Below are 123,295 nucleotides of genomic sequence, written 5' to 3'. Positions count from 1 at the left end.
GCAACGTATTTCTTTGTTAACCATGCCTCATGAAGAAGAAAATGGTGATTTAAAGAAAATAGACTGATGGTTGCTTAGTCTGAAGTCTTTGTTGATGTGAATGGGAGGAGTGGGAGCAAGCTTAAATGGCAGATGTGGGTGGGAACAAGCTTAAATGGCAGAAGAGTAGGAAATAAATTATTATGGTGGAAGATTTTTTTTCCGTAAATGTGAAAAATCTTTTTTAAGCCAATATGTTTTAAATCTTGGGGATAGCTGTCCTGTTCTCTTTACAGGGAAAGAAACAAAAGAAAGAGGGGGGAAAAAAAATGGAGGGATGGAGGGTAGCTACTAGGATGCGAGATCGATTGAATCAATCTCAAACTCATTGATATCAATTCAAAAATTGTACAGCTCTCCAACCAATTGCAGACATGAATAAAGGAGATGTATCTATTGCTTGAGCCAGACATGCAAGAGATGTATCAAGAGGATGCAACCTGATCTTTGCAGGCAAGTCTTAGACATAAACACCTTCAATTTATATTTTTGGATCGTCCATTCATCCACTATGAACCAACTGTCAACTTGATGCTGATTCTCTACTGATTAATGCTAGATTTTGGAACAGCAATTTTGCGAAAAAGAATACTGGCGGTGAACGGCCTTTTTCATCTGTTGGCTATACAGGCAGTCTAGAGTAGACTTGGAGGAAACTAGCATCTAGCATCAAAATTGATTTCATTCGTAGGATTCTTTCTCAGGGAACTTATAGCTTCTGTCCAGTGGCTCAGGAGTCATAACTTGGCTCTTTTCTCGGTTCTGTCCAGTCCAGTTCTAGTTTTTCCGAAGTTCAAAGCATGTGCGACTCAACTATGGATACTCTCAAAGTAAAAGAGCTTTTGCACTCCTCTTGTCTCTCTCTCTCTCTCTCTGAATGTATGCTTTCCAAATCTATCACCATTTCATAAGTCATGTTAATGATGGCAACTACTGCTTGATTTTAGCTTAAAAACCTTGTGTCCCACGCCCAACAGCCCTACATACTTGGATTGGAAAAGAGTGATTTTGTTTTGCTACGTTATTGATGTCTAATTATGAGTTCTAATTCATTGTTGATCGCGAGGACTGATGTTTAGCTTTCTTATCAGAGGCATTGTTTGTAGATGAAAAATTTATGTCATGCTAATACGATCTAAGCATCATGCAAGGTTCAGTGGAGTTCAAGATAAGATCGCACTTATCAGTAAAACATGTTTAAGCCTCTCCAAGTTTGAGTTAGATGCTTCTTGCTGGTAGTCATATTAAGGTTTAGGTTATATTCCTAAATTAGGTGCTTTGGTGTTTTCATGATGCAAAGCATGATATGCTATTAATTTGTTCCCATGTTGAAAACCTCTCCAATAAGTTTGCATTGTTAGAGACCTCACTAAGTCAGAGCACATTTTTTTCCCGTTTCAGCATGACAAAAGGTTATCAATTTAGCATTCTGTGACATTAAGATGCATGATATTGCTACCATCTTCCAAAAGGATGGAAGTTATCCTAGACTTCCTGAGTAGTTTAAGCTGGAGATGGGTGTAGAGAATTACTTGTCATGTATCGTCATGTATGCTACCATTTCTATCATGAGAATTACTCATCATGTATCATCAAAAGCAATATAAGCTTTCTAGGGCATGGTTTAACTTTTGGTGTTGAATGGTGTTTGCTTTGTGAATGCAATTGATACACGAGTCCTAGGGTTCACATGTGATCGAGATTTTTATAGTTTCATTAGATTTTTGCCTTCTTTAACAAGGAACTTAAGCTTCTTAGCAAATCTTAAATTAAGGGTAACCCGTTCGATATAAGGAAATTGTTACTGGTGGCGAAATTTGACATCTATAGACTATAATGTTCAGGTGGTACACCTCTTGTGAATAGTTTGTGATGGGCTGATTCTGCATTTATCATCCTCTTGCTCATTTTATTTAAGTTTGTTTATTTAATTGCACTAGATGTTTCATCAATAATTTTGTTAGGTCAAGAGTGCGAACTAGATAAGTTGGCAAAGTCTATTGGTGTTGATGCAAGAGACCAGGGTTTGATTTTGCCCTCCATTCTGGTATTCAGCTGGGGCGTGCACCCATCGAAAAAAGCAAGATCATGTGGTCGAGTTGATTAAGATTCTTATGCTCTTCTTAAATCTATTTCCTATGTGCTCCTTTTGCGACCTACTTGATCATTTTTTACCTCCTGTTTGTAATGTGAATCTTCGTCGTTGTTTCAAACCTTTTTAGGTTGTATCACATTCCCAGTTAATTTATCATCTCCAATGTGATAGATTATTCTTTTTCCAGCTGATTTTCCATTCAGATTATCAACTTTAGTGAACTCAGCTGTCCCTTTTCTATCAGTTGAAGTTCAGTTGCACCCTCAGAATAGGTTCTCTTGTAAATGCATTTTAGTTGAATAACATAATTTACTTGAAAGATATTGGTTCTTAAAAAATGCACAATGCATTATCTGAAACCGTCTCTGGAAGGGTACCAATTGTTACCTTCAAATATTTTTTTCATAATGTTAGAAATGTTAGTTGTAGAGAATTAGAAAATTAAGCTCATAAGAGAAACTAAAGCAGCAAATTCAAAGGGTCATGTACCTCACTTATCCAGTGACATATTGCTCATTCTACTAGTGACTTCGGTTTTTGAAAAGAGTGCTTATAATGCCCTAGAATGCTTGTAACTTTTGCTACAATTCTCCTGCTTGTTTCATCTTCCCCATATCTTATTAACATGAACTTATAGAAAGTAGAAATCCTACTACATAAGCTATTATTTGACCTCTAACCATCAACAAGAAATTGTTCTCTCCTCACTGCACTAGCATATTTTTGATTTTCTGCTTTCTATGAATGTGGTTCAATGCAGTGAGATGCAGTCAGATTTTATTTTCTGAGTTGGCAAGACATCAACAAGATGTTTGATGCGCACTATCTGGCTCCTTGATGGAATCCAGGTGGAAAATCCAGTGCATTCACAGCACAAGGGAGCAAAGTATAGAATCAAACTGGGGATTATGCATACTAGTTCGGTATGATTCTGTAAATTGGTTCCTTAATTCAAAGTTGGTGCTGCAAGTTAAGCTTGCTAAGCTTATCTGGAGCCTCTCCTCAATAGTGTCTTGGTTTTGATTATATAATCTCAAGCTTGCAAAGTAATGGAGAACCTTCTTCCTGCCGATGTTCCAATCAGATTCCGGCACTGCCTTAGGGCCACAACCAGTTTCTGAAAGCAAGATAGTATTTTGAATCAAGTATGAGTTGTTTACAACAACTGCTAATTGTGGTATCCTTATCCTGCATATCATTCCCAGCTTTGTTATCCTCACATTTCATCTACACTTCAGTTAAGACGTACGAAGTTCTCATCTGCTGCCCTCAACCCTCTGTTCTCATGTGTGGCCCGTCCTAATTTTTAGGAACTTAGTTTGCTAAGCATATGATTCATATACCACTTACAAAGAAATTTATTTTTCGTTTTAACTTCCTTTCAAACTTGCATATGCACCTGAATCCGCTTCTGTATCAACTCCCTCTTCTGGGTTGCTTCGAATAAACTACGATATTGAGTATATATTGCATTCATGTAGGCATGCAGGCAATGCCCAAGACTTTTTAATTTTTAAAAGATAACCATAACCATAGCTCGAAAGAATGTTCGCATCAAGCTGCAGGAATGCTGCTCCGATTTTTTCCGAAAACCAAACCTTTCATTTCTACAGACTAAATCAAGATTTACTTCCACAACTAAAGTCTTGTTTTCATATGTACATGTATACACCGACCAACTTTTCCCGTTTCAAAACAAATGATAACTGTTTAAATGTGCGAGAGAAAACAAAAATATAGAAAAACAAATGAATCTTACATTATAATATGTGAGAAACTTGCTACAGTGTTCATCCTCCTGCACGATAGGATGCTCAGCCGCCCTGCTCTATATACAATAGTTTTCATCATGGTCTGCTATACTACTTGGTACAGAACGTACCATACCATATCGAGAGAAAACTGATACGAAACTTAGTTTCGAATTGGTACAAATCTCATACTGTCCTATATCGAGATGTACCGATCTATATTAAAGTGTATATTGAGATAAAAATTGAAAAAAAATAGTTAGAGAACTATTTTGGTTAAAAAACATACCGTATTGTACTATACTATTTAGTATAAGATATTGATACAGATCTATCTGGCACCGAGATTAGGACTCATGGTTTCCCTGAAAACCTCCTAATATTAGAAGTGTGGCATGCTGGTTTGGCTCGGCTTCAGATACGGAGAACTGATGGTCGGGAAGTAGTACTCCTGGTTCCACATATCGATAGCAGGCGTCGCTCCAAATGCTGCTGAAGAGCTCTGCAAATCATCTAGATACAAGCCGCTAAACCAATCGCTATCCTCTTTCTGACGTTCTATCATCTGAAAGCTACCAGTGTTGCTGGTTCTCATTGCGTCAACTCCATTATCGAAAGCTTGACGTAGCTGACCTCCAGCCCAATCCAGACTGTCAAAGTCCGGGAACAACTCAGTCTCAATGTCTGATTCTGGAGTAGTCCTGAAACTTTCCGATGCCTCCATCGAATCTGTCATCTCTTCAGGGGTTCCCTTCTCCTTTTGTCGCTGTGTCTTCTCCCAGCTGTTCTTCTTGTTGTACAATCGACAAAGTACCCAGTCATCCAACTGCAAGTAAGAATGAAACAAACTCTGATTAGTCCTGCTAATCTTTGGAAAGTAAATGAGATCGAAAGGATGCTCTGTTTTTCTGATGACGCACTCTAAGACTATTCTTCTTGCTGGCGGCTCGGTTGGTGTCTGCGAGCCGGTACTCATGCATAATCCAATCAGTCTTGACTCCTTTCAGCCCCTTTCCATGGTAGAACACCAAAGACTTCTTTATCCCAAGAGGCCGACTGCTCCCCGGCGGCGAGACCGGCTTATCGGCCCCTGTTGCCTTCCAGTATCCCCTTCCGGCGGCCCGGTTAGGCCTCGACCCGTTCGGGTATTTCCTGTCGCGCGACGTGAAGAAATACCACTCCCTCTGTCCAAACAATGCCTTCTCTGCTCAAGTATCAAGCACCAAAACAAAGCAACCGAGGTTTAGAACAAACAGAACCTACGTCGAAAACTTTTGCAACGATTTATGATAGAACCAGGAGCAAGATTTTTGCAGTGGTACCTGGGAGATCCCAAGGGTCGTACTTGTAGAGATCGACCTCGGCGATGATGGGAACGGGGAGACATTGGCAAGCGACCTTGCGGCGGAGGTAATGGACGATGAGCTCCTCGTCGGTGGGATGGAATCGGAAACCCGGCGGCAGGTTGAGCTCCGTCTCGGCATCTCTTCTCCTCCCCATCATTCTCTCCTCCTTCTGCTGCTCTTCTTCTTTGTTTCTTTGGCTTGTGCAACTCGGTGGCGTTTTTCTTGTGAGCAGGAGATGGGGCTCAAGCCTCCAAGGAGCCGGAAAGGTCTTTAAATATCCATCTCTCCCTCTCCCCCCTGCATGCTGTTTTCCTCGTGGGGTCGTCGGTTGGCGCCAAGGAAGGTTCGTCCCCAATCCCCGGTACCGGGACGGGAAGCGTCTCTTTACGGGGTGGCTGGTCTTTGACTTTGTTTACGGGAATATAGGTCCAAGGCAGGGGAATATTCGACTCGGGGGCTATTCAGTATTCACGCACGTGGTGGTAAGGGAGGGGTGGGTTTTTTTTTAATTATTATTATTATTATTATTATTTTGCATAAATATTTTTCTAAATATTAAATCTCGCACGAATATCCTTCTAAAATTGATATTTGCATATACACCCTTGTCAAACACTTATTTTACTATTCTATTTTTTTATTTTTATTTTTACATATGTATCCAAGCTACCTAATGCCGTTAAAAAATTAACTATTTCAAATTAAAATAATTAAAATAATTTTAATGAGTAGATATGCAAAAAAAAAACAAGGCGAACACGATGAAAGACAAAAAGGTAATTTTAAAATTTTATTTTATTTTTAAATAATTTTCTTTCGGTTAGCCATTTTGAGTAAGGTCCTCAGTTCATAGCCTATGTAAACTAAAGAATACCATAGTTGGGTTCATGGAGGCTAACCACGAGCTTATCATAATTTTTGTGATCAGATTTGAATAGATTGGAATCCTTGGCTTGGCGATGACGTCAGAGCTTGAACGGAAAAATATGTGAGGATCCGTGCGGACGTGTGTTTAGCCTCACATCAGTTATTTGCCGAAAAGATCTTTAATATTTATATAAAATCAAGAAATCTAAATAATAACTTCTAGCTAGTTATTTTGAATAAAATTATGTGTCGTTGCATTTATTTTTTTAAAAAAAAAACAACACAAAAAAAAAACCTTAACTTCACATCTGGCAAGCCAGGCCTGCGAGCACGCGTCGTCGGATCGCCCACCGTTGCTCAGCAGATATGGCGTCACCCCTGAGGTTGTATCGAAAGGTGCGTTTGCGCGGGCTTTTCCCCACATCCTTGGCCCCCAAGTAACGTGGACTAGTCTTCACCACGAGTTTTTAACTTGGCTTCGACAGGGTCAACATTGGGTTCCTGTCTCGGTTGACCATCTCATATTCATTTATTTATATGAGAGCCTGACGTTAACGGTCAAAACGCCCCGTTTTGATGCAGTGGGAGGTGGAATGATTTGGAATAGCACTCCAAATTTCATATTCCAATAGTTTTCCAGACCAAAATTTTCAAACATGATTTGAAATATTACATTGCTTAGCATGGGAAATGTACATTCTTGGTTGTTAGCACGTGATCAGTTATTCTAAGTATTATATATATAGCAACACCAACCACCCAGAATAGTTGCCCTGGTGAGTGGCTGACACGTGTGTGTGTGTATATAAAGTTATAGAAATATATGTGTTGAGGTCGAAGTTTCCCCCACCTCAGATTTTAGCCCCCACCAAACAGGAACGAGAAAACGAGACTGCATCCCCACAGAAGGTATTGTCCGCTTTGGAGCAGGTAGAAGCCTTCCTTATGGTTTTGCCTTTTAAAAGACGCCTCCTGAGGAAAGGGTAATCGAGCCCTCCATTTAAGGTACAGACCTTTCTGCTATTCAGTCGATGTGGGACTAAGTCCGAGACTCTTTATTTCCACAATATCAGCCCCCCCGGCGGAAAGGTCTGAGCCGAGGTCAAGGGCCCCTACCTGGCGTGCCATTGTTGAAGTCGAGGTTCCCCCGACCTCAGACCTTAGCCTCCATCGAACTGGAACAGAGAAAGGAGATTGCGTCCCCATAGAAGGTATTGTCCGCTTTGGAGCAGGTAGAAGCCTTCCTTCTGGTTTTGTCCTTTAAAAGGCGCCTTCTGAGGGAAGGGTAATTGAACTCTCCATTTAAGGCACAGACCTTTCCGCTATTCAGTCGATGTGGGACTAAGTCTGAGACCCTTTATTTCCACAACAAATAAAAAAAAAGATTTGTAAGAAAATTTATAAAAGTTACATATATTGGGAGTGATGAGGCATTTTTCTTATATCAAATATCCATAGCTTAGGGAGTGCCATAGTTACATTCCTTGTTAGTTGGAGCAGTTATTTGAATCAATTATACTCTCAATTTTTTAATTCCAATCAACTAATCTAATTTTCTGCAAGAATTTATAGATAAATAAATGATCTTCAATGTCCTAAGACTGAGAAACATGAATAGACAAAATAAATGGCTTTTTCAAAGATAAGATGGAAAGACTACTGCTAGGGTTTGAATTCTCTCTCTCAAATGGAAAGGAATTCCTACTAGATGAGATTACATTGGTTTGCAATATAGCTCAAATTCACTCTCTCTAAAATCTTGCGTGACAGTTTAGCCAACCAAATCAAACAATGACACATGTCCTAACAAATCAATGACCAATCAAATCTTTGAATAATCGGCGATCAGCTATAGTTCGAGCGCTATCTCAAACTGCCCAAAAAGGAATATGGTAACCGACTAGCAGATAAGGAAAACATTCAATCACAACACACCTAAAAAGAAATACCACACCACTCCAATTAGTAGATAGGGAAAGAGCTCAACTTCCTGTCCATGAATCTCGCCACCCGAATCAAACAGATTCGCATCCCTTTCTCTATAAATATCAGGCACTCGGGCCTCCGAGGTACGATGAAATAACCTCCATCATCATGCTCTAAAACTTCTACCTTGTTTAACTCTCATGTTCTTTCTCGAAACTCTTCTTGGCTTAAGCATTGGAGGGTCCAGCCGGATATGTTTTAGCGATCTCCTTATTATTTTTTATGATTGCAGATAGATCCAGATAATGCTATACTGCTCCAACTTCACTGAGTAGAGCAACTCATCTGTCAGCCTATCCATCTGTTAAATTAAGTTTTGAGTGGCAACAACTTGCAAATAATTTCATATGCTAGTGTCATTGACTATGATTCTCCACTGGCCACGGAAATGTATCGATCACAACCGATTCTCTACAAGATGAACATGTTGTGTCATCCTACGCTCGAATGCCTCTCTTCGTAGCTTAGAAAATGATATACTCATGGATGTTTGTTCCAGGTGATATATGCACGCGTCGAGAAGGTGAGCACAATCATTATAATTATAAGTGATGGACTCTGCCAAGTTATGTGAGTTCACTTTCCAGATAACATTTTGTCACTATATATTCCACGTTCAGAAAGCTGCAAATCTCCGTGACAACACGAGAGAGAGAGAGAGAGAGAGAGAGAGAGAGAGAGAGAGAGATCAATGGATAGTCACATACAATGGAGAGAGAGAGAGAGAGAGATCAATGGATAGTCACATACAATGGATCTGGTTACACGCACAGTACTTGAATGGCTGGCGTGTGTCTCTTGGGCAGGTTCACTGCATCTCAGTTGCCCTCGAGTTGAATACATTGATGTGTTTAGTAGTAATCTTTCCCACAAATTCTCGAACCAGGTCGTTGCTCGGTACTGCCAAAGGTGTCTTATTTGGTGGCATCTGACGTCTCCCTGAGGCCGTGGGAGTCATCTTTCTCGTCCACTTTCTTTTGCCTCCGCTGCCGACGCGAACGTTGGAGAGGGTGAAGACGCTTCTCTGTTACATGCTGCCAATTTGAGTTCGGATGCTATCTGGAAACACTATCAACCAGAATTAAAGCACTGAAGTCGCGAGCAATGTGCATGGATTCTCTTTTGTCCAAAAGCTGGTAGTGATTAGTGAAACACATGATGCACACTCTAGGGTGACTCAGCCAATCGGTTCATGTGGGTAGTCTAGGCTTGTAATGGTGATTTCTAGATGGTTGTTGCCCTCTTTTCCGGGAATATTCATGGTTAACATTGTCATGTCTGGGTTTCATCAAGAAAGTATCCAACCCTCGGCACGAGATAAACTTTAGAGTAAGTTACAAAAATTCTTCTGAACTTTACATTTATTGCACTTATATTCAATAGTTTGTAAAACTTCTAGTGAAACCGTTTATCCCATATGAAAAGTTAGAATTACTTTTGAGTGGAAAGAAGGTACACATATTCTTATATCCTTAGATGGTTATTATATCACTTAATGTTATTTTGGTTATTTTTTATTTTTTTTTCTAATATGGCATTTGAGTCTCATTTAAGGTTTATAGTTTGACTAACATTTTGTTAATTTATGGGTTAAAGTGTTGGATAAAAAAAAACTCAAGAGCTATTTGGATGATTGGACTGAAAATTCTATAAAATTCATAAATTGGGGCTATATATTTATAGGATTATAGGTTGGAGTAGGTCTATATTTATAAATATCCAAGAATAGTTTTGGAATGGGCTGACCTGAATCCCATAAGGGGAAAAAAATAATTTATGAATATTCCTTGGTATTTTTCTTTTTTTTCTTTCTATAGGATTTGGGCCGGCCTACTCCAAAGCTATTTCTGAATATTTATGAATATAGGCCTATCTGGCCTATAATCCTACGATCTTGCTGGTTATATTGGCCCAAACCATGAATCTTATAGAATTTTCAATCCAATTATTCAAACAAGCTCTTAGAGAGATAAGTGTAGATTTTTCAAACTATTAGGTATACGTATAATTTATCATTAATCTCATACAGGCTACGTAATTTACTCTAAAGTTTATAATGGATATGATGCAACCTTAAGATGCTAATTTGCAAAGTCCTTAGATGTCAAGCATGCATTTGGGATTTGATTGAACTGATCAACGAGCACAATGAAAAAATTCATTTACATAATTCTCGTGAAATATTTGAAATTGATAATGATTTTTCTTATCATGTCATAGATTTGTCACTTTTTTATCTTCATATATATCCTTAAAGGTATTTTAGTCACTTTAATTTTAGACCGCTAATCCAACAAAACGTGTGTTCTGAGTATATATACAAATATCAATTTTAGAAGTGTATTTATGCAAAATTTAATATTTAGGAGTGTATATATGTAAAAAATTTAATTATTAAAGCAATCCATATGAAGGCAAAACCTTCCGTGTGCAGACCGCAGCCTTGGCCAGTGGACAAATTAGATAGAGATACAAATGTACATTTTTTCTAATATATATATATATATATATATATATATATATATATATATATATATATATATATAGGTCGAATCTAAGATTATTTATCTATCTAGAGACTTAGACAAATATACTAATTACAAGTAAATAGAACAAATATGCGTATATATATATACCTACCTACCTACATATATACATACATACATACATACATACATACATACATACATACATACATACATACATACATACATACATATATATATATATATATATATATATATATATATATATATATATATATATATATATATATATATATGCAAAGTTGAAAAAAATAAAGAAGGATAAATATGCAAAATAAGTTTTTTAATGAAAGTATACATATAAATATCAATTTTGGGAGGATATTCATGCACAATCTAATATTTAGAAGGGTATATATATATATATATAAATATTCTTTTAATTATTAAAATAACCTATGTGAATGTAAAAGCTATAGTGCATAGTCTGCAGCCTCGGTCGATGGATAGATTAGATAGGGATACAAACATACATTTTTACTAAACTACTCACGCGCGCACACACACATAAATATATATGTATGTACGTATGTATTTATATGTATATATGTATGTTATATAGACATACATACATATATGTGTATGTGTACATATATAAACCTAAAGATAGGGAGTTATTGTAGGAAATATGTTTGTATCTTTAAATAAATCTTTAGCTATTATTGAAAAGGGAATCATAACCCAAATTGAGGATCAAAGGGTGATATTTGAATTCTGCACTAAACCGAAAGAATTATTTCTAAATAAGCAAAAAGAAGTAATTGAATACAAAAAAAAATAAGTGTTACATATATGGAATAATCACGTAAAAAAATTTAAATTATTTGGTGTTTTCAGTTTTTTCTAAACTTTAATTTAGTATATTTAGAATATCAAACTTTTAAATTCGTTCAATTCAAATCCTGTTTTTGAATTCTATTTGACTGCGGCGCCAAAATTGTTACGTGATGTCACATAAGGCATTATCCTCTTCTGTCATTTAAGCTGGTCGCGTGACATCACGTGACAATTTCGTCATGTAGGCAGGCGAAATCCATAACTAGAATCCAAATTAAATAAATTTTAAAATTCGATTATCTGATAGTACTAAATTAAAATTTAGAATAAAATTTAAAAGCTGCAAGTGGTTCAGATTTTTTTTGCACAATTATTCCTATATATATATATATATATATATATAGAGAGAGAGAGAGAGAGAGAGAGAGAGAGAGAGAGAGAGAGAGAGAGATGTTTTAGTGGATCGAGAGCCTATTATAATCTTGGTCGCTAGTCGTTTCTTATCGTATGAGAGAGAGAGAGAGAGAGAGAGAGAGAGAGATGTTTTAGTGGATCGAGAGCCTATTATAATCTTGGTCGCTAGTCGTTTCTTATCGTATAATAATTTGCCGACGATAGGATTGCTCGCTTGGATGATACTTACAAAGGTTTTAGAATGGTTGGGACATAGCATGGAAAATTTAAAATTAGCCCCTCTTAGGTAAAAATTTATTTGCTGATGATGTGGACGGCTCATCCAATGCCATCACCTCTATGAAGTTTCCAGGGATTTTGATTGGTTCACTGGGCCTGGTCCCCCAATGTAATAATTTCTCATTATCCACGGCTTTTCGCATATTTCACAATTCTGTACATCGTCATAAATTTCTATTTTTTCTCTACCTGGGAAATTAGAAGAAAAGCAATCCACTCGCTTTAATCCCGATCGGATCCCTCTTCCGTCCTCTCGATCTCTGCTCCAGCGACTGCCACTCTGGGACCAAGTCCGCGACTCCTGCCACTCGCGCGATCGGCCCCCGTACGCCTTTCTCTTCTTCTTTCTTTCTCCCCCTCCTCCAATCTACGTCGCTTTTCCTTTGATTCGATACGAGTTCGTGCAGTGGGTCATGTCATTTGCTCTGATTCCGTCGGGATTAGGGTTTGAATTGGGGAAAATTTGGCAGGGGAAGGAATTCAGGGCGGATGCCTAGGGTTAGGGTCTCTTGATAGGGTTTGGCGGATATTTGGACGGGTTTAGGGCGGATCTGTATGAGACGAGATGGGGTTTGAGGAAGGTCAGGTTGATTCTTGGGCTCCTATTATCTCTTATAGATTACTGAGATGGTGAATTGTTTCCCCTTCTCTAGGCGGACGGTGCGAAGGTGTGATGAGTTTGTTCGGTTTCTTGTTTAAACAAAAAGGTTCGGTTTTTTTAATTATATTCATTCTAAGTTAATTCATGGGTAATCTTTTAAACTTCCAGTCGACAGTTTTGATGCGAACTTTTAGGAGAATGATTCTCAGCTGTCCACGTCAAGAGAAATGTCATTTGGTTTATAAAATTGAAAAAGAAAATAATAAGAAGGAAACTACATGTTCACTATTCAATCAAGAATTATCTTAGGTTTTCCTTTTCAGTACGCGATAAATATTTTAGTTGTAATATTTCCAGTGTACAAGGGGTTCGTTTTTTTTTTTTTAATTATTTTTTGCTGTGACCATTTGAACGGACCATGTGAGCTATACTGGTATTTAATTAACATGCCGATTAGTGCTTAATAATGACACTTCAACGTAAATAGTTGTTAAGAAAGAGCTACCTGTTCTTGTACAGATTGATGCTTATCGATATTGAATGAACTGGCATGCCTAAGAAAATCAAAATAGAGTTTAGGACAATTGACTTGTGATATATGACTTGTTTAATTGGCCTGTTCTGAGGCCTTCATAAGGAAAAATTTACATATTACAGTCCCCATTAGATTTTGCAGTAATGCTTTATCTGTATATATCAATGCAGTGAAAACTTGAGCAATATGAGTTCTGTTTGTCCATTTGCTAGAGGAGCTTCTGCTGATGGTGGCTGCGCTATGAAACATGAGGAGAATCACAGTCAACAACAGGCAAAGTGTGATGATAATGTAGATACAAAGAACAGTGGTACTGCTTCTATTGATGTTGGCTGTCCTATGAAACATGAGGGCGATTACAATAAACATCAAGCAGACTGTGATGATAAAGCAGATACAAAAAGCAATGATTCTGCTGTAGTATCTCCGAAATGTCCCTTTGGATATGATTCTCATACATTTAAGCTTGGTCCTCTAAGCTGCATGATTTGCCAAGCATTGCTTTATCAAAGTAGCAAATGCTTGCCCTGTGCCCATAAATTCTGCAAGTGAGTAGAGCATACAGCAAATGGCATGTCATGCACTTTTCTCATAGAAAAACAATGTTGTAATGTTCTTACCTGTCACTTGTTTCAACAGAGCATGCATCTCTCGCTTTAAGGATTGTCCATTGTGTGGTGCTGACATAGAGAAGATTGAGCCTGACACAGATCTTCAGGTCACTGTTGATCGCTTCATTAATGGCCACGCTAGAATCAAGAGAGTGAATGCAGATGGGCAAGAAGTAGATGGACAGAAAAATGTGATATATGGGGATGTTTCTATGGAGAGGGGGGCTTTTCTAGTGCAACAAGCTATGAGGGTGAGTAAAAAACTATGCTATTTGGCTAGTAACATTTCTACTGGATATTCTAGAAAATTAAAATAAATGGTCTCCATCTAGGTCAGTTTAGTAATATCCTACCATGCACACAACTTTGGTTGACTGTCTCATAGTCAGGCTTTCTGTTTTATCTGCAGGCTTTCCGTGCACAGAATATAGAAAGTGCAAAATCAAGACTTAGTCTTTGTGCAGCGGATATCCGGGAACAATTACAGACATCAGACAACACATCAGAGTTATGTTCACAACTTGGGGCTGTCCTAGGAATGCTAGGGGACTGCTGGTGTGTCTCTTTTCCATACTTGTTTTCTCAATTTCTGTTTGTGAAATTTGTCCAGTCTGCAATTGCATATAGGCTTTTACATATTAACACCACTTCACTAATGAGGGTTTGTCACTTGTGAGAATATCTTAAACTCAAGTCATATAATTGTCCATATTCTGGTAGTATGTTGATCCCTTCATTCTAAGTCATGGCCCTTAGCTTTAGGCAAATTGAATTCTTGCTGGAACCCTAACAGCATCTTGAAATCAGCAATATGCTTGCCTCTGTGCACAATGTTTTGGAAGAATGTAGGTGGCAAAGGTGGCGCTAGGCAGGTGCCAAGAGGTTGAGGCAACCCTAAGAACAGTAAATTCAAAAAAAAGGGAGAAATATAGGCAATAGTTGTACCTCAAAACTGAAAGATAAATATCAAATAAGATGCTGTAGGTCAGTGGGAAGTACCAACTTGGCAGCATTCAATACTAATTCATAAGTCACTCTCATCCTCAATACTTAACATGATGTAGGTCATTGAGATGGGTGCCTAGGTAGCCTTTTTTTTTTTAAGTTCTTACCTCTTTGAAATTTTAGTTTTAGCTCATCTTTATTATATCCATTGTGTTCAAGTTAGATTGAACTCAGCAATATGTCTGTCTCATGCTTCCAGAGAAGTCCTATAGATTGAGTATCATAATTTCATTGATTCTCATATGCTTGAATGATTCTGAATTGATACTTGTTATGGTGCTCATGCTATAATTAATGTGTGTTACATTTTTGTTCTTACGTGTGGGCAATGCAGTCGAGCAATGGGTGATACTGGTTCAGCAGTTACTTGTTATGAAGAGAGTGTTGAATTCCTTTCAAAGTTGCCTGCAGAAGATCTGGAGGTTGGCATTCTGGCTTTTGTTCTTAAGTCTCCGACATTAGAAATTGTTGGATTGATTTTTGGAATTTAACCGTATTCTTCTACAGTTGGTACACACGCTATCAGTTTCATTGAATAAAATTGGAGATCTTCGGTATTATGATGGAGACCTAAAATCTGCAAAAACTTATTACACACAATCTTTGAATGTTCGTCGAAATGCAGTCAAAGAGCATCCTAATGTATCTTCCCAGGTTAGCATTTGTCCTTTACCTTTTACTTTCTTGCCATTAGTTTCTTCATGGTAAATATTCTGATACACATATACCTCTTTTGAAAGTTCAGTTAAACCAAATAACTTATTTGCGGTGTGCTTTTTTGTAGCCATGTAAAATGATGCATGCCACCCCTAACTAGCATCTTTCTATGAAATTTTAGTTGCGTGTTAGGATTTTATTTTCTAGTATTCTTATGACAGTAGGCGTTTTTAAGTTATAATTGACCCTTGGGAAGGCCTACATCTAGTAGCTGATGCTGGAGCATTCTTTTGATTGTTGATGTTTTCCTAATGTTGTTTGAGTTGTACCAGGTTTAGGTTATGCAATTTTATATTAACTCTATATGAGTTTTCAGGTTGATTTTGGTTTAGGTTCTGATAGCCTATGTTAAGTAGAAGTAATATTTAAGAGTAGATGTGTGTGTGTGAGAGAGTTCGGTAAGTCTTAAATGCATTAGGTTCAGTTTTTGGTGAGAAATGATCTAGACAGTAGTATGAAATAAGGATTCTAGATAGGAGTTCTAAGCAAAATCCTTTGAACTTTTGACTTTCAAGGGTAAAGAAAAAATAAATTTAGTTGTTTTGTAGGTAAGATGTAGAGTTATTTCTTCTACCTTTTTTTAAAAAAATTGATATTTCTAGAATCTTTTACCTCAAAGGAGAATTGAGTTTGATAAGCCTATAGGAATACATTTTTGGGGGGCCAAATAACTCAAAGTAAAATCAATCGACTTATTTGGTGAAGTAAAATTAGTTTGATTAATTAAACTAGTGTTTCTTTCTTGGACATGATACGTATGATCTTATAGTTGTTGGAAAGTGATCTTTTATGTCCTCGCTGATGGTTTCTTGTTTCATTAAAATCATGATTTAAATATGCTCCATTTTATTTCACCCTATTTTTTTGCACTTAAAAGAAATGGAAAAAGTCTTATGATCTGTGAGTGGATCTATAATCCAATGTGATTTGACCCCTTGTATGATTTGTGATATGATCCCAATCTTAACAACAATGCCAACATTTATAGGTCTCAACTTTTGCTAGCCTAGACACCACTATGCTACCTTCATTTGGGTCTCAAAGCTTCATCACCATAACATTCCTTCAGCAACTGCTTGTGTCTCATATTACTAAAACTTGGCCTAGCATTTTTGGATAATGTAGTTTGTCTAAAGCCTAAGCCCCAGTTGTAGCACCAATGCAATGGCCAATTTTCTTGCCAAGGATGTGGTCAATGGATATGATTTTTCTGTGAGCATTTTTGACTTTAGTCATTCTTTTGATTTTTAGTGGTAGAGGTTAAATATTTATATAAAATATCTCCTTTGTATGAGTTATGTCACTTGTTGAAAAGGCTTAAACCAAGGGTTGAACTTCCGACGGGATGGGGGGCACTCCGACTGTCCTGTCCTATTTCCATGATTTAATGGAACCTGAGATGGGTGTAGGATACCGAATCCTTCATCCATGGCTTGTCTTGCTTTCATCCCAGTCGGAACACCCAACAGTAGGGCCGTCCTGGCCATGTAGGGCTGGAATTGGGCCTATGCCGACCTGAGGCGCATCAAGCCAAGTCAACTTTGGGTCTGGCTATGAGTTAGGCAGGAACGACTCAGCTTTATGCCTCTTCTGTCCTGTCTGCGACACGCCTTTGTTTGAGAATGAGCCAATGATTGGGGACTCTTGAAGCTGGGATTTAACATGCATCAATGGAAGGGGGAGGAATGCTTTGGTCGTAGGGGGAGAGAGTGGAAAAAGGGGAGGGATCAACAGGAAGGAGGAGCAACGAAGGGAAAAAATGGCTAGAAGGTACAGGGTGGAGTGTTTTTTTTTAATTTTCAGTCTTTAGCTTTGAAATACTTAAGTATAATATTTTTTGTTTTTTTGAAACAAGCTTGATGGTTGGTCACAGTGTTAGCGGGGGAAATTTAAAACTCGTGCATGAGTTCCCCACAATTAACATAAATTTTTCCATAAAAATAATATTATATAAAAAATCAAAAATATAGAAAATTGAACCCCACATTCGATGTTAAGTTTTTCATCAAAATAATATTATATAAAAAATAAAAAAGTACCCTATATTCAACATTAAATTTTCCCAAAATATTTTTATGTAAAAATTCAAAAAATATAGAATCAAATCCCACATTCAACATTGAATTTTTTTTTCTCAAAATAATACTATATAAAAAGTAAAAATACATAGAAAAGGGAATATATATTATATTCTATATGTATAAAAAATATTATATATTTAAAAAATAATACTATATAAGAAACAAAATATATATATAAAAAAAACATCCTAAGAAATATGCAGTTCATTCTTTATTTTTAATGGATATAAAAATTTTGACAATATTTTTTGCTAATCCTGCGATTCTCTAATAGCAGTATTTTCAAATGCAAGAGAATGGGTCACCATGTTAATTGCTTGGAGCAGCAATTAAGCCAATTAAACAATAATAACACAATTATGTATATACACTTAATAGATTTTACTCATGTTTATTTTGTTATACAATATGACAGTTTTTCTTACTTCTCAGCCACTTATGTGACATGTAAATATCAAACTGAAGGCAAATGCGATTGGTTATGCGACCAAACTCTATGCAGTAAAAATTGCCACTTTTTTGTCAAATCATATCATTTTTTGCCTTGTCAAGGGCTCGTGATCGTTGCTTGGTAATCAATGATCTACAATAATCTAGAAGGCCCACAAGAAATTATAGTGATCTATTTAAGTAAATATATGAAAAAGATGGTATAATCCAAAAGGTGTCAGAATATTTAACCAAAGGGTTTCTGTGATATTGTAGGAATTGTACACTGCAAGTGGGGCTTCAAATGGGTTGGGTCTAGGTCAGTCCATCCTTGCTTGAGCTTAGCTAAGATTAATTAAGTTTGGTGCCAATAAGCCATCCTTGAGCTTGCAGGGCTTGCTAGGCATCGAAATCATAATAGAGACCAGGCTTGCGAGCGGCGAGTGCCCTTTGTAAGTTGCGAGCGGTGAGTGCCCTTTGTAAGTTGCGAGCGGTGAGTGCCCTTTGTAAGTTGCGAGCGGTGAGTGCCCTTTGTAAGTTGCGAGCTTGTCAAACCATAGGCGCCTTTCCACCCCCTTTCTTTTTTGAATTAGAAAGAATGGTATGGGGGGATGGAAGATAAAGAAAGGGATCGAGGGGCTTTATGATCGGAGAAAAGGAAGGGGCATGATTGATGTGTCACTGGGTCAGTGGAGAACCTGTAGGAAGGGGGGACGACCTGCCGAATTTACATAAGAAATTGCCAACATGAACACAAACGAAATCGTCGAATTTCATATAAAAACAAAACAAACCACTTCTATTTTTGGAGCTGAGGTATATGAAGAATTGCCTTTTGGTCTCTTTTGTCCAGTGGTTAGGATATCGTCTTTTTATGTCGAAGGCATGGGTTTGATTCCTGTAAGGGATATGTACTTATCTTCGGCTAGCAACATCATTGCTGAGTGATCGCTTGCTATTTGGTTTGCAAAGGTGGTCTGGAAGCTTCCCCTCTCCTAGCAAGCAAGTTGAGATGAGATCACCACTTCTAAGTAATGGACTTCCTTGAATTCTTCCTTAGCCTTAGATGTCCTTTCTATCATAGATTCTCGAACCTCCGACGGAAAGAATTTCAATGCATGCTGCGTTCTTTCTCTCCTCTTAGCCACATCTCTTTCGCAACCCCCCCCCCCCCCCCGCGGGCCCGCCCGCTGCAGCATGCGCGCACGCACACACACACATTTCAGTATGAAGAGAGACTAAGGCATTGAATAGGTGTTTCTGAGCTTGGAGGGGATGTGGAAGCTAAGCAAAGGCAGGGGCTGTTAAGGGGCCAATGGGTGCAATTATATAGGCATGAAGGAGGAAGATGAAAGCAGTCTTGAAGGTAGGTTGGCCAAGATTGGAGGGGATGCTGAGATGTGGAGGGGTGCCTAGTGAAGGATGTTGAGGTGCTGGTGGGCTATGCTAGATGGATTTGGGTTCGCCTGCAGTTTTGTGTCTAAGCATCATATCCTTTTAACATATGAGAATTTCTTCTTTAGGAGCCATGTCCAAGTGTTCTACATGTGTCTTTAAGTGTTGAGAGCAGGTCATCCAAGCTAAATTGAAGGGTTCGAGGTACATAGTTGGCGGGCATAACCACAGGCAAATGGAGGCAAGAAAGGTGGCCTTGAAGGGTGTGGTTGTGGTTACGAAGGACAGAGGAAGGGAATGGGTGGTGAAGATTAGTCAAGGGGCTGTTGAAGATGGAGATGGCAATGGAGGGATAAGGAGATGGCTAGCGTTTAGTGTCTGGGTTGGGGGCTGCTTGAAATCGGCCTTATTTATTCTTACTGTAATTGTAAAGGCCCAATCCAGTTTGAAGCTGTTAAGGATTTTCCGTAAAGCTCCTCAAGTTGAGCGCATTTCTAGCCCTGCTTGCAGTGCAATATAATTTTATTTAAGCTGAAAATTAGATCTTTGCTTCCAATTTTAAGACCCTTCGTGCACAAATTGTATTGAGATGTTAAGGACAGAATTTTGGTTTTTTAGGAAACTAGGTGAATGCTACGGTGAAGCGAGCCGTAATGGACCTCGTTCTAAATTTTGAACCTTATCCGTTTGTTGACGAGCTTGCCGAGCACTTCACGTAGAACTGAAGGTGAAGTTGCATTGGTGACTTGATGTTATGACTTGTCTGTGTTTTTGCTTTAGTTTTTATTTTAGAAAAACACATGCTTATTTTTCAATCTATGCATTTTTGGGCCCTAAACTAATCCTAACCCTAGTACAGATGGTAAAACAATGTAAAAATAAAATAAATGGTGTCAACATGTGCAACGACACCATAAATTGTAACGAGTGTTGGTATGATACTGTGTTGGACTGGTCCCTCATTGTATGGGTACTGGTACTGGTATTTTAATCCCTGGTTGGAAGGATAAGTACTATAAATTGCCAATAATATATTTTGCAACACCAAGAAAAAGCGATAATTGAATTAACGAAGCTTAGCATGAATTGCCAATTATCTACCTTGTTTGTCTAAGTTCCCTTACCAATTACGAACATTTGTCATTTGAAAAAGGAATAACCATGGTGAATCTCCAGTATGTGTTCTTTTATGTTGTTTGTTAACTACCTAAACAAGAGTTGGCTCTTCTCACCGGAAAAAAAAAAAGAAAAGAGTTGGCTCTTCTCACCAAAAGAAAAAAAAAAGAAAAAAGTTGGCTCTTCTGACCAAAAAAAAGAAAAAGTTGGCTCTTATCTTTAGGTCTTCACAGTTATACCGATTAACCCTTCTATAAACACACATCATTTTCAGAAAACCTCAATGGTTTTGAAGTACTTAAGCTGTGATCGATCCCTCTCTCCCCTCATGATGCGAGGAAACGATGCTAACTTATTTTTATATAGGTTGTTGATGTTGCAATTTCTCTTGCCAAAGTTGCCGATGTGGATAGGAATCTTGGCAGCGAGGATGTGGCAGTTGATGGATTTGAGGAAGCCATAGAATGCCTAGAATCTCTGAAGTTGGATTCCAATGAAGCTGGTTTAGAGCAACGGGTACCTGTGTCCATCTTTTGTCACCTTGCACTTTTGTTTTTGGGCCCTTGTATATATTCTATACTGATATTCCTGATACGCATGTGCAGCGTCGCTCTGTACTCGATTTCTTGCACAGCCAGCTTGCTGACAAACACACCCCCGTCTCGGACTCTTCTGTCTGAGGAGACTGCCAAAGACACGAGTGATGCATCATGAACATCTGGATCTGTGCAATCATGGTAATGAATAGCGCGCGTGCGCACGAGATATATAAACTAGGCATATTCTCTGCTGTGTTTCCCACCTGGCACATAATACCTTGCCACTCATGGTGAGGGTCTATTGAAGTGTGATATTAAGCATATGCTACATGGTCATTTAGATCAAGCACATTCCTAGGGCCTGGTAGCCTTGTGGCATGTTCCTATTGAAGCGATATTAAGCATATGCCCCTATCCTTCACCTGATTTTTTGTTCGAAATGTATGAAATACATAAAGGCCAATTATGACTTGGCATTTGTATTCATAATGCACTTGGTTGTAACTTGGATCTGTCAGAAAATAATACCAGACCTTCAGCAAGGTAGTCTTGAATCAGCTATACAAACTGTGTCTTGTTATTCTAGCAGGTTACTTTATTTTTGTTCATGAGCATTTAGGAACATGCCTTTGTTCCAACATTCCTCTATCCAGTACAAATTTTGTATCGATATCTATGTAATTGTCTACATTTGCAGCTGACAGATTTTACCAACATTTTGTCCAAAGTGGTTAAACCTCCATGACTTCCATAAGATGAAGGAATTTTTACTTCTTTTGCACAAAAGTCGGCATTGAGCAATCGTTTTTGATGGCTGCCTTTCTTGCTCTTGTTGGTCGGTGATTTCAAGCCTGAAACTGATAGGAAGTTATGGAAATTTGCAGCTTATTATTCATTTGCGATAGAATTTGTCTGTATTATATTTAAGCTTAATTATAAATAATCAAACTTCACTCAGAAAATAAGAAATGATCGAATAAGCATTTCAGCACTCAGCTTTAAAAAAAGAAAAGAAAAAAGCTGACACTTGTTGTCAGCAGCGTCTAACTGCACACTGATGCTAGGAGCTGGATAAGAAAGTGCAAGCTGTAGAGCCGGTTAACCAGCATGAATTAATTAAAGGAAAATGCATTGAACAAAAGTGAAAATGCATATATAGATAGGTAAAAAATGCGGTGGCAAAGGAAAGCAAGATATTTATCCCTGACGGACCCCACAATGGGGCTGGCTTGGGAGGTACCCAAAGGGGAGATCGAGATCCCGATCGAGTTTATCGGGTGGGGACCAAAGAGACCAATCCCACATCTACATGCAGAGCGAGGGTTGGAGATTACGACTCTCTCCAGCATTTACACGTCCGAGCTGGCGTGCTGAAATACGGCGCGATTTGATAAAAAAATGCAGCAGCATCTCACATGAAAATTGCAGTTATCTTACCTACACTGCAACGCTACCTTGGAGTATCTATCCTCTGCAGTCTTTGAAGCACAGGGAGTTAGGCCACCTTGCGAGCTCTAGGTTTTTTTTTTTTTTTTTTTTTTCTTTTCCTTGAACGGAAGTATCATACATAATGTGTACGGATACAGTCAAAAAAATAAAAAACCAATACATCATGGAGAGCATCGAAGTTGACCTTAAAAACATCTGGAGGTGGGGGCTCCCAGGTGAAAAACACCATGCGGCGCGCTCCACAAGCATAAGTAGGCCCCAAATGTTTCGAACTATCAAAGGTCTATCCGAAAGGAACGCCTGAGAGCTCTAGATTCTTCGAGCTCATTTCCCAATGCAGCTGTCCTGGTTTCAATCTTTCCAACAGGCAACAGCATTCTCCACTGGAGAAAACTCTAGAGACCCAGATTCGACAACCAAAAGTCGATTTCGCCAGAGCAGAAAGTTTTTCCACCGATCTTCTAGCCCTCCCTCGATCTTGCCATTCTTCGTAAATGGTGTGTCAAATAGAAACCGGTCAAAGACACGAGCACATTCACTCCCAGTAGAGACCCAGAAAATTCCCTCCCTTCTACGTTGGCAAAAGAATGATACAGCTTGGCTTGCACAAAGAGCTTATTTGCAAGCTGCTGTCAGTTTTGATGCCCCATACCCTTCGACCTCAGCTGCTGATGCCTCGGCGATCACTGCACTGCCGATCACGGGGCAATTTTTACGCAATTAAAGAAGTGACATGCTCTCGGCTCCAAACGGCATGGTTCCTTCCCACAAGGGCCTATCAAAGAAAGTATAGGTGATAGAGAACTCTACAAAAGGAACAGGGAAAGATTGCAAGATTTAAACAGGTCGTGAACTCTAGAACGCTAACCGTACGTGCATGGTTACACCGGCTACAGTAACTGCACATTGAGCAGCTTCAGCCCGCAACTGCATTTCCTGATGTGCATCGCATAGCATAAAAACCAAATATATAAAAACCATTTTTCAGGTATCATATACTCAAGTATAAGCTTTTCAGAAAAAATATTTTACTAAAAAAAAGTTCTTTCCACGAATCAAATGAGTCTTTGGTATTGTATCTTAGTTTTTTATAACCATCGTTGTTGTGGGCCAAAATCCACTTCATAATGGGCAGAAAAGAGGTCTTGTTATTATCATTCTTACAGACTTGGGATAACAGTTAAATGAATTGTTGCGGCCCACACCTATAGCCCGCACTAGGGTGGTTCTATATACACCCCCCCTATTGCTCAGGACACCCCCCAAAAATTAAAAAAAAATTAAATACTCTCTACACCCCCCCATTTGCTAAGGACACCCCTAAAAAATTAAAAATTCCTAAATTACCCCCCACCCTCCCCACCCCCTCACCTAAATTGCTCTCTACACTCCCCAAACCCCCCCCCCACCCCGCTCTTCCCCTCCAAAACACCTCGCCAACGCCCAAAACCCCCCCGTTCCCCCTTCTCCCTCTCGTCGCCGGCATTCTCCCGATCTCCGACCACCTCGCCGGCTTCTCCCGGAACCACCTCGCCGGCTTCTCCCGAAATTTTTTTTTTCACGGTTCGTGCTCCGTTCGGCACTGGATCGCCGAACAAAAGGCTTCTGTTCGGCTGAACAGTGCCGGACAGAAGCCTTCTGTTCGGCACTGTGCAGCCGAACAGATCTGTTCGGCACTGTGCAGCCGAACAGATCTGTTCGGTTGAGGGTTGCCGAACAGAAGGCTTCTGTTCGGCACTGTTCAGCCGAACAGAAGCCTTTTGTTCGGCGATCCAGTGCCGAAAGGAGCACGAACCGTGAAAAAAAAAAAATTTCGAAACAAGGTGGAACACGTACCTTTGCGGCCGATTCTTCGTCCCAAATTACTAGTTGCTTGTCCATGCTTCGAATGGGGCTTAAATCTCCTTCAAAGATCGCCTAAACGATGTAAATGGATCGAGGGGTTTAAGGGGGGTTTGAGGGGGGGTTTTTTTTTTCTTTTCAAAACGAAACAGAGGAGGAGGAAGGGGGGGGGGGGGGGTGTATGAGAAAATTTCAAGGGCAATATGGTAATTACACTAAAGGTTAGTTTGGGTATTTTTTTTTTGGTTTTTGGGGGGTGTCCTGAGCAATAGGGGGGGTGTATATAGAACTACCCCCCGCACTAGCAGGCTATCCAAGTCAAATTAGGCTAGTGACTGCAGACTCTTCACACACAAAAAAAAAGGCTTAACATGATTTCTTCTCCTTCTTTTATTGTGGGCATTGCCACAGACCTAGCATGATTTCTTGATATTGAGAAATAGTTTCTAGATTGCGAGTATGTGAGTAGGCAGAGTGTACTGTGGCAATTATTAAGTTTAATGAGAGCATAAGATCTAGATTGCACTCCACTATTTTTGCCTCTAGAGGCAATATAGGATAGCAGTGCCGAAAATTACTTGATCACATCATTTTCATACCGGATTTTTCAAAGAAAGAAATAGAGGAAAAGAATCAGGCCAACCAAGATTGGTCATGTTGGCCTTTGCAAAAGATATTGAGCACATAGAAACTGCCCTTTTTTATCCTATCTGGCCCTTTTGTCCCTCTGCAGGAGCTTGCATTAGGGATGGACAATTCAACACAAGGAACGGATTGGTAGGACTTCAAAAAGGGTGGTCCGTTCAACAAAATCGGAGGAAACTACGAATTAGTTTCTTAAATTCAAATCATTCGCAAGAATATATTTCTATAAGAAATTTGGCGCATAAGCTCTTTGAGCTTTGGTCAAGAAAGCGGCCCATAGGCCATACCAGGCTTGCTTTTTTCCGGTGGCCAAATTCCTTACTCTCCATTCCACACTACCAAACTATCAAACCTATCCATCCTTCTTTCCAAAAGTTAATTTGCACGCTTGGAACAATTCCACAGGCCACCCTTTATTGAGAGGTAACGCTACTCCGGAAGGTAAAAGAATAATCCTACGCGCAATAATTGTCTCAGCCATCGATTTATTACTTTGGGCACAGTGTAAACCACTCAACCTCTATAAACAGAAACAATTGGAAATTAACAACACAGAAGATTAGCTTTGTGCTTGCACAATGATGACATGCATGAAATCATCACTTTTTACAAGTTATCAAGCTAATTCACATGAAGGTACCTGTTACACCCCCCCGACTCGAGTTTACGAACTGGGGCCATGACAATTGCCGCATACTCTAGGGAACCCTCCCCACAACCATGCATGCTCAACATAATCTCATAATGTGTAGCGGAACAATTTAAATAATAATATGCAAACTTTATTTCAATAACTAACTCAATCTTTAAATGTGTTACGATTCTAACAATATTCTGGGGTAGCACATTAATTTGAAATAAACTCTATTCTAAGATAATTTATGCCTTTGTTAGTCGCTCTCCTATATTAAAAATTTCGGTATGCTAGTTCTTTGAATATGTAAAAAAAATAAGAAATCATATAATGAGCTAGATAGCCTAGTAAGCAATGATCACTTTAGCTAAACAAATCATATAATCAAATAGATAATAATTTACAGAAAATAAGCATATATACAGTACTAATATACGAATCAAATCTTTTTTAAAATATTAAATTCTATTCATGGATTCAAATTCTTTCAAATATTCAATTTATCATATTAATCCTAAACTATAAACATATCATTCTGTGGCAGGGTCATAACACCGACTAATCTTCTTGCGGTGAGCTGCGCATTATTTTGCAGCAAAGTCCTTCAGAACCGCTAGTCTACTGGCGGTATATCATTAATCATCTTAGATACAACCTTCAGGACAAATCACATGCCAATATATTAGCCCCATTGATGAAGTCCTCAATATAGCCATGTCAAAATTTAAATAGTTCTAAATATCATATTTCAATTCTAAAATCATGAGATATCAAATCAAACAATCAAATCTATAATAAGATTATATATCATCATAATATTTAAAAATAATATATTACATAATAATATACTATCTATCGAATTTATTCATCATGAATAATACCACTCAAAATCATGAATATAAAATAATTTAATGATTGCTAATAAATTTAGAAAAAAAATGAAACATTACTTACCTTGCTAATGCAATCTAATTAACATATCCAAGTAACCTCAAAAATCCTTCTTAGAGCCTAATATCAAAAAATTAATTTTTTTATTAAAATTTCATCATAATTATTAAAAAAACTTTAATTCTAACACCCTCACAGGGCTGACCAAGTGGAAGTGCTGGACACCCAGGTTAGTCTGATCAAAGTAAAATTTATCGAATCATGCTCGTATTAGAATACAGATGGTTCAACAAGAATCGAGATGATTAAATCTAACAGTATTTGGCAGGAGCTAAGGTGGGGGCTGACGCACCGCCCAACAACCTTAGGTCAAGGCATTCACCAGAGTCAATTCAAAATCACTGTGAAGAGTCCCTACTGGATCTAACTATCCTAGAGAGAGTAGAGAGAGAAAGTTCAAGTAGAAAGCGAAAAATAAGAGAGAGAAAGAGAGATGAGAGAGAAGGAAGAGAGAGAAAATAAGAGAGAGAAACTAGAGAGGGATGGCTCTCTCTCCTGCTCCTCTTCTCATCTTCTTTCTTTTTTTTCTTGGCAAAATAAAGGATGAAGGAGGCTTTGACTGGTGGTTGACCACAGTAGTTTGGCAAGGTGGTAGCAAACGGTGGAGACATGTAGTGGAGGGCGGTCGGCGGCAGCAGGCGGCCAGCCAAAATCGATCTGAAAAAAAGGGCCGAACAGAAATGATTTCTTATCTCGGTGTACTCGGATTCCAACCCGCTTGTCGGTGGCTGGAGGCCTAGCTTTGACTATGGACCAATATGGGGAAGCGGCCGATGGCTTCGGCGATGGATGCCGATGACGAGCATTGTCGAAATAAGAGAAAAAGAGGCAAAATAGAGGATCTTTATCCAGTCAACTTTTGGCTGCCGACGGCCATTACTTCAGGTCATGGGAAGAAGAACAAGGAATGGGGAAGAGGGTCAAAGCATTACCTTGGCTCGGTCAACATCGTCGGTCCTAATTTTTGGCGAGCATAGTGACTAAAAATCAGTGACACATAAGAGGCGAAAAGAGGCGACGATGGTCGACGATCGTTGTTGGTGCTTGAAGGGGAGTTGGGAGGGTCTTATATAGCAGTGGAGGCTAGGCTTATCCTAGCCTCCGATGTCGTTTGTGGTGGAGGAGGACTCTTCCTCCTCTGCCGCTGCGATCTACCAGGGCACTGCCCTGTTTCTGACTGAAATTGGCCTCCTTCGAGCCACTGTTTTGGCACTGGGCTGGGCCAATAGGCCGGCCGAGTAAGGTTGGGCCTCACATCTAATTATGTATTGAGTGACCATCATCTAATAGGATTGGGGTTGTATCATTCACATGAAAGAAGGATACCTCTACCTTCACACAAATCTAATATTGGATCATGCAACGATCGCTTCAAAATCTGTGCAAGCAGATAAATAGAAGAGTTTGGAGTGCTTTGAAATTTGTGCAAGATGCGGTCCAACGGCCGACATTTTGAAAGAAGATCAATCATTCTTTCGCTTGAAAGATACAGCCCGAACCGCATCTAATGGGTGATTTCAGCTAAAATTGTGCCGGTCAGGTCAAATGCACGTCTAGCTCAACCTAATCTCCACATGGATTGGCTTTCAATTTGAGATGTAGCTCCATACACTACAAAAGAAGGAATAACTCGCGGCGCTTTTTTTGGTCTCTACCGACGCTTATAAGCGTCGGCGAATTCCCAGCCCACGCGACCCAAAGCGTGGGTCAGACGTCGGGCAGGTGGGCGTGGGTCCGGTTTTTGCCGACGCTAAGAGGAAGCGTCGGCAAAAACAGGGATTTGCCGACGCTAAAGAAAGCGTCGGCAAAAACGGCTTTCCCGACGCTTTAAAGCGTCGATAAAGCCCAATCTATTTTTCGTTTTCGCCGACGCTTTAAAGCGTCGGGGATTGCTATTTTTTTTAAAAAAAAATAAAAATACGAATGTAAATTATAAAGGTCAAAAAATATGTGCTGCCTAATCATAATAAAAATAATAATTATAATAAAAGATAAGACATTCTATGGATACATAAAATTAAGAAAGGGAAGCTATAAGATGACTGCTTTCCAAATCACTGCCAACTAATTTCAGATACCAATTTATATGAACAAGTTATAAGCTTGCAAGAGTGCAAGCTAAAACTTACCATCTCTAATGGCTGTTGGACCATCCGCAAATAGCGCAACAACAGCAAGGGTCATGGCAACATCGGGCATTTTATTCATGTTTACATCAACGGCACGCAAGTTTTTTCTCTTGGAAGGATCTCGTGGTGGACCAGTAACAGTGACACTGTTCTCAGTCCATGTAACCTTGGCTCCCATTTTCTCAAGAACTTCTGCGAATTTCACATCACCCTACATCATAAGGGCAAAACAGAGACACAGCAGGAACACTCCTGCATGAGTCTAGGTGCCACACAACTAATTAAAAAAATGATACTTAAATCATTGCAGAAAACAGTAAGGGCATTGTTATATCTACCGAGCAAGTCCTCGTATGTATCCTGGAAGCATGATTCCAGTAGCAATGGAGGTGAGAACACTTGATCCAGAATATCATCAATGTCGGTAAATGTGCTCCATGCATTACCAAGGGCTGGCTGAAGTAGCTCTGCCTGTTTTTTATAATCGTCAAGTCCATTCAATTTATATGACTTAACTTGCACTGAATTTAACTGGCTCCTGGTGTTAGAAGGGAGATCTTTTGTATTCCTGGAGACATGGATTTCTGGTGGAGAGAAAACCAGTTGCTGTTTTCTTCGATTTGGAACGGCATCTACCTCTTTTCGGGAAAGACCTGTTGAGAGAGGCATGAAGAAGTGCTCAGGACCATCATCACTGCTCTTCTCTTGGGACCATTCTGTATTGTTTGATAGCCTTGGCAATGCAGCTTCACGAACAGAACACCTAAGTTTCTGAGCATGATAACCATCACTATCTGTGAAAACAGGAAAAGAAAGGAATTAACTGAGTAGAAAAACAATAATATACAGAAGATTGGTCATGCCCTTATCACCAGAAAACTAGAGAAGTACGAAAACAAGCAAAGAAGCTTAAAATTCAGCAGATATTTATGGGAAAATACTCAAGTAGTCAGACAACCAGAGGTGCCAACCTTGTGTTGCACTATCAGTTTGAGCTTTTGTAAAGGGTGGCAGACTTTGTTGGTTTGATTGGGTAGCTGACGCATGTCGCTTTGGTGTGTGCATGCCTTTCCCTAATGAATTTGGAGCTAAACTAAATAACTGGGGAAGTTTCAAAGCAGGACTAGTTGAAACCTTTTCAAGCTGGACAGAGGAGAGTTTAGCAGTCATCCCCGAAACTTCATCACTGGTATTTTCCTGTTTCAAATTGAAAAATGATCAGTTGGAGGATAAATAAACATATAAACGAACAAAATATAAGTCTTGCAAAACCTAAAACAACTCCATTGGACTACTATCATTCAAAGCCGGAGTGTTATGACACATCCAGTAAGAGAATTGATAAGTTCTTACGAGTTGGAAGTTGACATTTTTCCTTGATATCCTCTCATCTTCATATTCTGATGTTTCCCGCGGACGCCGCGCGGCGGGAGACGGCGAGCTCGGCGGCGCCGGGGGACTCGATCACGGGGAACATGAGTCCCTGGGGGCCGAGATCGAGGGCCTTCTTGGCGCAGGCGGCAGAGAGCTCCGGAAGGCGGAGGATGGCCGGGGTGCGGGCGGCGGCGAGGGCGTGGAGACAAGGGAGGGCCTCGACGATGCTGCCAGAGCCATGCTCCATGTTGACGACCATGTAGTCGTAGCCGGCGAGGCCGGCGATCTCGGCGAGGGTCGGGGAGGAGCGCAGGAGGAAGAGGCCGTAGAGGGTCTCGCCGGCGACGAGGCGGGACTTGAGGATCCGCGGTTCGGGGGAGAGGGGTGCGGAGTCGGGATCCAGAATAGAACTTCTTCTGGAGCTTGGGAGGGCGGTAGTCGGCCGAGGGCTTGAACACTAGGTTCCGGCGGATGAGCTGGGAGATGAATTCCTGCCGCTCCTTCGTCAGCCGCTCCCTTGCTCGATACCCCCGAGTATTGATCCTGATACCGATGGTGTCGTAGATTGGCTCCGGAGAGGGGGAGCGGGCGCCCTCTGGCCGGTCGTCGAGGGGCATGCCGGATTGAAGAAGCCGGTTGATTTCAAGAAGCCTTAAGTTGAGCGCCTGGACTTCGGGGTCGAGGTCGGCGACGAACTCCTTCATGAAGTCAGGGAGCTGGACGACCGGCTTGGGCTCCTCATCGGCCCATCGGGTCTTTCGCTTTCGGCCACCAGAAGACCCATCGCCAGCGCTGTCGCCGGACACCGGAGGGTCCCAGTGACTGCGGCGGCGGCGGCGGCGGCTATTGATCTCCTCCTCCCCGCCGGACACATCCTTGTCGGTGCCACTGTGGGTCACGGCAACCAGGCCGTTCTCGGAGACCGGCGTCCTCTCGCCCGCAGCGGCGAGAGTCTGGCCGTCGGCTTGGTCGGGCGGGGGGTAAGGAGGTGGGTTTTCAGGGGTAGGGGGAGGGGGGAAGTGGTCGCAGTAGTCGAGGGTTTCGGAAGGAGGAGGAGGGTTTGAGGCGACGGATTGGAGGGTTAAATAGATGCTTGCATTCCGTTCTCTTCGATCTCTGGGTTGAGGGAGGAGGGATGAGAGAGAGAGCGCGGTGGCTTCTGACACAAGCTCGTTGGCTTCCGACGCCTTTGGAGTTTGGAGAGGTCGTGGGCTTCCGACGACGCTTTTTAGCGTCGTCTTAGGCCCGCAACTACCCCGACCCTTATAAGCGTCGTCTGTTGCCGACGCTTGTTAAAAGCGTCGGCAAATGTTGACGCTAGGCTAAAAATTGCCGACGCTTTAAAAAAGCGTCGGCAAAAAAGCGTCGTTAAAATCCACTTTTTCTGTAGTGATATATATATAAGTTGTACTTGATGTCCTAGCAAGGATGGAGGTCGACTGTGTCCAAACATGAGATGCTAGCTAGATTGAGATTATCGAACTAAGCCATTATTGGATCTCATAATGGCTGTTAGAACCAATCAGATAGGTGTCTACTTCAATGAGATTTATTCCTGAATAACCTGATCCAAGCGTGGTTCAGGTTTCAGTTTGGTGGGTGCACATACTGGACCATGAGTTTGGGAATACAAGTCAGATAGGGGTTGGACAGTTGGACCCGGCACTAAGCCACCGGAACCCATACTTATCTCCTCGAGTAGCGAGCCACGGTTGGACCAATTCCCGTTCCATGTTTCCACGTCAATCAAATTTCTCGTGACAGTCCTCCTTTGGATGCAGTCGGACATCTCCACGGGAATGCAGGTCCTGGAGAAGCTGCTACAATTTTCCCAATTCGATCTCATCTTGTGCAAGGGCAAGACCGCACGGATCTCATCTTGCAAGTTTGAACAAGTTGACAGCTTGCGAAGATATTATTGTTTCGACCAGATCCATCAGCTTAGTGGTGAACCAGTCCGGACATGCACAAATACAGACGACAAAAAAATAGAAAAAAAGGGAGGCATGCATATCCCTCTGCTTATGAACGAGGGAGTGTGGGACTTGCATCGCATGGGCACATAGGATGTCAAATGCTTGAGGGAGCACTATTCCAAGCTACAAAAAGGGAAAAAAGAAAAGAAAAGAAAGGAAAGATAATGCATGGCATTCTACTACTCTTCTTTCTCTAGATCAGATTATTACTCTTGGTTTCCTCCTCGACTTTTGTTGATGCCAAAGGCTGGATCCTTGATAGGATGTACATGACACTAAGGGAAAGTAGATTGGCTTTCGGTGCTCTTGGATATGACTGTTTTGTCTTTAGACAATTCCAAGAACCTCCAAAGAAAACTGTTGTCTTGTGCATGTATTGCGTGTAAGACCTCATACGATCACTATTCCAACCACCACACTTTGACCTGAAATTCTTAGCTTAGCTTCCGTAGCCACCTCCATGTATCTTGGAGATAATCACCCAACAAAACATCACTGACAAGCAATTGAACCGGTCAGATACTGGTAACTCGATCGCCATTCCATGCACAGGCTGCAAAACTTACAATGTATTCTTGGGCCAATGCATGGAAGCCTTTTAAATAATGAATTTTGCGGTCATGAAACTTTATTCACTCTTATAAAATGACCAAGTCAAAACTCATCGGACCACCTCTAATCGTACTTTACGTGTTACAACTCACGCCATGCTCTCCGTGCGGGCAGCGTACAGCGATTTAAAGGAATAAAAGGTCACTTGTAGCCAGGATAGTCAACAACTCCTTTAATACTTGTATGTTAATGCAAGTTTCCCTAGAGTAGGGTTCTCAACTTCTGCTTCATCCTCATCATTAATTCCTACTGTAGCATGGACGATGACCAAAAACCATTCGTGTGGTTACCGATATTTTTCGGCATTATTCTCAACTTTTTAAAATAGAGTCACTCCAAGATGTTCACTTCGAGTCATCATCATCCTTAGCGTCACCATGACCGCCATTCTTAGAGTCCACAATGGATCATATTCCTCGATGATCGACAGTCGAAAGAACGGACATGAATCAATGGATGACAACCCAGAGTAGCTAGCTTTAAATAGAATATATGTGGACATGAGGATGACACCTCCCTTGAATTCATCCCCCTATATCTAAAATGCATGTCATTGTTTTGATAGCTCTCCTTCCTTTTACGGTATCATTGGCTTGCAAGTTAGCTTGTCCAAGCATCCAAGCTAATGACAGGCACTAATCCAACTTTTACTGCTCAAGATAATTATCCTCCGCATCCCATGCTTTATAATTATATATATATTCTCCGCAGTCCCACAAGGTGCACTTTTACTTCTCGAGAGCTCCGAGCGTGTCAAGTTTAGCCACATGGATTAACACCAACATAAAATTAACTAAACCAAAAGCTCGGCTTTTTGGATGGGACATGGAGAGCTCCATGCACGCTTTGAAGTTTGAACCTGTCAGCCGGGCCGTACACTTCATAACATATCACATGCAGCGAATGATCAACTGCAACGTGTCCGATTAACCAGAACTATGTCGTACCATGACGTCAACATGTCATGTTCGACCCCTGTGCGTGTGGATGTTCGGTGTTCCATGGGATCAGCGGGAAGGGCATTCGTCACCGCGTGTCTTGTTGACCCAATCTTGGTACTTTGACCACTGTTTGTACCAACGGAACATAGTTATCCCCCAACTGTCCACCTAACCTAACTCGCGTGCTTAGATGAATTAAAGATGGAATAAAGATGATCCGTGGAATTAATGCTAAAGTCTACATTTTGGACAGCTAACTCTGTTGCCTTCACGAAGAAGAGTCCACCTTGGTTTTTGGCTCATTGATGAGGACTACCCAATCAGGACCCTTACACATCATGATCGCCAATTTTCCCAGTGGAGTGTCGTGCTTGAATTCTGACCGTCTCCAGGAATTCCACTGATCCGATGGTCTACGTGTCGGCGAGAAAATCCCGGTCACCGGAGGGGCCCTGATAAGGATCCAAGGCCGGAGTCCGATCGATTAAGCTGTACGTACAGTGACCCGGTCACGTGGACGGCCAGGATTATCCGGAAGCGCATCAACCTGTCCGGATCTGCGACCCCCACTCGGGTCGACACGTGTCCGCAGCACCTGGGAGATGACGTCATCGGAATGTCGTCGCCTTTCTCTCCTCCCGGTGCGCCGGGGGGGAGGGGGGGGGGGGGGGGGGGGGGCGCTCCCCCTTTTCTCACGCGACACGTGGGAACGTATCGATAAGCACGAACTCCACGTGTTAGCCCCACACTGCCCCTAGAGAGACTCATCAATACCTTCCTTGTCCAAAAAATCTCTCCTTTCTTCTTCCACAAACGACAAAAACCTGCGACTACTAAAGCAACCCCCACCCTCCTCTCCCGAAAATTTCAGCCCCCCTCCTTTCTCATCTCGGCTTCTTCTATATTTTTATCCTTCCGGACCCAAACGAAGATAGAAAGAAGAAGCGGCCAGACCACCCCAATCCATTGGCTCTCGAGCCATGTCGGACCCTACGCTGCTTCCGCCGGGCTTTCGGTTCCACCCGACGGACGAAGAGCTCATAGTTCACTACCTGAGGAACCAAGCAGCTTCGGTGCCATGCCCTGTTTCGATCATCGCCGAGGTCGATATCTACAAGTTTGATCCATGGGAGCTTCCTGGTTAGTGGTAGTACTTCTGTGGCATTATTTCTGTTTCTCTTGATCATCATGGTTTGGTGATTTTGATGCTCGATTTGTTTCAGCTAAGGCGATGTTTGGTGATCGAGAGTGGTACTTCTTTAGCCCGAGGGACCGCAAGTACCCGAACGGTATGCGGCCAAACAGGGCAGCTGCATCTGGGTATTGGAAGGCGACCGGGACCGATAAGCCGATCCGTATGAGCAGAGGCAATGGGAATATTGGTGTCAAGAAGGCCTTGGTGTTTTACAAAGGTAGGCCACCTAAGGGACTGAAGACGAATTGGATCATGCATGAGTACCGCCTTGCTGAAGCTCAGAGCAGCAATAGCTACAAGCCCACGAGGATTAGAGACTCTTCCATGAGGGTAAGGAAGTGATCCTATCCTACTTTTCCTTCGCTTACTATTTTGAGGAACCATTTTCTTTTCTTATTCTTTCCTTTCAGCTCTCATACCTTCTACATACTCTTTTTTTTTTCCCTTTCAGCTCTCATACTTTCCAGATACTTTTTTTTTTTTTTTTTTTTTGAATTAGGTCTACATCATGAGGGTTGGCCTTCGGGAATATTACGACTTCTTTGGTTTATTGGAAGAATTTTCTCGCATCCGAATATTTTTTCTAAAAAGTTGATTCTTAAAAAAAAAGAAATAACTTTTTATGTTTAATTGATCATGAAAAAGTCCATATTTTATAGTGGCTTATGTCTGATTGTCTTTTTTATATAAAAATTATGTAAAAATATCTGTTATACTCTTAATAAAGAAAAAGACACTGCCCTAATCTATCTAGAAGTTGAAGAGCACTAAAATTATTTCAATTCTCAGCCAGTGAGAATTGGACTTTCTCATGTTCCATGTAGATTTTTTTTTATAAAATGTAGAAATTTCATTTCTATAGAAAAGCTATTTTTTCATCCCTATTCTTTGAAAACTCTAACCAAATATAAAGTATTTTTATATTTTTCTGTTGACCCAGTTAACCGAACGAGTCCTTAATGACAAAATCACCCTTGTGGGAAGGATGTCCTTCAAAATGTTGATCACACAAGAACAACCCTTACTTGATTAGCTAGATTGGATGTGTTCTCAAGTTCATTGCTTTCTAACCCATTAAGATATTGGAATAATAGGCTAACATGCAGTTATGCACTCAGTTTTTTTAAAAACATATATATTTTTTTCAGTTTTGGTTTGATGAAAAGAACTTCAAGTGATGTTTCTTATCAGTTACTGGCCAAAATATCAGTCAGTGTATTATAGATAATTTTCATTAATTATTTTCCATATTTTAGCTCACCTACCACCAGGACTCAGACATTTGTGATGTTTAAAGGGTGGTTGTTGCTCTGCTGCTGCTGCTTTTGCTTTGCTGTTATCTACTGTTATTACCTCTAACTTCATATGGATGGATGCTCGAAATAACTAGTGCAAGTTCTTCACTTTATATTTGCAAACTTGAATCATATGTAATGATGATACTCCTCTGTTTCCCTACAATTGCAGTTGGATGATTGGGTCCTTTGCCGAATCTACAAGAAGAGCAACCATCTCGAACCGGTGCCGCCTCTAATCGATCAAGAACAAGACGACTCGAGCCCCGAAGACAACTACTATTCAAACCCAACAAACATCACACAGCAGAACCCTCTAAGGCTGCCCAAGTCTTTCTCTATATCTGAATTTCTTGAAGACTACTCCTCATTCTCACACCTCCTCGACAACCAGCCTGAAATGCCAGGATCATCAGACCCTGGTTCCCTTATGGGTCAGCCAAGCTCAAACCAACTCTACGTTAATAGCAGTGGCAATAACAACTTAGTTCAGCAGCTTTCCCAAGCAGAGCCCTCTGCTCCAAATGCTGGGAACTCTTTAAAGCGCCAGAGAATGTCGGACATTCACTCAGAGGAGAACAATGGTCTCTTAAACAACCCTTTAAAGAAACGCAACGATTCATTCATTTACACCAACTTCTCCAACCAGTTTGACGCCCCTCACTGCAGCTTGCTGAACCAGCCATTATTCGGTCAGCAAATATTGCTGAACTCTCACTTGGGATTGCACTAAACTCAGGCACATTACACTTGCATAAATCGTGGATATTAACTGAACAGAGAATGGAAAGAACAGAAAGTTCATTTTGTTAGTGAGATGGGCCATTTTTTATGTAGAAACTGTCTTGTCTCAAGAGGTTATGGACAGAGATCCAATAGGGGGAATGGAGTGGCATCAAAGGGAATGCCCTTAAGAGAGCTTGGTGTTAGATGGACTTAGCAAAATCACAAAATTCTTTAGGAGAATCTAAGGGGACTTAGAGGATTGCTTTTGTAGATATCTTGTGGTTTGAAATGGATGCATGACTTTTCTTATATTTTTTAAATAAGGGTCAGAGGATTTTTTTTTTCTTTTTTTTTTCTTCTTTTTTTTTTTCTGTGAGAAAGTCAGAGGATGTTTACGTCCCAACTACATGCCTCACAGAAACCAGTGGCGTGATGCTTTTTCGTCTTTTGCTGGTTGATATGTTTGCTGTAGTTCGTGGACCGTGATGCATGGCACAGTAATGGTACTTGAATGAAGGTGTGGCAGTTCTTATCCGGAATAAGCTAACGCGCGCGCGCGCGCTTACACACACACACACACACAGAGAGAGAGAGAGAGAGAGAGAGAGAGACCGGACTATTTTTCCTCTCCTAGACTTGATCAAAAGACCAAATAATCGAGAACTAATGATTTCTGCCAGAACTTTTTATTTCCTTTCTTCAGGAATAAATCAATGACTTGATTGAAAAAGAAAGGGTAGCAGATAGTTTCACATCAAAAAAAAAGAGAAGAAGAAGAAAAAGAAAAGGTAGCAAAACAATAAGTTGATTGGTACAAGGGGTATAAAGTAATTAAACAAAGGATGACTTTTAAGTGTTTGTTCAGACTGAAAGCGTGTCAAGCTTCATCACCAATAGACCACTAATGAGATTCGACGAACCCTAGTTCCACAACTTTGGCAAGATCTGCTTTATATCTTTTCACCTTTTGATGTATTGATTCGGTTTCTTGAATGAAAGAATGATGCCTCCAAGTAGTTTTTCATCGGAAAAAAAGAAAGGAAAAGTGCTACTTCCTACTGGCAAATAGAAGGTTGCTTTCAGTTCAGTAGTCTTCAAAAAATGCTTTAATCAATGCTGTTGATGCTTTGTCAATGCAAACATGTGTTTGTTCAAGTCTGATTTCTAAAGTTCCATTATCTCCACTTTCAGTTACAAGAGAATGGATGCAGAGGCACAAATTAGCCCTTCCCTTAAAGGTGAATGCAGAGGTTAAAAAATACGAGCTTAAGGGGATTAGCCAAAATGACCACAGTAATTGGTTTCTGTGAAATTGGTGCAGTAGAAGCATAGCACTGCTATGGTGGTGGCGCTCCCATTTCACTTCTTCCAGGAGTAAGGTATACCCATTCATATGAATGCAACAAGGATCAAAACAATGCTTGTTTCTTGATGGTTTACTTGTTGACCTCAGTAGTGGATCCAGATTAGATGCAATAATCTCGTCTTTATGTATTTCACTTCAGAGTTCTTAATGTAATTACTGCTTAAGATGCAAGAAGATTAAACCTTCTTGTGCACCACACAAGAGCTTTGACGTGATCTTAACCGCAACCTCTATCACAAGTTATTCTAATCAACTTTGAGTAAAATATCAATGATCACAGCTAAGGAAACATAAACAAAGAATCCTGACAAATGACATGGGCCATCTGCTAATTTATATATTTAAGACTTCAAATCCATTATCACTACGCATTCATTTAATATTTAATTAGCAAATTCATCACATGCCAAAACTTGGCATGATTAGATTCATATCTAATGCATGCATATTATATAATTAGAACGCTTCTGAATTTGCAACGTACGAAAAGAAGATGATCGCAAGAATCTGTGAATTCTTTCTCAGCTGACATCACAATCATCCCTATTCTCTCATGGATGATCACAGTTATCCGTCATCCCTCACGTATAGATTGAAATCATGCCGAAACCTCTTCATCTATCATAATGTATTCCAAACCTCCTCTCCCTTTTTATGGTCTTAGGCCCTTCTCACTAAACCAGATTATAAACCTCTGCTAACTTCCTCTTCGGTAACAAGGAGACTAAAACCACCCAACAAGACTATTCTTTCATTACTAATTTACAACCACATTTCTTCTTTCCACTTGTCTTAGGGTGACACAACCAAATAATTACTATGAAAGTAAAAGCAAAGGAAACCTGAAGACCATGTATTACAGTGGACAATGTGTTAGATATACTAGTTGGGCAAAACGCGAAACCACTGGGATCCAATGCAGTGACTCAAGTTATATGCTATGCAAATGAAGCAGCTCCAAAGAATTTGGATTGTACTGGCAATTATGCGAGCGAAGCTATTTCATCAAAAAAAATAAAAAAATAAAAAGAGACGAAGTAATTCTTGGTATGTACAAATATATATGTTGCCTTAAAGGCAACCTCACTGTGGTCATAAATATTGTCAAATAAGGCTTTCTTTGATTTAAAATTACCCTGGATAATTGTCTGCATATATGAACTTCTGAACTTCATTTTCCTTTAAGTTGTCGATTTATGACGATAAATGGAACAGAGACTTATATAGACCTTCACTTAATTGGTGAATAGAGAAGTGGAGACTATAAACTCTTGGACGTGGTTAAGATAATTACTAGTTGTTTGATCAAGAATTTGCATGAAAGAGGCCAAGCGAAAAGATGGTGCCGGCTTGCCTGTTTAAATTTTTGTGCAACCTGCAAGCCAATCAGCATGTGGATCAGATGAACAATAAACTAATGCTGTTCCTCACAGCTTTAACTATATTCCTTTCAGACTCTAGGGATGTTTCGTCATTGAAGGCGATAATCTAGACTGCTTTGTCTTAACACTCTATCCTTCTTAATTAATTAATACTTAAAAAGGAAGTGAAAGAGGCTTTAATCTAGAGACAACCAGGAAGATAAGAATGATGTCAAAGCTACCATCATATAACTTGCTGGTAGAAGAAGTTATTCTAATCAACTTAGAATTGAAAAGTGTTTCAGCCAAGGAAACAAGGATGTAGTGACCAACCAGAGGGCAGTCATCTGCACTTAATTTACATTATCTCCGCACATACATTGAATTTCTGTTCAACAAATCCATCATGTCCCAATTTCACAACTTTGGCGAGTCACCAGAAGGATTAGAAATGCATTATTTTATTGATAGTTTGATTTATCTTCAAGAAGTTCATCTTGGGACATGTTATTTTCTGTTTCGGCAAATACCATATGTGACACATGAGCAAGCATTAGGCTTTCAGATAAGCATGTAACCAAGGTGGTAGGCTTGGTCAAGATCTGCTGGCCAATTGAACAAAGGGAACCTCAAAGCAGTGGCTTCCAATCCCTCTGTAAAGAGGGAAGAACAAATTTAAAAAGGAAGAAAAATTGTTATGCTATTGTTAGATAAGAAAAGTACTTGTTTAGGCCACATCCATTTCAGCCAAAAGCCCTGGTGACTTGACCTTCATAAAAATTAATTATGAGGCTGAGGTTATCTTTCAGTTCCAGATGAATCCAGCTGATTATTAACTTTTTTATGTACAGTGTGACTACATGAACGCATTCAGATCCTAGCTTTATTTTGTTTCTCCCATCAAGGAAAAGCTATGCAAAGCCCCAGGCTAATCTTTTTTTTTTTTTTATATATACTATGAAATTATATTTTCCAGCTCGAACCCGGTCTGCACCATGGCAGGAAACTATTCTAAGACTAGCAAATGGACCGAATGATACTCGTTCGAATTCATTTTCATATCTAAATCTATTCAAATATGGATAGAAATTTAAGCATCCGACTAATATCGGTATCCACATCCGTATCCACACCCATCAAAGAAAAATGGACATGGATATGGATAGACAACTATCCGATCCGTATCTGAATATCCGATTCTATTTGTAATCCTATTTAATTTTACATAAAAATCATTAACTTTTAAGAAAAATAAATAACCATATCAACATGTTATTTATTTGATTTTCCATCCACTTTGTAATATCTTTAATTCAAGGCCCTTGTGGGAAGCTTGAAGATGGACACATAATAGCTTATTTTAGTGCATAAAGAACTGTGTGTTAAGGAGAATGTCTCCAAATGGAAGGAATTTGTCCTTTCGTACATGAAGATAGCCTTTTTTTTTTTTCTTTTCTTTTTTTTTTAAAAAAAAGGACATGAAGCCGAGCCTTCCTACTAAGCTTCTTGTTGCTCAACAGGAGGCGAGGCCAAGGTAGAAGAAAGGAAAAGCTTGTTTATCTTCATTCACGTTCGTGCAAACGGTAAAACTTCTGTAAGGATCCCATACCGCTTTTATAGGCTATAAGAACTAGATGGGCAATTGGCACCAACACACTAAAGCAATGCTTAAACACTGGTGTTTGAAAGGCAATGCTTAACCACTCAATGCCGTCCCAGTTATGCGCAATCACCTATTTTAGTAGGCGAAAACCATACATAGAATAGCCCTAGATCTTCTTAAAACAAGCCTTAGCATAATGTTGATTGTTGTTTGTTGTTGTATCAACTTTAACTAGTTCCGACAGAAGTTTCCAAGGAAAGGCTTAATGGGCTTATGGAGTATGACTCAGGCCCCAGCCCAAGCCAAAGCCCCTTTAAGTTATATGTCCTAATTCGAGGGTTTATGCTTGTAAACTAAGCCCTAGAAAGCCCATTGGGCCATCCAGTCCCAGCGATTATTGCATTAGGGGTATTGTATTTGGAGGTCTCCGTGAACTGCTATATAAAAGGGGCAACATCAAGGCTTGCAAAGAAAGGGTTTATATCTTTAGAAGGATTCACCCTCCTTCGATCAAATCCACCGGTGCATCGTGCCATAGGTCGATTCAAGATCTATGCATGAATGAACATGCTTAGTGTGCTTTGAGGTTTGTGCAGGAGGAGATTGAATGGTCAATATCAGGAAAAAAAAAATCAATCATTTTTTCATGCGAAAGATGCAACCCCAACCAGCCTTTAAAGCTCACTGTGCCAGAACTATTTCCCCAAGCAGGAAAGACCGGGAACTTCATAGTTCATACCTATCCTAAGGATGGTGCGTTAGAGAAGATAAAACAGCACAACAACAAAACGCCTATTTTAGCTTCTTGCCTGGTACGTTTTATGAACTTATCATATCAATCATGCGTACACTTTATTCTAGTTTATTGAAATGACTAGTGCAGGAAAGTAATTAGGTACTAAATGTCAGATGAATATGCCTATGCACCGAGCATTTATATCATATTCATGCATGCATAACATACACATCCACTACATCATGATACTTTTTTTTAGCACCTAATCATGTTGATGGTTGAATACGCTCGTGACTAGGTTCAGCTCTGGTGGGTGAGCCTGTGAAAGACAGGATTATTCAAAATCCAATATTAGCACCTGCTAACCTCAATTGTTAACTAATTTATATATACCAATTGCCGTAGGAACAAGATTTTCCAATAATTTCGAAGGGAGATGCAGAGTGTCTGCGAATTCCATTTCCATGTGTACAAAATGGAGGCTCATGGAGCTCTTTGGGTCGCGCCATGCAGCCAAATAATACATCTAAGTGCAAGATGATTTTTCCTTTTGAGAAAGACAATTGACAATTTTGCCTTGATATTTGATTTTTTTCCCATGGTAATTAAAACTTTGACATTTGATTCAAACACTATCGAACTCCGTTAATAGACAAGTAGCAAGATAACACCTTGGAGTCTTAGGACATAAAGTCTACCACAGTCTATCATAAAATCCAATGACCGAATTGCCGGTCCTGATTGCAAATGTAGACGTGGGGTGTCAATAAGTTGTAAACTTTTCTTTTCGTGAAGAGGGGGAAGTTTCTTACTTCCTCCGATTTACCTCAAAAAAATATGAGGTATTCTCGGAGATCTTTATAAATTATAAATGATATATGTAGAGCTATTTATCTGGGTATAATGCCGGGAAAAAAAAAATCTAAGATGATAAAGCTTAAGATAAATTAAAGGTTTCTGATCTATCTTTTCATTCTTAATTATGAAAAAAAATAAAAAATGAATAAACGAAAAATATATGCTTTGGCGCTTGTACAAATTCCTCTTAAATTCTCTTGTCAAATTAAACATGCATACGTCCAGTGTCAGTTGATCTTGATGGACAACAGTAGGTCAGTGCAAGTTAGGTGCTACAACGTTAGGTCTATTGATCTTTTCTGCATGTAACTGTGATTTCTTGTTGATTCGAGCACTAAAGACGAAACGTTGGCAATAATGCTTGAACTTGAAATTGTGACCCTCCACATGTGATGCTTCTCATTAATCATAGATCATGACCCTGACGAGCTCTAATGGAGCTGAAGAATTGCACATCAAGAAAGTTTCACATTGATTCTCAAGCATTTTCCTTGACCAAGAACCGTGAGGTACGAGACACTTAGCAGCTTCGCTTGCTATGTCCAGCTCAGTCACTAGATAACTCCTCATGGACACGTAAAAAGGTGACGCTTTGGAACATGCATGCAGTGCTAAAGTCTGGCACGTTCCTGTTCCATTATTTTGAATCCAAAGACTGTCGAAGCGCGCAGGATGTGGACATGAACCTAACCAGACCCCAGTGTGAGTCCAGACCCCAGTGTGAGTCCGGTTCCTGTGCAGCTGACTCACGGGAATATATTGAAGACGTGGCCAAACCAGAAACCAAGTAGTTTGGTAGTTCAGGAGTATCCTTTTCATGGTATGAATGCATGTCACACATTTTCCATGAGTTCATGAGGTCGGACGTCCATTTTGAGTCTATCTCAAGCCGGCAATTTGATTTTAATTGAGCACATCTATAATGCTGGTCATGCTGGTGTTGTGGTCATGGATAAACCTATTCCCACACCATTTATGGAGGCAGTACTTGAGCTACTTGGCCCTACAATGGTGAAGCTTGGAGCTCTCTCTCTTTCTTGTTGTTAAGGAAATCATGCATTGAACTCCATTACTCCCCAGCTCGTACCAAACCAGGTTTTGCTTGACTCGGCTTGGGTTCGGGGCATTCAGAGCAACTCAAAGATTAACGGTACAAGCGTTAATTGCCATCTTGTTTGGATGTGGAAATTTTGCCTACTGACCCTTGAGGTATGGCACACGTTCCTTGCTTGATATTAATGCGCAATAATGTTATTTTGGCCTATCGCACGGCTAAAACTTTTTATTTCTATTGTACATTTGGTTTTATTTGCATGGTGTGATATATGGTAGTTTTGATAATCTCAAAGTTTCTTACGAGTCTCAAAAGTCTATTCATTTACACAAAGAATAGGCTGCTATCATTAACCAGCTTGGTTTGCAATTACACAACAAAGCACACACTGCCGTGCTTGCTTGCATGCTTACACGTGCGCGCCCAGGTGCAAGCACACGTGCACGCACGTGTATATATATATATATATAGAGAGAGAGAGAGAGAGAGATAGAGAGAGAGGGAACATGGTATAAAAAATTAGAAAAAAAATCCAAAGTGTCTAGATGCCAAGTGTCTTCCAACCAAGCAAATCATGACTCATAATTTAAAACTAACGACAACCACAATTATCTGTTAGTTGCTGGGAACGATTTGCCATATATATTTTTTCTATTAGGATATGCCTCTCTCTCGTCAAAAATAAACAGTGCCTGCATGAGGTGGATTGATCAAGTTGGAAATTTATAAGCATGTTTAAAGGACAGGGTCATATCTTTCATGCAAAAACAGAATTTGATCATCCACCACACAAATTTTAAAGTACTTCAAACACTATCATTGATTTATCTGCACATATCTCAAAAATGACCACTGATGGATGCGGCACCGAGAAAGGTGAATCCTTCTGATACAACCCAATTGCATGTTTCGTACTCTGAACAAGGCTTCTTCATGGGCATTCAAACGTTAAGGTGTTCAGATATGCATCTAATAATTGTTCCTGCAATCAATATTGATTGGTGCTTGGAAGAAATGGATGTCTCGGTACCTATGGTGATGCCATGAGGCTCCACCAAGTGGCAATTTCATTAAACATTGGAAAGCTCAGCTAAGCTCGCAAGTCTCCGTCACCACAGCATAGGCCCCAGGACTTGGCTGACACGTCTAATTAGCTGGCAAGCCCGCATGTTGAGGGTCGCCATGTGTCATTCTAGCATTCTTCAACTCGAAGATTGCTTTGAAATATGAAATGTTTCTCAAATATCTCCAAGCTCATGCAAAGGTTACAGCCAATTCATCCATCACACCGAGTCTCGTCTTGCAGGGTCTTTTGCTGCTAAATTATTGCTAGAGCTTCAATAAAATAAACATGCAATCTTAGTAATTTCTTAAACGGATATGCCCCAATTAAGCTCTTATGGGACCACTGATCCACTAGCATTTGTTCGCTCATTTGTTAAAGGGGGATGGCTTTATACCAACTCCAAAGCCCTTTTTGACCCTAATCATCTTTCTAGTCCAAATTACACTATCCTAATTAAGTTATCCCCATGTGCCTGCTTGCCATTGCCACCTTCCTCTCTATACCACAATAGCGGCATGCCGGGCATCACGAAACATGACCACCGCCACAACCGCATCCCCCTCATGTCATCAGCCATGCGCCGTCGTCGGAATTTTAACTCGATATTATGCGCTAAAATTAAGAGCTCATCATGATTGAGAGAAGTCAATATAAAACGTGTGGCAATGTTGGCAAATTAAGCTACAGGGCAATGGTTACATTCCTTTTTTTTTTTTTTTTTAATCTTTTTCCTTATGTATATGTGAAATTAAAGAGAATTCTAGATAAGCTTGACAATGGCTTGGTATGGTTACTTGTTAAATTCTTCCTTTGTTTCATTAAAACTATTGGTGGTTCTCGCACTCTTAATGTCAACGATGACATGATGATTTTAGATACCAAATTTGATGGAGTCCAATATGCTTCAATCATAGCACTATTCAATTGAGCTTGTGCCATGTGACATGTGCAGAGAGCATACCAACATGGACCATCTTTTTTTTTGGGGTGAAAAATAGACCATCTTTCTCGAGAAATTGTATAAGGAGAATAATGGAGAACTAATGAAACTAGCTGGTTTAAATTTCAAACAAACTCACCTCGTGCGTGGGATCATACAAGTTGTTTTAGGAGATGCCCTTGGCTCGGTTTTCTCTCCACAAGAACTATTAAGAGAATATGGATGAAAAAACATAAGAACTCTAAAGAAATTTTCCTTAATTATTTATAGAAGTAATTCCAGGACCTCCAAAGAAACATAGTAGATTAGTTTTCTTCTTCTTCTTTTTTATTGGTTTCCTATAATTCATGATAGATTTCTCCATCTAGTTAGAGCCACCATTTCCAATTATTTCATTAGCTCTCTAGTCAGAGCTGGTTAGGTAGTGATGAGCACTAGCTAACAGTTTTTCTTGAAAATATTTGCCCTAATTTATGCACATAAACGTAATGATCCATCTCACTTGGATTTGGGTTTCCTTCAAACGCAACCCAGCAATCAAACCCATGGAAATCAGCCAAGATTTCCTGAATTATTTAGGAAAGCATCAAGGAAACAATGGAAAACATTTCATTTATTTTTTATCCTTTATTTTTTCCTTCAAGCAAAACTGTCGATAAAACCAGCAAATATTCCACTCAAAAAGAAGACCAGATCAAGGACCTGGCTGCAGATTGAATAAATCAAATTGCAGACTAGTTCCTTAGAGGTTTCATAAAGTACATTCATAATTTTCCTTACCAAGTTGGAATTGATTCGGTTATTATGAGCGTTAGCCCATAGTTACGTTTTTTTTCTAGAGGAGTTAGCCCATAGTTATGTAGACAAACCATGTGAGCTAAAATCATCACAAGAAGAAGCCAAGCAACCAATTTCTCCCAACACTTTACTTTGGTCGGTCAGTATCTTTCGCGTGGAAGAAGGATTCATCTTCCTTTGCACAAATCTGTACAAATGGATGAATGAAAAATTCAAAGTGCTTTTGGGATCTGTATAGGATGCAGTCTAACGGCCGATATTGTGAAAGAAGATCGATCATTATTTCGCACCGAAGATATAATCCGAACCCACAAACATTGCCATGTTCCTCTTAGAAACATCAGCCAGAAATACGTCATATTCTAATAACCAAGCTTGACATAATCACCAAATCATCCACGATCGAAGAAGAAGATGCATGGATCAGACGGCTGAGGCCTGCCCGCCGCTATTGTTGAACCGCGGCAGCGGCCCGGGGGACGCGTAATCATACGTCAGGATGAGAAGCTTTCCCTTTGGGGGTCGGTGGATTTAGTCAACGCTGGGAGTTAGTTAGGTCACTTGCCCTCTTCTAGGCCTAGCCCTAGCTTTCCCAACCTCGCCAAGTGGGCCTACCATAGCTCTTGCGGAAATTTGTCGCCAGTTCCCCGTTTTAGCCTTTTGGGCACCGAGGAAGGATTTCGCCGGAAAATATCGGATTTTAACGGCGACAAAACAAAACGGACACGTCGAAATGCGGGAGCGAACGCAGGGGTCGACGCGTAGCGGAATCCGGGCCGGGCCGCCGCTACCGGTTTTCGGGCGGAATCCGGTGGGGAAGAGCTCTCCCGTTACAACAGAGTGTTGGGGGCCCACGGAATGGGCCTTTTTTTTTTCGTTGCGAACGCGTGGCGGTTTTTAGCTTCAATGAGGGCGTACGCGTTGAGCTGTCCCCGCTATTCAGCGGCTCGGCTAATCTTCTTTTTCTTCTTCGTTTTTTTTTGGCCTTTTTCAAATTAAAAATGATTGAAAAGTATTAAGCTTGTCTATAACATGAGATTAATATGATGAGAATTTTCGTGCTTGATAATGTTACTTTCAATTTGATTGGAAATATTGATAATTATTTAGGAAGTTGATAAACGATGGTAACTATACCCGATATGGTTATTTGGCTAGGGGTTGACCTTTTAAAAAAGAGAAAAAAATTGAAATTATTATAACTGGAATGGGGAAGCAGAGGATTCCTGAGAAGCAACCTTGCTGTGTTAGAGATTAGGCATTTTGACTCCCTTAAAAAAGAAAAAAAGGAATTACGCATATTGACTAAATAATGAAGACCATATCTAGTAATTTGTGTAAATATTTCAAGGTTCGAGCTGCAATCTTGGACTGTAAGATTGGGAATAATAGTTGATTTTTCAAGAATTAATTTATCAAATTCTTCAAAGCGCTATAAATGAGAACCTTTGATAATTTCATGCGTGCGTTTGATTCTTCATATTACCGCTTGACCTTGTCAAGGCTCCTTAACATGCATGGAGGATGAACAAAAGCATAAAGAAAATTAATGTGTCATTTGACCTCGCCAAAGTTCCTTACGCATAACAGGATGAAATGAAAGGACAACGATAATTTTGTGTAGAAAAAGAAGAGAATTTGCAATATATTGCGCGTTTCTTTATTAGATATAGTATATTTTTAGGTCATTTACTCATTATTTTCAAAATTTTAATTAAAGTCATATGCGAGCCAGTTGTTAGCTGAGCTAAGCCAAACCATGAGCATTCACATCTATGGGCCACCTTTTTTCTGGCATATGTCATGGAAAGGGAAGAGGCGTTAATGGAGGAGAGAATAATTCCACACCCTTAACAAAGACTTGTTATTAGCATATTTTAACTGCCACGGATTAGGTTCATCTGCATGTATTATGTACCAGTGAATCTTTCCATCTTATCTCCAACGCCGGCCCTTCTTACCCCACTATTTAAACATAGTAAATTTTGAATTCATTACCGCCTTCACGAGATCCCAGCCAGAAACATTGGTCCACACCATGGAAAACACCTTTCCAGAAACTTACACTTATCAACGTTGCAGTAGACAGCTCGAAACTACACCAGGGGAACTGAACCAAATAAAGAGAATAGAGATGAAAAGATTGGAGAGGGAGCAGGACAATCTTAGCATATCATAATGCTGAAAAGAATGACATTAGCAATAAAAACAATAAGAGTAGCAATAAAGAAATAGACCCCTCTACAGTGAACCTTCTCCGAGAAGTGCCTTCAGCGGCACGGATCTTAGGCCTTGAGGAATCCCTCTATTTAAGTGGGTCTCCCTCCTCTGTTCTCTTCTTTCTTAAATCCCCACCTCGAAATCACAGCACCCCTTGCTGTTCCTCTATTCACCCCTTTTCTCGTCCTTTCCTTCAGTTTCCATTTTCTTGGGTCTCCAACCCTGTCTATTTCTTTCGTTGTTGGGATTGGTGAGTACTCATTGCTTTTCTCCTCCAAAATTATATTTTTCTCTCTCTCTCTCGTTTTCTTTTAGAGGTGCAACCATGGCGGATGCCCCGGTCCTCGACAAGGGGGAGGAGGAGGGGGACAGTGTCGACTTGCCTCCAGGCTTTAGATTCCACCCCACAGATGAAGAGATCATCACTTACTACCTCTCTCCAAAGGCTCTTAACGGCAGCTTCCGTGCAACAGCGATGGGGGAGGTGGATCTGAACAAGTGCGAGCCATGGGATCTTCCAAGTAAGCCTCTTCTTTTCTTCTAGACCTTCTCTTTTCTTGCTCCACGTTATGAATTTCTGTTTGTTTTGTTTCTTGTTTTGGTTCTTAGTTTCTAGGTTTTTTTTTTTTTTTTTGGTCTTAGTATTGTTCTCGTGTGAAGGCAAGTCCAAGATGGAGGAGAAGGAGCGGTACTACTTCTGCCGGAGGGACAGGAAGTACCCAACTGGCACGAGGACCAACAGGGCCACAGAAGCTGGCTATTGGAAGGCAACCGGCAAGGACAAAGAGATCTATAGGGGGAGAGGTATCCTGGTTGGCATGAAGAAGACCCTTGTGTTTTATACGGGGAGAGCTCCCAGGGGAGAGAAGACAAACTGGGTCATGCATGAATACAGGCTTGAAGGCAAAGCCCCTAACTCCATTATCCCTGCAACAGCCAAGGTCCTTTCTGTTCTCTCTTCGTTTTGTCTTTTTTGACAAGAAGTTTCTTTCTATTGTCTTTATGTGATAACTAAAATCATAAGGTCTTTTCCTTTCTTTTCCAATTTTTGGCCCACATCTATATTAGTTTGTGTGAGGAATCTGGATTATTCTATGATTGCAGGATGACTGGGTTGTGTGTAGGGTCTTCCATAAGAACATCGGAATCAAGAAAAGCCCGGTGCCGGGACTCGAGAGGATAAGCTCTTTTGGAGAAGATTTCCTGGACTCTTCCACGTTGCCTCCTCTAATGGATCCCTCTTACTACAGTTCAAATATCTGGCCAACTCAAAGCTACATCAACGAGGGCGAGGGCTTTGAATTCAAGGGGATTCCTTCTAGCTCTGCATCCATGCCTTCCTATTACTCCTCCATGCTGGGCGTGGAGAACCGGCGAGATGTCAGTCTTCAAGCAAGCTCCGGAAATCAACCTGAGAATTCAGTGTTCTACCCCCAAGTCCCTCCTCAGCGCCCGCACTTCTCTCTCCCGGAAGCGGCCAGTTTGGGCTACTTGCACCACGATGATGCAATGCTTCGAGCTTTGGCTGCCACCAACGCTGCATCATCTGCCATCAGGAGGCCTTGCAAGGTGGAGCAGTACTCGAACCAGTCGATGATTAGCCCATCGCAGGAAACGTGGCCGGGCGCCGGTCGGAACACCACCGAGATTTCCTCCATGGTGTCAAAGCGTTATGATGATCTCGACGAACCTTGCTCGGCTGCATCAGTGATGGACTTTGACAGCATGTGGAAATACTGAAAAATTTGAGATTGATTCATGTGTTAGCTCCAGAATCTGTTAGGCTCTTGTTTCTCTCCAAGGCCACTCATGTCTTATTAATTGCAGAAGAGAAGGCCTTGTGTTTTATATACTGTCAATGTATATAGACTTCTGATCGCCTAGCATATATGCAGATTAAAAACTTCTAGAGAGGAATGAGATGAAGGTGTGAACACTCATGTAAATTTATTCTTTGGTTGAGTTAGGACCCATAATTTGTGCTATCTTATTTGATTAATTATTGGAATCGTTCTTGTATTGAAAAATTCTTGGTTCTGCTAGATGTTTTTCTTTAAAAAAAAATTTATTGGATCTATTGCTACAGTTTTATTATTATTATTATTATGTAGTTCTCTTCGGTTTTGGGTTTATTAAGATGTTCTTCCATGGTATTCCATATTATGGAGTCCTAATTATGATCGTCATCTTGGTGCAGTTGGTCTCTGTCTTAAATAAATTTATCTAGTACTTGCACTCCATTATTTCTTCTCCCCAAACGTTTCCAAAGTCTAAAATACGGGTCCTTTCAAGCTTCAAGGCCCCCCAACTCCCAAGTCCACAAGCCCTTTTCAAACCTATTGCACTTTCATCACCCTATCTTTCTGTAGAAACCTCGTCAACTTCCCTTCTTTTCAAGTGGGTGGAGTCTTTCAAATAGAACGACATCATCACCAACCAAATAGAAGGACATGGTTTGTTAGCCAAAAAATAAAAATAAAAAAAAAAAGGAAAAAAGAAAGAGGAGAGGAAGAGTTCAGTTAAAGGTGGGAAGAAGGGAGAGGCAAGTGGAGAGGGTTCTATTCATGTGATTTGCTTCGCCTAATAGCTTACTTTCCATTCAAAGCAAAGCGTTTCCGTTCATTTCAAACTTGGGGTGAGGAGAATAACCGCCGGTTCCGCCATCGCCCATCTTTCATGCATCAAAACACGGCGAAGCGAGGGAGAGAAGGGAATATTCCTCCCTGCCCACAATGGAATATTCCCTTCCATCCCGTAAGGCACGTGCTATTTCCGACCTCACCTCGGCTCGGCTCCAGTTGTGACTAGCTAGCTGCAGTCCTTTTAATATAAGATGATATATTTCGAGCTTCTATTGGACTCAAACCTTATTTGTGATAGAAACTCAGGTGTGGCATAGTTATAAGAAATTCCAAGCAAACAATTGGAATTATTTGGAAAAAAAACCTTAATTTGATTACCAGGTGAATTATTCTTAAGAAAGATTCTTAATTATTATCTAATTATGATACATAGCTTTTTTTCCCATTAGAGGATGCTAGCACTAATATGGTCACTATATAGTCATGGGTCTGGCTCACTTTTAAGTAGACCATATAAAGGTTACAACCAGGTGCTAATGGAAAGGATTACAGGGCTTTGAGGATGTGACCACCCACCACCCAAAACTCGCGTTGAGGGATAAGAGTGTGTCACTGAGCTTTCATGGATTAATTAAATATGGTCGAAATGATTTGTTGATAAGCAAAACCAATTAGTTTCTACTGCAAAAAGCAATCTCCATACACCATGTTCATGACTACACATACACATTGTGTTTGTAGAATGTGCTCACCTTGTATGGACGTGCGTCTTCATGTCTTCTATGTCAAATGTGTATTTGTCTACAAGTCAAGATAGAGTTAACATCTTGTCGTACCTAGTTATGACATCAATTATGAGATGTTGATGTGCATCCTAAACAGGTAGATTCTTATTTCATAAGCATCTTTCTTTAGACTATGTCTTGGTAGAAAGGGAATAGCCTTGGCTGCAAAGACAATTAGATTTCTCTTTATATACTTTTGAATGGTTTCAGTTGCTATGCCTAATCTCCACCCAATTTGATTCAATTTATGCCAGAAAGGGTAAGAAATGAATAAGGAGGCCCATAGACCGGATGATGTGAGCTAACTAATAAGGTTTTGAATAATTTACTTTTTCTTTTTTTTTTGATACAAAATTATTTGCTTTTTTTCCTGCTCGTCGCTATTGTATGTATATCCATTGATTATCCATTTATGTCGATTGCAAGAATTTATTTTACAAATTATTTGAGATATCATGGTTTGTACATGGAATTTTTTCCTCGTACAATCTTCCCATCCATGAATCAAATTGCAAGGTGGAACTTGGCAATCTACACTGCAAAAGAGCAGTGCTTAAAGGTTGCATGATGCATGAACAAATCATGCAAGCTACAACTGTGCCTTCTTGTATCCGTTGCAACTTAAACAGCATGGGAAGACCTCGCAACTCGTTTCAAAGATTGATATATGGCCAACGTTTTTTCCCCCATTTTTCTGGAATCATGAGCCCAAGCCAAGCCAAGCCGGTCTAAACGCGTAGGTTTTCGGGCCAACAAACCTTAGCTTCCGTTACGCCCGGAGGACTCATCTCACGTCATCCCACCTCCAACGAGAGGAGCGTCCTCGTCTTCACCGCCCCGTCACCATCTCGTTGTACGCGTGGACAGTGACTCGTTGGGACCCACCTCCTTCCACCAATTGGCTAATTTAAGCTTTCGGTTCAGGGGTGCTCCCCAAGATATGGGTTGGAGCGAAAGGAATAGGGGAAAAAAACGAACAAAGACTCAGAAAGATTAGTGGGAGATGGAGCCCCCTCCCGGCCTGTACCTTGACATAGAATTGGCAAGGTGATGATGACATGATGTGGATGGAACGGGGCCAGGAGATGGATACTATCCATTTTCCATAAGATGAGGATAAAAATCCCATCACATGCTTCACTTCTATGAGACATATGACCACCTAGTTATTCAACTACATGATTATTTTTATCAATACTTTGGGCTTGGTGACGTGTCTCCTCCTCATGTTGATACAGAGGGGCCTTCCATCCTTTACGTTAAGGTGGCCACTTGGATAGAAAAGACATGAGGATTAGCTTAAAGTATATATGGCTTCATGTGATGCGTCGCTAGCTATATGATATGATATATATCATCTCCTCCTTTTCTCCCCTGCCAAGTTGATGAGGTTTGGTAATTGGAGGTTTCTAAACCTACCCTCTCTTCTTCATTTTTTTACGGGATGTGTTTGTGTCACTGTGAAGGCGCTCGGGAACCTAAGCTTGGATCTTTACGGCGTACTGTCTTTGAAAATTAATAACTTTTGACGAGTTTGATTGGCGTTTGTTCTCTAGTCATGTCATAGACCTGTGGAGGCTACAGTTGAGGCATGGTACTGAAAACAACTGATGAGTAACGATAAGCGAATCCAAGGTCGCTGAGGAGCCCATTGAGGCACACGGTCTTGGGAAAACTCCTCGATCGTCCATCCTTAGACTACTCTGTGAATTCCTTTTCATGACTTAGAATATCAATTTGTTTGCAGACACAGTGAGATTTAGGATCTCTCGGTGCTCTACAGTAAAAACTGCACACTGCAGATAATATGTGCTTCTACAATGAAATGCATAGAAAAATACAAGCCGTGGTGTCCCTCATAACAATCGGTCCAACGCGGTTGGCCAAGCTAAGAAGCATCTTTTCTAAAAGAATATTAGCCACACCCTTGCGGGGACCGAGAAAAAAGCCTAACGGGGGCTTGCATGGTGTATGGAGTGTTCAACATGGCTCGACGTGACCCTTCTAGTTCGTTATACAGCGTTGTTGAAGTATTTTTCAGAAACATTTTGGTTATAGCGGTTGATTTTATTCTCATAGTATAAGAACATTTAATTGAACTATGTTGATAGTATAAAAGCCTTTGAGCTCATGTATTAAATTTCATTTGTTTTAAGCGGGTAATTAAGGTAAATGAAGTGGAACTAGCAGATGATAGTCTTTGTTTCCCACAAAGATTGGGAAGAAGAGAGCAAAGAAGAGGCACAGAAGTCCTATATATGATTCATATGGATGACATACTCGAAAGGATCCTTCTGCCTAGGTTTATTGCAGCCGAGTTCAACAGATATTCTCAAGCATATGATGGTGAAGAGTGATGCAATGGATGTAAGAGAATTATTTTTACAATAAATAATCCCCATTCACTATTGTTGTTCGGGAGCTCGAGCCAGTCTGGTTTAGCTGCAGTAAAGCTATCCACTAGGAAATAGGAAGTTTATGCACAGTTTTTAAGGCCATTGCAGACTTAACGTCTTCCAACCATATTGCGGGAAGGCAAGGCTATCTTTTGCTTGCAGTTTTGGATTCCTTTTCTTTTTTTTTGGTGTGTGGGTGTGTGTGTACCTAGATATTTTTGTTATATGTTTGTGGTTGGCATTATCTTCGTTGGACATCCATTCTATTGAGCATAATCTACTATTAGGGCATCACTTTTTCTTGGTTTGAAGAAATATAAGGAATGCTTGGCTGGTTGGATGTCTTCATAAAGACTACATGGATGGCAAATTGGTAACCTATTGAAATTTGTATATGCGTACATCTAGAAGATAGCCTTAACAAATTAGCTTCAAGGACCAACCAACACCTACAGCTTATCTAGAACTACTTCAACTATGAATATCTTAGTGCCTCCCTTTCATCTTTGGATGAAGATATAGCAACTGGTCCCAAAGTATTAGTTAGTGAAAATGGTGCCATGCATTCAGACCATCATAATTAGAAATGTTATGAAGACGGAGTTGCGAAATAACATGATGCTCCCTGCTATAACCAGGCCATATGCATCACACGTCTTTCTCTGTGCTGCGAAGAACTTATTCAGAGACATAGTAGTTTGACAACTTCGATGCATCTTCTCATGTGAGATCTCTTAAAACCAACATGTGTCATATGAACAATACACTAACAGTAATTGCAACTAGCTACATGTGAAATAGCAGGTCTTTGTAGTGAGGATTGCAATGAAACCAAAGCTTGCAAACTAAGATGATCCCGAAAAGCATTTAGATATATATATCCCCAGCAACCTCTGGCATAAGAAATTAATTTCAGATAGAGTTGATGATGTTTCTTGTTGAGGTGTTTAGGCCAACTCCTGGGCTTTAGGCTAGGGTCATGTTTCAATATTTAGGTTATTTATATTTGGTAGATGTTAGAGAGAAATTTGATTGAATCAAAGTCTTCTCACTTAAATTAGTAGATGGATGGGCTAATTGAATATATACACACACACACACACTACCAAGATTCTTTCTTTATCCCATCTAAGATTGTAACTACTCTTTCAACAATATCTTGATGCAGCTACTTAATTATAGTTATTATGATTTATAACGATTAAAACAAACTTTCGAAACTTTTGGCTTTTTTTTTTTTGGTCAAAACGACATTTCATTTTATATAACTCTAATACAATATGCCATATTAAGTGAAATACATGCTAGGTTTGTCAAAATAATTTCTCCGAAATGCCGGACAACATAAGAGGTGAACTAATTCGTTGCTTTGTTCGTCTTCCGATATCTATGAGCTATCTTCACGATAGATGGTTCACAATTATTTTGACGGCGCAGGCTGAGAAAGATCGCAACATATAACTTGCTAGAATAAGCCACATATATGCATGTTGATAAGTTGCTGCATCAAATGCACCATATTTTTACCGACGCATTTTACTTTTTTTTTCACATCGCACCACTGACGTCATGCCAGGTAGCCATGCGCCTGCACCACCTGAGCCTGACCAACTCCTCTTTTTTTTTTCGCTTTTTGGGTGATTGAGCAACTCCCATTAAGGAGACCGATGGGAACGGTTTTCCGTCCACCTGAGTATGCTTGCCGTGCCGAGAACGTTGAAGGCTTAGGGCCTGGCTGCCATCTTTTTATTTCCTATTTTTATTCTTTAAAATAAACTCGTAAAATCAAAATAAAATATATTTTTTATTTTTTTAAAAAATAATTTTTACTCCGACATCTCCATCTCATTGCCATTATTGTCTTTGATGTTGCCATCCCTACCACCATCATTGCATCATCGCCGCCGTTTCCACCATCAACTCTATTATTGCATATCATTTTCTTCACAACCTCTACCATTACTTATTATGCTACCACTATCATCGCTATAACTGATGTCATTGCTAGCCATACAACCTCCAGCATATATGGCTCTACTAGTCTGCTTTCATTATGATTGATGTCACCACGATATTGTTGATCAATCACCAATGTCATCAAGGCCACCAACTTGGACGACTACATCATTAGCATCCCTTTGTTCCTGCATCACTACCACCATGATCACCTTCACTACTTCACTACTTCCAGTCTTCTGTCATCACTTTCTTTTTTTATTTTATGCAATTTCGCATTCCCTCAAATTCAAATGAAAGAAAGGCACATCAGAAAGACAAGAGGGTATGGGCAGGCAGCAGGTGAGGTTGGTTCTGAGGAAGGGAAGTGAGAACAAGAAGCCAAGCCCCTCGAAGAAGCCTCTCGTGATCAAATAGAGGCAGATTCTCTTTTCTTCGCCATCCCGAGTGTATTTCATGCACTGGTGGATTCAACTCGCATTTCACATGAGAGGGAGGGGGAGTCCGCTTGAGTAGTCTTTTGCTTTAGATCTTTCACCATACAAAGAAGGGAGGAGGGAGTATGGAACACTTTCGGTTCAGCATCAGGAAAAGAAAGTGGGGTCTAAGAAGCTAAACTGGCTTGAAAACGACGCACTCTTGTATCCTCGCTGGAAAGCGAGTGGCGATACCTACAGAACACACCAAGGTAGCTCAAGTAGTCCCCACCAAGGAATTGTTCTGGGGGCAGCGGGCTTTGCCCCAGCTACCGCTATCCTTGGGAAACCCAAAGAGCTACCGAAGGAAAGGAATTCAGAAGCCGAGAGCAGCAAAGATGGCGGTTGAGAGGTAGCGAAGAGGACAGATAGGCTAAAGATACTAAATGAGTTGGCGTATTTGAGTCTTTCCTTTCTGTCAGGCTCGTCTTACCTTTTTCTCCTTCTCAAATTGCTTTCTAAGTACCGCGAGAAAGCCTTGGAGCGAAAGAGGCGCTTCTTGGACGGAGAGGATGGTGAAAGGGAAAGACCGAAGTTGAGCAGCTGTGCATTCGGTATCAGATACAACAGCACAAATCCTCGCCGTACAGGCCTCAGACCAATGGAGCAGTGGAGGCAGCAAATCAAAAAATCTCGATCAAGCACGGCGGACGATCTGCTTGGTGCAACTACTTTATGATGAATAAGTCCACCACATCCTCAAACGTTCGGATTGCATGAATGGGGAGAGATAAGAACCATCGTGCGGCGAATGGCTTTAATTTCTTTCATATCGCATTCAACGGGTTTATCTTTGTCTATTTTGATTTGAGTCGAATTCATAACTGTTTGAATTGTGTAATCTCCAATTATTGACATTGGTAACCGACCCAAAGCAATTTTCTTATAATTCAATTCGTGACGATCAGAAGTATAAAGTTAAAAAAGATACCGAACGGCCCCTAGTTTTGAGCGTGCGCTCTCTCATACTATGAATCAGGGTTTACCATTTTTGGCGAATTCCGACAGCGTCGTTTTAAGAGAGCTCCGTGGAGATAGATTTCCGACAGCTATCTCATCTTTCATATATCTAGGGTAGATATAAACTTGCTTTGCATTCCCCTTCGATATTTGCTTTTTATAATTTTCAAGTCCCTGTCCATAGGGTTCAAAGGAAGCATGCGAAAGCTAGGTCCATTTGAACCCCTTGAGCGTTTTATAGCTTATATCAATGTGTTGAATCCCTACATTGGAGAAAATTAGGTTTTAGAATCATCATAAACTTGGTCCCTGGATCATGAAGTTCACTTAGCCTTACTTTCTCATTAAGAAGATGTCTTACACCCTTGGGAGTTTGATAGGTTATATCAACATTTTGCATTCCTACTTTGTAGCCTGAAGAGGCATTTAAACATCGCCAACTTGGTCCCTAGGTAACGAAGTTCACTCAATCTTGTTTTCCCTAGCTTTAAGATGGGCTAAACCAGTACAAGTTTGATAGGTGGTGTTGTGGGGGGGGGGGGAGGGGGCCTTGAATTTAGTCCCACATCGGCTAGTAGCGGAAAGGTTCCGTGCCTTAAATGGGGGGTGGAAATCCTTTCCTCTCGAGGGCCCTTTTGTGGGACAAAATCGTGAGGAGGGCTCCGGGTACGCTCGATCCCCAAAGCGGACAATACCTCGGGAGGAACGCGGTCCTCTTTCTCTGCTAGCTTAATGTGGGTTATGCTGTTGTGTGAGGCTCCGGCCAAAGGCCGTCCCCGCAACAGATGGCGCGCCAGGTAGGGGGCGCCTCCTCTCTCCATTGACTACCCTCCAGGACTGTGGGGGCCCGTTGGGGTAAAACCTGGCCGGAACCTTCCTGCTGGGGGGCTATGTTGTGGGGGGGGAGGGGGCCTTGAATTTAGTCCCACATCGGCTAGTAGCGGAAAGGTTCCGTGCCTTAAATGAGGGGTGGAAATCCTTTCCTCTCGAGGGCCCTTTTGTGGGACAAAACCGTGAGGAGGGCTCCAGGTACGCTCGACCCCCAAAGCGGACAATACCTCGGGAGGAACGCGGTCCTCTTTCTCTGCTAGCTTAATGTGGGCTATGCTGTTGTGTGAGGCTCCGGCCAAAGGCCGTCCCCGCAACAGGTGGATATGAATGCTTGGCGTTCCTACTTTGCAGCCTCAAATTGGGCTTAAAATATTGCCTTTTAAACATTACCAACTTGGTCCCTGCGTTATTGAGTTCACTCAACGTTATTTTTATGTTTAACGTGTGTCGAAGCCTTGGGGTTGATGATGTCAATACGTTGCATTCCTATTTTGCATCCTAAAATTTGGCTTGTAAATATCATCAACTTGGTCCCTAGGTCTTGAAGTTCACTCAACCTTACTATCTTTCTTTGGAAGTTCGATAGACTCTACATCAATGCATTGCATTCCCATTTTGTAGCCTAGAATAAGGCTTTTAAACATCATCAATCTGGCCCTTGGGTCATGAGGTTCGCTCAACCTTATCCCAATTTAAGAAGATTTTTCTTGAAGCTAAGAGTTAGGACCGACAACGGATCATATCTATGCCTATATCCATATTTTTCCATAGATATAAATAAAGGTATTGATATTAAATAGATACCAAAATTAGTATATATATATTTGTTCTAAATAGATAGGAGTATAAACTGGGTATCGCGTATGTCCATATTTGTTTTAAAGAGATAATGACACAAATCGGATAAATTAAATCCACACCTTTTAATCAGAATATGAATATAAGTCAGAAATTAATCACAATTCAGATATTGAGCAAAGTTTAATAATAAAAACTAATATAAGAGACATTAATAATAAAGGATATGAGCGGAATCCACTATCTAGATCAGCATTACATGTGATATGTAGGCAATTAACCAGGTGAGTGCCTAAGGTATAGATTTTAAACCGGCATGAAATCCACTCAAAGAAAGGTCCAGATCACCGACCCAACTGGATTTATATCAAAAATATTAAAATTTAAATTATTTGAAATAAACAATATAATACAAAATATTAATTTTTCTATATTAAATACATCATTACTCTTTAATTGTAGCAAAAATAAAAAATAATCATTAATAATCTATTTTTAGAAAGCTTGAAAGAAAATTATGAATAAATTTTGGAATATGTAGTAGTTATTGATATTTTTAAATATTTTAAATAATAGTATTTTGAAAATATCATGCATAATAAAATGAAAATTTTATTTTTCATCAAAGAGACTAGGATTTATTTTTCATAACAAACTAATTGTTAAAATATAAAATATCACAGGATATATCAAATGGCTCTATTTAATAAAGTGAATAAGTTTTGAATTAAAAAAAACCATCATTGTAAATCAAGATCAAGTCCTTTCCTAGTGATTGAGTAGTACTCGTTCATGTAAAAGGTCATGGTTTATCAAGCTTGTATTTAGCTGCGCAAACTGGTACAAACTACAGACCTTAAATTGTGCTTCTGCTAGAATTTTTTGAAGATACACTCAAGCCATCGGTATCTTCCTATCTTTATGTGCCTTGTTGAAGAGTTTATATTTTGTGGATCATATTGTGAACCTGAACTATTTCTATGATATTGGATCCAATTAATACATTTGATCCCCACTCCCCAAGGCCCCAAATCTATTTTTAGCTCAGATCCAACCAAAAACTTAGATCTCACATCAAGGTCATGGCTGAAATGAGCAGGGCACGTGTGATCCAACCAAAACCCTGCAATCCAATTGAGACATTCAGAAAGAAATGCTTGGAAAGTGATGGTGAAATAGGCCAAGCTAGTGGCTGATAGGACTTAGTTTGGTCCTGTTTATAAAGTCCCGATGCTTTTCTTTGGTTCTAATTAAGTACCTAATTTCTCAACCTCTTTAATCCAATGGAGAAAGGCTGGGGAAGCAGTGATGAATTAGTCACCCACTAGATACAGCAGAGTGGTCTTCTCTAGCTTTGTGATGAAGTAAGGAACAGCTTGTATAGGTTTGGTTTAGAATAGACAGGAAAAATTAGATGTATGAAGAACAGTTCTATTACTTGGGAATCATGCTAGCTAGACCTGCAACCCTTGGACATCAATTGGCCAGAGTTGCTGGGTCTATAAGATATAAAATAACTGCATTTGTGTGGATTCTACAAGTGGAACACAGGGGATGGAAGAGTTTTCATAGGTAAATATAATCTAGAAGATCCATATTTATCTTATTGATGAAAATAAAATTATTCGATAATCTATTATTTAGTTATCGATATCTCAAGTTCGAAAGAATCGAAATTAGGCAAACGAAGTCTAGCTCTAGCTCAGCTCATTCATCGGGGAGCTGGATTTGACCTGAATATAAGCTGCATGCAAGATGCTCCTAAATACTTCAAGGAAACAGTCCACAGATAAATCATTCAAACCAATCACAACACATGCAGACTCCAAGGCCACAGTTCACTGAATAATTAACCTTGACAACCCCATGCAATTGCCACCTTATAGTTTATGTTCCACTGGATGAATCCAAAAACATGAGTCCAAGAACGGAGCACTGTCGAGCTTAGGATCGATGCCAATCGGACGTTGCGATCGAATTCATTGTAGATATCGCTCATCATCGATGCCTGATAAATTGATCAGCCCATGAAGATCTGCTCAACATGGAAGTGCCAATGCCAATTGTGTTAGTTTTCAAACTAAAACAAGCTCTTCGAATCTTCTTAGGTCACGTTGCATTTTGATAGCTCTTTATATTTCTTAACCTATGTATCTTAACATGTCTTTTTTCCACCTGGTTAATTATCCGAGTTGAATCTTGGAAAAAAGAACTATCAGAGCATAATTCGGTTGGCTTACCTGCTCATAAGACATGCATTCAGAGGACAGGTCTCAGCGAGGCTCGGCCTCAACCCATGGCTCGATCAATCAGCCCCAGCCTGGACTACGGAATGGATCTGTTGGCCTGGTTCGTTTTCATATTAACAGCATTTCTCATACATAAAGTGCAAGCCATTCGATCCCCCTTCATTGATTTTATAGGGAATATTAAGTCAACAAACATGCACTGTATTATTTTTTTAAAAAAAAAGTTCAATCAAAAAATAAATTATGTTCCATCAAACAAAAAAAAAAGTTTTTTTTTTTTTTTTGTACGGATATCTTTCTAAGTATCGAATTTTGCATGAACACTCTCCTAAAATTAATATTTGCATGTATATCCTGTAAAACACTTATTTTGCTATCGTATCATTTTTTATTTTTATTTTTGCATATGTGCCCACTCCATCCAATGCTGTTAAAAAATTAACGATTTTAAATTAAAATAACTAAACTATCCTTAATAGGTAAATGTGCAAAAAGAAACATTTATAAGATAATCACGATAGAGAACAAAAAAGTAATTTTAAAATTTTATTTTATTTTTAATTAAAATAAATATGATTTTTTATTAACGATATTAGAAGAACCGTTATATTAAAGGTATTTGTGCAAAAACAATACTTTATGAGGATACAAAAATAAATATAAATTTAAGAGGGTATTCATGAAAATTTAAATTTTTAGAAGAGTATTTATGTAAAAAAATTGGAAAAAATTTATGCTGCCGTATAACATGTGTTTACAAATTATAAACATCGCATTTTTATGCTATCATGGGCCCGAAGGAGATGAGTTATCGGGCTACAATACTGGTACGGTCGGCCCAATTTTACATTCAAAGCTTGTAGAATTAGAGAATGAATTTGCCTTGCCCACTGTATCTGTTTGTAATGCGCCCCATGAAGGCCTCGCCAGAAATTGCGACGCAAGGCGAGGACTATATTTGGATGGGGAATAAATTTGGAAAAAAAATGAGAGTCATTCCAATAAGCTTGAAGGAAAATAAGATTATTCCGTGAAAGTTTTTCTGTGATGATATTTTTTGGTTGGAAGAATAAATTGAGGAAGAAGTGTTTTCTTTTTTCTGGTTTATTTTTTGTGCGATAAAACTGCCCTTGAGAAATTTTTGGAATATGGTTTATACACAGTTTTCTATATAAAATTTATTTAGAAATAGCTATGTGTGTGTGTGTGTGTGTGTGTGAGAGAGAGAGAGAGAGAGAGAAAGAAAATGAGAGTGCACGTGAGAGAGAGAAAGAGAGGGCACGTGCATGTGTGTGTGTGTGTGTATATATATATATATATATATGTATGTATATAGATATTGAACTATAATTATATTATAATATCTTTCGTATGTATTTTTCAATTCCACTACCGCAAAGTGACAGAGCCCCTGCATTAGGGTTTTTTTTTCCGTTCCGGATAGAATTGATCTACAAAAAATTGGTAGCCATACAGGAGAGCTGCACTGTAGATGCATCACTAAAAACTGGGTAACTACATTCACTTGTGAATAAAAGAAACATTGTAACGAAACTTACCGATTTAAAAGGAGATTATGCTCTTACAGTAGGGTGACTAGGGTAATCCGCTTCAACATGACTCAATCTCCATTGCACTTACGACAAGCACAAACAAAGTGAAAAGAAACCAATTATTTATGCGCGCATGTTAGATCAACCCAAAACTGAACTGAGCTAATTGCCTTTCTCTGGCCGTGACTAGGCCACAAATTCGTACATTTGTCTAATATAAAGACATAAATTGATCAGCATAATAAAACAATTAGTTTTGATGTACCTTAACAAAAGATAATGTAAGTTGCTTTACTCAAATTAATTAAAATTATTTTGTTAATACATCAAGCATTTGAAAGTGCCGCGCCAACATTACATTTAAGCGTAATGATTTTATCAAGTAATTCAGGATGGTGAATAAAATATTTTTTGAATATTCGATTAATTCAGAAATAATAGGTGTATCATTCATGCATTGCCTAACTATATATCCTGCAATTAAGTTCAAAAATTGTACAACGTGTACAAGTGTCACGCCAACATTACATTTAAGCGTAATGAATTAAGTTTCTGAATAGCATGACATAGCCGTGCTACCAAGGAGTACAACTTATGATAACATGAAGCCAACATTATATTTAGCTTTCAAATCCATCTCAAATTTAATAGAATAAATCTAATTTTATTATTCATTAAATGCAACCAATACTAGTTCAAAGCGTCTAAATTTAAACCAAAGCTATTCAGAAAATTATTAACAACAATGTCATAATCACTGAAGAATTAAAGTTATGCTCTGCTATATAGATCGTCAAGCTTGTTAGTGCTTGGTGAACTCCAAGCCTAGACCGTCCTTCATTGCTATTGTCCTTATTCGTCTGGAGAGAAAAAAAAAATAAAGGTATATGAGCGACACAGCTCAGTAAGTAAACATTTCACTACCTTACTAGATCAAGCATAAATTTTTCTTACCAATCCATCATTTAAGAAAAATAATAGATTTTCCAAAATAAGCATTTCATAATATAGTATATAAAACAAATCATAAAGCAAACCATGCGTATATTAATCATTCATATTTCACAAACATAGTACTAAGTTTATATTATAAATAAATTCATAAATCGTTTCTCATATCATATAATCCTATTATGGATCAAAACATGACTCATAGATATTCGTACTACGATCACCATAACCTATGACAGGGCTATCTTCGTAATCGACAAGATATCATAGTTCATATTCATTACCAATTTTAACCCATTGGCAGATGGTCGTTTTTGTTGGATGCTAACCTTAGAGTGTCGATTGACCTCTATTTCTAGAGGCAGTCATAGCAATCTCAAAGCCTTTACAAAACTTATATTTTTTTCTTAAAACATAAATATCAATAGATAAAAAAAATACTAAATGATATAATTAGATTCATATTTCATAACAAAGCTATATTCATCAAAGCATTTATGAAACTATTTCTCATAATAAAGCATGATTTTTATAACATATATGCTAATCTATAATTTTTAAAAAAGCATGATATTTCCATAAATAAATTTTATATACGGAAAACATGATTATCTGAAAAATAATAAGAAATGTAAGAACTGCTTACAAGTTCAAAAACTAGTAAGGAGTATAAAATTTACTTACAAGTTTAAAAACTAGTAAAAAGTATAAAGCTTACTTACCTCTTTCACCTGAGACCGTCAACCTTCACTAGGCAATTCAGTTAACCCTATAAAAATATTAAAAGCAAAATCAATTTTTGTTTAACGGTTTTAATCAAATTAAAATAGTAAGAAATAGGGACAATTGTTCGACGATTCTGAATGGCTTAGGTCCAAGCAATTTGATTAATAAATCATAGGGCATGGACTCGATCAGGGCCAAGGTCGTTTAACATAGTTTATCATTAGTGGGTTTTCTGTATAATTGATAAGGCCAAGTGATCAGTCTAGTAGGCGATCCGGGCATAGGACAATTTAAGGCCTCTTTTCAGGTGTCAATTCGGATTTGTTGGTCCGGTCGACAGGACCTGATTTTGGATTTCTTAGATCTTCTAGAGAGAGAAAAAAGAGAGAAAGTAGATAGAGGAAACGAGAGAGAGAAAGAGAGGGGTGGTTTCTCTCCCTCCTCTTCTTCTTCTTTTCTTCTTCCTTATTTTCTTTTTTTTTTCTTAGCAAGATGGAAGAGAAAGGGGGTGGTTGGTGGCTGTGACTGCAACGGTCCGACAAGGTGGCGGTGGCAGGCAACAGAGGGCAATTGGCGGCAACGGCTGGTCGACCAAGTCGGTGGACGAAGACCGAAACAGGGGTGCCTTGTTTCAGTGTGACTCCGACGATTGCCGGCTGAAAACTATGGGGACCAAAGCCCAAAACACAAAGGAAGAAAGAGGAGAGGATAGAGAGCTCGTATCTCAGTCCGGCGAAGTTCTCCGACGACCTTTTTCGGTAGAAAATAATAATAAAAAAAATCTTGTAAAAAAAGCATGAAATCGAGAGCAAAATAATCCTTTCTTGATAGATCTCAAAGGGGAAGGATGGAGAAACTTAAATAGGCAAGGATCCCAGCTTTCAGCGTTCGATTGGGCTTGGGATTTATCTTTTTTTGATTGTGATTGCGGCCGAAAATGGAGAGGAAGGAGACTTCCAACTGAGTCCTTCTCTCCTATTTTTTATCATGTGCGGCACACGTGCAATTGCTGGGCTAACCTCTTCGGGCCGGCCTAAGCCCAATAAGAGTACGGGCCGGTCAATGGACCGGACCCTCACAACAAGCTGGAATTGTTTTGGTGTCGTAGTTGCTTTGAAGCCAGACCTGGGCACAATTTTAAGTCAGCTTCCGAATTCAAATTAAAAAAAAAAAAGAAAATGTCACAATGATTGATGGAATGCCTGGCCCTGGGGCCAACGACATGGTAGATTGATCCACTTCAGGGGTTATTCGGAATATGAGGCCACACCCGATAGGATACATGAATTACTATATTTTTTATTAAATAAATATTTATAGAAGGAGCAAGCTTCATCTTCCTCGTTGAAAATGAACTGATAACATCTGAAACTTATTTATTTTTTTATTATTTTATTTTACTATATTATGATTCCATTAAAAGCCATCATTAATCATGTACCCATAACAAGCTATCATTAATTATACCCTTTCCATTAAAAACTCTGCCTACGTGAGGTATTCTAATTAAAAAGGAAATCCGGTAACATTCCCTCTCTCATTACAATAATATAATAGAGATAAATAATTTTACATAAGTAAAAAGCGCCAGCCAGGCCTTATATATATTGAAACGTTCCGTTAGTAAAAAAAATAAGTTACCATCCAAGACCAACATCGCCAAAACATTTTTTTATTTTTGTGCTAATTTTTCTTTATACTCTTTCTCATAAAAAAATAATTTTGGGGTTGAATTGCTAAATATAGATAAGACAATAAATTTTATGCTGCTTCTTACTTAACTATATGTTACTTGCAACTCTGATATGTAAGATGATGAGGTTAATAATTGAGAATTTTTCGCATTTCTCCAACACAATAAAGTATAAATGATTCATCTCTGCTCCTAGAATAGATAAATAAATATAATTTGTTGAAATTTTTTAGTGTCTCTGTAAATAATCTCTCCTCTCCTTTTTTTTACGTGTCCGGTATCCCGTGATTATTGGATTTAACAAAACACACAATCCCAAACTCCTTATCCATAAATAAATCCAAATTATATCCTATCCGCTCCCCTTAATCTAATAGCCGTCAACCGTATCTTATCCCGATTGCTGACGTAACAGTGATTGCACTTTTCTCCCACGCGACGACACACCGACCGGAGCGTGGCACCGACTCTAGTAGCCCACGTTTCATCCCCATCCACCGTTCAATTAGAAAACCGCGTCCCCCCGACGGCCAGGCTTCAAGATAAGACGTAGATAAACGGAACGGAGAAGCGTGAAACGCGTTTTAACTTTTTATCCTTTTTTGGGAAACGGAACGGGGTTGTTTTCGTCGCCTTTATTCCTTGCCCTTCGCTCCCGCTCAGTTTCTTCTGGATCCCAATCCCTCGTCTCCCAAATCAATCTCTCTTCGCTTCTCGATTTCTTTGATCTGTTTCGGAAAAAGCTTCGATCTTGGGAATTGATGACGGCGGTTTTGAGTAAGTGCGGTGTAATCTCGCCGTTTGGGCACCGTTCAGTGGCCCCTTCTTGGGAGAAGAGGAGCCCTTCTTTTGTTGGGTTTCCTCTCTCTTCCTCCTGGACGATCGAGTCTCTGATGCCTTCTTCTCGGAATAGCTGTTTCCATGGGAGGAGATTGATTTCTGGGGCTTGGAGGGGGAAGGCCGTGAAGGGGAAGTTTAGTTCTTCCCCCGTACAGGTATCTAGAAGCTTCAAAATCCGATCTTTTATGTTGTTTTTCTGTTTATTAATTTGTTAAAAAAAGATTTATATATTTTTAATGGATTTTCCAGATTTATTTAAAAAAACTGCAATTTTACGTGATTTTTGGATCATCAGGGAAGTAGGTTTTTCTTTCAAAAAAAAAATCTCTTTAATTTTTTTAGGTTTCTTATACAAGTTTTCATGAGTTACTTCCTTATTTGTTCATGACTTCAACCAGGAAGAAATTTTGTGATTTCGGAAGATCTTTTCAGGGGTTTTCTACTGATATTTTTGTGGGAACTACAGATGAGCCTCTGCTTCGGAAAGGCTTTGAAATGGTGGGAGAAGAAGCTCCAGCCCAACATGAAGGAGATCGAATCAGCCCAGGATCTCGTGGACTCTTTTTTGAACGCAGGAGACAAGCTTGTCATAGTAGATTTCTTCTCCCCTGGTTGTGGAGGCTGCAAAGCCCTCCATGCAAAGGTATGCCTTTTTTTTTTCACATATCCTTTTGAATCAAAAAAAAAAAAAAAAACTAAAAAACAAATCCTGTTCTCTGTTTTAATATAACTTTTCATGGCTTATCTCCTTCATTGCCATGATCTTAAAGTTGAGATATCTTAGAATTTGTTTTCTTTCATTTTATGTGCAGATTTGCCAGTTTGCAGATCTGAGCCCAGATGTTCTCTTCCTCCAAGTAAACTATGAAAAGCACAAATCCATGTGTTATAGCTTAAATGTCCACGTTCTTCCCTTCTTTAGGTTTTACAGGGGAGCACACGGTCGTCTTTGTAGCTTCAGCTGCACCAATGCAACTGTAAGTTTCCACTCTTTTATTAATTTTTTTTTGTTCCTCTTGTTTCCCTGTAATGGTGATCAGGAGGCCCAGGCCTGTTAATTTTTGTTCTTTTATGTTTCTTTAAAAATTGAGTTACATCCTTAATAACTAGTCATTTGACTTTTAAATCGTTATTGTAGGCTGAAGCTATTTAATTTTCCATGTAATCTTTTGTTTGTTTCTATTAGGAAAGCCTATAGAAAATATGGGAAGAGGGTTTGATGGTTCATATGGTTTATGTTTTGGTATCTTTTAGTGTTCCTGATGAAGTCATTTGATTCTTTTCTTCTTTTGTTTCACTTTAAATCCTTCTATGTTTAGAGTTGCTCAGATGAGTTTGGTGATTGGTTTTTTGATTATTCTCTTCCCCATATATTGCAGATTAAGAAATTTAAAGATGCATTGGCCAAACACACCACTGAGAGATGCAGCCTGGGCCCAACAAAGGGGCTGGAGGAATCAGAGCTCATGGCTTTGGCTGCAAACAAGGATCTCTCTTTCAATTTCATAAGAAAGCCAGTTCCTGTTCTCGGCGCAATACTTCCGGTGTCTTCAACTCCGAGAGTCATCCAAGATTCTGAGGACAAGGCTCTGGTCGCAGCTGGGGGATGAGGTGATAATTTTTGAAACCTTATCTCCCTGTTTCTCCCTTCTTCCTTTCTTTTGTACAGTTCCCTTCTTGGTTGCCGTCTATAGTTGTACTCCTGGGTTTCTTCTCGCTAGAATATTTTTTTTTTTCTGGAGAGTGGACGTCTGGATATATGACACTTGTAAAAATAGTTTTTATATATTTAGTTGATTATGGTAGAGTGATATATTGCAAAATAGCTTATATTTGAACATTTTTTTTATAAAAAAATTATATAAAATATTTATTATGTTCTTAATAAAGAAAAAAATCTTACTTTATTCTGTCTCAAAGTTAAGGATATCTTGATTTTCAACTTATGAGAAAGTCTTTCTCATATCTCATATGGATCTTTTTTCATGAAATGCAGAAATTTTATAATTTTTTTTGTAAAATGTAGAAATTTTATTTCTATGTAAAAGCTATTTTTCTATTTTTGTTTTTTGAAAATTCTAGCCAAACATAAGTCATTTTTTTATTTTCAACCATATTTTCTCCTTCTCTGTCCGCGAACCAAACGATTCCTTAATATATTAAGATCCCGCTTCTGTGGATATGATCTGTTGTTGAAGCAGTGCAGGGTTGCCCCTTTTTTTTCCCTAAAAAAAACCTGCTGACTAGTTGTGTAATTAGAGATGTATAGGGAAACTCTGTTTCCTTGCTCGAGGAATTTTTTGCCTTTTTGATTGTCCTTGCTTGAGGAATCGAATACTCTTTATCCGAGTTGCTTTAATATTAAATACTCTCTCTTTTATTCCAAAAGTTCATACATTTTTTTTGTGAAATATGGTTGTAGCTACCTGTGGGATATAGTGAGGTCATCTTCATTATTTCTTTTTTTTTTCTCTCTCTTTTTCGTGAGATATGGTTGGATTACATGCGCGCTGCAGCTGGGCTACATTAATTTCTTTTGTGATGGAAACGTCGTCTTTTTCTTTGTATTTGGTGATTGTTGCTTCTTGGGCTGTCATGCTCTATGTTAGGCGTAGCTTCTGACTAAAACTAAAAATTAAAGAAAACTTAAGGTGATAAATTGGAGTTGTGAGTGAATCTCAAGTGAATGACTACTGTTGCTTCAGGCTGAATGATGGCAGTAGATGTGGTAAAGGATGGGTTGGTTAAGTAGGCTGGAATTCAGCAGCGTTGCCACCCATGACAAGGGATCTGTGGTAGGTGGTTCCTTCTTAGTCTGAGTTTAGTAGAATCGTAGGGGAAAGCATGGCATGGAGGAGGGGCATGAAGTCTGTTAAGATTGATACGATGCACTTCGTTTTATCGCACTCGCTTGCTTTGGATGCTTAGATAAGCTGTAATAAATTTAAAATAAAAAAAGCAGCACAGTGTATTCTAAATTATCTTTAGCAACTGGGTATCATAGCACAATTTAAAAAATGAAACCTCTAGGGTGGTCAGAGGTTCTATCTTCTTTGGGCATCTCAAAATTTCATGGTACTGATTTGTTTGTAGGCAGGTAGCAATTTTGAGCAGGTATTAGCATTTGGCATGCAAGCACATGATACATGGAAGATAGGGTAGCTGTGTTGGCGTTTATAGGTTTTTTTTTTTTGGTTGAATGGTAAAACATGGTCCCTGTGAAACACGAAGAAGAAAGCGTAGGGTAGCTGTTAAAATTAAGTCATCAGCCAGATTTGGCATGGAATGAGAAAAGCATATGGACTTGCTTACATGCAAGTCAATAGTTGGCCTAGATGAGGAAGATGAGTTCCAAGTGCCTGAGTTTGAACAGTCGAAAGTATGAGACCAACATTTCGAGAGTTGATGCGAGCCGCAATCTAACATGGGTAATACCATCAAACACTTGGTGGTTCTTATTCTTGCTAATTTTCAGTTAGATATTAGACTTCAACTAAACCATTTATTTTTCCTCTCCAAAACTTCTACGAGAGACATGACTCTCTGCTCTCTCCTCATGCGTTCCTCTCCCCAGTTCTGACCATCTCTGCCGCCTGACAACTTCAAAGGCCCTCTCAATTCAACTCTATCGCCGACATGTCTGCCGCCGTTAAAAAAAAACTGCCGGAAAAGGCGGCTTCGGACTCATCACTTTATAAAGTCTTCCGCGCCGATCCCCTATTTTTTTCTTGTTTTCCTTAAAGCCACAGCTACTCTAGAAATTAAGAAATTATTGTCTACATTGCATGCACCGGTATAGTTTTGTATGCAGCCACGAACAAAAATTATAGGAAAAAAATATGGAGGGGTTTCCTATTTAGCCACGTTTCTTAAATGCCCATCTTAAAGAAAAAACTCAAAAGTTAGAGACTCCTATTAATAGAGTTTAATAAAAAAAATCAAAAAAGGGAAAATCATATGTGGTATTCTTTTTCTTCTTCATTTTTTAAACATATTTTTTACTGATATATACTATATATTGGTCCGGTGATACATACCAAGCAAATTAGTTATTTAACAAGCCAATACATACTTTTAAGTAAATTGTTGCTGGAAATTGGACCCGGGGGCAATCTTCGGTCGAGTGAGAGGGAGCAGCGGGTCACCACGGCGGGGCGGCGACCAGTCGGCGGGCGGCGTCCTCCGCTTGGGGTGGCCGGAAAGAGGGAGCTGGGGGTTCTCACGGCGGGGCGGCGATCCGTCGGCGAGCGGCGTCCTCCGTTTGGTGTGCCTGCAAACAAGCCGGTGGTCGGGTCTTCCGGCGCCGGCCCTCCGACGCTCAAGTCAGGGAGGGGGCAAATAGTGTTGAAGAGGAGATAAAGTGTTTGTAGAGCGTGTAATTTCCCCCCCCCCCCGCCTGAGAAGCCAAGGTTTCCTTTTATAGGCGGGGGTCGGTGTACCTGTGATGTAACGGGGCGAGGCCGTAGTACGGCTTGGCATGTTGTCCAGGTCGGCGCACGGTCAGGCGAATTATTACATCGATGTCGGCGGTGAGGTCGTCGTACGACCTGAATTGGGGCGCTGCCAGGCGAATTATTGCATCGGTGTCGGGGGTATGGCCGAGATCGGGGACTTATCATGGTTGACTAGACTCTGCTGGGCTAACTTGCCGTGGAGAGCCGAGGATCCGTAGATGTCAGGAGCCATGCGCATTAATTGTGGAGTAAGCCGGAGATCCGCATTAATTGTCGAGTAAGCCGGAGATCCGCATTAATGGTGGAGTAAGCCGGAGATCCACATTAATTGTAGAGTGAACCGGAGGGTTACAGCGGCCATGCGCAATAAATGCTGAAGCAGTGGCAGGGTATGGTCCTCAGTTGGACCTCGGGGGAGTACGGCCGTAGTAGGTGGCTGACAAGGGTAGACCTTGAGCATCAAGATTTTCCTAGGTCGGATGTCTTGAGGTCGGGCGTTCCGAGGTCGGACGCCGACTTCGGCTGTTCAGGGTCGGCGATTGTGCGGCTTCTTGGAGGCATTCGTGTCACTTGGGGGAAAAATCTTATTCCTCCAACACTACCCCCCGACTTCCGAGTTCGAGCGGCTTGCGGGCTCGGACGTGGGAAGTAAAGTCTGTCATTAGAGTTAGGGGGCGAATCTCGTCCGCGCCCTCGTGTTTCTCGGAGTGTTTATGGCGAGACCCGCGCCCTTGGGCGTTTCGAGGTTGCTTTATTCAGCGAACTTATGGTGGAGCCCGTATCCTTACGTTTCTCGGAGCGGATGTAACGGGGGTGGCGTCTCTTGGATCGCCAAGACCGCTTCGTGCGGCGGACCCATGATGAGGGTCCTCGGGCTCAATGAGGCGACGCCTCGATCCCGTAATCGGAATTCCCCGCTCATCAATGAGCGTGCCGTTACGGGGTTCAAAACGGACACGCGGCATGACCTAGGATCGGACGCTTTCGATCTCGTATTACTGGATCATGGATCCGGCGAGGTGAAGGCTATGTCGGGGCTCCACGTGCCCCAGGGCCTTATTAAATGAGGGGAGCGGAGGTGCCGTCCGTTCGTTCTTCAAGGCGATTCGATTCTGCGGACCCATAATGAGGCCCCGAGATCCGATGGGACAGGGCTTCGATTTCGTACCCGATTTATTGATCCGGAGTGAATACGGTGCCTCGGTCTCCGAGGTCAACACGTGGCGCAATCCGATCGGGGGATGGAAACCGACCCTGCCGATCTGGACCGCCGAGGGGGTCTATATAAACCCCTCGAGTTTGCCCTAAAGGTTTTACTTGGCTGCTTCTTATTTTTGTTGTCTTTCTCCCTCGCTTCCTTCCTCAACTGAACCTCGCCGTTGGTGCCCGGAGCGATTTCCGGCGATGTCTAGTAGGTTCCTACCCTGCAACTGCTAGGGTTCCCCTTCCTTTTTCTTCCCCAGTTTTCATTCTCTGCTTTCGATTTCACTTCGCTCCTGTAAAATGGGTCTTGGTCCGGAGGAGGTAGGGTCCAGCCTGTCAGGGGAGGAGTTGAAGTTAATCCGCTCCCGGTTTTTCTTCCAGCCCGGGTTTCGTCTCGAAACTGCGGGGCCGGAAGACAGGGTGACGCGACCGCCCCCAGGTCGGATCGCGATTCACCGCGAGACCCTCTGGGCCGGCCTGCGGTTCCCTGTCCACAGGTTTGTGAACGACTTGCTGGTCGAGTACCAACTTGTCCCAGCACAGCTCGCTCCGAACTCGTGGAGAACCATCATCGGGTTCCTGTCTCTGTGCCTTGGGCATGGGGTCCCGATTTCAGTGAGTATTTTCCGCCGGTGTTTTCTGTTGAAGAAGAACCCGGCGGACGCGGAGTGGCTATACTTTGCCTTCCGAGGCGGTATGTCGCTCTTCCGCGGGGCCCTTTCCTCTATACACGAGTGGAAGGGAAAATTTTTCTTTCTGGCGTCTGAGGCGCCGTGGGGGTTTAATCCGAGGTGGGGACACCCTCGGTTGAAGGCCCTTAACAAGCTCTCCGAGCCCTCGGGGAGGGAGCAGAGGACCCTGGATTCTCTCCGAGCCCTCGGGAAGGGCTACGACCTGACCGAGCTCCTACGGGAGGACGCCCTGGCGAGCGTGGGTCTGAGCTCGGCGCGCCCCGAGGGTAAGGGTAGTTACATTACTTTTTTTTTCTTGTCCTTTGTTTTTACTGCTAATGGTCTAACACTTGATGATATTTTTGATTTCAGATATTCCCCTTATGCCGACCAGCAACACGTCGCTTTTTTCTCGCCTGAGGAGGCGGGAGGCCGAGGCCGGGGGAGCTATGCCCCAGCCTCGGAAGAAGGCGAGGCTGGCCGGCGCTTCTACGTCGGCCGAGACGAGCGGCCCCGAGGCGGGGGCCTCCTCAGCCGACCCGAGGCGGGCGCGGGTCGTCGACGACGCGGGCCCGTCGGCCCCTCCTTGCCCTGCCCCCGTTTCCCAGCGGGAGGGCCCGGCTTCGGGTTCCTCACAGCGCCCGGGGCCCGAGCCGACCAGGGGCCCTGAGGCAAGCGGCCCCAGGGTCCCGAGGCCGGACGCGCCGAGCTCCTCAAGGTACTTCGAAGAGGAGGCGGATGAGCCGGACTCCCCTATCCCTGTGGGGAGTTCGGCTATTCATGATGCTGAGGTCGCACGCGTCGTGTTTCGGCGTGCGATGCTTCCGGCGGACCGGGCCGAGTTCCGGAACATTCCGTTGGAGGACATTGTTGACAGTGCCTACTGCAACACTGCCCGGGTAAGTCCTTTTCTTGATTTCCTTAAAGTTATTAGCGAGTCCAGATGTTTTTAACTCACGATCATTTTGTCTCTTTCTTTACAGCATATTCACGAGCTCGATTCCCTGGTGTTCATCGCCCGGGGATGTCAGGAAGAGACCCGGCGGGTCAGCCGGCAATTGGAGCCGGCCAAGAAAAGGATCGCCGAGCTGGAGGCGGCGTTGGCCGAGGCCGAGGCTCGGAGGGCGGCCACCGAGGCCGAGCGCCTCGCTATGGCGGAGGGGCTCAAGGAGGAGAAGGCTGCTCATGCCCTAACCAGGTCGGCCTTGCGCGCCTCGGAGGCGCGCTTGGGGGAGGTCCAATCCGAGGTTGCGGGCCTCAAGTATGAGGACGGGGTTTCCCGCCTCCGAATCGAGCAGCTCGAGGCCCGAGAGAGGAGGGCACTCGAGCGAGCTGATCATGCCGTGGAGCTCTTCAAGGGGTCGCAGGAGTTCCGCGACATGTTAGAGGAGGAGACGGTCGACGGGTTTCTCAGGGATTTCGAGAACTTCCGGCTGCAGGTGATCCGGTACTGCCCCCAGTACGACTTTTCGACGATCCGTCCGAAGATGAACCTGGGCTACGGGTCTGACACGGAAGTCATTCCTGCCATTTTGACATCCGAGGCGGGATTGTACGAACAAGACCCCGCCGAGCCTTCGACGAGGGGGGCCGAGGCGGACGGCGTCCTGGAGGCGGCACCGGCGGCCGAGACGGACGGCGTCCCGGAGGCGGCACCCGAGGCCCCTGCCCCCGATCCCGAGCCTGTGCCGGCTGAAGATCCCGAGGTCATCACAGTGCCAGATGATCCCCCGGATGTAGCTGCCGCCGCTTAAGGCTTGGCGCATTTTTTCATGTAAGCGGACGAGATCGTGGAGGCACAGGTGGAGAAGATGGATCCTTCCCTGATAGAGATGCTAAAGAAGCGTGGGCAAGACAAGTCAGGGAGAAAGAAAGGTGCTGACTTGAAACGGGAAGGGGGATGGCATGATCTGGGAAGTGCTAAGCCAGTTGGAGAAGACCCCGAGCCTGTGCCGGCTGAAGGTCCCGAGGCCATCGCCACGGACGACCCCGCGGATGTTACTGCCGCCGCTTAAGACTTGGCGTATTTTTTCTTTTTCATTGTATCCGAGGTCGGCTCTTGAATGGCCGACCTCCAATTTTGTAATTGGCCTTCCGGCCCTTTGTCAATAAAAAATACTTTTGTCATTTTGTGCTCGTCTTTCCCTTTCTTGTCGTGAATGAGGCTAGAGTTTTAGCTAACCGCCTCGACGACCTCTAACTCTGTATTTTAGTTCTCGGGCTACTTAACGAAGTTGCCCTTTTCCTGAGTTATATCTTAGCCTTCTCGGATCTTAGTCATTCCGAGCAAAGGGAGCTCCGAGCTTAGGTTTCCAGAAAATTTTCCTAAGTCCTATAACTCGGATCTTAGAATCGCGAAAGTCGTCACGTTCGGCCTTTAGGGAAATCCCAAGGCATTGAGGTCGGGCCTTAGCCCTTCGAGTAAGACCGGGCTAGGTCTGTTCGTGCCGCTATTCGGGGGAGTCTAGTCGGGTTTCCGAACTTGACTTCCGGGTCCTTTGTAGGGAGCGCGGGCTAATAGTCGAATTATCGCCGAAGGTTTTCATAGTCATTGTTCTCGGACTCTACCGAGATTTCAGTGAGTAAGGCTGGAATCTCTGAAGATCGCCTTAGTGTCTGTGTTCGGCTGGTGCACTCGCGGCCGGGACCGCTTTCTCAGCTAGACATCGGAGTCTATGTATGGGGGCCGAGTTGGGCCCTAACTTACGAAGACTTTGTTCAAGTTGAGACTTGACGAGTGGAGACTTGTCGAACGGAGCATGCATAATGTAGTTAGGAGATCGGTCTTAAGCCGACCCATTGGAGTAGCCCGACTTTGGGGCGAGATAGGACTCCAACGTTAGATGATTAGCGGTATGTAGATAAAATTTGACAAGGAGGGCATCGAGTTAGATGTACCTCTTGCATTCTCGGAGTTGTGTTTCACATGGCGGAGTAGGTTGCTTCCCTTCCTCGTCATCCTCCGGAGTCATTTTGACTTGTAAGGGGGCTCGGGCTTCTCACGGACCCGACGACACCCACCGAAGTTGAGAGGATCTGGGGAGGCTTTATTGATCTACAGTTCTTTTCGAGGTCGAGGGAGCTTGAGACCCTCTGGTCGGACCCCGGGGCGCCCCAACCTTAGTCGAGGAGTCTTGTGTCAGGTCGGCGGGCCTGTGGGCGCTCTACCGAAGTAGGGTGCGCGCTAGTTCAATGGCAGAGCTCTGCTTCAGAAAGTATTGTCCGCTTCGGGGATCGGGGATCGTCGACCGCTCCCGGAGGTCCACTTTGTGGCGCCCCGGGTGGAACCACCATTTCCACCCCTCACGGCTTCGTCCCGAGGTCGAGGGAGTTTGGAACTCAACGGTCAACCCTCGGGGCATCCCGACCTTAGTCGAGGGATCGTTCGTCAGGTCGGTGGGTCTGGGCACGCTCTACCGACCTGCGACGCTTCCCGAGGTCGAGGGAGTCTGGTTCTCTACGGTCGACACTCGGGGCATCCCGACCTTAGTCGAGGAATCGTTTGTCAGGGGATCGGGGATCATCGACCGCTCCCGGGGGTCCACTTTGTGGCGCCCCGGGTGGAACCACCCTTTCCACCCCTCACGGCTTCGTCCCGAGGTCGAGGGAGTTTGAGACTCTACGGTCGACCCTCGGGGCATCCCGACCTTAGTCGAGGGATCGTTCGTCAGGTCGGTGGGTCTGGGCACGCTCTACCAACCTGCGACGCTTCCCGAGGTCGAGGGAGTCTGGTTCTCTACGGTCGACACTCGGGGCATCCCGACCTTAGTCGAGGAACCGTTCGTCAGGGGATCGGGGATCGTCGACCGCTCCCGGGGGTCCACTTTGTGGTGCCCTGGGTGGAACCACCCTTTCCACCCCTCACGGCTTCGTCCCGAGGTCGAGGGAGTTTGAGACTCTACGGTCGACCCTCGGGGCATCCCGACCTTAGTCGAGGGATCGTTCGTCAGGTCGGTGGGTCTGGGCACGCTCTACCAACCTGCGACGCTTTCCGAGGTCGAGGGAGTCTGGTTCTCTACGGTCGACACTCGGGGCATCCCGACCTTAGTCGAGGAACCGTTCGTCAGGGGATCGGGGATCGTCGACCGCTCCCGGGGGTCCACTTTGTGGCGCCCCGGGTGGAACCACCCTTTCCACCCCTCACGGCTTCGTCCCGAGGTCGAGGGAGTTTGGGACTCTACGGTCGACCCTCGGGGCATCCCGACCTTAGTCGAGGGAATCTTGCGCCGGTCGACGTTTCGTCGTCCTGCGATACTTCTCGAGGTCGAGGGAGTTTGGGACTCTACGGTCGAGCCTCGGGGCATCCCGATTTTGGCCGGAAAATCTGAGGATCACAGACGACCCAACATTAGAAGAGAATTACAGTCATCAAAATGAGAGAATTATTTGCAAAAAGGAAGCTGAATCCATTGTCCTAATTGTCTTGAACCCCTAGGGGTTTCATTGGTGGTACATTCGTAGATTCTCGAAGTTCCAGCTTCGCGGGATCAGAGTCCCCTCCAAGGACTTCAATTTGTACGCCCCTGGTCGTTGTACCCGGGCGATTCTATACGGCCCTTCCCAATTCGGGGCGAGCTTTCCTTGCTCGGTCGGTTGAGAAGCCTCGGCTCTCCTGAGGACGAGGTCCCCTACTTTGAAGAGCTTGGGCTTGACTCTGGAGTTGTAGTATTGGGCCGTTCGCTGTTGGTATCTTGCCATGCGGACCCGGGCGACCTCTCGTGTCTCTTCGACGAGGTCCAAGTTGCTCCTGAGCTGGGAGGAATTGGTGTCGGGGTCATAATGCTCCACCCTTGGAGAAGGCAGGCCGATCTCCAACGGGATGACGGCCTCAGTGCCGTATGCTAGGTTGAAGGGGGTCGCTCCCGTGGGCAGTCGGAACGTGGTCCGGTACGCCCAAAGGACATTGTACAAGTCCTCGACCCACTGTCCTTTGGACCGATCAAGCCTAGCCTTGAGTCCCTGCAAAATAGTGCGGTTAGTTACCTCAGTTTCTCCGTTTGTCTGGGGGTGAGCAACCGAGGTGAGGCGGTGATCAATGCCGAGCTCGGAGCAAAATTCCCTGAAATGAACATTGTCAAATTGTCGACCATTGTCGGATATAAGGATACGGGGTAGTCCGAATCTGCAGATTATGGACTTCCACACGAAGTCCCGCATCTTTTGCTCGGTGATCCGGGCGACGGGTTCGGCCTCGACCCATTTGGTGAAGTAGTCGATGGAGACGACCAGGAACTTTCTTTGTCCGGAGGCTTGGGGAAAGGGCCCCAGGATGTCGATCCCCCATTGGGCAAATGGCCAGGGGGCGATAATAGAAGTCAGCAGGGCCGAAGGTCGGCGCTGGATATTGGCGTTTCGCTGGCACCGATCGCATTTCCGGACGAAATCCATCGTATCCTTCTGGAGTGTGGGCCAGTAATATCCTTGCCGCAGGATCTTGTGGGCCAGTGCCCGACTCCCCATGTGATTTCCGCAGATCCCTTCATGGACCTCTCGGAGGGCATAGTCCGCCTCGGAGGAGCGGAGGCATCTAAGAAGGGGAGAAGTGAATGATCGACGATAAAGTCTATTCTCGTACAGGACATACCGGGGGGCTTGGCGCTTGATTCGGCGAGCCTCCGTCTCGTCATGAGGTAGGGTCCCGTCTTGGAGGTAGCAGACGAGCCCATCGATCCAGCTTGGCTCGGAGTCGATGCACATGGTAGGCTCGGGTTCCTCCATGCTGGGGATCTGAAGATACTCGAGCATTGTTCCCTTGGGAAGCTCGCTCATGCGGGAGGTTGCCAATTTGGACAGCTGGTCTGCCCTGAAGTTTTCCGCCCTGAGAATGTACTGAATATTGAAAGAATTCAGGGCAGACGTAAGTTCCCGCACCTTTTGGAGATACTTTTGCATGGATGGCTCTTTAGCTTCAAAGTCTCCTTGGATCTGGTTCACTACTAGCTGGGAGTCGCTGAAGGCCGTCAGGTCTTCCACTTTCAGTTCTTTCGCCAGCTTGAGCCCGGCGATGAGAGCCTCATACTCGGCCTCATTGTTCGAGGCCGGGAATTCGAGGCGCAAGGCTTGCTCGGCCACTACTCCGTCTGGACTGGTGAGGATGAGTCCGGCTCCGCTACCTCCCGAGGTTGAAGACCCGTCCGAGTGCAGGACCCATGGCTGCCTCGGGGCTTCCTCCGCAGATACGGGTGGCAACTCGGGGTCGTCCGGCAGAGTACACTCCACGATGAAGTCAGCGAGTATTTGGGCCTTGATAGCCGGCCTGGGCCGATACTCGAGGTCAAATTCCCCGAGCTCAACCGCCCATTTGGCGATCCTCCCCGCACGATCCGACCTTTGCAATATTTGCTTCATAGGCTGGTCGGTCAATATAGCTATTGTGTGGGCTTGGAAGTAAGGCCTGAGTCTCCGAGCCGAGATGATGAGAGCGAAGATGGTCTTCTCAAGTTTAGAATATCGGGTCTCAGCATCCCTGAGAACCCGGCTGATGTAATAGACCGGCTTTTGGAGCTTGTCCTCTTCCCGGACGAGGACTGAGCTCACTGCAGCTGGGGAGACGGACAAGTATAAATAAAGGACCTCGCCCTTCTGGGGCTTGGTGAGCAGCGGGGGAGAGGCCAGAAGGCTCCGGAGCTCTTCAAAGGCTCGCTGGCATTCTTCTGACCACCGGAAGTCTTTCGGCCGTTTGAGGCTCTTGAAGAAAGGAAGGCAGCGCTCGGCTGATCGAGAGACGAACCTTCCCAAGGCGGCAACTCGCCCTGCGAGCCGCTGCACCTCCTTAACTGTCTTCGGAGGCGACATCTCTTGCAGTGCCCGGATTTTCTCCGGTTGGCTTCAATTCCGCGCTGGGTCACTATGAAACCCAGGAACTTGCCCGAGGTGACCCCGAACGCACATTTCGCCGGGTTGAGCTTCATTTTGTATCTTCTGAGCTTGACGAATGTCTCGTCGAGATCGGCTATGTGGTGTTCCGCCGCTCGGCTTTTCACCAGTATGTCGTCCACGTAGACTTCCATATTTCGGCCGATCTGGTCTTTGAAAATTTGGCTGACCAGTCTCTGATAGGTGGCCCCAGCGTTTTTCAGGCCAAAGGGCATCACCTTGTAGCAGTAGGTGCCCTTGTCGGTGATGAAGGCCGTCTTCTCCTCGTCTTCTGGCGCCATTCGGATTTGATTGTACCCTGAAAAGGCGTCCATAAAAGTTAGCAGTTGGTGCCCTGAAGTAGAGTCGACGAGCTGGTCGATGCTTGGAAGGGGAAAGCTGTCTTTCGGGCAGGCCTTGTTCAGGTCGGTGTAGTCCACGCACATACGCCATTTCCCGTTGGCCTTCTTTACGAGGACTACGTTGGCGAGCCAGTCCGGGTAGGAGACCTCCCGGATGAAGCCGGCTCCGAGGAGTTTGTCCACCTCCTCGGCCGCAGCACGTTGCCGTTCCGGGGCGGAGCCCCTTTTCTTCTGCTTTACAGGCCTGCTGGTTGGCCTCACCTGGAGTCGGTGAACCATGACCTCAGGGTCAATTTCCGGCACGTCCGCAGGCGACCAGGCGAAGACGTCAGCATTGTCCCGCAGGAAGCTGACGAGGCGATCCCTCTCGCGGGCGCCGAGGCCGGAGCCGACCTGCACGGTTAGCTCGGAAAAATTTTCTTTTAGTGGAACTTGAACAAGAAGCTCACCGGGCTCTACTTGCTTCTTCCAGAGGGTGTCCCTCGCATCGAGGGTTTCTATAGGCAATGAAGGGCCCGTTGGCTGAATTGTCGCCTCGGTCGGTTGCTTTACTCCGTGGGCCGCCGTGTAGCATTGCTTGGCGACCAGCTGGTCTCCTCGGACCTCGCCTACTCCTTGGCCGGTGGGGAACCGCATGAGCAGATGGTGGGTTGAAACTACGGCTCGAAGGGCATTCAGCCCTGGCCGCCCAAGGATGGCGTTGTAGACCGAGGGCAGTCGGACCACCAGAAAGTCCGTCCTCACAGTGCTCTCCCGGGGGGCGAGGCCAACTGTGACAAGGAAGCTGGTCTCACCTTCGACCGGGACCGAATCTCCGGTGAACCCGACCAGTGGGGCGTTGATCCTCCAGAGATGTCCTTCTGTCAACCCCATTTTTTGGTAGGCATGATAATACAAAATGTTTGCTGAGCTCCCATTGTCAACTAGAACACGCTTTACATCAAACTTATTTACAATCATTGAGATGACCACAGCGTCATCGTGAGGGGTCTCGACCCCTTCTAAGTCCTCGTCCGAGAACGAGATGACTTCATCAGTGCGTGGGCGTTTCGGGGGTGCTCCCGGGGCGGCTGCTCCTGCTGAGGCCCTTCCAATCATGTTGATGGTGCCGGCAATGGGCCTGTTGTCGTCCGGATTTTCGGTTGGTACGACATCCTCCGCCGGCCTCCTTTCCTCGCGCCGGTTTCTCACGAACCGGTTGAGTACTCCTCAATGGATGAGTGCTTCTATCTCGTCCCGGAGCTGGAAGCAGTCCTCCGTGTCGTGCCCACGGTCTCGGTGGAAGCGACAGTACTTCCTGGGATTACGGGGAAATCCCGTGTCTCGCATAGGCGGCGGGGGTCGGAAGAAGTCCCGACCCTCGATTTCCATCAGGATCTCGGCCCGGGGGGCGTTGACGGGTGTATAGTTCTCGTACCTCCCCGGGTACATCCGAGGCCGTGGTGGGGACCTCGGTCGAGGAGGGGTCCTCTGCTGAGGTCGCCCCTGCTGACGGGGCGGGCTCCTCAGTCTGGGGAGATTTTTCTTTCGACGGGGGGATCGACTCCTTTGTCGGTCGCGCTCCTCACGGCGCTTCTTCTGCTTCTTAGAGGCGGGCTCAATTGCTCCCCGCCTAGAGGCAACTGCCTCCTCGGCCTTGGCATACTTTCGGGCCCGGGCCAACATTTCGGTGAAGTCGGCCGGGAAGCTCTTCTCGATGGAGAAGAGGAATCGGTAGGAGCGAACCCCAGTCTTCAGAGCCGACATGGCTATCGACTGGTCTAGCTCGCGAACCTCCCATGTGGCGGCGGTGAAGCGGTCCAGGTATTCCTTGAGGGACTCCCCCTCTTTCTGTTTGATGTCGAGGAGGGAGTCTGACGTCCGTCGCTGGCACCGGCTGGCAGCAAAGTTGGTGGCGAACTGCCTGCCGAATTGCTCAAAAGAGGACACCGTGTTCGGCTTCAGTCCAGAAAACCAAAGCCGAGCGGTCCCTCGGAGGGTTGCTGGGAAGGCCTTGCAAAGTATGGCCTCCGAGGACCCTTGTAGGGCCATGAGGGCCCGATAGCTCTCCAAGTGGTCGAGAGGGTCGGTGATTCCGCTGTAGGGCTCCATCTGAGGCATTTTGAACCTCGCAGGAACCGGCTCATCCTCGATCCGGCTGGAGAAGGGGGACTTGGTAGTGAACTCAAAGTCTCCCTCTTGCCTCGCCTTCTTGCTGTGGAGTGCCGCGATCTGGCGCTCCAGATGCTCAACTTTTCGGTCGAGCTCCCCTGCCTGCGGAATTGTTGCCGTGGTTTGCACCGGCTCACGGCGGTCCGGAGCTGACTCAGCCTCAGAAGGCTGGAGTCTTCTGTCGAGATCTTCCCCCGGCAGCTCTCTTTGGGGGGAAGTCCGCTCCTCGTTATTGGCTCTGGAGGAGCCATGTAAATTCTGGCCGGGGAGAACCGGGCCGTTGGGAGGAAATTCCGGCGGGAACTGGGCCCGCGGGGGAAGCGTTGGTAAAGCTTCCTCGCGTCGCAGGCCCTGAACGGCGGCGGCCAGGGCCTGGACTTGCTGTACTAAGGCGTTGAACTGTTCCGGCTGGACCTGAGGAATTGGGTCAGCCGGAGTTGGAGAATTCTGGACGGAGCGTCCAGGACTTTGCGGGGGACGCCGGGAGACGTTGGAGGCTCCCTTACTTCTCAACTTCATGACTGCTACTCGGGCCCTTCCTCTAGCGCCAACTGTTGCTGGAAATTGGACCCGGGGGCAATCTTCGGTCGAGTGAGAGGGAGCAGCGGGTCACCACGGCGGGGCGGCGACCAGTCGGCGGGCGGCGTCCTCCGCTTGGGGTGGCCGGAGAGAGGGAGCTGGGGGTCCTCACGGCGGGGCGGCGATCCGTCGGCGAGCGGCGTCCTCCGTTTGGTGTGCCTGCAAACAAGCCGGTGGCCGGGTCTTCCGGCGCCGGCCCTCCGACGCTCAAGTCAGGGAGGGGGCAAATAGTGTTGAAGAGGAGATAAAGTGTTTGTAGAGCGTGTAATTTTCCCCCCCCTGCCTAAGAAGCCAAGGTTCCCTTTTATAGGCGGGGGTCGGTGTACCTGTGATGTAACGGGGCGAAGCCGTAGTACGGCTTGGCATGTTGTCCAGGTCGGCGCACGGTCAGGCGAATTATTACATCGATGTCGGCGGTGAGGTCGTCGTACGACCTGAATTGGGGCGCTGCCAGGCGAATTATTGCATCGGTGTCGGGGGTATGGCCGAGATCGGGGACTTATCATGGTTGACTAGACTCTGCTGGGCTAACTTGCCGTGGAGAGCCGAGGATCCGTAGATGTCAGGAGCCATGCGCATTAATTGTGGAGTAAGCCGGAGATCCGCATTAATTGTCGAGTAAGCCGGAGATCCGCATTAATGGTGGAGTAAGCCGGAGATCCACATTAATTGTAGAGTGAACCGGAGGGTTACAGCGGCTATGCGCAATAAATGCTGAAGCAGTGGCAGGGTATGGTCCTCAGTTGGACCTCGGGGGAGTACGGCCGTAGTAGGTGGCTGACAAGGGTAGACCTTGAGCATCAAGATTTTCCTAGGTCGGATGTCTTGAGGTCGGGCGTTCCGAGGTCGGACGCCGACTTCGGCTGTTCAGGGTCGGCGATTGTGCGGCTTCTTGGGGGCATTCGTGTCACTTGGGGGAAAAATCTTATTCCCCCAACATAAATCAATACATAATTTTCAGAATATGTTGTTTGTCAATATACAATACAGGATCGGGTGGTGCATACTTAGCAAATTAGTCATCTACCGACCCAAAACATACCTCCAAACAAATTGATATACAATTTTCGGAACATCATGTTCATCAGTATGCACTACATAATCAGATGATATACACTCGTCGACTTTATAATACATACCGCAAGCTTTTTTTGATATACACCTAGTAATGTTCCAATACACACTTTCAAATAAGTCGATACACTTTTTCGAACATATTTTTTACCAGTACATACTATATGGTCAGATGGTACGCATTAAGCATATTAGTCATCTAGCAAACCAATACGCATTTCTAGATAAATCAATGCAAAGTTTTGAAAATATGATATTCATTTGTACTGGTATATAGTATATAATTTTCTAGCTTTGTCTATATATATATATATATATATAGCATTTTTTAGATTTTATGAACGCTTAGGTGCAAAAATTCTGAAAAGGAGATGGATTTAGAGGAGAAAGAGAGTTGGAAAGGAAAAAGATCTCATGGATGGAAGAGATGACTTGATGAGAAAAAAAGACAGATAAAGAGGCTTGATGAGAAAGAAAAGGGATGACATGCGCGATTTTTTTTTTAATTTTAATCATTAGAATGACAACTTTGTTAGTAAGGGAAGTTCCTAGTTTTTGGCTTTTTTAAAATAAATACTAGAAATACGGTAAAAAAGAAAATCTGACTTATATTATTTTGTTTCACCAATCATGGCCACCGGTTCATATGATCTTGCACCTAGTGCATGCTTGATGAATGAGGCTCACGGGAATCGGCAGCTATTGGCTACAAACACGGCCACATGGTGCATGTTGTGTAAGCAATAATTTCTCCTAGAAATGATCCCGCATAACTCTAACCCTACCCGACAGCAAATACATATTTCACTCCGTTCCTCCCTAATAATCCCGGCATGCGCAGCCAAGGAGAGGAGGCAGACCCCTGCCCACTTATACCAGTCTTCATCCTCTTTTCAGATTTCTTGGCTGCAACTGTTAAGCTCGAAAAAAGGCTGCGCAGGTGAAAAACTCTGCTAAAAGACTTTCCAAAAATGGCTTGAATCTCACAAAAGAAGGAGAGGAGTAGGCCACTGCCAGGGAACAAAAGAAACGATCGATCCTGCTACTTCGGTTGAATCTCACATGGCGGACCTAGAAACTATTGAGGAAATAGGGGCAGAACTGGAGGTTCAACTTTACCAGTGTCGATGATTTCGACAAAGGAAGCACCGGTCTCGTTGTAAACAATGGCTGCGATTAGTTTGACAGAAGTTTTCAGTTTTTTGATTTTTTTTTTTCCAAGCAAGACTCTCCCAAAGATATTATTTGAATGCTTGGCCCTGTAAACAAACCAGAGCATGCCTACATAAACTTAGATATCACACCTAGACTCCTAGATATCGAGCAGCATGCAGTCACAGACCTGGACATCAATGAAGGCATCTTTTGCATCTACAGTATCAACAATCAAGGCGAGCAATACCAAGCGAAGCATACTTGTTTCTAAATGCCATCTGCCCCTGATAACAAGCTATCATCCATGGCCCAGTTCAACCTGCATGCCATAAGAATCATATACAAGCAGTCGCCTTCTTTTACAGGAGGAAAAATTTCACGGACAAGAAAAACCACCCTACGCAAAATGGTCCGTAGCAAACACCGCGCCCGCCCGCCCCATCCACAATTCTTTATCCGGACCCACCAGTCATAATGACTACCAGATCCCGTCGTGTTCGACATGGGTAGATTGCTGCATCATTTCTCTGAAGTGATTGATGCCGACTCAAACGGCAATTCAAAAAAAAAAAAAAAAGTAAATAAATGAATGCTTCACAGACCTGACAGAATCTGGTAATAAAATTATATCATTCGGATAGGGAAAAAAATACCACTTCAGCAAAGGATATCAACCAATTGCTACAACATATTGATTAACCAAAAGAAAAGGAAAAAAATTCTAACATTCCCATGATGATCTTAACCATGTCATTAAGGTGGCTGATGATCGCATACCTGCAGTACCTGCTCCGATCAGAGACTTGCAGACTGAACTGTTAAAAATCCTAGTAATAAGTGGCAACCAAAAAAATGCAGAGGTAGCCCTGTATAAAGGAATAACTCGGAAATCACATTTCATTGCCAGCATTTAAAAAAACACAAGATGATGGGTTTAATAGAGTGGCATCAAAAACAAGATTATTCAGAGACATCAACATTGGAGTCACCACCTTTTTATACCACTAGACGCACAAGCTGCAAGATATTAGTTTTGCTCTTCATTATTCCTTAAAAGTAAAAAAGATTGGCAAATGACCATATCTCCACTGTGGAGTAACCATTATTCTCCACCAGACGTGAACAACAATATAGAGCATGATCTACACAACGGCTCAATCTAAATCAAACAGACCTGCAGTAGAACTGAAGTGAGGGGATCAACTGTCCTCCAAAAAGATCATCTCTGTGCCGGCTCCACTGTCCGCACATTTGGACCAGTCATTCCTTCAAATCTGTCCTTGGTTATCTCCACAAAATGACCGATCATTTCATGAAACTGCTTCAGACCAGACAAGGGAAGGATGATTGATGAGCGATCTGCACCAGCAACCTGCATTTGTATACGGCAAGGAAGTCATGATGTTTTGTCACTGGTAAAAACAATGAAATTGATAATAGCTATTCATTGAATACTCCAGGTACCTCAGATATCCTCAAGAAATGGCCCCTATTATTGCTACCTAAATCAAAGAAGAACCTCTTTTGATCTACCCTAATTACTTTAGACATCCCCATGCCTCCAATATCCTCCTGAGGAGGCAATTCAACCAATCGGTCAACATTTAACTCTGACCCAGAGGCTGACTGTGCACTATGGCCTGATATAAATCCAGCCCCAACATCATCTGAAAGTCCTGGAAGTCGCTCTGGTGGTTCCATATGTTGCTGTTTTGGTATTATAAGAAACAATTGACAAAAGTAAGGAGAAGCTCAGAAAAAAACACCATGCAGGGAACCTTGGCACAAAACCATTCACTCAGCATTTACCTGATTTGGTACAATGAAAAGTCGGGAAGCTTCTTCATTAATCTCTAGCAAAATGTTCCTAAATGCTGCCCATCCTTCTTCGCCTGAGCTTCCGGCTGGAACAATGATTGTACTACGATTTCTGTTGACAGATGCCTCTGAAATCTAAACAAGAAGTAAATATATTAGTTTTATATGATAGATTGTATAACCTCTATCAAATCAACAGTTTGGATGTCTGTTGGCCTACCCAGGCACACAAGTATCCTCCAGCATGTCCATTAGAAATGAAGATGATGCTAACTACAACCTTGAAATCATATACAGCATTTCCCATCTCACAACTAGGATATTTATATTGGATAAGGTTTCTCATTTCCCTAGGGTTATGGGTTCAGAAAAGGTCTGAGAAATCCTACAATAAAGATCATTTTTCTGATATTATTTGGCTGAAAGGGGGGCGGAATTCCATAAGCACAACTTAGTTTGTTGCTGCATAGACCATGGACGGTGACTCATACTGTCCCCACCAACGCAATAGCATATTTTAAGGGGTCCCTCTAAAATTACTTAGGTATCAGAATATGCTTTAAAGCATGGTAGATTAAGCATGAAGCAAAGTTTTCTAACTCAGTTTTGGTAGATTGAGCATGAAGCTAAGTTTTGTAACTCAGTTTTGGTAGATTGAGCATGAAGCTAAGTTTTGTAACTCAGTTTTGGATTCAGTCCTCCTCTAAGTATAGTTTCAGTTTCAGCACTTCCGCTCTGAGATCCGGAGTTCCAGCCAACCAATCTTTATAATTTTTCTAACTTGCTTTTTTGTTGCTAATTTCCTATATTTGCTCTGATGTTTACGTCCAACTAAACTTTTTACTAAGCATATTTCATTTTATTTTAATAACTCGTCTAAGCAAGAAAAACCATTTGAGAATATTTTATGATAATCCCTTTTAACAATCCATTTAAGCAAGAAAAGATAAATCCACAGAAAAACACATTTATTTCACTACTTCGTTTTAACATATCATTTTATTCTAAAAGATGAGAACAGAAAACAAATTTAAGCAGAAAAAGGATGGTAGGAAATTAGAAACACACAACACTTTCTAATTAACAAAGATACACATCAAGATTGCATCTTGCTCATTATAACAACAAAGCTTAGCCAATAAATAAATAAATAAATTTGATCATTAAAAGACTTGGATAATTTTGTTATTAGATAATATTAACAAATTTTAGAAAATATTAGAAAATATTGAATAATCCACTGTTAAACAAAAAAAAACAAGATAAAAATTTATCAGTTTCGGCCAGAAAATCGACCGGAAGTGCCCAAAATGGAACAAAATTGGAAATTTTCCGCCAATTGTTAACCGGTTTCGGCCAAAACTTCAAATGATGATATGAACACAATGATTTGCAAAATGATAGAATCCTTTAAGAAAAATTGGTTCAAAACAAGAGAAAGAAAAGACAAGCCTAGTAATGGCAAGGTCGTGCTGATTTTCTTTTTTCCCTTCCAGTTTTTTTGGATTCACTAGCAATCAGGCACATGCAATGGACATTGAATATAATTGAATTACAGCATATATAAATTATAAAAATGAAATTAAGAAATGATATTATAATGGACTGTTATAAGAGAGAGAGAGAGAGAATCAAATGCATGCATAGAAAAACTCTTAAATGGGAAATATAACCATAGTAGGATGGAACATTGTAAATGCAATATTTGCAACAATCAAAAATTTAAAATTTAGATGATAAATGATCTTGAATGATTTAATTATGGGCGGCGATTCGGTTGGCTTAGGTCGGATGCGGGTTGAGTCAAAAGTTTGTTAACTTGCACCTGACATGTTTATTAGACGTTAAAAATTCAGATCTGAACCCGACCTATTTATTAAATAGGTAACCCGACCCGACCTGCATAATAGCTTATTAAACAAGTCAAATCAGGTCAAAGGGCTTAAACAAGCTAAGTGGATTTTTAACAAAAAAAAAGATTTTAAACGGGTTAAACAAATTAAGCGGGTGAGGTTAAGCGGCATAGAAATAGGTTAGGTAGGTTTTAAATGAGTTAAACTATTCTTAAACTAGTTACAACGGGTCAAGTCATGACCTAACCCAGGTCTAGGCAAGTTGACCCATTTATGACCCAAACCTATTTATGTCAAACACGAATCTGCTTAAAGCGGGTTGTTTGCAGGTTGATAATTTACCTTTCCAAAAAGGGAAGGGTTTTGTTGCTTGGCAAATTTCTATTTAGCTAATATTCAATTGAAGGAAGACCAATGATTTTGATAAAGATATAAGCATATTCTCATCCGAGAAGCTGACAGATGGGATGTAGAGAGAATCATGTGGAAAATCAAAACTGTTCTCTTTTAAAAAAAGATAGAATAGATAATGGTCCATTCCAATGGCCCATAAGGGTTTAAAGCTTGGCGGACTAATAAATCAGTTCTCTCATGCCCATTCAACAATAATTGCACAGAATATCAAGAAAAACTTTTATGACTGACTTCCCACTAACATGTCAGATTCCATATAGGATACAACATCGCACAACAAACATGGTGAAATATAATGGCAGTCAAAACATTGTAAGGCCTTCATAAACTGTTTGGAGAACCTTCAATATACAGACGTAATGAATATGTAATTAGCAGTTTTTATGCATTATCCTGTTATAAAGACCACCATATAATGAGAACAAAGAGCATCTTTTACATGTTACTGATCATCAGATTAAAATAATATTAGTATACTTCCATTATGCACTTCCATAATGGGCAAGTTTATGTTCTTGCAATGATGGATAACCAAACTTCAACAAGAGTTGCCTTAATTTAGGAATGACTGTAAAATACTTCCATTAGATCATTATTTGCCTAAATTTAGCAATGACTGTCAAACACTTCTATCAAAATCATTAGATAAAAGTGACTATGATAATGGAATATTAATTTACATGTTCAAAGATTTCGCTATGTCTATCAACATCAAAAGAACCATAAGTGAGACATTTATTATTGCCTACTTCTCATTGGTAAGTTTATTCATACAATCTAACTTCTCATAAAGAACAATGCATGAAGGAAAGAAGAACAGTTTAAAAGAAAACAATCATCAACAATGCAGAAAAGCAAGATTAGTTGTATAGAAAAAAATTGAAGAAAATAAAGCCCATGAAAAAGTGAGTTCAGTTTATATAAGATTAAAAATCTCGAATATGAGATTATTTTTGAAAAATAAGATTATGCAGTTAGAATAAATTTATCATCTAGGGATAACCAGACAAATTGCATCTTATCCATCTTCATAAGACTACGTTCAGGGTCAAGGGAGCAGCAGTAGTGGACCTAAGATTGAAGTCAACTAATGTAAAGCAATGTAATGAATTAGATATCCATTCATCTTCAATAACAGCGGAATTATTGTACACACAAAGGCAAACACCAAAGTTAATTATTAGCATCTACAGAAAATTGCAAACAAAACAACATGCTATGACGCTGGTATCATGGTGAACATCAACAAACTTAAGACAACACTATATGTTTGGGATGAGGCAACTTTTAAATATTGAACTTCTTTCATTTGAATTTATGAAGAAGACTTGCTAGAGTTATGCTAAGGTTTGCTCAGGGTTGTCAAGAAGGGTGAATGGTTCATATGAGGTGGAGATCCTAACTGTCTGGTTAATGTTCAGGAGGAAGAAAAAGGATTTGTACTATCATTGGCATGAGAAAACAATAGAAAAAAGAAAAACAAACTTGCAAGTCATATAGCAAGTTAGACAGCAAAGTTATAACTAATATGTTAGATGGAAAGACAATACAAAACCATCATCAACAAGCATTACCCCATCAATTTTGGTCAACTTTATGAGTTATCTTAACAGCAATTTCTATGAAGGTTGCATAATATATATAGAGGAGTTAAACTGCATGTTAAACATATTAGATGAAACAAGGGAATTGTATGACAATTCAATTGATATGCTGATGATCTCTGGTCAAAAGATGCAAAGGAATGGGCATGGGGCACCTCAGGTTGACATCATCAAATCCTGGGTTTGATCAAGAATTGGCCCTCACGCCAAAAGATAGAAAAGTTTAACTGCACCAAACTTAACATGCAGCCCAACAGTAAATGAGTGAGTGCAGGTGTATGCGTGCACACTCACACAGACATTATGTTGCTTGATATATAAAATGTCTACGAAATGGGAATGGAAGTTTGTATGTGCACGTGACATCATTCATATATTGGCAAACTTAGGATCTGAGCAACGATGTTTTTTTTCTCTTTTTTTTGTTTTGAGAATAGAAAATGAGCCATAATCTTGTTTCATTTTGCACCTTTTTGAAAAGGTTAAACATGTTTGGCAGCAACAATTGTTTCATAAACAAGAGACATGCAGCAGTAGTATTGGTGACAAGGGAGGTGGTATGACGGCGGAGGTGGTAAAGGTGGAAAAAATAGTTTAGTTGATGCTGGTGGCAGCAGTTTTACCAGCAACAACATTAGAAGCAGTGTGGCAGTGCTAGATTTGCATGCAGAAAGCAAAAGCCCAAAAGTTTGGAAGTATACTCTTTTGTTTTAATTTAAAAATGCTGCTGAACTTTTAATTTCTTTTAAAATTGTAAACCTGGTAAAAATAGTTCTACAATATGTGTTTTAAAGTATTGAATACACGAGATTAAGTCAGAATTAAAAAGAGTCTGGAAGAATTCTGACAAAACCTAAATATAAAGTTCAAAGTTATAGGTGGGACTTTTGAAGAACAGTTAAAATCTTGATGGATTTTAGGGCAGTATTTAGTTAACCAAAATGAAGATTAGCTTCCTTCCATCTAGGCTACTTGGAAAACATACATCATTACCCTTTCTTTCGCTTCTCTTTGGTGACATGTATGTGAGATTGGAGATACAGTGTAGTCATTTTACTTTTATATTTTCTTTAAGAGGATACCTTTTAGGAATCCCTCCCAGTGTTTGTTCTATTATATAAAGAGGAGGTCAGAAAATTAGCTATTGTACAAGTATATTCAGAGTTAGTAATTGTTATTTTTCTCCCCTCCTCTCTCTCTAGTACTCCTCTTCTTCTTCTTCTGCTCTCTGCTTTCCTCCAAACTTACCAGCCCAGAACACAGAAGTGTCACGGATCTGTCATAAGACCATACCTCAACAGTTCCAAAATTAGTCATTCGTATCAATTTAACTAATTTAGTGCTCTTGTAAACCATACTACTCATATTTCTTAAATGCAAGTTCTATAACGTTGAACACCAATACCCCCACCTCCCACCCCTGTTTTCTCTTCAAAATTCAATCAACAATACCGCATAGATTTGTTACTAAATCTAATCCAGAAGGATCATTGGACTCGATGTGGATCACTTTGGCTACTACGAACATCCAAGAGAATCATCAAACTCGATGTAGAATACTTTGGCCACTACGAGTATTCAGAAAAATTACTATACTCGATGTAAAATACTTTGGCCAATACGAGTATTAAGAAGGATCACCGGACTTGATGTGGACCACTTTGACCAATACAAGTATTCAGAAGAATCATCAGACTTGATGTGGACCATTTTAGTCATTATAAGTATCCAAAGGGATCACCAAACTCGATGTAAATCATTTTAACCATTATAAGTATCCAAAGGGATCACCAAACTCGATGTAAAAAACTTTGGCCACTACGAGTATTCAGAAGGATCACTAAACTTGATGTGGACTACTTTGGCCACTACGAGTATTAAAAAAGATCACTGGACTCAATGTGGACCACTTTGGCCATTACAGAATTTAGGAGGATCACCAGACTCGATGTGGATTACTTGGACTACTACGACTATTCAGAAAGATCACTAAACTCGATGTAGAATACTTTGACTAGTACGAGTGAGGTTAGACAAAGTTCAGAAACGAGATCCGCTACATCAAAAAGCCGTGTCACAGACCAACCTTCAGAAGGCCATAATTTGGTCATGCGATGTCCGATTGAGATAATCTTTTTTTTTTGAATAAAGCATCTTTTCGAGATCTACAACTTTAGGCCAACCTCCTAGGAGGTTGAATCGGGCCAAAATTCTATCGTTTCGGCCACGAAATGGGCTAGTTAAATTAAAACATTTTTTTTCGGATAAGACTTTGACCAGATGTAGCTCTCTATTCGAGAAGAATCAGGCGAAGCGACAGAAGGCAGAATTGATGTAGAAGTCGAGATTTATCACCTCAAGAGTTTTAGATTTTTCTAGAAGATTTCTATGAGAGATGTTTATTTTAAAAAAAAGAGTACTACTAGGTTTAGGAAGAAAAATCCAACCTACATTGTGTTAGAGCGGACCCCACATTATTATAGAGGCTATATACCTCATTTTTTAAGAATTAATGAAAAAAAGGAGACTTAAAGTCCTACTTTCGAAACTCTTTTATCTTCTTCTAGTTATCTTCCAAGAGATTCGAGTTGAATGGATTGAAGAAAATCTTCCTTTTCCCCAATCGGATCAAGATCTAGCCATTTTGGCTCAAATTTATGAATAGGCACTAATGATCCATCGTATTCTCTCCAATATTCATAACCAATCAAATTACAAGATATCTCTAATTGTCGTAAATCTAAAATCCAACTTTGATCCCATTCACTACCATCCCAACAAGGACAGGGCTAGATGTCCCATGCTCGAAGACCTTGAGAATATGCGTATACCTCCCAACCTACCCTTACTAATACCAGTATAGAAAAATATATGTTTTCCCATATTCATTTATTGATGCAGTTATGTGAAGCAGTATAATGGTAGGAATTTGAATCACCCAAGTTGGCTTAGTTTTAGCCTTTAGGAAAGCCCAACGCCAATAAGATGCCATGCAACCCAACATGACTCAACAAAAGAAATGATAGAACCTTATCTCTCAGCCTAAATCAGACAATTACTTGATATAAACATACAAGCAACCGTAGTCAAAAGTTTTACATTGATAGATAAATGCTGGAAACATTAATCCCTGTCGAAAACTAAATAATTAACCAAAACCATAATACTCGAAACAAGCATCTCAGTGCAATTTAACCTATTTTGAGCAAAATCTAAAGGGAGCCTTCAGCCACCTTTAAACACAAGATAAGCATATGTTAAGCTGCGATATAGAAGTACATTCTTCATATACATGTCCATTTGAACAAACTAGCAAATTTTCAGGTAATAAAAACCAAGAAGACATGCAAACATGTTGATACACTAGTTGGATTTTCACCATCCTGTTAAGAGAAATCAACAAGGTAGAGAATATATAAACATTTGTATGCTCAAACCAAACAAGTTCAAGCCACACTTGTTAAAAAAAAAAAATTTAGTGTATTGCATGAATGCTGGGCTAGACACAATTTTAGGATGGGGATATTAAATTAACCAGCCAGTTTTTATTCCATCAGGAGGCGGAATAAACTAAATCTACATGCAAGAAATGGTATTGGTCCATATAAGCATCAATAGGTCACAATTTTCCTAGATGCTTTGACCTCATTTAAAGAAAAAACAATTTATGAGAACATATAACAAAAGATTTTACATCATCAATCAGAAATTTATAAAATCAAACGATTTAGTAGGGTGGTTTTAATTGGAGAATACAAACCTCTTACTTCAATCTTTTTATGAATTATATCGGGTTAATTGTATACAAGATTCACCTTCAAGGTCAATAATCAATTAAGTTTTTTTTATAGAACAGATAGAGAGACATAATGAATAAAATTCAACATCTTTAGCAGACAATGTAATTCTTGAATATTTTCACTGGTTCTCTATTTCATTATACGATTATACAATATCTAGTGTTTATATTGACAGTCAACATTTTTCCTCCTTTTAAGCATTTTTCAAAATCTCCGAAATTGTAATTTTCTTTTTTCAATGTTTTAGTGATTCTATACCTTTTTTATTACAATTACTGTGCAACACCTGATGCGGACAACATCATACTTAATACCCATTACATTGCAAAATTCGAAAATAACATATTCAGCTATGTGGCTTAATCTTCGGGTAAAATTGATCCATGATAATAAATATATATGCACCTATATATGATGAAAAAAAAAATGAAAAAGCAAATAGAGATTTACAACCAGAGGTTCACAAGATAATCTTGTTCTCTATTATTTCGCGTGGATGAAGTATGGGAAATGCATCGTGTCTCGGATTTCAACATGTGAAACATGATTGAAAATAATAGCCAATGTAACTTTGTGCATGCAATTGCAATGCTTTCAAAGGCCCTCTGTTATTACATGCGCTTGCTCAGCAAAAGAGGTCATGAAAATCCATTCACAGTTTTAAAGTGAAAGGCATGACCCTCCTCCAATTTCCCAGGCAACAACAAGGAAACTCCCCAAAAACTTATGCCGGTTCACATATTCAGTTGTTAACCTGTCCTACACTTGTGCATGCCTACTTAACTTTCTGAAAAGCAACCTTTTCCACTTTTGGCAATGTTAATGTATCATCATTACGAGGCAATTCAAGATGAGACTACTCCGTCCAATTCCCAGAAGATCAACCCCCGCAAGATCTTAGCTATATCCGATTCAGGTCATAATAGCACGAAACTGAACAAAAAAAAGGCATAGCTACCTCAAAAAAGTAGAAGTAACATAAGCAATCATACGTTATCGAAAAAGGTGGAGAGAAATAATGAAAAGCAACGGCAAGGCTCTACCTTCAAGAAGCGCCCCCTTTTATTCTCCCCGATATCAAAGTAAAACACCTAATAACAACAAAGAGAGCATCAATCAGCACAAAGTCCCAGATCCAAAGTATCTAAACAACAAGAACCCAACAAACCTAGACCAGGATAGAATTTTTCCGACCTTGGTGTCGAGCTTGAGCTCCTTGCTGAAGGCATCCTGCTCGTCAGTATTGACATAGTAATTGAAGAGGTCGATGAACCAGGCGATGCCGTTAACAGGGACGATAATGGTGGACCTCGTCGCCGACGTCTTCTCCGAGATCTTAAGGTACCTCCCACGGGGGTTCTCCTTCAGATCGAAGTAGAACAGCTTGTGTTCGAACTGCAGCGTCTTGGACACCAGCTCCACGTCGTTCCCACCCGAACCGCCCTCCATCGCCCCAACCTAAAAACCCCTCCTTATTCTCCCCAAATCTAGATTCAAGCAACAAGACAAAAAACCCTAGTTCTTGCTCCTGCTCCAACGAAAACCCTAACCCTAGGGGAGCAAATTCCTCCAGTGCCGGGCACGAATCGATTAGGGAAAGGTTGGCAAAGGGTTGGTGATTTGGGTTTGGAATTGCTGGCCTCCGCTGCCGCTGGTAAGCTGTAGCAGATGGAGATGGTATTAGGGTTAGTAGGGTTGGGGTTGGGGTTGGGGTTGGGGGCGGGTCTAGGGGTTTGACCGGAGGCCATGGTTTGGAGCCGCCCCTTTTTAATCGAGCCCCCGGTCTCCCTTCCGAACAACCCGCGGGTTTTCACGGTGCGGACCATTACCGCTGAAGGATTACGCGGGTAAAAACTCTGCGAGCGGTCGGCGCTAACGTGCGCACCAGGAATGCTTTATGGGCCTAAAGCCCCAGTTCAGTGCCACGGCACTGGGATCTGTATTAAATGCTTTGGTTTAATATTGGATAGATTAAGGATTTGGCAGAAAGGATTTATTATTATTGTTATTATTATTATTTGAAAAACTCATATTTAAGTATGTGATGCTTGAAAAAAATAGTTTTTATATGTTTGATTGGCAACCGATTTCGGAATGGTCTATGATTAATTGAGCATCTACTTTGAGAAAGTTAAATAAAATATCAGTTACGCTTTTAATAAAAAAAGTATTTTATCTTATACTATCTAAAATTTTAAGGATATTTTTTAAAAAATAAATTATTTTAATTTTCAGCCAGAGAAAAATAAGTTTATTATATTCTTCGTAAGTTTTTCTTTTCTATAAAATATGAGAATATTATTTTCACCGAAATACATTTTTTTATCTTTTTTTTGAAAATTTTAACCAAATATGGGATATTTTTTAATTTTTTCTATTGACGACACTTTTTTCCCTGCTATTCTCATGAACCAAAAGAGTCGAAAGTTTGCTTGCTGGAAGGATCTTTAGTATATATGTAATGAATTATTCAATAAGTTTGATAAATTATTCTTATAGCACAGCATGTGGCATTTCATGATAAATAGAAAAATTGCATGTCAAGTACATGTTTTGGATAGCCATGGAATGGGTTAGGCTCGAGCAAAGATTTGGGCTTCATTTTATTCAGCATGCTTCCTTTGGGTTGGTATGAGCTAGAGTAAGACCACCAAACCTTACCCATCAATGAGATTGGCTTTATGAAACCATTTTAGTAGCAATTTGGATCCATTATGTCATGGTTCCATATCTTTCTGCGAGTTGAGACTACCGGTTAATTTAATATTAGCACCACCTTTCTCATTAGGTTTAGGTTTAGCAAGGCCTATGTATCGTCGTGGCATGAGCACAGCCAGCTAAATCAGAATCAAACAAGCAATACAAAGCAAAAGGAATGGAAAACTGTTGAGTACAAAGAAACTCTCCAAATGGTATGCAACGAAAGAAGCGACTCGGTCAGCAACCTGGTTCGCCTCTCGAAGGACATGTCTGACCTAAAGAATCTGGCACTTTCATAGCATCCGACGAATGTCGCACAGAAGCAGGTGCTCCACCTCCTTCCGTCTCTCTTCCCTAAGGCGCGCCATCAGGGAAGCTGAGTCTTCCTTCAGAATGATACAACCAGCCTGTAGAATATATCTCGCATAAGAAAATTCCTTCCATGCTGTCCTAAGCTCCGCCCCAAAAGTCGAGACCTCGAAAGAGCGACAGCCCCAGCTGCAATCCGTCTGACGCCATGATCTTTAATAACAAAAGCCACTCCTGCCTGATCGGCACCGTCGGGCAAACTACCATCAAAGTTCATCTTTAGATGGCGAGGGGGTGGGGGCTTTCAAGAAATAAGGATAAACCTTTAGATGGCCGAGGAAGGCTAGTTGACAGTCCATCTAGATTTCTAGAAAAATCACTATACATTGGTTGTTGACTGCAATAGAGAGATTGGAGTCAAAAGTCTTGACAGTCGTATCTCTAAGTATTTGCATGCTACTCGCGGGGGACGAGAAACGAGTGTCTAGCACCATGAGAGCACCGTGAAGACAAAATGCTCCACTCAAACCCATTCCTCCTCCAAAGCCATGCTCCGACGATTTCTTTCTCCCCGATTCTTCTCCTCCCTCGCCTTCCCTTCTCCATCTCCCATCAAAGAGAGCACCCATCTCACTCCACTCCCTCGTCTCCTCTACCTCCTAAACCACTCATCCACCTTCGAACACATGGCCCAGATTCACAGCTTCATGGTCTCCCGAGGCCTTGACGGCGACAACCTCCTCCTCGGCAAGTTCATCCACGCTTGCTCTCTCCTGGGCTTTAAAGACTACGCCTTCTCCGTCTTCGGACGCAAAGACCAACCCGATATCTATCTCTATAACACCATGATCCGAAGCCTCTCTCGAACTGATTCAGCTTTAGATGCCATTTCTCTCTTCAACAGAATTCAATCCGTCGGTCTTCGACCCGATACTTATTCCTTCCCTTTCGTACTAAAGGGGGTTGCTCAACTGACCATGCTTGAATTGGGCCAAGGGATTCACAGCCAAATTATCCGAGTTGGGCTGGGTTGTGATGTTCATATCTCCACCGCTCTTATTCACATGTACTCAGCTTGCGAAGATATCGAGGATGCCCGGCTTCTGTTTGATGAAATTCGTCACAGAGATGTTGTATCATGGAATGCAATGGTTGCGGGATATGTCAAGGTTGGGGATATGGACAATGCGCACGCCCTTTTTGAACGGATGCCCGAAAGGAATGTGATCTCGTGGACGACGATGATCGCCGGCTACGCTCAGATGAGCCACCCGGGTGAGGCAATTGCTATTTTTCGGCGGATGCAGCTGGAGGACAGCGTTGAGCCAGATGAGGTCGCACTGTTGGGAGTTCTTTCAGCTTGTGCTCAGTTGGGTGCATTGGATCTGGGAGAATGGATCCATGGTTATGTTGACAAGCATAAGTTATATAAGACTGTTCCATTAATGAATGCATTAATAGACATGTACGCAAAGTCTGGCAACATAGAGAAAGCATTGGAGCTCTTTGAGAATATGAAGCACAAGAGCGTCGTAACTTGGACCACGATGATTGCTGGGTTTGCTCTGCATGGGCTTGGAAATGAAGCGCTCAACATGCTTGATCGAATGGAGGGGGAGAATGTCAAGCCGAATGATGTTACTTTTCTAGCCATCCTATCCGCTTGTAGCCATGCTGGGCAAGCTGATATGGGTCAGTGGTATTTTCACCGCATGCGTTCATGGTACAACATCAGACCTAGGATTGAGCACTATGGATGTATGGTTGATCTACTTGGTCGGGCAGGCTTTCTAGGAGAGGCATGTGATCTAGTAGGAGATATGCCATTTGACGCAAATGGAGCCATATGGGGAGCTCTTCTAGCTGCTGCTAGGATCCATGATGATGTTGAGCTAGGAGAGCAAGCCTTGAGGCATCTCATTGAAGTTGAGCCCCAAAATGGTGGGAACTATATCCTTCTATCTAATATTTATGCAGCACATGAGAAGTGGGATGATGTTGGAAAGCTGAGGAAGCTGATGAAAGATAGGGGAGTAAATAAAGTGCCGGGAGGGAGTTCTGTTGAAGTTGATGGCATGGTCCATGAATTTACCTCCAGAGATGGATCTCATCCTTGCTTGGAGAGGATATACAGAGTTTTGTATGAGATAAATGGGCACTTAAAAATGATTGGTTATGTTCCAAGGCTTCACGGAGGACTTCTTGAGTTTGAAGAAGGATAAAAAAACAACCCAAAATGGAGCTTGGTATGCAATTTGGAAAATGAAAGAATTTTCACCTTAAACTGATGCTTTATTGGGCTATGGATATAATAAATGTGTGATGATGACAGATTTGTGTGAAGCAAGAGATCAAGAGGCTCTGTTGAGAACTATACAACTTGCAAGATCAGTCCTCTTGTCAGCAGGGTCTTTGTGCAGGAGTTTAGTTCCTGCAATTATGCACTTCAATTCAGAAGTGCAAGTTTCTGTTGGCCTCAAATATATATTGGGGCAACAAGAGACCAAGTGAACGTTCATTCAACTCAGATTCCATTTGCTACATCAATATTGAAAACTGATTCTTCCTATTTCTCATCTCCTTCATCTGCCATGAGCAAACACATAAAACAAGTTGCATCGCAGGACACTCATGGTATGCCAAATAAGGCCAAGATAATGGCTTGTCATGGAACGGACACAGGATTTATCCAACTGAACCACACATTCATATATAACACAAGGTGAAAGGCAAGAGCACCAATCCATCAACAAGTTTGACAGGAGCAACAAAACAAAATACTATATGCTGTATAATGGCAGGTGTTGAAGGTGAGTTGGGGTCTACAACGCTTCGAGCATCTTGCAATGATCAGTTAAATTGAATTAGCTATGGACCATAAATTTTTCCAGGATCAGTCCCTGATTTTTGGCCATCTCAATTCCTGTCCTGTTCTTGTTGGTTGCAAAACACTTTCGGATTCTTTCTATTTGTCCTGTATACTTTTTCCTTTGCAATGAAGCTTCTGCCACCTGTTATTTCATTGTTGTAGGGACAAAGAACTCCCAGTGTCCTCATTTTATTTTTAATAAAAAATATTTCATTGAATGATCTTATTTTACTGTTTCTCAAATGAGAAGATAAAAATTCATGTCCCTTGGATTTATTATGTATGCTATCTTCCATTTACTCTAATATTTAATTAATAAAATTGACAATTTGAGAGTGGATTTGTGTGCAATGAAGGTGTACACCTTGGAAGCAACAACACAAGAGCTTTTTTGATGTACTTTTGTTGATCGTCTAGCATGTCTGCATCGACTATTATCTTGTTCTATTGACATATTCTGCATGCATATGCTTAATATTTTTACTTCCATTTGATTATACAAGATTTTATCTTGATCTACTCATTTCCATTTCATGTGTTTTGATGAAGGATATGGTTTGGTGGTTGTTTTGTTTTTTCACTCTATCAAGCACCTAGAATTATATATAAGTCCTATGAGAGAGGACTGCGAAAGAGATCAGCTTTTGCAAACCAACGCAGACAAGAAAGAATATATATTTGAGAAGGAAATTGAAGCTTGGAAAAAGCTCATCAAGATGGAAATAACCATAAGACATCCTCATTAAAGGTAAAAAATCATGGAATACACATGGATGTAGTTGAGTAAATTTAACTACTCAGAAACCGAAAACATGCATGAACATCACTTTTTACATTAGCTAAAACAATAATAATATATAACCATAAAGTTAATCTCTTCTCAAACTCAAACGAGATCCTCACAAAATAAAGATCTAGACCTCATTTGTGTAGCACAAAATATGATCTTCCATAATGATAGAACCACTAGTCTGCTAAAGACCCTACAGTCTCCAAGAAAGCTTTCTCCTGCTGGTGGTTGCATATTGATACCTGAAGTGATACTTAGCTGTCTAAGTTGATATACTCATTTGCATGATATTCTGAAGGATGAATTTGAACCTTCACTTTGCCAATTGTGCCTTGTCTTGTAGATATGTGAAGAGGCCTAGCTCTCATGTACTGCTACATCACCCTTTTATGCTTTAATCTTAGGTTCTTGACATGCATGCACTTTCAAAACATGCAAGCCATCACATATGTGTGGACTCACCCAAGCACATGCATGCGTACTTGAATGCGCTTGCGCAAGTGTGCTTGTGTGCATGTGTAAGAGAGACATAGAGAGAGAGAGAGAGAGTTGAAATGCATAAATAATACTCAAGAGATAGTTGAAGCATAATTTTAACATTTGTATTGGACTTGACATTTTTGAGAAAAAGCATAGTTTTGTATTTGGAAATTATGATGGGTGGTATTTGATGAGCTGCACCTTGTTACCTCTACAATGTTGCAAGTCTGAAGGCTCAGTTTTGGTCCTAACCACCTGGTTGGGAAAGACAAAAATAAATGCAACCATGAAAAATTCTTTAAAACATTAAACCATGAAAAAAATCATGCCCATATCCTAGACTGTGAATTCCCAGCCCTAGAAGAGCACTTGCCCATAACATCTGAAGAGTCTGTTGAAATTGTTGATGTATTCCTGAAGAGAAATCAAACAGAACACAATGTAAGGCATTAAAAAATATTGCTAATATAGATTGGTGCAACCAAGTTCCACATAGTCATATAAAGAAAAGCTAGGACAACTATGCAGAGAGTAGCTTAGTGGATTGTTGATGTCTTCCTTCTGACAGAGAAGATGTAAATGGGCTAATGGTATTTGAAACATGGTTGCCGAGTTCTGTGTAATGAAGTGCGGTTGGTAATGCTAATGCCTTTCTGATTCTTCAGACAAATCTCGATATTTTTTTCTGGATAATGATTAATATTTAATATAGAAATCTATATTGCTTCAGAGAAAGTCGTTAAAAAATTCTGCCATCATCTTGTTTAGTTTAAGAAAGAAATATCCTTAGCTATTATTATGCGCAAAAGCCTCTGGTCCTTGGAAATAAATTTGGACGGGATATTCTGGAGATATCCTTGGGAATCTGAAATGGAGACATGTTCGATTTCTCTGATTCCATAAGGAGTTGGATGCTATATTAAGTTGAATCAAAAGGTGTTGATATTAAGGTGTATAAATTGACTCTAAATGCTCTTCTAGAGCTATCACATTGTGGAAGAGTTCCCATTGGAAGATTTATTTTTGCTGGGAAAGCTTTCTAATTACATATCTTGTGCATACATCTAAAGGGAAAGTGATGGATTATATAGTCAACTGAAAATTTGATAATCTTCATAATCTATTAAAAATGTCCCTGTGAGAAAACAAATGGGTGCTCTCCCTTTTTTCGCTTTTTTCTTGGGTTGGATTCTTTTGGTGCAGTTTGTGTATAGTTTAAACTTTAATCTGCCCTGCTCCTAGATTGTAATTTTTTGAAGTATTGATGCCTAACCTGCAAATTCATTGGGATTTTTTTTTTGGTTGTGATCTCTTGAAATGGTCGTGGCTAGAAAGTTACCTGTGTTACCTGTGTGGCCTTCTTCCTCTTTGAAGCTGGTAACATTTACCGCTGGGTTTTCCATTGCTGCATTCTTATGATCAATTGTCGGAAGATCATTGGTTGTAAATAATGATCTTCTTGCTCTTCTAAAGTATAAGCATGGTTCCCCAGCATCTTCCATCTTTTGTTGAGACCCACAAAGATCTTGAGTGTAGCTTTCCACTGATATTGTGTTTTCTTTGGATACAGGAGTTTGTGCTTGTGTTACAGAAGATTCATTATCGACCTCAACTTCAGCGGTGTTTTCAGTAAATTCTTCCTGATGTTCTGGGTTTAGTTTTAATTTTTCAGCTATTTGATCATAATCTTTGTTGTTATGGTACTTGGTCTGTGTCATGTCAAATAACGAATCAGCCAGAAAACTGTCTCTTCCATCCATTGCCATGTTCTTCAGAGACTTTTCAGTAGGCATAGCTTCACCAAATTGCTCTGTCGTATCATAGAAGTTAAGATCCTTTGCAAATTCATTCACATGCTTTTTGCTGACTGTTTGTTTTCTGGTATTAACACCACCTAGCATTTCTGCCTGGTCATTCTTCCTTCCAGGGTTCCGTTTATTGTATCTGTCACTTCTTTTCTCAATTGGATTAGCAAGGACTCTTTCACCCTGATGAGTATGTGCACTTATTTGCTCTTTCATTTGTAGATGAAGCCAACTGTCGATGACTAAGTGCTTCTTCTGGTCAATCTTTTTGGCCTGAAGACTTTCCGACTCACTGACACTTCCCTGGGAAAGAGAAGTCACCAAACTTCTTGGGGACTTCTCCTGTTCAGGGAAAATTACCTTTTTGATTTCATAATCTGAGGCACCCTGACTGCATTCTGTTCCATCGTCTGTATTATTTCTCCAGTTCATATAGCTAGTTGTGGATATACTATGTTCTGAGCCACATTCAGACTGCCAAGCAACATCCTTTGCTCGGGAAGTTACAGATTCAGCATAAACAGAGGCTGGCCTCCTCTTTGGGGGAACTGGTGGTTTCTTCCTAGTACTTAAAAAATTCTGGTGATCTAAATCAATCTTTTTTTGACTGGAAACGGTTGGCCTCATATATCTAGGCAGGCTAGCTGAAGTTCCTGAAAAATCTGTGACATTCTGCGCATTTATTTCCCCATTAGACTGCATCTCTTCAGTGGATAAGTACGAAAATTGCAAGTGGCAATTATCCAGTGATTCATATCTTGTCAAAAGTCTCAGTTTCTCATTGAGACTCTCCATATCTCTTCTGACTTGCTGACGTTCATTCTCTAATTGTTTCACCTTTTGTAACAGTTCAGACATTGCAATTTCTTTCTTAGCTCTCTCTTCCTGTTGAGAGTCAACAGTTAGCATCCCTAGAAAAGAACATTAATGCACAGTCTAGCGAAAAAGTGATTACTATTCTAGGAAAAGTGCAAGTCTAGTTTGTGGTTTGTATGTATGCCTGAGAGTTATTAACTCATGGACTATTGACATAAATATTTCATACATGAACAATTTGCAGGCACTGCACAGATTCATAGAAAAGCTGGAGAAAAGCAGGAAAAATGTATTATATAGTATCTAAATTTTTTCTTTTTTTTGAATGTCATATGGAATTATGTTTACTTGGATGGATCACCATTGTTATACTAGAAATAGTTCACTATAATATACTAAAATGAATTTTCAAATCTTACTGTTGGCTCTTCACTTTCCAGGCAGATACTTCTCACCCTTGTAGCAAAACCTAAGGAACAAATAGTTTCACACAAATCTTCTTCTTTGGGACTGACATGAACAAGCATCAAAGTTTTCGAGTCAGACCCTGTAACCATGAGAACATGAGGTGAGAAACATTGATAAATTTGATATACCAGTTAACAGTAGAAATAATAACCATGATTGTACTTGTTGAGGGAGATGTTGTAAAAATTACCAAGGGAATCTCTAAGTACTTGTGTAAGCTTGCTATTCCTGTCAAATATGGAAAATTTACACTCAAACTGTATTCAAAATAAAACAAAACTCAGTTCACTAGAATGAATTCCATCTTTTTTCTGAGTTCTTTAAATTGGTCCTCTAGCTAAATAAACATTTTGTCTGAATGCATGACCACCGCATTGATCTAATTTCGTTAGAAATTCAACTATAGGTCATGCGAAATCATACAATCAATGAAAACTTGCTTATATTGCAAGTAAATGGTTGCACTCATTTCAGAGCTCAGCAAATATGAGTCTAATAACTTTGTTAAGTTCCAAATGGTCATTAAACTTTTTAACACACTTGGAAGGTTGCAGCTGGATGAGCCAGATATACATATCCATCAATTTAAAGGAAGAAAATATAAATTGATAGGTATAGGAGAAAGAACTATGCTGGTTGTATATCTGTATTGAAAGCTGTGATTATGTATATGTTATTATGATTTTGCAGTTCTTATTATAGTTACCTGTAAGGCACATGAGGTTTTTTACTTTGGAGTGCACTGATGACATCTCCAAGGGCTGACAGGGATAGATTGATGGCCTTTCCCTCTTCGAGTCTTCTTCCACTTGCTTTTGTCTTTAACAAGCGTTCACTTCCGCCTAGATCAACCATCCAAATCTTATTTGTTTCCCTTCGTCTCTCAGGTACACCAAGTGAAGTCAATGTCATGCGTATCAGGCTGTCCTGAGCAGAGAACATCAATTTCTGTGATTTGGAGATAGCTCTCATCATTCGCAGTGCTACAGAAGGCGAACAAGTAATTACCAGTGAGATCTGCTTGATGTGGAATTAGCCAGGGTAGAAGCTGTTGATCTAAACCGACTTCCCAGTTCATATAATCTTTCTACTTGCTCATAGTTACTCACTTTGATGGCTACTAGGTTCTCAATCTCGATGCCACCATTTGGGTTCATTTGGATCGAAAGTCTGTGAGCAGATATTGACAAGTGATAGCAGCATCAATTGTTGCTAAACATTCTTATATATCATTATAGCTAAGTCTTGTCTCATGACTGCAGCATTCTGAGGCCATTATTGTCTCAAACATAAGGCATCTAATTGGCATTGATATGCATGGGCTCAACAATCTCATAAGTTCTAAAATAAATACTCACCTTGGTGCTTTATGAAGCCTCAGCCTTTTGCTTTTGGGAACAAGCAAATCTCTTAGATTGCCCATATAAATCTCAAGCATACTGAAAGTGAACTGGAATCTAAAGTTGCTTTCTGATGCTTGTTGAAATAGTTTCTCAATTCCACGTTGCACGACACCTGCATTATCTGGCGTGCCCTCCTAAAGCATTTGAAAAATAAATTGGCGAGACTAGGAGGATTATATTTTACGAATTCTGACAGTAATTGCCTACTAAAAGCATTCAAAACATAATAAGAAAAAATAAAATATGGTCTTACCATGGTATAAGTTTTACCGGTGCCTGTCTGGCCGTAAGCAAAGATGCAAACATTATACCCATCCAGGGCAGATTTGATCACTGGTTCAATTTCAGAAAACACTCCTTCTGAAAAGTTTTAAGAATGCAATATCATGAACATATTCTTTCTGGAACTATTCCTTTATCATTACTCATATAAGAGTATATCGATTCAGATACCTTGTGTAGATTGTTGATGGAAAACCTTGTCGAAATTGTATTGTTTACTCTTACTCTCTGCAATTCTTAAGAAAACATTACTTGGATCCGAAGTTAGCACCGATCTCTCATAACCACAATTTTCTGTAGGAAGAAATGGCCTTATACGGCAGAAGACACGGATATTCCCTGCAATAACAATATTAGAATCACATCTGCTACCACTTGACCACTCATCAGTTTCACGAGACATGCATTTCTGAAGAGAAAAATGAAGAACCAAAGGGGTTTAGGATCAAAACTGTTACCTTTTAAATCCAAAAAATCATTCAGCGCCTGTCTCTTCTCTAAGTTTAATTGCTTTAGTTGGGCATTAAGAGAAGCAAGCTCATCTGTTATCAATGAAAAAGGTAAGAATCCTTTTCTGAAAAACATTAGCTAGTTTTGGAAGACATGAAACAGAGTGCAATACCTCTAATCTTCAAAACAGAAGCATCTGTTTCTGCATCACTGCGACCAATATTTTCCACCCTATCCAAAGCCAGGCCTTTTTTACGCGAATCACCGGCTGGTTTGGCGGATGACAAGTCCTTTATTATCCGAGAAACTGATTCGACCCAACCGGGAGTCAGATTTTTGTTGAATCCCACAAGTGATTGTATGGATTTTGACAGACTTCGGATGGATTTACTTCGTTTTTTCCCTTCACAAGACTCATCCATGATTAAACGACTTCAATATTCTATAAACCGATACTCGATAATCTGGAAGAAATAACAAACATTCACAGAATCAGGCCATGTGTAGCTCAAAATTTTCCACCTTCCCTCATCAATCAGATAATCCGCTATTTCACTATTTTATAGTATATTGTTGCTGCTTTCTTCCTTCTTTTATTATCTATGATTCTTCTGAGCAACGTAACTAGTGCAGGAACTTGAACAGAAGTATAAGTGAAATCCAAAGCATAGAAATTTGGACCGTTGAAAGGAACAAATAAAGAAACAAGAGAATAGATATGAGCTGCAGCGAGAACTATATTTTCTGACCTTTTTCTTCTGCCTGAACTGATCTCTTATCTTAGCTTTACTTGCAGTGAAACTCACAAAAAACAGAGAAACAAAATGGAGATGGGAACTACCTTTCAGGAGCTCCATATAAATAATTCATTCTACTGCCAGCTACTTTCCAACAAGTCCCCGGGAAGTCGCTGTCTTCCTCTGAAGAAAAGGTTAATTTCTACTCCAAGGCATCCGCTTCAGCTAACACATTTATCCATTATTTTCTCAGTCGAAGTTTGGAATGTGACAATCCCTTGGGGGAAAAAAAAAAGAATGAATCAAATGAGAGAGAACAAGGAAGTCCAATGAGGAAATGCAGAACATGAATGAGAAGAAAGCTGAAATATTTTTTCCTTCAAAAGAGAGAGAGAGAGTTGAAATATCACAAGCTGATTGATATATCTGATTCTCATATCAGTCAACAAGCGACATCAGGAACACATTAGGACAGTGGCCTGCAGCCTACCGGAACAACTCTCTATCAAGATTTCTCCAGGAATTTCTCTGTTCCATAAGATGTGCTCTCAAGTTTGGAGCCTTTGGGTCTGTCTACCAAATATCAACAAAAGCCGGCACGCTGTGGGTTGCAGAGGAAGAGTTGCCTAGAGCAATCCGAGACTTGTTATTTTTTGATTTTATTAAATATATGCATACTGTATAAATCATCCGTTTTAGCCACACAAAAAAATTATCAACAAAAGCATTAGAATAGAATCAATTGCTCTATATAGCTAGAAGAGATATAATTTAGAGCTGCAGAACTCGCTATGCAAGTGAAAAAATAGGGTGAGGCAGAGAACAATTCGGAGAGAGTGCGAGTGCACGTCATGGATGCTAATATTATAGAAATAAGCCCATCATATGATTAGTGGCGTTCATATGGCACTTATTTTTTAATGGTGTGATGATGTTCTGTAGGTAACTGAAATCATTCTTTCGATAGCTGCCTTTAGGCTTACCTACCATGTATGCTGCTTATTCTTTCAGAATTATAGATATTCCCGCGTGCTTAAGTTTCTGTGATGACAGTAATATGTAACAAGCCACCTAAGTACCTGATCAACCCAAAGAAAAGTCAGAATAAGAAAATTCCCTTCCAACTTCCTCAATTCTGATGACCGCATCATCTTTCATGACCACAACCATCATAAAAAATATGATGTTCCTCCTTCCAATGCAAATGACACCAAACAGAGGGCCATTGGATGGATGACCCATGAGCTAGAACCAGTCCACCTTCTAATTATCACTTCTTTTGAGCAAATATAATTAGCGAAATTGCTCATTGTTTTGGATCATCAAATTCCATAGTCCGGACTTGGTCTAAAAGTAATGTTGAAAGGACTGATAGATCCTTACAGAATTCATGTGCGTATATATGGCTTCTCGTTTAGTATATGGCCTATCCGAGGGACATGGTTTGAAGCCCTGTGTGGTCTTTTCCGGCACAGTGCCAGTCCCATTTATCCTTAGTATTTGGCTTCGCATGGGCTCATGAGGAGAGAGTTCATGTCATGCGAGGTTGGAGTGGGGGTGGACCCCATGCTACCAGAATCAACCGTGACCACTGGGGCCCAATAAACTGGAGGGGCCACCAGAGCTTTTGTGGGATCCCACCAACTCCAAGGGAAATGTACTCCCAGAATCATGACGTCGGCTTTTTGTTTGCATTTCTACTGGGGCAGATGGGTTGGTGCTAAGCTTTTATTTTGCACCAGAAGAGTTACTTCACTTGTCAGCCAATCCTATATTTATTTCAGTCATAGAATTTTAAATTGGAGCAATTAGTAGAGATCTCAAGGGGTCGTTTATTCTGGCTATTGAGAATGGAGCAAATCTGGGCTAACGGGAGATAAATTAGTGAGTGCAAATTAGTGGGGCGTCTTATTATTTGTAGCTTAGTATTTGATGGGCTCAGAACCAGGGGCAAGGACAACTGTTGATGAACAAGGTATTCTGCCAAATAGTATTTGAGTGAGGAACACAAGGAGAGAAAATGGAGGGATAACCTGCATTTAGTGTGCATTGAACTTCACAATAATTTAGTTTTTATCCCAAAAACTAAATTGCTCTATCACCGTTTTAGAATGTTTGAAAAATGGATAAGCTTAATTCGCGATGGAATAGACTTATACTATGGCAAGAATATCCTGGACCTGTATGAGCACCTATTCTAAGGTGTTTGGCAGGAATTTGGAGGAATTCCACTACTTTAGGAGATATGCCTCACTTGTCCGCAATCAAACATCTTTTTAATTTTCATAAAATCAAGTTCTCTAGAATTGGCTACGTGCAAGGAAGGTTCCTTTGGATTACCTTGGAAAATCCTATTATCTTATATATTTTACTAATAAATCGACAAAATATGCATATATTTCTCAAAAATAACTATTTGCGCGCGCGCGCGCGCACTGCTTTCACAGTTATCCTTCTTGTTATATTTTTGGCCAATAATGTTAGAAAATATCTATTTTGAGTATAAAATTATACATATCAAATTATCCTATTTTCGGAATAACCCTTCTATTTAGATTTTTGGCTGATAGTGTTAGCAAATATCTATTTTAAGTATAAAATAACTCTATTATTCTTTTACATCAAGATGCCTAGGAAATTTTAAATTCAATTTATATCGTAAAGATTTATTTTGCATAAAATTTTAGAGGTATTGTTGCAAAATGATAATAGAATCATTTATATCTAAAAGAATTACTTACTAAAATCATCAGTCAAAAATATAATAGTAAGGACAGCATTGCAAAAACAAGATGAATTGAGATAGATGCAAATAATGATATTTGATCAAAAAATAATGTACTCCATATTTGCAAGGGTATATGTGCAAAAACCCTAACAAAAAATTTGTATATTTGTTGGCCTCCTATTATGAACCATATTATCCTACTTAATGTATCATGAAATTGTTAAAAGATTCAACTCCAACTCTTTGATATCCATTTAAAGTTTTCCATTCATTCACATCTTTTTTCCCTTTTGTTTCCAGATAGATTTATATCTCTTCAACTCTAAAATAAACTGTAAGCTTAGAGGTGCCATGCAGCTTTTGTCACGACAGCATGCTTGATGTTTTACTCAGAAGTTATTGTAGCTTTTCTTTTTTCTGTTTTGAGTAAACAACAGTCACTGCCACTGGCTCCTAGAAATTCTCAAGGCAATTGATCCCTATTCATGTCTAGCATCGAAATTGTTAAGGCTAGAAAGGATATGAATTCCAATAGTTAGTTCGATAGTAAGAACAGTTTGAAAATTATTCTAACATGTTGAATGATTTCAAGAATGTTGATCGTCGATCACATTATCTTATTCTCGTTATTATTGCCATAACTAGTTTGCCTTCGAAAGGTTAGGTTACTTCATCATGGATTTTAGAAAAGCTGGATGGTTTCTCAAGAGCCATAATTAGATTAGCTTCAACGCTACGTTTTTTTTAAAATGATATTCTCTCTTTTAGATCTTGATAAAAATGAAATTTTAAGACTTCTATAAGATAGCTGCTTAAAATATTTTCACTCTTCCTTCTTGTTCTCCTTTTTCCCTAGAAGGACGTCAACATTTAGATGTGCACAACCTACATTAACTCAAGCTCACCAAGAATTTAAAAGGGCCAGCAACAGGGCCAACTGTAGGTTTTTGGCTCGTTTCTATGTTATGAAGAAAAATGTTATTGTCTTTGAATTAGACTTTTTTGAGAATTAAAAGAACCTCAAACAGATAGTCTCCAATGTTAGGTATGACTCAGACTTCAGAGATAAGGTGGAAAATGACACTGGGAGGCTCAAAATCTAGGTATTCTTCCATGGTCAAGCTTGTCATCCATTAACAGTAGCAATGTGAAGGGAATGATCAGTTCAAATAGGTATGTTCAAATATGCATTGAAGACGCTATTATTGCCAACTAGGTTTGCTACTATGATTTCTCTCCCCAGAAATTAGCTGAATGCTGAATCTGGTTCTCTCAATTGCATCTCCTAGCTATATTTCTCACCAGCTTCACTAGAGTCTCTCTTGACCTCTATAAGAATATTTTCCAATAATGATGTGTTCTAGCTATTGATTAAACTGCTAATCATTTGAATCACGCAAAGCAAGCTTGGCTTTCTCTACAAAATACGGGACCAAGTATTGTATATATATGACATGATTGCATGTGAGCAAGTGCTGAATTATTGTATCCTTGGATACCACCACTAAGCTTCATGTTTTAAGTACTGAATAATTGTTCCAGCTGCTTGATAATCTATCTTTTTGAAAGAAAGGGAAGGAGACTCATCCGAGAAGAATTTATCCTGATCTGTAATATTTTATGACACATCTTCGATCTTAGATTTTAAATTTGGAACCTCCATCATGCAGAGTAGGAGTTTGATCATTGAACTATTGCCCCAGCTCATACTGATTAATCTTTTGCTGGCTAGAAGGTTAGCAGCATTCCTCAATATGCATTTGTGTCTTTTTCTTCTCTTCTTCTTCTTTTTTTGTTTTAGGGAAAGCATAAGCATTTCTCTCTCCATGAAAATTTTTTGAGCTCTTTTACAGCCACTAGGGAGCTGCTCAAACTGCTAAATGAGCCATCATCAGCTCCATTCATCAGAGCCCTAGCTTAAGCATTTCTATTTTCATTTATAATGGTCGAGTGCGTTGTTTGCACTATAGAGTTCGATGCAGCGCCCGATGGCCGCCCATCGAGAGATGGATGGCCATCAAACAATATACGCAGTGTATGACACACAAGGACATCTTGTTTGATAGCCGTCCATCTTCTGATGGCAGACATCGAGCGCTGCACGGGATTTTTTGGAGCTAACAGTGCATCGCAGAGGATCATGCTCGTTCAGCTTGTTGTCAACCCTGGCTTCCACTTCCAGGCTTCCATTCTGGGCCCGCTCAAATTAACACAAAGGCCCATCCTAGATCAGAGGCATAGAGCACGCATCAACATTAGAAGTATACCAGGCCGATCGAGTTCCTCACACAGAACTTGGGATAAATCAAAATAAGGAAACAAAACTTCAATCCCACTGCTATGCTCGGAATAATGGGCTTCAATTGAAACGAAGGTCCATCATGTTTTTGGACATGTTCAATAATTCTACTGCTCAACGCTAATCAGCCCACAACGCGCGTCATATAAATTACTGCCCAAGCATTGCATACTACCAATCATAAAAAGTTAATATCAACCATAGCTCATGTTCTTCTCACCACTAAGCCATACATGAGCATTACATTGTAAGCAAACTAGATCATAGCCCGGTTTTCGCATTTTTGAAGGAGACTACGAGTTTGGACCTCGAAAGATAATCTTAATTGGCGATGCTCCTATAGCTATTCTTAAAAGATAACGAAAAAAGGGGAAAAAAGATGAAAGCACATGAAGTATACATAATGCAAGTGACATCCAATAAAAAAAAGATTAGCATGGCTTATGCACAAGGATGACACGTACATATATATCGAGATACAACTAGTGCATGGTTCATTTATTAATCCTTTTTTAAAATTCCAAAAATAGTATGATCGATCTCATCCGATTTTCTTCTTGGATCAAGTAAAACTTAATATTAACTTCCATATCACATTTAAAAGGGAGAAACGAACCTTCATCTTATTTACCTATTCTAAGCTATAGCTCTTTTATTACTATTATTATTTTGAGGGGATAATGGAGGAAGCGAAAACTTCCCCCAAGTTATTAATAAGCGAAAATATTTCCCTATTCCAAGCTCCAACTCACTAGATGGATTCTCCCATCTGGTTTTTCCAAGAAGCTGCCATCATATTCAACACATTAATTGCCCTTGAGAGGGATATCCACATGATCCACTGATATCAAGCAGAAGTTGTCCTAAGAATCTAGGCAGTATGGTTGCCCTCGCAATAGTTCACCGATCAAAAGTTTATTTCCAAAAAAATTTCAAAGCTAGCATCAGTGAGGAAGTATCCAAACCATCCTTTTCATTTCAATAAAGCACCTGGTACATTCAATGTAGCGATTAAGAAAATATGAAAAGATTGATCTGGATTCAGCAACAAACTCACAAAATGCATAAGAAAAGATGATGGTGAATACTGCAATAAATGTTGAGCTGTATTCCTCTGCCTATTCCATAGCTCGACTCCATATTATGGACTCGTTTTGTTCGCAATTTTTTTTTTTTACCAAAATATTTTTTTAAAAAGCTAATTTCTAAAAATATGATATCTGAAAAAATAGTTTTGGTATATTTGGTTGACCATAAGAAAGTGATACATTTTCGAGTAGCTTATATTTTTCTAAAAAAAGTTGTGTGAAATATGAATTATACCATTAATAAAAGAAAATACCTTATTCATGCATTTTGATTGCTTAAGGATAATTTTGCCAAAAAAAAGATGTCAATTTTCAACCGATGAGAAAATAGCTTTTTATATTCCTAATAGATTTTTTTCTCATAAAATATATAAAAAAATTCTTGTAAAAAATGCTACTTTCTTTTTCTTTCTTTTTTTTTTTTCGGGTTTTTTCATTGCCCACTTTTTCTCGAACCAAACAAGGTATATATGTCGTCCGCTATCCTTATCCAGCCGTATATAATCTCTCTCTCTCTCTCTCTCTCGCCCTCTCCCCCAAAGCAACCAATCACTTTGTTCAATTAGGAAAAAAGGAGTTTATTGACTCACAACTAATTCCCGGAGGAAAAGAACCTTTTGGCTATCATATCTTGCATTGGAAAAATATATCTTGCATTCAAGAAACATGCATATATAAATGGTTTCTATAAAAATTGAGAAAAGAAGAAAACAGTAACTAAGAGAATATTGCTATTTGGCTTACGAAAAGAAAACTATTCTCTATCTTATGGTGTCTCTTGATTAAAAGTTAACTAAGAGAATATTGCTATTTGCGTGAATTAGTTTTGCAGTGAATACTATGGCTAGACATATACAATGAATGTGATAGTGTCGTGCAAACTTGCAACAAAGTTTACTGAGATCTCTGATACTTCTATTACAACATTTTCTGATGTTGTGCTAAGCATGCGTGTGGTGCCCAGGACTGAGATATGACTAAATTATGGATCTATTAATGCTCGAAGACTAAACCATTTAGTTTCTCAAACCTGTCGTGGTAAACAGCATCAGATGGGACACCATGTTCAATAGACAACCAGCTACAAGTGCAATGTGATATCAAATACCAGAAGCAAAAAACATGTAGTTAGTAGTTGTTGGGAAGGTTAAAAGGTACCTTGTCTGCTAGAAGAAATGAGAGTAGCAGAATACACCATCTCTCTCTCTCTCTCTCTCTCTCTCTCTCTCGCTCGCTCGCTCTCATACCTGTCTGAATAAAAGAATCCATATGCACATGTAATGAATCCCTATCACTGACAAAAACAAAATGTACTAAAAAGGAATATTATATACTACGAAGGGAATGTGAAATCACTGCATGAATATATGAATGGTCATTTAATTATCCTATTGTCACTAAATAATGTAAAAATGGTAGATCATCCCGATGAAAGTAACACATTATTGTCGAATTTTAACTGATAATTAAAGAAAAGGAAATAATAAGAAATGGCTATATCAGTCAGTCTCCAAATCCTTATTATGCCACTAATACAAGAAGTCAAGAAGTTAGAAAATGGAACTAATTAAGTATTGTAAAAACCAAGAGCTGGAAGAATCCAACAAAAAGATCATATCACAAAGATCACAGTGTAAGGTGAGGTAATATTTGAAAATAGGACTCCTACATCAACCAATGCTCCTCTTAACTCCTATTGTGGCATCCAGCAATTGTACGTCATAAGCACTCACACATTACCACGAAAAAAAAAAGAAGAGAAAAAAGTGGGCATGATATAAGTCCAAATCCCTCTTGTCAAGAGCTTCAAGAAGCAGTGAGCTGTGAAACTGTCACTTCTCTAGGAGCTTCAAGAATCGGTGTGCTGTGAAACTGTCACTTCTCTGCTTGTACTCCTAGGATTATTTTTAGTGGAATAATCAGTACTCCAGTGGGATAGAAGCAGCGATCTTTCCCAATGAAGGGGTAGTATCCTGACCTATGAGCTAAGGGATGTTTGTTACTTGAATCTCCCTCAACTATGTTTTCTAACTACAAGATCCTAATTCCAATATCTATATTGTTCTACTTTGCGAGGTGATTTTCGGATATGTTAGCACGCAAATCAGCACATATTTCATGTAACACAAAAAAAGTATATATCAGAATAATAAGAAACGGTACGTACATAAGCTGAGGACAAAGCTGACGACAACACCCAAAGCAGGTAGGCAGCTCCTTGTTTCTAATGTGTATATATATCAGAGGATTAATGCAAATATATATAGAAAAAAACTTTTAATCCAAGCACTGTAAATCCATGGAGTAGAACGTACACTAATGTAGACTCATGAATTGAGAACACTTAACAGCCGCAATAGGCGATGATTGAATTTGAACTGTATCTCATGTAGCTCTATTGTAACATGAATTATATTGAGCTGAAGGGAACATATGGTTAACAGAAAGGAGAAGCTTGAGAAACTGTATTTGACTTGTTATTGATACAGCTGCAAAACATGATAAAGAAATAGTGAACATTTTTCACTCTGATACCGAACTGCTGTTACATTCGATGAAATGCCTAAAATGTAAGAAAAACTTCACTTATATTGCTCAGAATTTGGTATCGTATAAGCAGTATCATCACAGGCCTCACATCAGGAGCAGGAAATAAGATGTAGCCAAAGACAACTTGCCAGCCTCTTTCTCTAAAATTCCTCCAAAGGAGGCACAAGAGAAAATTCTATCGAAGGGTCGGCAAGTCATCCTTGGCTGCACCATACTTCCTGAGCCCAAGGTGAATCCATAGATGAGAAGAGAATAGCTGAATTTCCAACGGCTAGATTCTCCCAAAGCCTATCAGAAGGCATATATATAGGACAGAGGTATAATAGTAGTGGTGCTGGTGGCAGTGATAGAAGAAGAAGAAGTTGAGGATGAGAAAGAGATGGGAACCCATCAGCAAGAAAGGGAGAGGATGGAGATAGGAATTAGGGGGTTCAAGGTTCTTATATAGAGATGTGTGAAGTGGTGGTGATTCAAATTGCTGCAGTACTGCATCTTGGAGCATTATCTCCAACCGAGGTGATGAGGACAGCTTTTAGAAGAAGCTAGGTTTGGCCCAATAAAGTAAAGAGCAAGTGATAAGGTCTCATCATCATCATCATCACATTTCTCTCTCTCTCTGCTTGCGCGTGTGGGTGTCTAGGTGTGTGCATGTACCAACTATGTACCACTTTTCCAACTTTCTGTAACTAAGTTTAATACATGGAAGAAGATACAAGCTTGGAAATTTTGTTGCATTAGAGTGGAGATTATCCACATTTAACTACTAGTCCTCTTAGTTGTTTGCTAAGATCGAGCACGTGAAGGAGAAAACATCTTGAAAAAGATATTATAGCTTCATCAAGATTAATTTTGATGGGTCGATGCTGAATGGAGGCACAAAGGATGGAGCGGATTTCGTTATTAGGGATCTGAACTCTAGGATTGTGGCAGGGAAAGGTTGTCAGTTATTTGACTGTACAGTTTCCAGTGCGGAGCTGAGGGTTGCCTGGGTGGGTCTTTGACATGCTCAGCGTGTGCTATCAGCTAGTTCAGTCATCTTGGAGGGTGACTCGGCTACGGTCATCAGCTGGATCCAGGGGGTTTGAGGGTCACTACCGGTGACTATCCATTACTTCATGACATCTGGATGATGATGAAGGATGGAGGAGTTGTCCAGACTAAGCATGTGTTTAGAGAAACCGATGGGGCTGCGGACTAGGTGGCCACTTACGTGGCCAACCATGCCGACAACACCGTATGGGCAGACGATGGGGAGCTATCTCGGGAGTTTCATGATATTTTGTTTTCCAACTTTATTGGGTGTATCCGTACACATGTTGTATGTAGAAGTGCAAATGGGTCGGATCGGGTCGGGTCTTGAGTGATCCCGATCCGACTCGATTTTTTGTTCGGATCCTAATTTTGGACCCAGACCTGACCCGGTTGAAGATCGGGTTGGGTCGGGTCGGGTCCGGATCCGAGTCGGATTGGGTTCGGGTTCGAATCAGATCCATTTTTTGTGCTTTTGGGAAAGAATTTTGGGCAAATCTAATTTGGCCATATCATAACTATGAGGTGCTGGGTGACCCATGACTTGAAAGACTTGCAATTGACCTCCAGTCAGAACAGATGACCTGTGACGAACTAAGTAAGTCCGTCTACAAGCCAAATTTCATATCACACTATTTTTTATCTATATGACTGATTGGACGGAACTTGGTGTCTCCCAGCTCCCCTCTCAGGAGGGCAAAGAAAATCCCAGACCTTCTTCCAAAATCCAATTCCATTGCAGAAATTGGCACATGACCCATATTCAGGTCAGCGTTCCCTCACTTTCTCCCTTCAAAAGTTAAAAGAAACAAAAACCAAAAAACAGAAGGAAAAAAAACCCAGCTACCGAGACACTAGAGGTTTCAACAGTATAACAGATCGAGAGAGAATCCGAGCTTTTCCTCTTTTTTTTCCTTCTCTCCCTCTCTCTCTCTTTCTCTTTGGGTCCATTCGGGTCGGGTCAGGTCCGTTCGGTAAACCCAGACCCGACCCAGAAAATGATTCGGGTCCAATTTTTGGATCCGACCTGGATCCGCGGGTCCTAAAATCTGGATCGGATCGGGTCTACGCGGGTCGGGTCGGGTCACGGATCGACCCGACCCATTTGCAGCCTTAGTTGTATGAATCACCCGTTGTAGCAAAAAAAAAGGTCAATTCCTTACCAGTAAGCTAGCAACGAGTCTTAAAATTTAGTCATTCAATAGAATTATTTAATGGTAGATATGAGTACCCATGCGAGCATACATTTAATCCCACACATTGGTTGTAGACATTTCAAAGATGTCCAAAAAATCTAAATAATACTTTCAACTAGTTTTTTGAGCAAAATTCTGAATTGCTACAAATGTTATCACGATGGATTTGGTTCACTGCCCTTGTATGTTTAGGAAATATCGCAATACAGGACCTTTGGGGATTGACTATAGGTTGATTGTAGTGTTTGTGATTGGAAATTACTGGGCTTAAATATTTAGCCTGGCAAGGATATCAAAGTTTAGAAGGAGTATGTGAGAATCCATACAAGTATGTGTTTAGTCCCACATGAGATGTGGAGAGATTTTGGTACTTATATAGAGTCAAAAAAATCCAAATGATACCTTCTTGATTAGCTTTTTTGCTTGAGGTCATGGATCTTTATAGTAGATCTTGGGATGTCAAATTCCTAGATAAGTCATCTGCCCTTTCTTGATAACTATTGATTTTAGATTACCAGTGGTAATGAGAAACTGTTAAGTAGTAGTGCAGTGCAAACATGCATGATACTCTATAGCTTTGTAGCATCCTTTCAAGTTCACCAAAGGCGCATAAGGACGACAAACAAAATAAAAGATAAGATAGTTAGCAAAGGATAACATAACATATGGATCCTATTACTATCGCAATTTTGTTTTCTCTTGACACCTTCAAGGTTAAGAAAATGTCCTTTCTTACATGCATATGGAGGGGAGAAAGGAATTCATCTAGGTAGAAATGAGATTACTAGAGGTAAAAAAATCTAGGGAAGAGAGGGACTCGGCAATCAAGGCCTTCTGCTGCATTGGCTCTTCATTTCGATACATCCAATGCTTGTTTTATTCCTTTTTCTTTCATAAGGGCAAAGTAGAACTGTTCATGCCTCTTGGTTTGCCGAAAGAATGTAAAAGATGGAAGCCATTTATTGTCATTTTCTTGCTTGTATCACGCGTTTGAATCCTAATATGGGTGACCATAGGAGTCATAGCTTCCCAAAGTTCCTGCCTTTGTTTTTTTTTGGGTAAATCAATTAAATTAAACCAACTAAGAATAAATACATCCATGAGATTCAGAAAACAAAATGTCTAAAAATTGAACTCCAAAGTCTACTATAGAGTTGTAGTCCTAATGTGATTGGCCACATAAGCAGCCATACTATTAGCTTTTCTATAAATATGAGATATCTCGAGTGAAGGCACGGCGCACATTATTGGCCAACAGTTCTGCACAAGGGGATGTGGTATGGCAATAGAAAATGAAGGATTTGAAAGCCATCTCGATAAATCCCCCTCCAGACAAATGTGGGAGGTTCTCAATGTCTATCCAGGAAACATCAGCCTCTCTCATGCAGCACCTCAGTTCCTGCTTTTGAGTCCAATACCATGCATGCAGTCCATAGGTAGGTTGGACACATTATCTGCACCTTATCCTTAAGTTGGGTCTCACAAGGAGGATGGGCTTGTGAGTGGAATAGAACCAGATGCCCAAAAAGACAATCTCTTCTATGGATTTGGTACTGAGGGAAAAGTGGAAAGGGAGGCCAATTTGGAGAGGAGAATAGGAAAGGACATGCACTAGTAGATGTAGAAGAGACAACGAAATAGAGGCGGGTTGGTACTCCGGCACACACAATGGTAGGGCCATACTTTTTTTTTTTTTTGCCACCAAGGTGGTAGTATAATTAGAACGAGGCTTTGCTTCCACCGGCGTAGTCCAAGTTCGAAATTGATTAAATGTTGGGACCGTATACATCCTACTTGGATACGCTCAGTGGGAACGCTATCTAGTCCAGCTGGCACTGAGGTGGTGCTGGGATGACGTACTCATACTGGGGTGATCTATGGATCGGAAAGGGTATAAGCAAATTTCTACCTGTATCGAACATTCTCTGGTGGAAGGAAGGGCCAGTGGAGGCTGCTACGCGGAAGAGAAGTAGCAGCGAAAAGGTATATTTTTCAGAAGAAAAAAAGAGAGGCAGAAACAGATAAAAGAAAAATACTGGTGTATGAGTTATCCTAGATGTTGTCTCTTGGTGGAAAAACGGGTTTTTCTTTTTCACCCAAGAGAGAAGCTTTTATTCCCCTTTTTTCCCCCTTATCCAAGGGAGCAAGTAGGTGGCTTTCTTTCTTCAGTTTGAATTTCCAAAGAATCATGGTAAGAATACTTATGAGATGAAGATGAACACATCTTGAGGAACTTTCAATGTGGGTGCATGGAAAAGGGGATTTTGTGCTATTTTCATCTAAAAATAGCTGCGGGTCTCTTAGATCTTATATGGGGAGATAATAAAATATGTCAAAATTAGAAATTTCTTGGAAAGAAGAAATAAATTGGGACATATATATATTGAAATTAAAATCTATATAATTTATTTTCAAAGATAAATTACTTCAACTAATGCGGTCGAGATTCGTGCTAAAATTTTGATATGGTACTTAAGATTTTGTTTCCATTTTAATTAGTCGACGCTTTAGAAAGCGTCGGCGGAAAAATTACTGACGCTTATAAGCGTCGATATAGGCTTTTAAAAAGCATCGAAAAAGATAATTTTTTTTGTAGCGTCTGCTTAGGCGATAGCCAATAAAAATTTGTCTCATGTCATTTACGGGAAAAAATATTTATTACATATAAGGCGTGCTAAAATTTCTTGCAACTACCATTATATAGGATACTCCATGCCTAAAGCATAGGCACATAGCTTTTTCACTTTCAAAAATGTAATTTCTTATTTATAGTCAATGATAATAACTTGATTAAAATTTTTGCTCTTTATAACATGTCTTCGGTTATATTGTAGATGGCTCCACGCTCCACCAAGTGCGAGAGAAAAGACCAAGGGCCAAGCAATTGTGCCTCTAGATAAGATATTCTAGTATCAACTTGCGGTTGGCCATGACTAAAGCGAGAAAATCATCATCTTGAAGATAGCAATTTTGCCATGCAATCTTCCAGTGTCCTTTCTTCCTATGTTCAGCTTTTGAATACATGCAACTTGATGAGATTACCTAAATCTTCATCTACTAGCACTTTTAACCTTTTAGTTGCCAAGAATCCAATGCCCATTTTTTACACGTAGTAGCATGGTTCCAAATAGTGTACATTTAAAAAGCCACGGCATCTTTCAAGAAGAATAAAATCATATGTACTAATCTTGCATGTATGTACATGTATGTACGATGAATGTCACGTTTTTTTCTTTTTTTGATTGAATGTCGTGTAATTTAATCCAACTCTTTCACTAACCCCTCTTTGCTTGGCTTTAACATCTTTTCTAAGTTTTCATTTGTTCCTCCGTATATCGATGTCATTATTCATCCACAGTGTGTAAGCAACAAACCTAGCACGCAGGCTTGCTATCCATGCGACACGTAAGAACCTTTTTACGAAAATAAGCGAATAAAAATAAGTAAATCTCAGGGAATAACCAAATGACCTCTGGGATCCTCTTCTCTTCCTCAAAAGTATAACAAGATAGGCCTGGACTTTGGCCATGGCTTTTCTCAAACCTTTATAGACTAGGTTCGAGGAGAACGGCAGAAGATGATGGGCTCGTGGGGTCCGTGCGGGAAT

General features: G+C 40.9%; 10 protein-coding genes across 20 annotated transcripts; 6 read left to right on the top strand and 4 right to left on the bottom strand.

Moving 5' to 3' along the window:
- Positions 1–4,104: 4,104 nt before the first annotated feature.
- Positions 4,105–5,619, bottom strand: LOC103709686 (NAC domain-containing protein 68-like). The gene is made up of 3 exons (XM_008795147.5): positions 5,208–5,619; positions 4,806–5,089; positions 4,105–4,711 (listed from the first exon to the last, which is right to left on the bottom strand). Exons 1-3 carry the CDS (start codon positions 5,386–5,388, stop codon positions 4,268–4,270), a joined length of 909 nt encoding a protein of 302 aa, XP_008793369.1. The 5' UTR covers positions 5,389–5,619; the 3' UTR covers positions 4,105–4,267.
- A 6,573-nt stretch (positions 5,620–12,192) lies between these two features.
- LOC103709685 (protein NCA1-like) lies at positions 12,193–21,690 on the top strand. 2 transcript variants are annotated; one of them, XM_039132935.2, is made up of 8 exons: positions 12,193–12,425; positions 13,407–13,784; positions 13,876–14,098; positions 14,257–14,402; positions 15,187–15,274; positions 15,360–15,506; positions 20,957–21,106; positions 21,196–21,690. In XM_039132935.2, the coding sequence occupies exons 2-8, from the start codon at positions 13,423–13,425 to the stop codon at positions 21,268–21,270; spliced, it is 1,191 nt and encodes a 396-aa protein (XP_038988863.1). In that variant the 5' UTR covers positions 12,193–12,425; positions 13,407–13,422; the 3' UTR covers positions 21,271–21,690. The 2 variants fall into 2 exon arrangements, with proteins under 2 accessions (XP_038988863.1, XP_038988864.1); XM_039132936.2 differs by having other exon boundaries at positions 12,375–12,807.
- Positions 21,691–28,614: 6,924 nt separating this feature from the next.
- On the bottom strand, positions 28,615–30,108 carry LOC149751063 (AUGMIN subunit 6-like). Of its 2 annotated transcripts, none has more exons than XM_089928106.1 (3): positions 29,751–30,108; positions 29,118–29,573; positions 28,615–29,041 (listed from the first exon to the last, which is right to left on the bottom strand). In XM_089928106.1, the coding sequence occupies exons 1-3, from the start codon at positions 29,947–29,949 to the stop codon at positions 28,986–28,988; spliced, it is 711 nt and encodes a 236-aa protein (XP_089784232.1). In that variant the 5' UTR covers positions 29,950–30,108; the 3' UTR covers positions 28,615–28,985. The 2 variants fall into 2 exon arrangements, with proteins under 2 accessions (XP_089784232.1, XP_089784233.1); XM_089928107.1 differs by having other exon boundaries at positions 28,615–28,990; positions 29,751–30,104.
- A 4,429-nt stretch (positions 30,109–34,537) lies between these two features.
- LOC103709684 (NAC domain-containing protein 2-like) lies at positions 34,538–37,209 on the top strand. Its single transcript, XM_008795145.6, has 3 exons — positions 34,538–34,822; positions 34,906–35,207; positions 36,345–37,209. Exons 1-3 carry the CDS (start codon positions 34,663–34,665, stop codon positions 36,903–36,905), a joined length of 1,023 nt encoding a protein of 340 aa, XP_008793367.1. The 5' UTR covers positions 34,538–34,662; the 3' UTR covers positions 36,906–37,209.
- An 11,571-nt stretch (positions 37,210–48,780) lies between these two features.
- LOC103709683 (NAC domain-containing protein 92-like) lies at positions 48,781–50,927 on the top strand. 2 transcript variants are annotated; one of them, XM_008795143.5, is made up of 3 exons: positions 48,781–49,421; positions 49,543–49,841; positions 50,005–50,927. In XM_008795143.5, exons 1-3 carry the CDS (start codon positions 49,226–49,228, stop codon positions 50,638–50,640), a joined length of 1,131 nt encoding a protein of 376 aa, XP_008793365.1. In that variant the 5' UTR covers positions 48,781–49,225; the 3' UTR covers positions 50,641–50,927. The 2 variants fall into 2 exon arrangements, with proteins under 2 accessions (XP_008793365.1, XP_008793366.1); XM_008795144.6 differs by having other exon boundaries at positions 48,957–49,421; positions 49,561–49,841.
- A 16,548-nt stretch (positions 50,928–67,475) lies between these two features.
- On the top strand, positions 67,476–69,503 carry LOC103709665 (thioredoxin-like 1-2, chloroplastic). Its single transcript, XM_008795125.5, has 4 exons — positions 67,476–67,851; positions 68,163–68,339; positions 68,509–68,673; positions 69,076–69,503. The coding sequence occupies exons 1-4, from the start codon at positions 67,618–67,620 to the stop codon at positions 69,304–69,306; spliced, it is 807 nt and encodes a 268-aa protein (XP_008793347.1). The 5' UTR covers positions 67,476–67,617; the 3' UTR covers positions 69,307–69,503.
- A 144-nt stretch (positions 69,504–69,647) lies between these two features.
- Positions 69,648–86,786, top strand: LOC148699662 (uncharacterized). The gene is made up of 2 exons (XM_088713825.2): positions 69,648–74,923; positions 75,008–86,786. The coding sequence occupies exons 1-2, from the start codon at positions 74,378–74,380 to the stop codon at positions 75,776–75,778; spliced, it is 1,317 nt and encodes a 438-aa protein (XP_088569951.1). The 5' UTR covers positions 69,648–74,377; the 3' UTR covers positions 75,779–86,786.
- LOC103709664 (transcription factor Pur-alpha 1-like) lies at positions 86,445–97,552 on the bottom strand. 5 transcript variants are annotated; one of them, XR_003386174.3, is made up of 7 exons: positions 96,884–97,552; positions 96,733–96,780; positions 88,010–88,153; positions 87,665–87,907; positions 87,375–87,572; positions 86,978–87,066; positions 86,445–86,746 (listed from the first exon to the last, which is right to left on the bottom strand). XR_003386174.3 is itself a non-coding variant. In XM_026805656.3 (6 exons), the coding sequence occupies exons 1-5, from the start codon at positions 97,136–97,138 to the stop codon at positions 87,420–87,422; spliced, it is 843 nt and encodes a 280-aa protein (XP_026661457.1). In that variant the 5' UTR covers positions 97,139–97,552; the 3' UTR covers positions 86,445–87,066; positions 87,375–87,419. The 5 variants fall into 5 exon arrangements, 2 of the variants coding, with proteins under 2 accessions (XP_026661457.1, XP_008793346.1); XR_003386173.3 differs by having other exon boundaries at positions 86,445–86,727; XR_003386175.3 differs by having other exon boundaries at positions 86,445–86,714.
- A 1,570-nt stretch (positions 97,553–99,122) lies between these two features.
- Positions 99,123–107,199, top strand: LOC103709663 (Pentatricopeptide repeat (PPR) superfamily protein). Of its 3 annotated transcripts, none has more exons than XM_088713402.2 (2): positions 99,123–101,508; positions 106,814–107,199. In XM_088713402.2, exon 1 carries the CDS (start codon positions 99,247–99,249, stop codon positions 100,918–100,920), a length of 1,674 nt encoding a protein of 557 aa, XP_088569528.1. In that variant the 5' UTR covers positions 99,123–99,246; the 3' UTR covers positions 100,921–101,508; positions 106,814–107,199. The 3 variants fall into 3 exon arrangements, 2 of the variants coding, with proteins under 2 accessions (XP_088569528.1, XP_038988861.1); XM_039132933.2 differs by lacking the exon at positions 106,814–107,199 and adding an exon at positions 104,408–104,539 and having other exon boundaries at positions 99,170–101,508; XR_015974353.1 differs by lacking the exon at positions 99,123–101,508 and adding an exon at positions 105,888–106,026 and having other exon boundaries at positions 106,814–106,953.
- On the bottom strand, positions 102,938–109,348 carry LOC103709713 (P-loop containing nucleoside triphosphate hydrolases superfamily protein). 2 transcript variants are annotated; one of them, XM_088713401.1, is made up of 12 exons: positions 108,903–109,348; positions 108,234–108,525; positions 108,070–108,153; positions 107,783–107,950; positions 107,583–107,689; positions 107,285–107,463; positions 106,935–107,096; positions 106,633–106,848; positions 106,117–106,154; positions 105,878–106,005; positions 104,177–105,527; positions 102,938–103,251 (listed from the first exon to the last, which is right to left on the bottom strand). In XM_088713401.1, the coding sequence occupies exons 2-12, from the start codon at positions 108,481–108,483 to the stop codon at positions 103,136–103,138; spliced, it is 2,799 nt and encodes a 932-aa protein (XP_088569527.1). In that variant the 5' UTR covers positions 108,484–108,525; positions 108,903–109,348; the 3' UTR covers positions 102,938–103,135. The 2 variants fall into 2 exon arrangements, with proteins under 2 accessions (XP_088569527.1, XP_038988858.1); XM_039132930.2 differs by lacking the exon at positions 108,903–109,348 and adding an exon at positions 108,811–108,893.
- Between the last annotated feature and the right edge of the window lie 13,947 nt (positions 109,349–123,295).

The sequence above is a fragment of the Phoenix dactylifera genome, chromosome 17 (genome assembly GCF_051530095.1).
Source record: "Phoenix dactylifera cultivar Ajwa chromosome 17, Ajwa_hap1_PhDact_Kaust_v1.1, whole genome shotgun sequence".
Lineage (NCBI taxonomy): Eukaryota > Viridiplantae > Streptophyta > Magnoliopsida > Arecales > Arecaceae > Phoenix > Phoenix dactylifera.
Note: the sequence above shows the minus strand (reverse complement) of the source record. Positions and strands in the feature narration are given on the sequence as shown.

Excerpts from the sequence above, each read along its gene's own strand:
- LOC103709684 (XM_008795145.6), top strand. The coding sequence starts at position 34,663 with ATGTCGGACCCTACGCTGCTTCCGCCGGGCTTTCGGTTCCACCCGACG. Across the intron at positions 34,823-34,905 it reads TGATCCATGGGAGCTTCCTG|CTAAGGCGATGTTTGGTGAT; the intron begins GTTAGTGGTAGT and ends GATTTGTTTCAG. Across the intron at positions 35,208-36,344 it reads TTAGAGACTCTTCCATGAGG|TTGGATGATTGGGTCCTTTG; the intron begins GTAAGGAAGTGA and ends CTACAATTGCAG.
- LOC103709685 (XM_039132935.2), top strand. The coding sequence starts at position 13,423 with ATGAGTTCTGTTTGTCCATTTGCTAGAGGAGCTTCTGCTGATGGTGGC. Across the intron at positions 13,785-13,875 it reads TGTGCCCATAAATTCTGCAA|AGCATGCATCTCTCGCTTTA; the intron begins GTGAGTAGAGCA and ends TTGTTTCAACAG. Across the intron at positions 15,507-20,956 it reads ATCCTAATGTATCTTCCCAG|GTTGTTGATGTTGCAATTTC; the intron begins GTTAGCATTTGT and ends ATTTTTATATAG.
- LOC103709664 (XM_026805656.3), bottom strand. The coding sequence starts at position 97,138 with ATGGAGGGCGGTTCGGGTGGGAACGACGTGGAGCTGGTGTCCAAGACG. Across the intron at positions 96,781-96,883 it reads AGCTCAAGCTCGACACCAAG|GTGTTTTACTTTGATATCGG; the intron begins GTCGGAAAAATT and ends TGTTGTTATTAG. Across the intron at positions 87,908-88,009 it reads TTTTCATTGTACCAAATCAG|CAACATATGGAACCACCAGA; the intron begins GTAAATGCTGAG and ends ATACCAAAACAG.
- LOC148699662 (XM_088713825.2), top strand. The coding sequence starts at position 74,378 with ATGATATTTTTGATTTCAGATATTCCCCTTATGCCGACCAGCAACACG. Across the intron at positions 74,924-75,007 it reads CCTACTGCAACACTGCCCGG|CATATTCACGAGCTCGATTC; the intron begins GTAAGTCCTTTT and ends CTTTCTTTACAG.
- LOC103709665 (XM_008795125.5), top strand. The coding sequence starts at position 67,618 with ATGACGGCGGTTTTGAGTAAGTGCGGTGTAATCTCGCCGTTTGGGCAC. Across the intron at positions 68,340-68,508 it reads GCAAAGCCCTCCATGCAAAG|ATTTGCCAGTTTGCAGATCT; the intron begins GTATGCCTTTTT and ends TTTTATGTGCAG. Across the intron at positions 68,674-69,075 it reads TCAGCTGCACCAATGCAACT|ATTAAGAAATTTAAAGATGC; the intron begins GTAAGTTTCCAC and ends CATATATTGCAG.
- LOC103709686 (XM_008795147.5), bottom strand. The coding sequence starts at position 5,388 with ATGATGGGGAGGAGAAGAGATGCCGAGACGGAGCTCAACCTGCCGCCG. Across the intron at positions 5,090-5,207 it reads CGACCCTTGGGATCTCCCAG|AGAAGGCATTGTTTGGACAG; the intron begins GTACCACTGCAA and ends ATACTTGAGCAG. Across the intron at positions 4,712-4,805 it reads GCAAGAAGAATAGTCTTAGA|TTGGATGACTGGGTACTTTG; the intron begins GTGCGTCATCAG and ends TCTTACTTGCAG.
- LOC103709663 (XM_088713402.2), top strand. The coding sequence starts at position 99,247 with ATGCTCCGACGATTTCTTTCTCCCCGATTCTTCTCCTCCCTCGCCTTC.
- LOC149751063 (XM_089928106.1), bottom strand. The coding sequence starts at position 29,949 with ATGACTGCTAAACTCTCCTCTGTCCAGCTTGAAAAGGTTTCAACTAGT. Across the intron at positions 29,574-29,750 it reads AACTGATAGTGCAACACAAG|ATAGTGATGGTTATCATGCT; the intron begins GTTGGCACCTCT and ends CTGTTTTCACAG. Across the intron at positions 29,042-29,117 it reads TACATACGAGGACTTGCTCG|ACTCATGCAGGAGTGTTCCT; the intron begins GTAGATATAACA and ends TGTGGCACCTAG.
- LOC103709713 (XM_088713401.1), bottom strand. The coding sequence starts at position 108,483 with ATGGATGAGTCTTGTGAAGGGAAAAAACGAAGTAAATCCATCCGAAGT. Across the intron at positions 106,849-106,934 it reads ACATCAAGCAGATCTCACTG|CCTGATACGCATGACATTGA; the intron begins GTAATTACTTGT and ends TGCTCAGGACAG. Across the intron at positions 106,155-106,632 it reads AAACCTCATGTGCCTTACAG|GAATAGCAAGCTTACACAAG; the intron begins GTAACTATAATA and ends CATATTTGACAG.
- LOC103709683 (XM_008795143.5), top strand. The coding sequence starts at position 49,226 with ATGGCGGATGCCCCGGTCCTCGACAAGGGGGAGGAGGAGGGGGACAGT. Across the intron at positions 49,422-49,542 it reads CGAGCCATGGGATCTTCCAA|TATTGTTCTCGTGTGAAGGC; the intron begins GTAAGCCTCTTC and ends TTTTGGTCTTAG. Across the intron at positions 49,842-50,004 it reads TTATCCCTGCAACAGCCAAG|GATGACTGGGTTGTGTGTAG; the intron begins GTCCTTTCTGTT and ends CTATGATTGCAG.